Source organism: Ursus arctos, unplaced genomic scaffold (assembly GCF_023065955.2).
Source record: "Ursus arctos isolate Adak ecotype North America unplaced genomic scaffold, UrsArc2.0 scaffold_11, whole genome shotgun sequence".
In the NCBI taxonomy this organism is placed as follows: Eukaryota; Metazoa; Chordata; class Mammalia; order Carnivora; family Ursidae; genus Ursus; species Ursus arctos.
The window spans coordinates 18,900,967-19,045,145 of record NW_026622775.1 but is presented as its reverse complement, the minus strand read 5'-3'; positions in this window follow the sequence as shown (position 1 = coordinate 19,045,145).

Sequence of the window (144,179 nt, the reverse complement as noted above, 5' to 3'; positions counted from 1 at the left end):
ACAGACTCAGATATGGCAGAAAATTTGGAATTATCAGACTGAGTATTTAAAATAACTATGATTGGAGCACCTGGGTGGCTCAGTTGCTTAAGCTTCTGCCTTCAATGCAGAAGCTTAAGACTCCTGAAGCCCCAGGATCAAGCCCCTCATCAGAGTGGGGGGGGGGGTCCCTGAAGAGCGGGAAGTCTGCTTCTCCCTCTCCCTCTGCTCGTTTCCCCATTTGGGCTCTTTCTCTCTCTCTCACACCCATTTTCTCTCTCTCAGATGAATAAATAAAATCTTTTAAAAAATAAAATAAGATAACTGATTAATATGCGTTAAGGCTCTAATGTAAAAAATGGACAACAATTAAGAACAGATGGGTAAACCATGAAGAGAATGAAATTCTGAGAATCAAAACAAAATTCTAGAAGTTAAAGACACTAACAAAAATGGAGAATGCCTGCCTTTGATTGACGTACTAGTTAGTAGACTAGGCAAACTGAGAAAAGAATAAGTGAGCTTGAAGATATGTCCATTGAAACCTCTCAAATCAAAATGTGAAGAGGAAAAAAAAAAATGAAAACAAAGGAAAGAATCCCAAAACTTCAAAACAATTACAAAAGTTGTGTCATACACATAATGGGAATACCAGAAGGAAAAGGAAAAGAAAAAGGAACAGAAGAAATATTTGACATGATAATAACTGAACATTTTCCAGCATTAATAATAGACAAAAATAAAGTATAAGAAGCTCTGAGAACATCAAGTAGAATAAAGTCCATAAATATACCCCTAGACGTATCATATCCTAACTTCAAAAAAAGACAAAATTTTGAAAGAAACTGGGCTGTGGGGTTGGGGAGATGGTGGGGACACCTTATCTAAAGAGGCGGGAGGATAAGAATTACATTAGACTTCTCTTCACAGACTATACAAGCATGGAGAAAATAGAATGAAATATTTAAATGTTAAAAGAAAAAATCAACATAAATTCTATATCCAGGAAAATTATTTTTCAGAATTCAAGAAAAATATATACTCTCTTGGGGGAACAAAAATCTAAAGGACCATGATACAAGTAGACCTGCCTTGTAAGAAATGTTAAAATAAGTTTTTCAGGAAGAATGAATATGATGTAAGTCAGAAACTTGGATCTACGTAAAGAAGAGTGTTTGAGAAAGAACAAATGAAGGTGAAATAAAGCCTTTTATTTTTCTTACTTTTAATTGATTTAATAGATCTTTCCAAAATAATAGCAGCAGTATGTTTGGTAAAATAGATAAGTAAGATGAATGCCAGCACTAATATAAGGCATGGAGGAAGAAAATGGGAATTCTTTGCTATAAGATATTTACACTATCTGTGAAGTTATAATGTTATTTGGAATTAGTAGTAAAGGTATACTGCTAAACTCTAGGGGAATCGCTTAATTTTTTTTAAGTGTAATAGGTATGCAAAGAGAGGGGAGAAATGAAATCTTAATAAAATGTTTAGTTGAAGTAGAGAAGGTAGAAAAATACTGAAAGACTTTTTTTTAAAAAAAGAAGGAAGGCAGGGTGCCTGTGTGGCACGGTCAGTTGAGGATTGGACTCTTGGTTTTAGCTCAGGTCATGATCTCAAAGTCATGGGGTTGAGCCCTCGGCCTCTGCACTCAGCACAGAGTCTCCTTGAGATTCTCTCTCCCTCCCATTCATGCTCTCCCTTTCTGTCTCTAAAATAAATAAATAAATCTTAAAAAAATAAATAAATAAAGACAGGATAGGAAACATGTATGTAATATATATATATATATATATATATATTTATATTAGATATTAATCCAAATATATCAGTAATCCCATTTGAATTTCAAATATATTTAAAGTGATCATTGATAAATACTTATATTTACATATCTAAATATATACAAATAAAATACAGAGACTGACAACATGGATTAAAAAAAAGACACAACTATATCATGTCCACAAAAATCCCACCTTAAAGATAAAGAGACAGAATAATGAAAACTAAAGGGATAGAGAAAGATAGAGCATAGTAATACAAATCAAAAGAAAGCTGAAGTACTTATATTAATTTCAGACAAAGCTGACTTCAGAACGAAGAAATTTATAAGGGAATAAAGAGGGTTATTACATAATGATAAATGGGTTAGTTCTCTAAGAAGTAATGTGTATGTACCTAATAACAGAGCGTTGAAATAAATTATGTGAGGCAAAAGTAATAAAACTGCAGTGAGAAAAAAAGAAATCCGCTATTTCTGAGACTTCAGCAGAGTTCTATCAATAATAGACAGGAATCAGTAAGGACATATTTTAACTGAACAACATCATCAATCAACTTCTCTAACTTACATTTATAGAATATTACACTGCGTAACAGTAAAAGATACATTTTTTTTCATATGGAACATTCACCAAGATACACCACATTCTGGACCAACAATTTTAAAAGAACAGAAGTCATACAAAGTATGTTCACACAGACTATGGTGAAATTAAAGTGGAAATCAATGACAGAAAGATTGCTGGAAAACCCTCAAATATTTGGAGACGAAACACCACACTTCTAAATAATACATAGGTCAAAGAGGAAATCTTAAAAGAAATTAAAAATACTTTGAACTGAATGAAAATAAAATACAACCTATAAAAACGTGGGGGGTGCAATAAATGCAGTGCTTAGAGGAAATTTATATCACTGAATACATGTATTAGTAAAGCAGGAAGATCTAAAATCAATAATCTAAGTTTTCATTTTAGGAAACCTGAGAAAAAGGACCATTATAAACCTAAACCAATCAGAAAGAATGGAATAATTAAAATTTGAGCAGAAATTAATGAAACTGAAAAGAGGAAAACAGAAAGTTAATGAAACCAAGAGCTGGTTTTTGAGAAGATCAATAGAATTGATAAATTGCTAGCCAGGCTAACAAAGAAGAGAGATGAAGGAGTGAGAGGATAGACTTTAAAAAACCAGAACAAAAACCTGATATCGGAAATAAAAGAGAGACCATCACTATTGATGCCATGAATGAACACTAATAAGACAATAATGGAATATTATCAACAACTCTCTGTTCACAAATTTAATAACTTAGATGAAATGGACCAATTCTTTGAAACACAATTGACCAAAACTCAAACAAAGAGAAATAGTAGATAATCTGAAGATGCCAATCTCTATTAAGGAAATTTAATCAATATCATAACCACCCAGAGCAGAAAGCACCAGGGCCTGATAATTTCACTGGTGAATTCTGCTAAATATTTAAGGAAGAAATTATACCAATTCTGTATAATCAGTTCCAGAAAATAGAAACAGAGGGAACACTTCCCAACTCATTCTATGAAGCCAGCATTACTGTAATTACCAAAATAATACAAAGACATGACAAAAAAGAAAAACTCCAGATGAGTGTCTCTCATGGACATAGATACAAAAATATTAGCAAATTGATTCCACCGATGTATACATAGAATTATAATCTCCATCGAGTGAGATTTATCCCAGGTATGCAAGGCTAGTTCAACATTTGGAAATCAATCAGTGTAATCCATGACATCAGTAGGCTAAAAAATACAGCATCTGATCATACCATAGTTTCAGAAAAAGCAATTGACAAAATTCAACATCCACTAACGATAAAACTCAGCAAACTAATAATGGGAAATTCCTCAACCTGATAAATAATATCTCCAAAAAACCTACAGGTAGCCTCATAACCAATAGTGAGAAGACAAATCCTTTTCTTCTAAGATCAGGAAACAAGCAAAGAAAACCTGTCTCACCACACCTATTCAACATCACACTGGTGGTCCTAGCTAATGCAGTAAGACACTGTGAGTGAGTAAAAGGCAAGCATACTGGAAAGGAAAAAATAAAAGTCTCCTTATTCACAAATGATATGTCTGTAATTTTTTTAAATCCCAAATAATTGACCAAAGCACTCTTATAAATTATGCTATTATAGCAAGTTTGCAAAATACAAAGTTAATATACAAAAACCCACTGTTCTCTTAGGTACCAGCAATGAATAATTAAAATTTAAAATAAAAAACACAACCTAATGGACATTAGCACCAAAAAATAATGAAACACTCAGATATAAATCTAACAAAGGTATATTTATATGAGGATAACTATAAAACTATAATGAAGGAAATCAAAGAATCTAAATAGATATTCCATGTTCATACATGAGAAAGCAGTACTTTTTAGATGTCAGTTCTTTCCACTTGATCTATAGATTCAACTGAACCCCAATCAAAGTCCGACCAAGTTAATTAGTGAAAATAGACAAAATTGATTGTCAGGTTTCTGTGGGAAGAAAAGACCCTGGATAACCAATATAATCCTGCAGAAGAAAAATGAAACTTAAGGACTGACCTTAAAGACCTCAAGATAAAGTTACAGCGATCAAGCTGTTATGGAATTGGTGAAAAAAAAAAAAAAAGACAAAGAAACCACAGAACTACAAAATACAGGACAAAATCAAATGTGACTTTGGAATTGGCAAAGAGTTATAGATACAACACCAAAAACACAATCCATGAAGAAAAAACTTTAATTTTAAGAGTTCTTTGTATACTTTGGATAAAAGCCCTTTATCATATGTGTTTTGCAAATATGTATCCCAGGCTTGGGTTTCTTTTTTTGTTCTCTTAATAGAGTCTTTTCACATACCAAAAATTCCAAATTTTAATCATATACAAAATACCAACAAAAAGAAGTAACCCAGTTTAAAAATAGGAGAAAGATCAGAACAGACACCTCATGAAAGAAAATATACAGATATCAAATAATTACATGAAATGTTCAACCTAGTATGTCATTAGAGAATTGCAAATCAAAACAGCAGTGTGATTTTGAAATGATTAAAGTTCTGTCAAACTCTTACTCCTGGTGGAAATGAAAAATGCTTCAGCCACTTTGAGAGACATTTTGGCAGTTCCTTGCAAAACTAAGTGTAGTCTCACCATATGGTACTATCCTACATTCGCGACCTTAGATATTTACCCAAATGAGCTGAAAACACAAATGTTTATAGCAGTTAGAAACAATGAAGATATCCTTCCATAGGTGAATGGATGAACAAACTGCTGCATCCAGTCAATGGAACATTATTCAGTGGTAAAAAGAAATGAGCTATCAAGCCACAACAAGACATGGAGGAAACGTAAATGCATATTTCTTACTGAAAAAAAAAAATCAGTCTTAAGGGGTACTTACCGTCTTATTCCAAGTTTATGACATTTTGAAAAAGGCAAAATTACAGAGACAGTGATTGCCAGGGTATGTTGATGGGGAGGGACGAATAGGCAGAACACAGGGGTTGAAGGGCAGTTAAACTATTCTGTAAGATATTATAGTGGTAGGTATGTGTTCTTACACATTTGTCAAAACCCATAGAATTGCATAACAGGGAGTGAACCCTGATGTGATTTATAAGCTTCAGTTAATAACAGTGTATCAATATTGGTTCATCGGTTGTAACAAATACACAGCACTAATGCAAGATGTTAGTAACAGGGAAGCTGTGAGAGGGAGAGGAAAAGGGAGTATATGTGAACTTTCTGAAGTCTGTTCAATTTTATGTACACCTAAAACTGTCCCAAAAATGTCTATTAAATTAAAAACAGAAACAAAAATTATTCCAGGCAGGAGGGCTGGAAAGACACAAGGCAGCTAAAGTTAGAGTGAAGAATAGATACCTGGCAGAACAGGACCAAAGACAGACTAATGGGAAGTGAGAATTCCAGATTATGAAAGACAAATTTACGCTCTTGCAAGGAAAGAGTGATAGGAGTAATTCACAGCATCTAAATTTCATGCATGTCCTCTCATAGAATTCTCCTAATGGTCCTCTGACATTGTATACTTCTGATTTCTTAGTTGATTAAACAAAAGTTAATACTGGTTAACTAATTTGTCCAGTATCACCTAAATAATAAGCAGTGAAGACAGAATTATTCTACATTCTCCTATGATCTAGTAATCATCATACAAGTGTAGATGATATGCTAAGCTAATGGTAAGGGACTTACTTTCTACTAAGAAACACACACACACACACACACACAGGCCTGTGTGTGCATGTGGAAATGGACGTGGAGGGGGGAGGAAAAGCAACAATCTTGAGTCTTCCTTAAAACAAGCCCCCTGATTTGCTCTAATAATTTATTTATTTTCATGTATTGGAAGAAAGTAAGGCCCCTGGGTTGGCCTAAAGAGGAGAATTTTGGATAAAGTTGAAATATTTTGTATACAAAAGTATTAGAAATTGTGTCTCTTTAGTCAGCGATGCTGTGGGGAGAGGATAAGGATCCGGAACATGGAAGACGTAGAGTGGGCCCATTACACATGAATGAAGGAATCTGGTTGTGATACAGGATAGATCAAATTGATAGTAAGTGGAGATCAGAGGAAAGGTAATCATGTCAGGATCAAGAATTCAGCAGTTTCAGAGATTTGAATTAAGGGTAACCCCTCACGTGAGGACATCAGTGACATTTGCAGAGTGGGTTCGAACACTGAGCACAACGTGGAATGTGGCGTCGAGGCTCCAGCTACTCAATTCTGATAGGAAAGTAATGGTTACCCACAGAACACAGGAGAACTTCGCGTCCTCCTTGTGGCATACTCTTGACTTCAAAATTTACTGAAAGCATATTACTTTTATCTGCTTTAAGACATGGACAGAAGCATTTCCTTCTGCGGTCTTTGAATATACCCCAAGGTTTTCATTCACCTTTCACAAACACACATACATAGGGGTGAATTTAAAGTATTCAGCTAAATTTATATACAACCATAAAAACACATTTTCTGTCTTTTCTGTTACTTTACATAATACATTGGGAGCATAAACAGGTTTCTGTTGTGTTGTTCCCTGCTGTGTTCACAATGCCTAGAAATGGACAGAAGAGTGTTAACGGTAAATATTCGTCAAATGATGCTATGTGTTAGGATGTTTTTCTCTGTAAACTCTATATTCTTGAGCGTCTCTTCCAAAGAAACAGTCTGTTAGCAACGTCAGTTTTTGTTTTTCCTCACTGAAGCTCTGATTTCTTATGCAGGGTCTAAAAATCAAAGCCATTTCTTTCTAGCTCATATCAATTGAAAAGATTCAAATCAAAATGGAGCTGACACATTTGTTAACAAATCACAAGTAGACTGGAATTAACCACAACCCTTCCAAAGCTGTATTGTTTTACACCTTAACACATGTTCAAAACTACTCTTGTTGAAAAGAGTCAAAAGAGAAATTACTTTAAAAATCGGAGATCAGGATTTTACAACTCAACATGCAATGAAACACATGTGTTGGCTAAAAGGTCCCATTTTGTCTCATCATTTTAACTTCTATGATCACATTGAACATGAAATGAATGAACCAGATACTGCAGTATCTTGCTTGATGGTTACCTACTAGTGTCTCTAATTTTGTTAAGATTATTTTGAAAGGATTGCAAACACATATTACCAAGACTAAAAAGGCATTTTCTTTTGCCTTCTTTTGAAATTGGTGTTAAGGCGCAATTCAGTTGAAGATTGGTAGGGTTAATACCAGATGGTGAGAAGCTATAGGAGTTCTATGGTAAGATTCGACTTCACCAACAATTATTTCCTAAGTACTAATAATACTTCACACATGTGCAGTACTTTCCAGTTTTCAGTGTCCTTTGCATTTGATTCAAGCAAGGTGTACTGAGATGATCATGGATATTTGTGTAATTATGGTAATAACAAAAATAATAGTAATAGTGAAGTTACATTTATTGAGACCTGGGACAATACTGAGCACATTAGGTGATTTTACTCTGTAGTTTTCTGAACATCCTCATAAGGTAGGTGCTAGTGTTATCCCAATTTTATAGATAAAGGTACTGGGGCTGAGGCCATAAGTGACTTTGAAAAAGGTCGTAAAGCTTCTTAGGAAGTAGACCTGGGACTTGAATTCAGGCAAGAGGCTGGGCCTTAACGACCAGGTAATTCTGTCTTCTGAATGCAACTTTTAACTACATATCGCCTCTTCGTATCTATCACATGGATGTGATTACAAGTCCTACTTACTAGGAACAGCATTAAGTTCCAAATAAGAAAATGGTTGTCAAAATCATTTGCAAACTGCAAATATGAAACAAATGTCAGTGTTTATGAGTTAAAATTCAACTTTTAGGGTGTTTGTTGGTAATGTTTCTTTCCCCTTCTTTTCTTTTCCATTTTTCTTTTTGGTCTGGTTGATGGCTTTGCTGTGCCAGTGTAGGTGACCGACTTAGGTTTACTGAGTTCCAGTCAGCTTCCCTATGTCCCCTGATACAGTTCCCAGCCGGCAGTTTCCCAGTAAGTATAGTTGTGAATTAATGAACATAAATCCATCATCACTGATTGAAAGAAAGTCAGTGGTGCATGCTGTATTGAAAGTGGGCTGTTAACATTATAGTTGTGTAGGGAGGATAGCATATTCCTTGTTTCATATTTTCATCCAAGTTATTCTTTAATAACTCTGAAACTTTAGAACTCAGATGTTGTTTGTACCATGTGAAAATCTTCATCGGTGTTTTCCCCCCAGAAATTTGTTAAAAAGAACCTACACATTCAAGTTAAATATGGTGAGCTGTCATCAGCTTCTAATTGTAGCATGAGAGTCCTCAGTAAAATTGGACCGTGGGACAAATCACTTACGGCACTTTATTTTTTCCCCCTTTGGCTTTGCATCTATGTTGACAGGGCGACTTAACATGAGTTTTATGCTGGCCTATTTGCATTTGTTGACATTTTTTTTCTTGCCCAAAATGCAGAAGTTTACCTTGCAGTAAGACCACTAAAAATGAAAACTGAGATCATAAAATGCCTCTTTTTATAAAAATGTTGAATAACAGCTCGCATTGAGGACTAAAACAATGACATGCGGCAACACCTGATCAACATGTGACTCAATGTCTTATCTCTTTGTCATCTTCTATTAACCTAGTTCCTTTTCTCCTTTTCTCCCAAGTTTAATATTTGTTACCTTGTGGCTGCACACATGTTGGTGATCAGCTAATTTATGCCTTATGTTGTGTATAGAATTTAACGGCTGCCAATAATTACAGTGGTAGACAAACTAGAGATTTTTCACTTCTCTGCTAAAAACTAACCATGTGTTCTGCTTTAAAGCAATGTGGTTTTATTTTACGAATTTTCTGCAAGAAAAATAAAAAGAAAATCAGAACTGTGAAATTTGCCGTTATTCATGAAAAATTATCTCTTGGAAACTTGAGCCTCAAAGAAAGGGAGTTTGATTTTTTTTCTTCTTTAATTTGGCTTTAGCACTAGATACGTGCACAGAGAAGATGATATTAGAGTCTAAAGATCCCATCTTTATGTCACATTTTAAGGTGATAGTTCAGTGCTGCCTAATGGGAATCCTGTTACTTAAAAGACCTATTACTGGCTTCTCATTTGAACTCCTTACTTACAGATGAAATTGGAAATTTCAAGCTCACTTAAAATTTGACAAGCTACAAAAGATCTCACAGAAGCTTATTCTTTTAGTCAAACGTATCAGTATTCAAACATACAGTCCAGAGAAAGAAAAAGTTATTTTCATATTAAATTGAATTTTAAAATGTTTTCAGAAATAAACGCATACCACTTTATTTTTGAAAGCCAGTTGATTTATGCCTGCTCCCTCATATACACTCAGTATACATATCTTTAATAACTATTAATTTAACTGTCTAATGAAATACAGTCTTTTTTCCCCTGAATTATACGGAGATCATTTTCTGCTTATGTTTTTTTTTGTTTTTTTTTTTAAGGTGGTGGAAGAGTTTAGGAGCACATGAAAAGGTTTCTTTTTAAATTAAAATAATTTTATTTGAATTGTTTCTCTTCACATAACAATATTTTAGGTTGCCCAACCTAATTTACTCAGATTTCAAAATTTTATACAATCCAGCTTTCTTTTCTTTCTAAGTTGTTTCTTGATCCTCTCTGTTATTTCCATCTCTGCTTTGCCTTTCATTCTTGGAAAGCTAAATATATTAAAAGGCAACCGATATTTGCAATGTAGAAAAAGCTTTAGCACTACACAAATACGCATAGAATTCAGTAAATTTCAAGGTATTTGTATTGTATACTAAATATGTATAAAGATTTTTTTTCCATTAGTAATTGCACTTGATTACTCTGTTAGGTTGAGTATAAGTTAAGCTGCTGTTACAAAGAGACTCTAACACTGTGTTCCAGTATGGAGAAAAATACTTCCCTCCTATATAAGTCTAAATTGGCAGGACAGTTCTGCTGTCTTTACTACTAGAATTCCAATGTTGCCTTTCCCCAAGCACCTAGAGAGAAAGTCTTTGTCTTCAAAATGATGGCGTCAAAGTTGCTCACAACAGTATTTCCTGACATATAGTCAGCCTAAATGTTTTACACATGGCCATGCTTGCCTACAAGTCAGTTAAAAAATAGTCACTCATTGGATTAATTAGGGAGTTTTATTACAAAGAGGAAAATTGAGAGAATGGGTACTAACCAACAGTTAACAGTCTACCCGCAAAGAATATTTGTCTTCAGAGTTGGGTAAAATGACTGCTTATTTGCTGATAACACTGCATTACTCAGTGTAACACCATTTACTATGTATGAAGAATATTAATAAATAAAATATATACTTCTCTACAATGTTTTACATGGTGAGAAATAAAATTAAAGCTCATTCTTCTTTCTTATTTTTTCTCTTTCTTTTTTTTTTTCTGTTATGGTTTACATTCTTGGTCTGGTACTCTCAAAATTACAGCGTATGTTTAAGCTATTTCCCAATAAACCAGCATTGATTCACAGGTAGCCTAGAAAGAATTAAGACATTCATTTTGAATTAAGACATTCATTTTGAATTAAGACATTCAATTTTCAAACATAGATCTATTAGAGAAGTGACAAGGCTTTTCATCAAAATTTCATTTAGAGAAATGTAGTATTTAAATATGGTTTTATTAATATCATTAATATTACTAGTAATCATGTTGTATAAAAATCTGTACACAAAGCAAAAATTGTCAAAAATAAACTGTAACTACTGTCAAATTCTTCAACAAAAGACAATAAAATATATACTTAGAAAACCACTAAAACCCTAAGCTAAAAAGCTTAGGGTTAAAGAGTGAAATCACCATTTTAATGTTTATTAATATGTTCCAATTATATGACATACTTTCTCCAAAAGTAATAATACTTCAAATGTGAGTGTTTTGAATATTTTATGATGTAGATTTATTGCTACAATCACTCACTTTCCATTTTTATTCATGTAGATTTTTTAAATCTATAACTAAAACTAGATCCACAAAAGAAAATATATACCTACATAAAATTGTTAATAAAACTTAAACATATTCACTATATGTATTAATAAGTGTTTGACAGTTATAAAATGCTGAATTTTCTTTAATTAGGATGAATAGAGGAGTACAATACTTTATTTAAATTTTTTTCAGTAAAACTATGTTTTTCAAATTTGGATCATCAGATATGTTTTATAATTACATATAATTACAAAGAAAGAATCCTGAGATTCTTTTTAGAACTAGTGTCTTTTAAAATTAAAGTTGTCTTTCATGTGTATATTACCCCAAATCACCAACCCCCTGCCATGACTGTAATTAATAACAAATTGTACCTAAAAGTCATTTTTATGCAGAAAACATTATGAGGAAAATATGTAATGTTGTTATAATTTTTGGTGTGTCTTATTAAATAGAATTAAAGAATAAGGCATTTTTTTAATTATGTTATTCTTAGAAACAGAAAAATAAAAAGTGTAGATGGTCTTCCTATTGCAAGTGTTGAAATATTTTTTTTTTTAATTTCACTTTGTTTTTTGATACATACATGGCATCTCTTATGGACACTGAAACAGAGATGCCCTATAATTTCTCAAAACTGAAAATGGATATTTTCAAATACTCTCAGACATTATTTTATTTGTCGTATTTAAAAAATTGGACAAAGCAAAAGCCTACTAAGTTTAGTAGTGTCATTTACTCAGAGAAACAACAAATTTAATTTATAATCTTGAAACCCTACTGAAAGGAAAATTACAACTCCTAACCTATCAACTATTGTGACAGCTAGCTGATTAATTCAGAAATAATGTAATTTTAGTTTGAAACTAGGGAAAATTATTCATTCACCCTACACTATATTTCATTCATATGCTACTTAAGACGTAGCTACTGATTTTATTTATAGATGACATGAGTTAAAGTTATGTATGGAAATTCAATGATTGTTTCAGAGTATGGAATTTCGATTACTGTGTCTCAGAAATCACACACTTATGAATAAAAAAACCTCAAATTATGCTTGTCATATTTTTCTACTCCCATCGTATGTTTAACAATTCTATTATCTAATTCAGAGGTACACAGTAGTATAAGGGAAGGAAATGATTACTTTTGTAACGTTTACTTTTCAAGTAGCACATATAGTTTCTAATAACAGATGGTATAAACAAGGAGAGAAGGGGAATGCTAAGTGTAAATATTCCTAGAAGAAAAATTTAAAGCAAAAATGTATTATGACACAGTTTAAAATTGTATTTCATCTGTTCATCCTACTATCACATGCTGAGTTGATACTTATACCCCACCAGGTACAAAGCTCAGCCTAGCACCGAGTTATTAGGTCAAGATACATTGTCAAGAAAGCCTCGGTCAGCCATGGTGGGTGCTATGACTATAGCAGGAAGTAGCAGTGCTTTCATGACTAGGTTGAAGGGGGATATCTGTAGTGGCAAAACAGTATTTCCTGAACTTGGGCAGAAGTGGCAGAATGAAGAGAAAGCTAAATAAAAACAGTAAAAACCTGAGTTACACAGTATTCGGTAAGTAATTATGTATAGAATTGGAGAAAGAAAAATGTGAATATGCTTACAAAGTTTCCTTTTGGCAACTGGGGAGATGTTAAATATCATAATTGGATAGTATGCTAATAAAATAATAATCAAAAAATGGGAGAAGAATCATTTTGCCAGTCATACTAATTCTAGTTCTCGTGTCTGTCTTCTTCACGTCCAGTCTTTGATATTGCTGCTGGATTAAGTTTACTTAACTACAATTTTAATCATGCTGTATACTTTAACTAACATGTCCATTTAACTATTCAGAAAGTCTGAACTGTGCGATTTTTCAAGACCCTCAATTATCATGTCTTGAGCTCTTTCTCTTTTTATTTCTAATAGATCTTCAGCTTAATTCCCCTTATTAAATTAAAAACAAAATCCCCCATAGCAAAGTCCCTTGCAAGAGGTGAGCAAGGAAACAAAAAACAGAGCTCTGGTCACTCATTATACATCTAGTTACAAGAGGTGTAGGTCCCAGAGGTAGACAGTGGTTTGAAGTATCAAGTGCCAATTGGAAGAACAGATGCTTATTCACGTAACACAGGCCAGCTGTAGTCGGGGGAGGTAAAGCATAGCTGTCCTTCATAGGTGTGTAAGCCTTCTGTGTGATACGGTCTGCTCACTGCCCAGCCTTATTTGCTCTCATGTCTCCACCGAGTCTGTGCCTCCATCATACCAAACAGTCTGCAGGTACTAGAATATACCGGTCCCTGTGGAAGGTGCAGTAGACATTCCGAATTGAACATGCCAAGAGGAAACTCAGTTTCTCAACACTAATCTTATCATCCCAGTAAATGGAAACACTGTTTCAGTCTCTAAAACTTGGAGTCCGGTTGGGGCACTGCCTTCCTCTCATTTTCCATGTCTGTTAGCCAAGCTTGTTAACGATATCTTCAAAATGTATTCTGAATTGGACTGATTCTCATTACAGAAGTGCTACTCTTCTGGTTTTTGCACTGATATCTGTCATGTGGATTATCAGGAAAACAACGTTTGGTTTCCCTGCTTCCACCCCTGCCTTGTACAATCCGATCACACTTTGGCCAGAGTTCTTTAAAACTTGAATCTGATAAAAGCACAACTTTATTCAAAACCCTCCAGTCAGTATAAAATCCAGAGTTCTTCCCATGCCCTGAATGGCCATTCATGTTCTTTCCACGTCCTTTTCTCCTCCCATCTCTCTTTCAGGTCCTCACTCTCTCCTGCTCACTCACTCCCTATCAGCCACACTAGCCTCCTTGCTGTTTTTTAAGCACGGCAACCAAACTCCTGCCTCACAGTCTGTCCTTACTATTTCTTCTACTCTAAAGCTCTTGTATCCTGTTTGTTCTCTCACTTCCTTCACATATTTACTCAAATATCACCATCTCAATGGACTAGCCTTATAAAACAGTAAGGACCACTTCCCCAACCCCCCTCATTCCTTATACTCTGCTTTTCTTTATATAATTATTCACTACCCAAGATATTTCGTTTTTTAGTCTATTTATTGATTGGTTTGGGTAGGTTTTGTGAAAACAGAGCTGCTCCATGTTTTGTTCAGGACAGCATCTACAGGGTCTGGCTTTCAAAAATCACTTGCCGACTAAATAAAAGAATGCATCATGCCTAGCAGTCTGCCTCAGATCTTTGTGTCTCTTTGCCAGCTTTCCCCACTGCCTGGAAAGTTCATGTTCTTCCAGGTCCTGGCTACCCCGTGAACAAATCCTACTAAATCTTTCCAGAGAGTTAGAATACTATCTTTCTTCTGGGGTGTCTGGGTGGCCAATCAGCTAAGGGTCCCATTCCTGATTTCGGCATACGTCGTGACCTCAGGGTTGTGAGATGGAGCCCCAGGTCAGCTCAGGGCTCCTGACTCTGGACTCCAGGCTCAGTTTGGAGTCTGCTTGTTCTTCTCCCTCCCTCTTTATCCCCTCCCCCTGCTTGCATGCACACACGCTTGTTCTCTCTTTCATTCATAGATAGATAGATAGATAGATAGATAGATAGATAGATGATAGATAGATAGTAGAGGTCAGACTCCTCCACTCTTTCCCCTGGTAATCTGTGGTAACCTCTGTGAACATCTTTCCTATCTCCAGTAATGCTTAGGTGTCGTTAACAATTTAATATGTCTAAAAGTACCTTGTGGATGGATAACACATTTTACTCATATTTGCACACTCAAAGTACAAGGCTTGGCATGTAGTAAGCATTTAATGATTATTTGTTAAATCAATATGTAAATGGAGATGATCTCTATATGTTTAATATTCTTTTGAAATGTTAATGGATGAAAAACTAAGCCTAAAGACCCCTATTGTGTTCGTTTTATGTCCTTGTCTCTAATAACTTATATTTAATAATAATGACTATAGCAATAAAATAATAATGCCAATGATATTGAGCATTTCTTCTTTATGGGCACTGCTCTAAGGGCTTTTATGGTAATGACTCATTTATTCAATCTGTTGAGTTGATGAACTATTATGATCTTAATTTTACACTTGGGTAATTGAGGTACTGGGGTGTTAAGCAGCTTGTCCTCACTCGCAAATAAGAACACTCAGGTAGTATGCCTCCAGAGCCTCTGTCCTTCATCACTAGCTGGCTGTTTTGTCTTTCTCACTGTGCAAGGCCATTTTATTTTATTTTATCCCAAGACGTATAAGGAAAAAAGTTTTTGACAGAGGTAAATTTTTATGGACTACCAAACTAAATCTCAGAGGAACTTTCATAAGTCTTGAGTGGTATAAATCTGTTTCTGTGGTTTAATATTTTTCATAAAAAATTGTACTTTATTGGTTTCTGATGTGTATGTATCTTATGAAGGCACATTCTGTATGGTCGGTTGTCTCATTAATTTTAAAAGCTTTATTTTATATCATTTTAATTTATCGTATAATATATATATAAGATCTTGTAGTTAATTATTTACTTACAGCTCAAACCAGGAATTATACAGATATGACTGACAAGGTCTCTCCCAGGGGCAAATGTAGCTTATTCTTTTTTCCTATAAAATATTTTTAAAGAACAATTATATTAAGAGAAAGGTCCTTAATACATTCATATATAAGCATAACTTATCTTGTTGCATTAAGTTGTTCTGAATAGGACAAATTTGAGTGGTACATACGGTCATTGAAATAATTCCCTAGATTTTAGCAATAGGAGCCCTATTATATTTAACTTTACCTGGTAATTACCATCCTATGGAAGCAATTGACAATCACCTTAATCACTCACATCATCACATTAGAGAACAGTTGAGAAAAGAGAGATGATGACATATTGTATTTAGAAAAAATCCAAAAAGAATGTATATAAAAATTATTAGGTTAAATAGGTGAATTGAGCAAGGTAGCAATACATACGTTTATCTTTATATGCATATATAAATGTATCAGTTTAGAAAAAGATTTATTATACAGTTGACCCTTGTACAATTCAGGGGTTAAGGGCATTGAGCCCCCATGTAGTCAGAAATCCCTGTATAGCTTCCAACTCTCCAAAACTTAACTATAAATAGCCTACTGGGGACTGGAAGTCTTATGATAACATACACGTTAATTAACACTTATTTTATCTTGTATGTATTATTGTATTCTTAAAGTAAGCCAGAGAAAAGAAAATATTAAGAAGATTATAAGGAAGAAAAATACATTTACACTATTGTGCTGTATTATTGATACTGTAAGTTTATGTCATCTGTTTACAAGTTGAATCATCTGTCTATTAGGACTTACGTCAGTATTTTTTTGTTGTTGTTAGAACAACTCAGCAAAAAATGTTTTTTAATTGTTTTCTGGGCTTTCATTTTGCTGTTCTCATGGTCACTCATTTTGGCCTCTACTTTGAGTGTCTTTCCTTTTTAAAGAACCAAGCTGCCTATTTTATTTTTTTAATTTTTCTTTTACCCTTTTTTCAGGAAGCTCTATGCCAAATGTGGGTCTTGAACTCATGACCCCGAAATCAGTAGTCTCATGTCTACCAGCTGAGCCAGCCAGATGCCCCTAACAGTTTCTTATATGATACAAAACACTGTAGATGTCCTACGTATTACTAATGCTATATATAAAAAATGTAAAGGTAATGTGAAAAAGAAATTCACATTTCTTCAAAGGTACAACTATTAATGCACTGATAATGAAAAACCAGCAACATAATTGCTTTATGGTAGCCTAGCCTATACACTAATGAATGAGTCATGATAAAATGTTTAGGGCATACAGTATTATACTCATAATACAATATTGAAAAGAAACATTATTACATTATTTAAAAAAAAAAAAAAAAACACTTACCTGTGAGGATTACCTGCTACGCATTTTCTCCAATAATGAAAGAGAGAGGCATACTGTATAGTAATGTAATTCTTAGAAAGCAAAGTTATAAAAGTCAGAAACCTAACACATTATTAATTTTATATTAAGTATCAATCACCTTATGCCTAAGTAAGGATTAGGCTATCTATCTCCTTCCACACGAGTCTTGCACATGGTCTCCACATGATGAATACTTAGGCAATGATGATGATGACACAGTTCCTGCAGTAGTAGTAGATTTTCACATGAAGACACACACATACACAACAGGTAAGTTTATTAGCTATTTGGCATGGTGATTATTCTCTATTCATTAAGTGATAGTTGTTGTCATAAAGCTCTTGATCCCCAGCATCTTCATGTTGACTAGGCTGAGGACGAGCAGGGGTTGGTCTTGCTGTTCAGGAGTGGCAGAGGCGGAAGATGTGGAGGTGGAAGGGGAAGCAAGAGAGGCAGCCACACTCCATGTAACTTTGGAAATACATCATCATTTCTGAGTTTTCTGGTTTTTCGTTTCTCCAAAACTGCCTCTACAGAACCAATCCTTCCACCATTTGCTTTAATACCAATGCGCACATCATAGAAGGGTCCTTATCATCCAAGAATTTAAAAGAAGTCGTGAAGAATCCAAATCCTCCTACCAGATTGTCTAATGTCAATTTGTTTTCTGACACCGCTGCTTCTCCGTCGTCTTCCTCATGGTCTGGTACTGGTTCAGAAGCACTCATATTCATCAAGTCATCTTCTGTTCAGTCCTCTGCTGTGGTGTCTATTAGCTCTTGATTTTCTCCAAGATCCATATATTGAAACCCTTCACCTCTACCTTTTTTTTTTTTTTTTTGCCATATTCACAATCTTTTTCATGATTTTTTTTTGATCGGCTCTGTCATAAATCCTGTGAAGTCATGGACAACATCTGGACACAGTTTTCTCCAGGAGGAATTTGTTTCAGGCTTGATGGCTTTCACAGCTTTTTCCATAACAACAATGGCATCTTCAGTGGTGTAATCCTTTCAGACTTTCATGGTGTTTGCTCTTATTGGTGTTCTCTTCCATGGTGTTGACAATGCTTTCCAAAGAGTACCATGTGTAATGAGCCTTAGAGGTCCTTATGACCCCCTGATCTAGAGGCTGAATTAGAGACATTGTGCTTAGAGGCAAGGAGACCACTTCAGTGCCTTTGTTTTTGAATTCGTGGGGTTCTCAGTGGCCAGGGGCATTGTCCAATATCAAAAGAACTTTAAAAGGCAGTTTTTCACTGGTCAGGTACGTTCTGATTTCAGGGACAAAGCATCATTGGAACCAAGCCAAGAAAAGGGTTCCTGTTTTCCAGGCCTTCTTGTTGTATTACTAAAAGACTGGCAGTTGTTTATCTTTTGGGGGCTTAGCAGCTTTATAGATAAGGGCAGTCCTGATCGTAAACCCGACTAATTTTGCACGACACAGTAGAGTTAGCCTACCCCTTCCTGCCCTAAATCCTGGTGCTTGCTTCTCTTCCTTACTAATGAATGTTTTTTGTGGCATTTTTTTTCTGGAATAGGGCAATTTTGTCTGCATTAAAAACCTGTTCTGGCAGATATCCTTTCTCCTCAATGATTTTCTTAATACACAATTTACTAGAGAGACAAACTGCTGATGCAGAGAGAATTAGTGTCCCATGGTGTTTTAATTAAAGCAGATTCTCCCAACTCTTGATTTCAGCAATAGCAACAGGAGGTGGCTACAAAATTATCCAGTACTATGGTGTGTACTACAGTTAATTTTATGCTGTTATTATTTAACACTACATCTTTATATTTGTTTAGAACTCTGTCAAGGGCCATATATAGTCTGTAAGTGTTTGTGTACATAAGTTTTTTTTTTTTTTAAGATTTTTATTTTTAAGTAATCTCTACACTCAACATGGGGCTTGAACCCATGACCCTGAAATCAAGAGTTGTGTGCTCTTCTGATGGAGCCAGCCCAGTGCTCTTTTAAGTTTTGATAAATTTTAACTTTTTATAATAGGTTTGGGTATATTTTATGGTACTAAATGATAAAAGAGATTAGTATTTATATAGATTTTATGCATTCATGACATACTTTTTCCTTAATTTTTTGATATTTCTAGGCTATTCAGTTTGTGTGTTTTTTCAAATTATCACAAATCTCTAAAAATATTTCCAATATATTTATTGAAAAAAACTGCAGAAAAGTGGATCCATGCAGTTCCAACTGTGCTGTTAAGGTCAACTTTATCTTTATATTGAGCAATAAATTTTTAGTAAATGTAATATCTGAGACTATTTTTAAAGTTTCTTATGGAAAAATTTAACTATATAAATATGTAGAGACAATAATAATAATAAACATGTACTATTTGTTCTGATCAACTCATGGCAAATCTTGCTTTCTCTATAACTCTTGCCAGTTCCTGCTATTTCTGGTTTATTTTGAAAAAAATGTCAAGAATCATATTGTTTCTTCTTTAATATTTAAGTATGGTCTGTAAATAAGCCCTCATCTTGAAACATAATCATATGTCTATTATCATACACAAATTATTAAGAATACTTCTTAATATTATGAAATATCCAGTAGTGTTCAAATTCTCTGATGGTTTCAAAATTTCTATTACAGAATATTTGTTAGAATCGAGATACAAACAAGATCCATATATTAAAATTGGATTAAATAAGATTTCTCTCATAACTTCAAGCCCCTCTTTTTCTAAACTTCTGTGTGTGTGTATGTTTTCCTAGAAGTTTATTTGCAAAAGAGTTCAGGCGATTTGCCCTGTATAATTTTCTGGAGTATGAAATTTGCTGATTGCATCCCTTTGGCATTGTTTAGCTTGTATTCTGTTTCTTATGTTCCTTATAAATTGGTAGCTCCATGTAGAGGCTTGATCAGATTCTGGTTTAGAATTTGGTTATAATACTTTGCAGGTGACATTGTACGTCCGTCCTAAGATACATAATACAGGAAGTTAAAAAAAGTAGAATGAAACTACTATGTAACTTTGCCTCCTAGATTATTCTGAGATTACACTGAATTCATTTATTGTTGGCCTTATTCAAAGTACAAAGCTTCAGTTAAAATATGTTTTTGTTGAAAAAATAATAACTTAAAAAAAACAAAGTACAAAGCTTCTGTTTTGTTTTATTGAAAACTAAGATGTAGTAAATTACGTTAATTTGCTAGGAAATTATTCAACATAAGTGATCAGGAAGTCTAATGTCTACCTATTTGCTTTTTTTAAGTGACCTTTATTTATTTCGTTAGCTATCAACAAATCTTTATAATATCGTACATATATTTAAAAATTATTTTAATCCTTTATTTAATGCCTGAAAGCTCTGAGAGAGGAATGTTGAAGCATTTGGAATGTCAGGGATAAACTGAGATTGTTGGTCATTGAGTTTTCTTTATAGCTCCTTTTCAAAGCAAGTATAAATCCTGAGATGCCATTGCTTACGTTTTGAAAATGTCCAGGATAATTATATGTCTATCTCTGAGCTTGGATTTCTTCTACTTCCAGATTATTAATCATGAAAAGTTTAATTGTGAAAAAAATAAGTTGGAAAATCATTTAGGTCCCCTTATTAGTAATTGTACTCTGATAGATTCAATGCCATGTGTGTGGTCACCAAACTTTATTAAAGAATTCTATATATAGTCACTTTGGATTTTTTCATAAGTGCTATTTACTGCCAGTTCCAAATGGATCTTGATAATTTGCGTGGTTTATTCTCGGTGTCACTTGGAATTAAAGACTTTTTAACGACTACAAATACAAAACTGTATTCAGAAAACAGTCTGCCTAGTGGTCCAAAGTGCTACATCAGGTACACAGCAAATGCAAAAAGAAATGCAGTTTGAAAGTCTAAAAACTTAAAGATAGAAACAGAGAAACTGACAACATAGAAGGGGGTAGATGAAGAGAGAACTATAGAAGATGCAGAAGTAGGGAAATCAAGACATTTGCTTTACGCTGCAGTGGAGCATAAGAAATTCAACCTGTAGATGAATTAAATTTAGGAGCAGTTTGAAGCACAAGGATATACAGATGTAAAAGAAGAAAGTGGGATGAAATAGGAAGAAAATGCAAATGAAAACGTAAAGACCTGCTGTCCAGACTGGCTGACACAGGTAGGCCTACATTACTGGGGTTTCTGGCTTTCCCCCTCCCCAAATCTAAAACAACTCGTCGTCCTAGTTTTGGGGACCCACCTTGACCTTATGTATTATTAAGTAAATAGAGAAACTCTTTATCAAAATCTCTAGAACAAAACCTGTCTGACTCCCATTCATGTCCCCATTCTGCATTAGGGACTTCTGCCATATTCCTAAAACCTAGTCCCTGTATTTTCCCCAGTAAGTGGCAGGCACTCTCTCTTTCTCTGTCTGATTTCAGTCATTTTTATAGCTCACAGAGCAGAGTTTGTCTGCCCCCGTGGCTGACTCCTGCTACACAGCAGCATCTCATGTGAGATCCCTGCCTGTTTCATGCCTGCCTGTCTGCTTGCCCATGTAGTTATAATATCACCTAGCCCTGGCCTTCCAGTCAGCGCTGTGGAAATCCCTTGTTGGTATTTCTCTGATGCCATGTTCTGTTTTCATTTGTTTTAAATATTGTGTTCTGCCTGCCAGATCCGATTTCCACCTGCACTTGTATCTGTCCCCAAAGACTTGTTTGATTTGAATATTCATCTGGATCCAGTTTGAAAGTGTCATCCCTTCTTAAGATGGCTGTTTTAAGCCACTTAAAGAGTATGCATAACTGTGGTCAATAAAGTGACCATTTCCCCCATTGTCCCAGGAAAGGATCCATGTTTTGGCATCTCAGTGACTGTGAATTGGAAATGCTGCTGCTAGAGGAATAGCCCTCCCACAAACATCCCCAGAGTAAACTCCACACTGGTTGTCACGGTGTACAACCACTGCCCTGTTTCTCTTCCAGTGCTCTACCCAACCTGTTTCTCTCTCCCAAGACCCTGTCAAACAGTTGCATGTGAGTATCTGCAGGTCCATATAGGAACAGAGTATTTAGAAATCCTTATACCTTCCCTTCCCTTGAACTGATGCTTGGAATGGGGTAGAATACTGATCCAGCTGCTGCGATTGGGGCTGGAGAAGAAGGATGTAAGGACACTATTGTCTAGCAGTAGCTAAGACCTGAATCAGAATTTTAAGCATGCGTCCATAGAAGCAGTGTCGTGTGTTTGTGTATTTACTAATACATTTAGACATCCAACATATATTTCTTATATACTAACCATGAACCAAGCACCATAATGAAATAAAAACTAGCTTCTTAAGTATTATTTTTCTACTAAGGATAAATTACAGATTTAGTAGACCTTGGTGATAACAAATCTGGCTGCTATTACAGTACAAATTCTTTTAAGTATTTTTTAGAGATTTTATTTATTTATTTGACATAGCAGAAGCAGGGAGGGCTGCAGAGGCAGAGGGAGAAGCAGGCTCCCCACTGAGCAGGGAGCCCGATGCGGGACTCCATCCCAGGACACTGGGCTCATGACCTGAGCTGAAGGCAGACGCTTAACCAAGTACGGTACAATTTCTAAGGGAAAATTCATTTCAAGTTCAACAATCAGTCTATCATAGACTTGCTAGAAAGCTATTACTACAGCACCCTGACTTATAATTGTGAGTTATGGTGGAATTAGGGTCTGAAGTTACATTCTTGTGCTTATTTATTGACACCATCTAATGTTATAAGTGGTTTTCCATTAGAGAAATCATGTTGAAGGAAATATATAACTCTTCTTAGAAGGGCTACACATACATTCGTGGAGCTTGTGCACTTCATGATTCTGAGGGACACTATTCAGAGAGATTGCAATGCAGTTTTTGCCTCTTAGAGTTATGCAAGGCCTAATCAAGAGAGCAGAAGAGATTCTTGCTGCCTACCTGACCCTTATCCTTACCTTGATCTTGAAAGTAGTGTGTGTAGACTACAGATAGTTACAAAAATCTCAGGGTTTGTTGTTCATTTATTTGCATATTTTACCAAGCATCAGCTGATAATTTCTTCTTTTCTACATTGGTTGCTTTTCTGAATAACCTGATGTTCATGTATGAGACAGAAAAAATGCAGACACCAGATCAGTTAGCTCCAGTACTGCTGTTTTTCTTAATATAGACTCAGCTGTGAACCATCATGAGACAGTATCCCCAGTACATGGGGAATTGAATGCATCAGTCTAAAGGAGGAACTTGAGAGAGGAATCAAAATATCTACTACAGAATAAGAAGTGCTTAGGAGGGAGACAGTATAGTGAGAGCATTTAGACAGAGTAACATCTCAAATACGTGGTCACAGGTTTCCGGTACTTATTCACACTGGTGCTGGAGAGAGTGAGTACTGGGGACTAGCATCAGGCTGAATTCAGGCGTAGCACGAATGCGTCAGTTTCATCGAAGAAAGTGAGCAGCGCAGAGTCAGGATGTTGGATAACAACGGGTGATTATCCAAATATCTGAGCTATAGTTGTCTCTGGGGAGAAAACTGAGCAGCTAAAATTAAGGAGTGAACTAGAATGAGACAATTTTATTTCATAACTTATTTGGGAGAACTCTGGGAACAAGGCATGTTATATCAATAAAGGGGAGAATAAGTGAAGATGGAGGTGAAAAAGAATTTCTCAGGCCTTAGATCTAGTCTAAGATGTGTAAATAAAGGGCAAATTCAACTTGATGATGAAGGTAAACTACCACTGGTCTCAGGGAGGCAGGGTAGGATGAACTGCACTGCCGAATACTTTCCTGCCCTGTTGCACTGGTGGGGTCAGCTGCAGGGCTAGAAGCAGTAGTGGTTTGATCCATCTCCAAAGAGAGGATATGAGTTCCTCATCTTCCCTCCAACCTACTTTCCCCTGAGACCATTCTGCTTAAATGAACCTCAGCAAACAAACATACCATCTGATTTTAGTATGGCCAACAACACCACACAGACCCAACTGAAAGAGCAGTAAGAGAATTTGACAGCTGAAGAAAATACTCCTTTCTTAATTTCCTATAGGTGAAAGTGGGAAAGTTTGAGCCCTTGGGCTCAGTAACTTCCAGAATTCTCAGGAGTTTTCTCAGGAGATAAAATTGCCAGGTAGGAAAGAAAGGCATCCGTAGTATGTGAACAATATGTGAGAAGGCACCTCATTTGGTATTAAAAGGAATATGATTTCATTCTGTACCTCATGTAGTAAAGTGGTTTTATGTGAAGATTTTAGCTCTAACGTCTCTGCTTGGATACAATTTCTTGATTATAGTACAGGGAGGTGAAACAACACAACCGTTCGGATGGGGAGACAGAAGACTGGTTGAGGGTCCAGTGCAAATTCTGGGCTGAGGGCTGAGTTATACAGGTATTAGAACAGACTATGCAAGGCTTACTAGAGAGCTGTTGGTTTAGGAACAAACTCCAGAAACTAAAGGTAGAACCATGTTGGGAATTCTCGGAGTTAAGGCCCAGATACAGAAGAGAAACCACTTAATACCATAAACGTCCAGCTGAGAGTCCAAAAAGGCCATAGCATTGAAGTAAGTACTGTGCCCTAGAATTAAACCCGCTCTAGGTAGACACTTAGAAAACCTCAACAATATGTTTATGAAACTCAGAGTTTGGAGGTTGAGTCCTGCCAAATTAAGGAGGTTTGGAAAACAGGCTTTTCACAGAGGAGCCCTAACAGAGTGTAAACTGAGCCTTTAAATTTTCAGGGTGATTAGTCAGTAATTGCAATACACACTAGAATTCAAAGTGATACTCTTCAGAGGAATATAACAGAATAGGGAACATTTATAACATGACTTATGCAATGTTTAATAATAAATCAAAAATTACTAGGCATTTTTAAAAAGTATAATATGACCCATAGTCAAGGAAAAACAGCAATGAATAGAATCTAATCCCAGGGTGACCCAGATTTTGGATTTAGCAAAGAAAATCAAGAAGTTAGTTCAATAAAAAAGACATTCCAATGATACAGATAGTGGCTAATTTCTCATCAGATAACATGTCGGAACAAGGAAGACTTCTTTAAAGTGCTGAAAAGGCAGTCTATTCAAAATTCTATTTCCAGTTAAAGGATCCTTCAGAAACAAGGATGAAATAAAGACATTTTCAGATAAATAAAAAGCAAGAAAGTTCATTGCAAGCAGATGTGTACAATAAGAAATGTTAAAGAAGGATCTTTGGGTTGATGAGAAATGATACCAGATGAAAACTTGGTTCTAAAATTAAGAAGGAAGATACTAGAAATGGTTTAAAAAAAAAGTGGTAGACGTAAATTTAAAATTAGAAAACTGTTTAAAACAACAAAATAACATTGTTAGATGGAGTTAAAAATTTAATATGACAAAGTAGCACAAAAGATGGGAAGATGATAAGCATGAAAATGAAATTCTACTGTGACAAGATAGTTATAAGTATAACGTGGTGCAATACTGTTAAGTGGTGCAATATTGACTCTAAATAATGGAGAAAGGGAACTTCTTCTGTTTATATTTTGATAACATAAAATATCCAGGGTATCCAATATCAAGGACTATACAAAATCTCTTCATGATAAGGATAATCAAAATATTGTAAACAACCAAAGGATTCATTGTATACCAAAGAATAAATTGAGATCTTAAATCTTTTTCCTTTCTAACGTTGAATTCCTGAATATTATCGTTGTTACTTTAGGTTCTGCAAGATTACTTTTTTATTACATAAATAGACAATTTAAAACTAAAAATAGAATGTTATTTTTTTCTAGCTAACGTCAGTCTCTGATGAAATTTGAACCAGACCAGTAAAGCAGTTTAGTCATTATTTAAATCTGCATGGGCCCACTGTTAGAAAACTTCCACATTAACCCTAAGCATTCTTTAAAAAGCCCATTTGTTGGTAGACAGAAGGAAGGCTAAAACGCACGTATGACAGGGTTGTAAATATTTCTGTTCAGAAAATGAAATCAAGACTCAACTCTAGTTGAGGAGAACACGCCAACTTTAAGAGAAGTTGAAATTTTGCACGGCCTACTTATCACTGGTTTCCTAAATGACCTAGGGTAAATAGAAACGGCCTTTTCATGTGGCTGCTCTGATTAAAGCAAGGTCTGTAAGTTGGCAGTACATCATCTGACATTTCAAAGCTTAAGTGGAAGCTGGGGTTTCTTTTCCTTCCAAAAAATCCCCCTACTCTTTATATGTGGTCTATCTGAGTAGCTGGCATACAGTTATAAAAGTCACTGGGCAGTAATCAGGAGTGCACTGGTCCTTATGGCAGGCATCAACTTGGTTCCTGCCAGGTCTTTGAACTACAAAAATAAATAGAGAATAGAAGTGCATTGTATTGGCCAAGCCTGAGGCCCAGTCATCTGTCTTGGAGCATGCTCTGGTGAGAGTGTTTAACTTGGATCCCTTCCATCACATGTGGTAGCTGCAAGAGTGAAAAAGGAGAGGAAAAGAACAATGTTAGGTGGTATATTTAATAGTGTGTTGGCTTCACAATTCTCAGGAAACTGTTACTTGTATTTTTCTCTTCGCAGCCAGAGTTGGGATTCTGAATGAGTGGATGTGTGCTGTGCACTACCTGATTCTATTCCCTCCACTCTTGTCCATTGTTTTACCAAGAGCTTTAATAGCAGGCATAACTATTCCCCCAAACACGGTCTACTAAAGAAAGGAAGCTTAGCTATAGCAACTCGGAGGACAGTTATTTTTTTGTATTCAATTTCACCAGCAGCCTTGACATCCCTGAATTAATGGGTCTCTTTCACTCTAAACCTGAAAGTTCGAAATTCGTGGTAACTGGATGTTTGTTGTTTTTGGCTAAATGATCCTCTTCTATTTCTTTTCAAGGCCAGTGTAACACAAACTAAAACAATTTAGGCTCTCTCTGCCTTTTCATTCTTCTAAGTTTTCTACAATAAGAAAGGAGAACCTTTACTCAACCGCACTGTGCTCATAATAAACTTGATTAAAAAAAAAAAAATACCTGTGGTTCCAGGAGTGGATTCTTTGTAAAGACAGTGAAGCACTCAGCTGTTCTATATTAGAAGAAATTTTGCTTGTTTTCACAGCTGAATTATCTTGCTTTCCATATTATCAAAAAGAGTACTAAGAAAATCAAATAAGAGATTTTCAAGGGATTTTAAAGGAAAAAAATATATAGCTTTTTACAGTTAAGGTTTTAGTTGCTAGCACGTTTTTTTCCCTAGATCATGCAGCACATATTTTGTAACCCTCATGAAAGAGCATAAAATAAATATGTCAAGGCTTCCTGTAGAAATGCGTTCATTCAGAGTTGCCAAAATAAGAGAAGCTGTCGGATTTGCCCAGACAGATGGTAAGATAAATTTATGAGCAAATTTATGTAAAAATACCAAGTTTAAGGGACTATGTATCAGAAGTGAGCGATTTGTCATGGTACAGTGACTTTTTTTTTTTTAACTATTGATCAAGAATTGTTTGGAAATTGAGATGTATTGTACATAGTAGACATTTTCTTAGGGTGATAGTTGACCTTAATTATATTTGCCACAATTTGTACAAAATATGAAGAACTTCCTAGCCAGCATCATTAGCCAGTTTTTAAAATACCTTTTGAAACAACCCTTATAATATTACAAAAATGCATTCTGTATGTTTTAAAATAATTCTAAAGTGACACAGATTGAATATTGCCAAATTAAAACATTCATTAATTCATTCAGTCAACAAAAAGGCCCTACTATGGACTAGGCTCTCTTTCTATGTCCTGGACAGATAGTGGTGAGCAAAATATAGTCCTGGCATTATTGAACAAATATGCTAGTTTAGACAGGAAGATAAGAATAATTCTGATTGGGGCGCCTGGGTAGCGCAGTCGTTAAGCGTCTGCCTTCAGCTCAGTGCGTGATCCGGCGTTCGGGGATCGAGTCCCACATTGGGCTCCTCCTCTGGGAGCCTGCTTCTTCCTCTCCCACTCCCCTGCTGTGTTCCCTCTCTCACTGGCTGTCTCTATCTCTGTCAAGTAAATAAATAAAATCTTTAAGAAAAAAAAGAACAATCCTGATTATAGTAGGCAGTTTGAAATTATTTTATTCATATACACTATAATTAAATTTTCCAAAAAAATGGATTTATGGTAAAGTTGAAAACTTACTATGTGATGAAATGATAATTTGAGTGAATGAGAAATATGGGCCATAATCTTAAAAAAAATCTGAATTATTTGTGAAAATGCAATTAAAGAAAATCAAAACTCACAATATTTTTGTATCACTTTAGCTTATGTATTTTCATGATTTCATGATTTTTTTTGCTTTTTTAAATTTAAGATTTTGTTCAGAAACTCAATATCTCAACATAATAGCTGTTTAAAAAATTCTTACTGTACATACCATAATATATACTTCATCCAAAACAGCGTTATTCAAAGCCTAATTCCCAGCAGAAACAATGTAACACATGGGGGTTATGTTTCTGGAAAAACAGAAGTGACTTATTCTACTATGAAATAATGAGAAACGTTAAAGTAAAACTTTGAGGTAAATAAATATTATTCATGAAAGTTATTCCATAGCTAATGAGGTTAATATCATCTTTAGCTTAGGCTCAACAACTAGGCATTATTATTCTTTGCTAAAATTCAGCCATATTAGAACTGTAAATTTAGTTAACTTTTAAAAAATATAGGAAGTCAAAGTCTGTGCAAAGGAAATATTGCAATACAATTTCCCTTGAAGAAGTTATCCTCATTGCGGTGTCAGTTATATTTCTCATTAGGACTGCACTTCAACATTGATGTGGATTAAAGAAGAACAATGTAGTCAAGGAGAAACTTGTACATAGATAAGGTTCTTATTGGGTAGCTTGTGATTTTAAGAAATTATATATTCTATGGGGCGCTTGGGTGGCTCAGTCATTAAGCGTGTGCCTTCGGCTCAGGGCATGATCCCAGGGTTCTGGGATCGAGCCCCGCATAGGGCTTCCTGCTCAGCGGGGAGCCGGCTTCTCCCTCTCCCACTCCCCCTGCTTGTGTTCCCTCTCTCACTGCCTTTCTCTCTGTCAAATAAATAAACAAAATCTTAAAAAAAAAAGAAATTGTATATTCTTTCCCAATCACATGATATAAAGCATGCTTTATAGTTTGCTATCATATTGTGTAATTGTAGTAATATCTCAATGATGAGCTTTAATTTCTATGATTCAGCATGAATTCTTTTACCTCACAAATTTAGGGTTTCTTTCTCATCTGTAGTCCAAACTTGGAAGTCATTTTTTTTCCATTTCTCCCAACTGGGTTGGCAAAACTTCTTTTCTCCCTCTTTCTCTCTCTTTTTTATTTAAAAGATTTGTTTATATATTTTTAGAGATAGTGCAGGGTTAGGGTAGCAGAATTAGAGGGAGAGAGAATCTCAAGCAGACTCTGCGTTGAGTGTGCAGAGCCTGACCCAGGGCTTGATCCCATGACCCTGAGATCTTGACCTGAGCTGAAACCAAAAGTTGGTCATTCAATGACTTGGCGTCCCTTAACTTCTTTTCTTTCATTGTCATTTAAGCAGCAATGAATAAGAGAGAATGGAAATTGATGTAAAAACAGCAACTATAATCCTCTGTATTCCTGTCTTACAAAAACAAATAAATTATTAGATCTTCTGAAGCAAAGCCCTAAAGCAAAGAAATTTCCAAAAGTGTTGCTTTTCAGGGGATTAACAGACATATTAAATTTCATCAACTGAAAATGTGTCTTCATCAAGAGATACCATCTACCTTTGTCCTTTCCAGTGTATTTACACTCCAACTGCTACATTTAAAGTTTCCATATATCCATTGAAATATGGAAGTACTGTAGATTTTTCTGGACCTCAGACACCTAAGCAAACCTTAAATTGAACCTATTCTAGAGAGTAGGAAGTTTAGAAAATTTTGTTCTCCAAATAAAGCCACGGCCTCAACTCAGAAATTTTCTGTTTTTAATTTCTCTATTACAGAAGTTGGGCAGCTGGTCAACGGGTTTACTTAAAAACATTCAATAAGACTAACTCAAGTCAAATAGATTCTGCAATTGAGTGATATGTAGGGTAGAAAAGATAAATTATTTGGAATTCTTGAACAGAAGCATAGTGCCTTAACATATAAAGCTTGCTGGTATGAGAAAAGATTTCTGAAGCTTCAAAGAAAGTAAAACAGAATACTGTTCTTTCAGGGCAGTGCTGGGCTTGCATTTTTTTAAATTAATTTTCCATTGGTTAGGCTAACTTACAGCTTTTTAGGGACAGAGGTCAACTTGCATATTCTTTTTCTGATGGGTATGCAAATTGTTTCTGTCCTATGGAAAAGATAACCTGAAAGGTTATGGTTTATTGCCCTGTTGGACATTAACCAGTTTTCTATTTAACTCAGCCCTCTTGCCCTGACAACCCTTTCAGTTGCTTGTATCTGTTTCTCAAATGTTCTTTGTACTGGTGTTAACATATTACCAGTTCACTGGTGAATTAATGAGTTAAAGTAAAAATCTTTTATGTGTGTTCTTTTTTGTAATTGCTTGAGAGTCATGATTTTATCTTTTTTAAAATAATACTTCAACACTGGTAAGAGGATCCAAACTGATTTAGATACTACAACCTTCAAAGAGGTTGGTCGAGACACTAGCACTTTTAATCTGTTGCACTTAGTAATGAACTCACCCAAATTTTATAATAATAAAAGTTAATTTCATTGTACAAAATACACAAAATGCTAAACTGAAGATTCTAATTAGCTAATAAAAGTAAAATAATTATTAAATATTAATTGACCATATTTCTTGGGGGTGTTCATCCTTTAATAATTGAAATATACTACCACAAGAGACTGCACTATTCTCCACACCAGAGCTGTGTCTTTTTCACTTACCAATTCCCAACATTTCCCACACAAGTTGCCTCAGCAAATGTTTGGCAAATGTTGAATTTTAGGTTCTTACTATGTGTGTCACATGTCTTCCAGTCTCGGTTAAATAAAATCAAGTCACTCGAATTGATTTCATTTATGAGACTGCCCTGGGACTCAAATCTGCCAAAAATATTTTCAAAGTTCAGTGAATCGAGAATTCAGAATTTTTATTTCACTTAACCTATATACAGCTTAATTCTCATAATTATTTTCTTCCTTTTGACAAAAGTGAAAAAAAAGCAAGCAAACTGACATTAGCCTGCGTTAGGAACTAGCTTTGCTACTAGCGTGCTAGATGAATATAAATATTTCATTTCCCCTTGCCTCAGTTTATTGAATTCTAAAATGAAACATGGGAGAGGAAGTTTTCTAAAGTCTCATTTCTGCCTAAGAATCTTTTATGGCTTGTTGACATCTGTTGCAACTTGATCCTGTCTTGTGACAGTGGTTCTCTGGTTGTCGATTCTGTAGTGTTATAAAGTCTAAGAATTTATGTTCATCATTAAGCAGGACAAGTTAAGGATTTTCTGTGTTTACGTGTGTGATTAAGAGGATGACTCAGTACAAAACAGCATTTAGGGGCGCCTGGGTGGCACAGTCTGTTGAGCATCTGACTCTTGGTTTCGGCTCAGGTCTGATCTCAGAGTCATGAGATTGAGCCCTGCTTCGGGCTCCATGCTCAGCACAGTCTGCTTGTGTTTCTCTCTCCCTCTCCCTCTAGCCCTCTTCCCACTGTGCACGCGTGGTCGCCTACGCTCACTCTCTCTAAAATAAATGAAACAAATCTTTAAAAAAAGAAAACATTTTACCAATTCTCCTGCAGTGTCCTTCACAAGATTGCCTAAGAAACAAGTATTGTTTCTGGAGCACAGTCTCATACAGTCCTCAGGATGGCAGGTACCAAAGATCACGGTCAATATTTTTGGAGAAAGTACAAGGAAACAGCATCACAGATTCCTAAGTTTTTGTTTGTTTTCTTTTGTTTTATGGGTCTATGTATGTGTGCGTGTGTGTGTATTGTGTGTGTATGTGTGTCAACATTCCCCTTCCCATGATTTTGTAAGGCGATTGTGTTCAAGATGAAAAAATTTTGTGACATGAAGAAAAAGTTGCCAGACCTGCTATGAAACCTGAGTGTAGGCAGAACTAAATCCTCACCAGTCATAAATAGGCCTATCAAAAATATTTCACAGATTGAACTAATACAAATACAGCCTTCAGATCCTGCCATACATAAGCCAAGTAGCTATAAAGTCCTAGAAGCAAATATTCCATAGAGAGTTTAAGATTTAAAATAGTCATATTCTAAGAATATGTGAGCTCTTAGTATGTGAGCTTTGTTGTCAGAATTTTTTTCTAGCTTTGTAATGCTGAAAAAATGAATTATATACTATAAATTATTTTCTCTTTTTTATTTTAAATTTTCTCCTCTCTGGTGAAGCATATTTTACAACTATGGGAGTGCCCTGACATTTTTCTGGATTTAATTTTTAATATTATTTAATGGTTAATCTTATTTTTAAATCTAATTCTATTTATTTAAAAAGGGGGCTTATTTAACTCATTTCTCCATGTTCCTTCCGAATTTAATTCTAGTAGTCCAATAAGAGAAATGCCATACTCGCTCTTCCCTTGCAGAGCTCTATTCCAGGGGTAAAGATTACCTACCTGCCAGTTGTTTTTTCAAACCATTTAATGCAACTGATTTGCTTTAAGGGACCATATGTTTCTGCCTCTTCTGTAGAGTGAATAAGAATTTTATGGAAATGGCGTGTATATGAACCAGTAACACATAGACTCTGTCCCCTCCCCCAAGGTATGTAAATTCAGAAGTTGGATTCAACAAATAATTCAACTGAGGCTAAATAAACCCAACCAACCTCACACCACTAGGCCTCTTCTATATCTGCTTCAAAACATACATGAGGCTTTTTTTCCCCAATACATCTCAGGTTTTCCATGAACTTATTCTACCTATTATAATCTACAGTGAGCCAAAAACAGAGAGTTGTCTGTGCTTTCTAACCTTTGACGTGTAATCCAATTTTCATTTCTAAATCGCTAGGTATGTATTACCTAGAGAATAATAAAAAGATAAGCTTTTTCACATCACTCCCTCCCAATAAATATTTCCTTTAATCATTCTTACACCTATGAACATTTCTCCTGCATTTCTGCACATAATGAGTTTTAATTGATTTTCACAGCACATTCATATTTTGCATCTAAAGAACAATAAAAAATAAATTATGTATGAAATCCACAGAGTCCCATAGACAATGATTTTAAATTTGGGACCACATTGTTCTCATTCTTAATTAGAAACTTAAGAAAAATGCATTTCTACCTAGAATTTTTCTTAATTTAGAATAAGACAAAAGACTACTTTGGACTCTTATTCTAAACCTTGGTGAAAAAGCTGAAACATTAGTATGGAATGCCTTGTTTATTGTGTTGTTTGGTTATTTCTTTAAATATGTCTTGATATATATAACGGTAATACAGTTAATTAGTTATGCATATATGAATGGAATGAGCTTTATCATCAATTGCATTGTCCTGCGTTGCAGAGGCAGTGAAAAGAGAAACAGGATTTATACGTTGTTTCGTTGTTTCGTTGTTAGAGTGATCAGATTCCCTTTTCGGTTTTGCGTTTGTTTTGTTTTCCTTTTTGTGAATTAATCAACTTAAATTTCTTACTGCATTTACTAGATATTTTAGAGTATCATAAAGGCAGTGCTCATGTATTAGTAATAAAGTATCCGAGGAGGAAGAATGACGTCAAGGGGGAAGGAGCATGTCAGGGCCGTCCTTTGTCTTCCCTACTGCATGCCCACTCATCCTGACCACACAGCCCGCAGGATTATGTTTATGTCACTTCATCCCACACACAGTCAGGCTGGACTTTATGACAGCACTAGAGCTCATGCAATAATGTGCCAGTACATAAAAGCCTGGGCCCTTTCTAGTCCCACTACACCGGGCTGCTGTTCCCCTGGGACGCTGGGGCAGTCCTAACTAGAATCCTTCCCCTCCCTCACAACATAAATCTTGGCAATATTGTGTATAGAATTCATGGTTTCCCCATTAAAATCAGATTCAGAATTAGCTCAGTTTGCCAGATCCTTAAATGTTTTGGTTGTTAATGTTAATCTACACACTAATCCCAAAATTCATGACTCTTCAAATTTAGGGAGCTTAAAGTCACCTGGGATGCTGGTTAATAACAGTTCCTGTGTTCACCAGTAGGACTCGAGGCCGCGAGTTTTATCTGTCTCGGATGATTCTGATGCAGATGGGTTTATGGAGGGCAACACTTGGGAAAAACTTCTGTAGGTATTATCAGTCCCATTTCACAGATAAGGGGGCTGCAGAGTCAACGTATTTCCTAAACTGGTAATGAACACAGATCTCTCTGGTTCCGAAGCTTGTACCTTCAAAAATTACATGAAAAACATTGTTAGATTTATGTTTGTTTGGTTTTTTTTTTCCCCTCATGCTTTGCTTTTGCATTTTAAAATATATCTTACTAATCAGGAGCCAGCAGTCTGATTATTCACACAGAAGTACCTACATTAATCAAATAAATCTGCCTAGCTTTTAGATTAATCAACTATTTGAATTGATCGATCTTTGACTCTAAAGGTTTGTTGAAATAGTTGTGAAGCTGACAGTAGGGAAGTGGTGACTGAGTTTTGTGATTGAGCTCAATATAATAATTTTAATTTATCTGAATTAAACAGCATACACACACAGGTATGCAAATGAAAACAGGGCATAAAGTTGTCTCAGGTAAGGAATCTCAAGAACAGTAACAATGCATTAAGTCAGGGGAATTTAACAAGCCACTTGTCTTCCTATTCCCCAGGTTTTATTCAACAGTGGACATAGTTTACTACTCTGACACGGTGAAATTTAGAGCTTATGTTCTTTGAATATCACTTCAGGCACTTCATATCCTTCCAGATCTTCGAGAGGAGAAAATCAGGAGAATTTTAACCACAGACCAAAAAGAGGAATATTTTTGTAAAAGCTTGTATTGGGATATAAAATCACTCATGATCTCATAAATGAGAAATTTGTTTACTCGGGTTCAGGCTTGTCTTTCCGTTCTAGGTTCCTTGGGTAGACATGTTGACTGGAACAGACTTTTATGGCTGATTATGGATTGGAGTGTCTGGACTTCTAGAAGCTTCAAGTATTTGATACTCTCTCCTAAACCAAAATAAATTTGTTTGGTGATAGTTGCATGTAGTATACCATTGTACTTTTTTTATATCTGAACTTAAAATGAACTCCATTTTTAGCAGAATAGTATTTGAATGAGGAAAAATTATGAAAACTTCCAAGAACAAAATGCCACCCCCCACACCTTAAAACATACACACATAGTTTTGTAAGTATAAGCATGAATCATTATTCTACTTTATAAAGTGAGTTGTTTGGAAGATTGGGTTCAGTGATTATTTGTGAATTAATAAACTCAACACCTTTAATTAACTATTCTCATTTTATTAATAAAAATTTTGAAAAACAATTCATAGTTCCTTTTGGAAAATAATTTTCTTTACAATCAGTCATGTTGACTATTAGCACTCATAACGTTTACTTCCACCAATTTAACACAAATTTAGTTTGAGTCCAACTAGATCCTTGTTCCTTTTAACACTGGGCTATACATAATCTGAAGTCATGAGTTTGGGTTTAACAAGAGCATTTTGGAGAAGTTTAAAAAGCATCCTCTTCTCTTACTTGTTTATGCTGCCAAATATGTTATTGTTTGGCCAAGAGTCTGCAACATGGATATACTTGTTTGTGATGTCATTCTCTGGGCCACTGTAATGCAGTTCTTATCTGATCCTTTCTGCAGGAAAGCTTCAAAATGAATTGTGTTGATCATTTAGTACTGGGATTTTAAAATAATTCATTGATACTTGATTTCAAATTACAACTCTCTTAAATTTGTCTTGATGCTTTTTAGGTTTATTCTGTTTATTCTTTGAGCTCAAGCTCTTGGTTTTTTGGTGTTTTTAATTTTTTTTCTGGCACAGTTCCATTTTAATTTAAAACACTGGAGCCATGGCTCTGGATCTTAGAATGCATACATTGCCTTCCAGATGATAATCTGGTTAAAAGTTTAAGTGGTTTTATGTGTGATGTGATTTGTAACAGTGTTTATAATCATGCATTTTATTGTACTGTAAATGTTCTTTTAACATTTTGTGATTTTATAACATTAGACATTTTCTTCATAAAATTGGATTAGATTTAAATGTAAACTGTATCTATCAGATCAAAGAAAAGAATGGAATATATGATACACATTCCATCTGCTGAGCATTGAGAGAGAATTGCAAGTAATTTGCAAAGAAGTCTCAGTGGGATTAAGGAACAAACAAGACTGAAGACATGTACTCGTATAGTTCATATAGAATTAAATACAATTCAGGGCTTCCCAATTACTTTTGTTGTCAGTATGATTTTCCGTATCTCTTACCCATTCGAAAACAGTGTTCCCTTTCTCGGACAGAATTGCATTTTATTCATCTATTTCATATAATATCTTTTATTAATGATTTTTTTAATAAAAATCATGTTTAATTTTCTCAAAAACTTATATGTTGTTTAAAGAGTCAAACCTTTCTTTATGATAAAGGGTAGTCTTCTAACCCGTCCACACACACACACACACACAAATCTCATTCTTCATTGCTTCCCAGAGGCAATTATATTTAATTATGTTAGCAGTTATATTTGTTATTTATCTCTGTGTCTTGGGGATTTAGCTCTCTTTCCCACCACATCCAACAAACACACTTTCCTCTGTCCATTCCTATATGTACTTACAGTTACAGTTAGGTCAGTAGCCTGCATACATTATTAGGACGTTGTAGACATGATTCACATCGAAGTCACGTGGACTATTACTGTTACTTTTTTTCTTGAACAACTTAGCGTTTTCCTTAGAGTTGCAAATTCTCTCTATTTGCTAAATTTTCTATGGATTAATCCCCAATTTTATGTACTAACCATCAATCCCAAGTTTACCTCTAGAAGTAAAGTATTTCTCTACATATATTCAAATACATCAGCTGTCCTACAAAAGTCATCTTTTTGGAAATATAACTCCCAGTGATTTCTGACTTGCTCTGATCTGGATTGTTTGCTCTCAAGACCTTCCTTCTTCATCACCTTTTACATCTCTTTTCCTTTTTTTCTTTTTTTAAATGTATTTAACCCCTGTAGCTTTAAATAGTTGATTATTAAGTAAGTAATTTTCTTAAGCCTATCCACTAGCAGTTTTTTGAGAATGATTGCACGGAGGTAAATACTTTTTTAAAACTTCGCATATCAAAACATCTTCAGTCACATTTAATTGATAGTTTTTTAGGAACAGAATACTAGCTCAGAAATAAAAATAAATTCCCTCAATTTTTTAAGGCATACCTCCATTGTCATGCAGCTTAACAGTGATTTGCAGTTCCTTGTATAAAAACATTTCGTTTTCTCTCTGAAAATCGTGCTTTGCTCATTGATAATGATGTTCAGAAATTGTATGATTATATGCAGAGGCAGATCCATTTTTACCCATTTCTAAGCGTTTGCTGGGTTTATTTACTTAAACAACAAATCCTTTCATTCTGAAAATAATTTCTTGAATTGGTTTATTTTCCCTCTCTCTCTTTTTTTCCTTGTTATCTCTTGCAAGGACTCTTTTTATTGAGATGTTGAGAATCTAGAACTGGCCCTCTGATTTTCTGATCTTATCTTTTTTGTTCTGTTTTGGTCTATTTTATGTAAGTCTTCTTTCATTTAATTTTCCACTCAATATATTTAGTTTCTATTTCTACTATATATTTTATATTTCCAAAAATTCATTTTTGTTCTCTGAATAGCTCTCTCTCTTTATTACATTCTGGTCTTGCATGGACACATTGCTTTCCTTTATCTCTCTAAGAATATCAGTGGTGGTAAGGTTTGCTTACTGTCCAGTGTATTTCCTACAAGTTCCTTTTTTACTTCTTTATTTGTTTTCATCTATTTATTACATGTTGGAGACCTCCCCAGATATTTCTTGGTTATAGTTGTCTGTTTACCTTTAAAAATAGTGCATTTAAATCTGATCTGAAACTTTGTCTATATAAGTGGGTCTTCCGAACTGTGGGTCTCCCTTATCGATGAGTACTTATTAGATTCTCTTAGTGATCTGGCCTGATTGCTTCATTCAGAAGCCACCCTCCATCACCACTACCACTACCATGCCAGCAATCTCCCGATTATGGGATGTGATACTGAACGCCTCCATTTTGGGAACAAGAAAAAGGTTGGGGGCAGGACGGTATCTCAATATTTAAAAGGTAAACTTCTACTGAAACCTACCTTTGTGTGTAGTACTTCAATTTTCCCCTTGCCTATTGTCCTCAAGTCCAGAGACAGTACTGTTCTATTCTCTCTATGAAGTAAACCTTCAGTCTTCTGCTGGGATATGGAAGGGTCTGTCTCTTAACTTTAGGGAGTAGGGGAGGGGACATTAAATATTGTTCTAAAGCAAAATTTCCAATTACCTTCCCCTTTTTAGCCACATATTCACCACAACTTAAGAATGAAAGTAGTTGGTTTGCTATGTGCGTGTTTCTTTTATATTAAATGTGTGCACTGTAGAACAAATATATGCAAATATTTCACATGTTTTAAAAATGTGAACATACAGCATTAACATTATGTTTTTAGGAGTTACTCATATTGAAACTTGCACCTGTGGTTCATTTATTTTTCCTTTTAAAAAATACTTTAATTTTTTCTCTTATGATTTCAAGCTTGCAAAATAGTGGAAAAAAATTAGCACGGCTATCTAGTTTACATTGATATAAATTAAAAGGAATTCTGTGAAAACATGGGTTAATGAATGGTTATACTAGAAAGGGAGTGGTATTCTTTAGCATAAGACTTTGTCCTCAGAAGCAACAATGAACTCTTTTGAAATGGCTGGCATCCTATTAGCTGGTGGTGATATAGTTTCCTTTTTTGTTTTGTTTTGTTTTGTTTTGAGAATTTTCTGGGACTCTTCATGAACATAAACACAAGAAAATGTAATGAAGCTCAGGTAAATGTGTTATGAGTTTAGGGAATGTTTTGCTTCCACAAATCATAATTATAATACTATTTGATCACTGAAGTAACACATAGATTTCCATTTCAACTCCATTCACAAATTGCATAATTTTCTAAATATAACAACTTGACTGTCTAAAGTATTTTATTCGTGGATTGACTCTATAAGAGGGTACATTTTCCAAAAATAATTGTAAAAAAAAAAAAAAAGCTGAGATTTTTGAGTTACAAAGGAATCAAAAAAGGTAAACTTTTTCCCCTTTGGATTACGATCTAATAAATATTTTGAGGTAAAAGGAGAAACCCAAACTCAGGAAGTTAAATAAAATATCTCTAGGACTTAAATGGTAAAAACTACTAATGTAAAGATAAAAGTTAACACAAAAGATGAAGAATTACTAATATGTTATTTATATATAGGATTTTGCTAGCAACTAATACTATGTATTTAGATGCTACAGAGGCTTATGTACTTTGCTATTAAAATTGAAACCTTGCTTTCTCTTATTTTCCTCCCTTCAATATTTTTACTAGAGAGTATTATGAAATATTTCAACAGCAAAGATGTAATCAATATGATTTGTGCCTCCATAAGTATGAACATTATAAAAATGAAATTCCATATATATAGAAATCCACATTTATATAACATAGAAATGTAGCCTTTAAAGATTTAATCTAGTATATTTTATACTGTGTTTGGTCTCCAAGGGTTTACAATATATAAATATTATCCATTGAATCACCAAATTAAGTTTGAATAATATAAATTATAACCTCTAATATATAAATTACTTTATTAAGCTCCTCTACATTACATTTGTGAAAAGATTATGAAACTTTTAGGCAGTTAAACTTTTGAGATTAAGTAATGAAGAATTAGGGTAAAACATTTTTCAGTCTCTATGAAAATGAATGTATTCGATTAACAATTATTCTGATTCAACCAGTATCATAGAACAGTTAATAAATTTTATAAATTTAAAGCACAGGTTAAAAAAAATAAATAAATGAAGCACAGGTTAAAGTAACTCTAAAACTTAGGTTAAACTAGCTATTATTGCTTATCTGTTATCAGCCAGTCATTTATATTAATCTGTAAAATGAATCTTTCACACTTATAGCAGTCTTCTTTTCTAGAAAGACAACTGTCCAGTCTGTATGTGGATTGAGATTCTAAGATTAATATTATTTTGATAATACCCGGCCTCAGAAAAAAATTATCTTTTTTGGTAAGATTGGATGAATGGGGAGGCATACTATTTCGTTTACCCCTGAGAGTTGTAAGTGATTGTTTTGCATAAATATCATTTCTTTACAGGTACTTACCTAAATATGATAGCATGTACTTAATCTGATGGTGTGGATGCCTATGAAACCAACAGAATCTCAGATCTCAGGTTTATGGTTTATGATCATCTCCTACTGATTCAGTGTAATGTGTTATAATTTTGTTTTCTATAAAGCTTTTCTATGAGTATGACGTTATGTAATTTCCCCTGTCAGTTCTTTCCTTGAAGAGCTTATAGTTTAGATAAATGAAGAAAATCTAAACAAAAAAACAGTATTACCAATTTTATAGGGGCTAAAATAAGAAATAATAAGGCACTAAAGAGTGGTAAAGTCTTTACAGAAGGGGATCAAACTTCTTTATACATGAGGAAGTATTTGGGCTGAGTCTTAGGATATGACTATTAGATGGTCAAAAAAGCAGTTTTCCTACAAATACTTTATTGTTAGGCAATATAAAGTATTAGCAGTTTAATGGCCCAACTGAATAAATATCTGTAGAGTTAAACACAAACCGGTAAGGCTTTTAAACAAACAAGAAGTATTACATTTCCATCTACTTATCAAAGCTCTTTTTGGGAAAAATATAAGAAAAAATTGTTTATTTTATCATTGTATTAGGTAAATACAGTTTTTATAATACACATAAAAGTAAAAAAAAAAAAAAATTACTACCTGGGATGATAAAATGGAATGTATATCCAGAATGTTCATTAAACTTCTTACTTCATTTTGATATTTTCACTTGTGGAACTGGTTGCTTTGATCAAAATATGGAATATGCATATATAATACTGCTATAGTCTGAATATTTATCTCCCCAAATTCATTTGTTGAAATCTTAACCCCCAAAGGTGATACTAGTAGGGGAGGGGACTTTGGGAGGTGCTTAGGTCATGAGGGTGGAGCCCTCGTGAATGAGGCTAGTGTTCTTATAGAAGAAACCTCACAGAGATCCCTCACCCCTTCCACCATGTGAGGACACAGTGAGAAAGTGTCATCTATGATCAAGGAAATGGGCCCTCATCAGAACACCGCCATATTGGTACCTTGATCTTGGATGTCCCAGCATCCAGAATGAGAAATATATGTTCCTTGTTTATAAGTCAGCAGTCTTCTCTGATAGGGAGCAGCCAGAAGGCCTAAGCTAAATATATATGTATTTTTAATAACTGATTGAGTTACTTATCTTAACTCTGTTCTGCAGAGAAAAACTCTATTCCCAGCCTCTGCTATATACTCCATAAATATTTGTTATTACTCAAAATGAAACTAGACCAAGGATGTGTGGTATGTTACTGCTATTCTCTCCCATCCTGCATAGCCTATGTTCTTCTTGTTTTAACTATTCTTTGGCAGACCATTTGGATACCTTCCAACTTTACCAAAAATGTTCTTTCGGCTACATTAAAGATCCATTCTATCCAAAAGTCATATTCAGAATATTGAACTAGTCCGACTTGGGAACAGATCACTCAGAGCAAACACCATCCAATCAGGAAAAAGTGTTTCTGGGACCGCTGTGGCCTTTCCATGCAAACCTGCTGAAAGGCAGGCCTGATTCTAACCGCAAGAGTAGTAGAAGCTATAGAGAGACTTAGACAGTGACATCCTGTATGGAAGAACTCCGATAAGATGATACGCACCTATCGTTTCATTTCATTTTTAGATACAAGGTTTTTTGAAATAAAGTGTTAAGAAACAACCAGCTCAGTTTTTGCAGTTAACAGATACCCTATTTTCTGTTGAAATTCTGGTTTTTTGATACAGATTAATTTATTTACATTTTACAAAGTGGATCATTACCATAAAACTATCATCTGTTAGGATGCAATTATAAGTACATTTAAAGCTCAATTAAGAGCTTTCTGATGTTAATGAAGCAGTTAACAATAGGCAACCTTGCAGAAACAGATCTGTTAATACTATCATGAAGACAAACTTCCAACAAACTATGCACTAGAGAGCCTGAGCCGGACCGCAGATTGTTTATTGTCAAAGACTTGACTGGCTAATAAATGCTGGCAATGGCTTGAGTGCACTGGAATGCGGTGCAGCTGCTGCATTAGTCAGACTTTCCCTTTTCTGAATGCTATAATCCCTTCAATATTGCAGTAAATATGTTTTCAATATTTATCTGGATAAAAATGTGCTGAATGTTGCAACAGTTTAATTCTGACGTTTGTCACACAGGAAATCTGGAAAAGGCAGAAGGTAACGGCATCTTTATTGTTAAAATCTAACGCAATTCCTCTCTCTCGTACTATAGTACTATAGGAGAGCACTCGGTTAAGACTTTGTGATCACCCTGAGGCAGGCAAACGCCAGCAGTACCGCAGCCAAACACGAGGACTTAGCGCTTGGCTGATCTGATTTAACTGACCCCTTGCCATCCACGAAGATCTGAGTTCGGGCAGGCCCCTATGACTGGTTGTCACGGAGCAGAATATAATAAATGGTTTTGGGGCTTGCTATATTCAATACAGTCCAAATCCTTGACAAGCCAGAAATAGAAATCATTTATTACCATGTCACATATTTTTATTAGGTTTCTCATATGATTATCCAAACTATTGTTAGCTAATCTACTGGATGGTATATAAGGAAAGTCACTGAACTCGGAATTAAGATGTTTGAATCGCATCCCAGCTTTGGCATTAAATTGCAGTAAGCCCATACATCCCTCACAACCTTTCTTGGACTCAATTTAATCTATAAAATGTCAAGGGTGAGTGTGGTAGATCATATCTTTAAGTAACTTTTAGTTCTTTGGCTATTTTTATTCAAAACACCTACATAACCATACAAATGTTTAAATAAATAATAAAATCATGTAATTATAATAAATAATAACAATGTCACTATTAAAATGTAATGTTTACATTTTAAAGCTAAATATTGAAATTATAAGACTAACATAATGGAGAATGTGTGACACTGAATCAGAGAGATTCGTATTACACATTTTGCTAGGGTTGAATTTTCTTGCTGATATGGCAGGAAAATATTGCGTTAGGGAGACATATCCTCAGTTTTGAAAAAAACAAAAACAAAAACCAAGCTTCTTGATTTAAATGCACAGAATTTTTAGTTTCCCAAAAGCATTTAACTGATATTAAGTGATCAAAGTGTTTGAACTTTCTATAATATCACTTAATTTACTTAATCTAGATAATTAGGATTCCCCAGGAGAGATGGAGACTGCAAATAAGCGTTAGTAGCATATTATTATCTGCCAGTCTTTTTTATCTGTCATTTAGACTCTGTAAAATTTCTTCTCATTGACCATGAAGGATGAACAACTTTGTCATGTCTCAAAGTAGTATTTGTTGAGAATAAACAAATATAAGACTTACAACCAAGTCAACCTTGAGAAAGTATATACCTCTACAGATCAAAGTTCCTGAACAACCATCTTTGAAAACTAAGAAATTTCTATTACCAAGAAACTACAAGGACCTGATATAATCATTTTTAATTACCTTATTCAAACCTTTGAAAAACTTTTCTCAAGTCAGAGTACTGAACAAACCAACATGACTTTTTTTTTTTTTTTTTTTTCCTTCTCTGGTCAGAAGTTGTTTTTCAAAGCCAGTCCTCTGCCATGCATTCTACTCCATTTGGGAAGATCCTGTATCTTTTCCAGTTTTCATTATTTTCTGACTGTGTATTTGATACCCATGGCTGTCACTCTGAAGCCCAACATCCACCGTTAATACTAATTCTAATGGGATTCTCCCAAATGAAATGCCTTCACAACCAAATTAGCAAAATAGTGGTAGTTCACAAGCATTTCATGGCTCTTATCAAATTTGGATTGGTCCTATAGATACATTTTCTTAATAGATGAAAACCTCCTGAGGTCTGTGACTACCCTTGAAAAAATATAATACATTTATTGAGATTATGACTCACATGTTTATATACTACACAATTCACACATTCTAAGTGTGAAATTCAATAGTCTTTAGTATATTCTCAGAGTTGTGCAACTATCACTGCAATGAATTTTTGGATGTTGTCATCACCCTAAAATAAGCCATGTAGCAATTAACAGTTTCTCTTATTCCTTCTCCAGTGCTGTCAGTCCTAGGCAATCACTAATCTACTTTTTTTGTTTCTAGATTTGCTTATTCTGGCCATGTTTTAGTAAACGAAACCGTGGTGGTTCATGATTGGATTCTTTTAGCGAACATCATCTTTTCAAGGTTCATTCATGTCGTAACATATATCAATACCTAATACTTTCTTACTGTGAAAAAGAAAAAGCTTTCTGTTGTATGGATAGACAGCATTTTATTTTTCTATTTATCAGTTGATGCACATTTGGGTCATTTCCACTTTGGGGCTATTATACTTTGGCTATGGTCATCTGTTTACAAGTTTTTGTGTGGATATATGTTTTCAGTTTTCCTAATTATACATATAAGAATGGAATATCTGGGTCATATAATAATTCCTAGTTTAAACTTTCGAGGAACTGCCATGCTATTTCCAGGGTGACCACGTCAATTTACGTTTCCAACAGCAGTGCGTGAGTTTCCAAATTTTCCACATTCTCATCAATACTTACCTTTGTGATTATAACCATCTTAGTGGGTGTGAAGTAGTATTATATTATGGTTTTGATTTGCATTTTCTGACGCTTAATAATGTTGAACATTTTTATGTGCTTAATGACTATTTGTATATCTTCATCAGATATGGCAAGTTTCCAACCTGTATTTCTCCAAATATTTTTTTCTATCCCTTTCTCTTTCTCCTTTTATTCTGCTACCCCTCTTATATGTATGTTGGTGTCTTTTATTACTCTGAAGATTTTTAAAATTTTTTTAATGCTTTTTCTCTTGGCTCTTCAGACTGCATAATTTCTGTGGGTTTTCCTTCAAGTTCACTGGCAATTTCTTTTGCAGTTTGAAATCTACTGTTGTGCCCTTTAGTTATGGTAATTTGCAATTCCAGAATTTTCATATGGTTCTTTTTTTTCATTATTTCTATCTCCTGATTGGTATTCTTTATTTGATGAGATATCATCACCATGCCTTCCTTTATTTACTTAAGTAGGTTTTCCTTTATTTCTTTGAACATATTTGTAGTTTTTTGCATGTTTGTTAAATCTAACATCTGAGTAGTCTCACGGGAACTTTCTGCTGCCTGTTTTTTTCTATGTATGGGCCATGCCTTCCTGTTTCTTTCTAAGTTTTATAAATTTTTGTTGGAAACTGGATTTTTGATAAGATATTTCAGCAACTCTTGATACTGATCTTCCATCTCTAGGGTTTGTTTGCTTGCCTGCTTGCATATTTGTTTAGAGGCTTGGCTGGACTATTTTGAGAAAGTCTATTTCCCCTGTAATGTGAGGCATCTGCTATCACTCCTCAGAGGGTGTAGCCCATCTTGGGCATGTGCACAGACACCCTGATATATCAGTGGTTTTAGCAGGGCTCTTCTTTTCTTTTCTTTCTTTCCTTTCCTTTTTCCTTTCCTTTCCTTTCCTTTCTTTTCTTTTCTTTTCTTTTCTTTTCTTTTCTTTTCTTTTCTTTTCTTTTCTTTCTTTTCTTTCTCATCCTCCTCTCTGTTAGGCTAGCTGCCTCTGTTGGTATCACACCCAGCAGTTAGGATCCACTGATGTCAGCTGATGGCTCTATTGGTTTTAACTGTGCTGTAAAGTATAATTAGTCCTCACTCTAATCCAACTACGTCTGAGGCCCTGCACAAATAGTTTCTGAGGTCAATCTTCAAGATTTGTTCTGCCCCCAATGTGGCTTTCTTATCTGTTCTTTTTCTGCTTCTCTCTGATGGTCTAATTTGTGGTTCTCATGGCATGATCAGTGTCCTCTAAATTGCTTACTTCCAAAATCTCCATTGTTTTCCAGATTACCTTAGGCTTTAGTTTCCCCATACTGTTCTAAATACAGTTATTTCCCTGGAGGAGAACTTTGGAGCTCTGTTCTTAAGTCCTGTCTTTACCCTTTGGACAAAATCCCTGAGCCATTGATCCTGAGTTCGGAGCAGAGAGAGTGGCCCACTTCTTTGAGAGTATACTCCGGTTTAATGAGCAAGGCACCATCCAGACCAGTTGCCTCTGGTCTTCTCAGCTTGCGTTTCCCTGCATTGAATCTCTGTTCTAGAGGATAAATAAGGTCCCAGTATTCTCAGTAGTACCACCACTCTATCAGCAAGAGCTGGGTGGAAGAAGGAAAGCCAGATAGAGGAAGGAAGTTCGGCTCTCTCAGTTGGAATTTAGGCTCTGCAGCATGGATCTTGGGGGGGAATGATAAATGTACCAGTTGGAATGATCTTGGGGGGGAATGATAAATGCTGGTTGCTCACCTCTCCCAGGGAGATACTCTTGCACTTGTGGCTGCTGAAGGCAGAGGGAGCCCCGTTATCTTCGCCATACCCACCAAGAGTAGAGATGCTGGCACTAGTCTGGGGAAAAGGGAGCAGATAATGGCTCAAGTGTCAGTGATTATTCCTGTTCTTAGAAAGAGTAGATTTTCTTGAGTAAACATTTCTTCATTTACCATATGCCTTTAGGGCAATATCCACAGACTTTAAAAATGTTCTTTTTAAAAAATTTTCATCAGTAATTTTTATTTTGCTGAGGAGCTAGTCTGCAGATCTCCTTATGCCTCCATTCTAGAAGTGGGTCTTCATGTTTCTCTTTTAGCTCTAAAGTACTTGCAAATAGTTGGTGCTCAGAAAATTAATATCTCAAAAAAGCAAACATTTCTTTAAAAGAATACTACAGGAAACCAATTTAAGTTCAATGTTAGAAAATGTTGGGTTATGCAGTGCTTAGGGTTAGCATTTTCAGAGCCCACAGTAAGTCTTCCTCCATGGAAATCTGGGTAATCTAACTACCAGACAGTATGGTTCTCTGTTACACTCATTCATGTTGTTCAATTCATTTATTACCCAACAAAATGTGTTTTATTAAATTGGATAGTTAATGCTACCTAAGAAAGTAGAGTAGTGGCAGTATCCTTGCACTCACACATCATCCCAGCACACCATACATTCTAAAATGCTCTCAAATTATTAATCTGTTTAAAGTATTCAGGTTACTGGTAAGGAAGTTGTTATTATACATTGGTCAAGATAAAATTAGCTACTTTAATAGGTAAAATCCAAAAGCTTAGTGACCCAACACGTTTCTCAGTCTCATAAAATTAAAAAATGAATTGACTTAGTGACCCATTTTTTAAATTGTTTGGTTTTTTAATCTTCAAAACATGGTTCCAGAGACTACCTTTGAAAGATGAAAGGTCATAAATGATAATGAGTCAAGGCTTTTATGACCAGACTTCAGACTGTTGTTTTTTATCCTTTATATTTACTTTGGAATACCGGAATTCAGATGCATGTCCCATCCATAATGTAAGGTAGACTGGGAAATACAGTTTAAATGTTATGCTAGAAATCAAAGGGCATATGTTTGGCATTCAATTAACGATCTCGGCTCTTCTGATTTCAGTACATCCATTTCACCCTTTTCCTACATTGATTGGTTTGCTAGAGCTGCTAAAACAAAGTACCACAAACTGTGTGACTTAGCAAAAATTTATCTCATAATCTGGAGGCTAGAAGTTGGAGACCAAGTGTTGTTATGATAGCCTGGTTCGGAGGGATGTGAAGAAAAATCCATCCTATGACTCTTTCCTAGCTTCTGACAATTTGCTGGCACTCTTTGGCATTTCTTGGCTTGCCAAATTGTCATCCCATTACCTGCTGTCATCTTCAATTGCATTCTCCCTGTGTCAGTATCTCTGTGTCTAAATTTCCTCTTTTTATAAAGACACCATCCATTGTAAGATTAGGGTCCACCCTACTGATCTCATGTCAACTTAATTAATTTGAAACAATCCTATTGCCAAATAACATGACATTATGAGATACTGGGGGTTAAGGCCTCAATATATGAATTGAGAGAGGGGGCACATTTCAACCCATAACACTACACAGAGAGAACATGCTCATCTTCTTACCGTGAGTAACAGCTGTAACTGCAAATTCTTATCAGTAACTGCAGTTAGCATAAAGTTAAGGTTCATCACTTGATGTAGGGTTCTTTGTATCGGATCCAATATGGCTTCCAGTGTTCCAGTGACCTAAATATTGAAAACAATAAGTTACTATCAAAAACTCTTAGGGTTTTAGATTCTACCTCGCTTGTAAACTAACAAGGTATTCTGCTATTGTGTCATTGACGGTGAGAAAAATTACAAGACTCCTGGGTCGGGGACAAAGATCCATATCACTCATGCCACATCAGGTAACATGAGTTTCATGTTTACATCAATTTCTATTGACATTCCAAGTCCTATGATTGTGGAGTATCCCAGGCTGATGCTGTTTTTACAGTAAACCTGCATCGTGAATGAGAAATTCTGAGCTTACAAAACTCCCGATCTTACAATGACACTAATACCAATTTTGCTAACCTTTGCCCTAGTGGGAGACATTGTTGTATCCTTATGATGTAATAACATGTTACATGATTATAGTCTATTCTTTGCTGTGGAGGGAGACACTATCTCTATCTTCCAAGCTGAAATTCTGCCTTCTGGAAAGAACTTAACATTTTTAGTGTTTTCCATGACCCTTGTGTCTATACGCTGGGATATTTTTTTCCCTTAACATTACTCTCATGGACACATCTGAAGTGAGTTTTGTGAAGTGTACATTCCTCTGTGACTATATAATTTTCATGACTACTTTTGTTAGTGTATCTTTGGAGACCTGAAGTTTATTTTAAGACTGGAACTGTAAAAAAGACTTTTACATACAGACCTGTGCTTTTTGATATTTGATTCACTTAAAAGTTTGGTAAGCTATATTCCCTTTGCTGTATTTTATTTGGAAAAAATAAACAAGCCAGTCTAGTCTAGAAATTTCTGATAATCAAACAAAGTCATGGAGTAGCTCTACCAGATGTTAAAATACGTGACAAAATGCAAAACTCAAAACAGTTACAATGGTACATACATAGATATATCAGTGTAAATTATCTATAAAGTTCATAAATATATATAAGCATATGTGGTAATTTAAAATATAATAAACATTTAATTTAAATTAGTAGAAGTTCTATATTTTTAAATAAGTGTGGTTTTGATAACTCGGTAGTCCTTTCGGAGATATCTCACCCATGATTCTAAAACATGTGTGAATAAATGAGAAATTGAAATATAAGAATATTAATATTTCTATTTAGAATATTTTTTAAGATTTTATTTATTTATTTGAGAGAGAGAGAGATGTGTGTGAGAGAAAGCACAAGCAGGGGAGTGGCAGAGGGAGAGGGAGAAGCTCCCTGCTCAGGGGCTTGATCCCAGGAGCTCGAGATCATGACGTGAGCCAAAGGTGGACGCTTAACTGACTGAGCCACCCAGGTGCCCTAGAATATTTTTATATCAGAGTTAGAAATGTCTGTGAGAATATGACCAAAAACTCTAGGTTTCATTAAAGGAAATAGTTGGTTTCAGAACCATTAAAGAAAAAAAAATTCAAGACCCAAGTGCCATAAATAAAATCACAATACACACCAAGACTCTGTAAAATAGCTGTATAATTTCCAAGATGTATATTTTAGGAAAAAACAAGTCATAGAATAGTGTATAGTTTACTAAAATTTGTGTAGACAATATAGATAGGGGTAGATGCTTGTGTGTACCTAAGTCACCTCTTGAATACATAAAAAACAAACTGTGGCTCTTCGTAGGTAACTCTGGTCGAGGAACATGAAGTAGAACACTTGAACATATGTGCTCGTATATTTGCATATATTTTGTATTAAAAATTAATAAACCCTAAATCAGTATTTAGATGTGAAAAAAAACAAAAAAGAAGCCCAAAAGTATCAAGTAGAAAATTCATAATTATATCTGCATTAAGTACATATAGTTTCAGTGTCATTGATTATTTACAAAATTGTCTAAACAACTTAACTATTAGTTTATATTGCAGAATTTGACTATCCAAATGAATATCCCAGCACAGTCATAAAATGATCCACATATAAATAATTATATGTGTTAATGGCTCTTCTGATCACTATTGCTGTTTAACAAGTTAACCTCATAACTTAGCAGCATATAACAACCATGATGACTCTAGTTTAGGAATATATTATATTGGTGGCAGAATAACCTGATGAAAGATTTTTTTTTTCTTCTAAGTGTATCTGGGAAGAAGAAGAGGCATTTTTCCCTTGATCCCCTAAAAGAGGACAAGGGAGTCAATGTGCTGATTTGTTTTTGAAGATCTGAAATTCCTTGGTTATGGAGAGTAAAGAGGATTACATTTTTCAAAGAGAAGCTCTGGCTTTTTAAATTCCAGGGCTTTTTAAGGAGTTGGAAGCAGCCACAGCCTAGGAAAGCATAGGACTCCTCTGTATTGAGGAACCCAAGTAGGACAGGTACAGTAACTACAGTAAAGGATCACCCCAGGATGCCAGGTTATCTACACCCTACACAAGCCAAAAAAAAGCTTGGCCCTTTGAAGGGCACCAGTAAGTAATCTCTAAGTTTTTGTACCATTCTCCCTTAGAGTGTTTTGTCTGTTTTTCTTGAAGCCTCAGGCTACGTGGTACCAATTTGTTCTCTGTAGGGGCTGGAGATTGAGTGACTAAGGTCAGCCATGCAGGTGTTCATCCGTAGCTCAGTGACCATCCCCAGTAAAAACCTGGCAACGCCAAAACTCCGGTGAGTTTCTCTGGTTGGCATTACTTCATACATGTTGTCACACGTCATTGCTGAGAAGTTAAGAACTGTCTTTAAGATTCTTCCAGGAAAGGACACAAGGATGATTGTGCCTGTCCCTTTAGGGACCTCCCTGTGTACCTTTACCTTTGCTGATCTCAATCTGCATCCTTTTGCTATATTAAATTCTAAGTATAAGTATAATAGTTTCCTGACTCCTGTGAGTCCATCCAGTGAATCATTTAATTTGAAGGTGGTCTTGTGGATATTGAATACAGTAATGTAACAAAATTCAGCATTGCGGAAGATGGCTGGCCTCAGCAGGGCAAGGTGTACATATATTATAGGGGCATAATCCTATATGTGGTAGCCTCAGAAGCTTAGGTAGAAGTACAAGGGAGCTGAATTTAGCAAATCTGAATGGGTCACATTGGTTTAGATAATAGACATTGCAATGGAGACCATGATGAACTGAAGACCAGCGACATCTGTACCAAATTACTGCACCGTATAAAACTGCAGAGCTAAGAAGGGAGAATATCCTCAAAATAAAACTAAGCCGAATTTTTCATTAGCCAAGTAAAAAGGACCTTAAAGCTGTTATGACAAAAAAGAAAAAAAAATATGCCTTACTTAAAGATATAAATAAATTAAAATCAATTAAGCCTGGTTACTCAGCATTACCATTTGTTTTATTGTTTTTACAAATATTCTAAATTATTCAGGAATTTAATAAGACCTGGTTGATAATATTACTACTATTTTGCTAAATACATAAATGTTAAGCTGAAGGCATTTTAGCCATGCATCTCAAATCATATTGTTCAATATAGTAATTTTATTTTTAGGAATATCTCCAAAAGCAATCAAAAAGCAATAAATTACAATAGGGAATACTCAGATATATAAATATATTCATACACACACAAAAATAAGTAAATAAAAAAATAGATAAATTTATCACAACATCATGGAAAATATCAAAAATTGAAGTATACCAAATGTTGATTTGTGATTAAATGTATAATAGATTTTCTTGGTTCAGTATTATTCATATATATATTAGTATATATATTATTATTCATATATATGATAGTAACATATATATATATATATATATATATAGTAACATAGAAAATGATTAGCATGTTAACTCAAGAAGCAGAATATGGAATTGCATATCTGTTTTATAATTTGTTAATATTTAAATTGGTAATATACTTAGAATGATGAAACCGTACAAGTTATGAAGCTCATAGAATTGTTTGGAACAATAAAATTATTTTAATTACCTTGGGATGGAGCAACGTTAGAAATAGCAAAAAGTATATATTTCTCAGAGACCTATTTAATCCTTTCAGTTTCTTGTGAATTAAAACACACAGGTGTGCACACACACACACACACACACCCATACACAGACACAAATACTTATCAAGCTAAGAAAATATTCAACAGTAGAGTTTAACATATTGTTCTATAAGAGAGAAAGAAATTCATTTGTCAGTGAGAAAGATGCTTCATTAGCACCTTATGCAGTGGGAGATTGGGCAGCAAGGCGAACCCGGGAGCAGATAGCATTGCCTCTTTTTTTTTTGCTTGCTTCCTTCTTCTATCTTAATGTATTCTCTATTTAGTGATTGAATAACAGTAGTAGCTTTTCTCAAACTTCCCTGTCTTAATCATTAGATAGCATTCAGACTTAATGAAAACATTTCCCCAGAAGACAAAAAGTTAACATAAACAATTTATCATCATTCCCACTGGTCAAACATAAATGTTTTCTGAATTGGAGATGGAGTTTTGCCATGGATTAGTGAAATTTACTATATGGCAGAGGCTGTGCAGTTGTAAAGCTGAATAATTTGTTTTGTGGCACTGTAGAAATATTTATTTTGGATGGAATGTAGTTTTCAGGAAAAGAGAAAAATGCTGACCAAGTGGAATACATGCTGGTTTCAGGAGTGAATGTTAATAGAAAAGAGCAGAAAATTCTTTAAACTTAATTTTACTCCTATGTTATATAGTCATAAAAGGCAAGGAGTCCAACCCTCTCCATCCATCCACCTGAGCTTGGTGCTATTCTTCCAGGCATCTTTCTTGCTGATATTCATAAATATATTTACCTATTATTATTTATAGGAAAATAAAAAAAAATCTTCTACATATTATTCATTTCATTTTTCACTTAATGTATTTCATAGCTACATACGAATACGTATGTATTCGCTTTCTTTTTCATGGCTGCTCTGTATTCACTTTTATGGATCTATCATATTTTAACTATTCCCTTATTGATGGAAAAGTAAGTGGTGTCCATTGCTAGCACAGTGCTTCCGTGAACATCTGTACCGTGATGTAATTTCTGTAAAACAGCTTCCTGTGCACAATTAAAATTTAATGTGTACTGGCAAATTATTCCCCAGAAGACTGTTACCAAATTTTATACTCAACTGTGAATATGTGAGTACCTAGTCTCCTTTGTCTCCTCAAAGAATGTTAGAAATCTTTACCAGTCTAGCGGGTGAAAATGGTACCAGTGTGATACAGTAAATGAAATCCTGTATTGCCAGAGCAGAAGCACGTCAAAGATGCAAAAATATCCAGATAATATTTCATTTTATTCACCCAAATACATGAAAGGTAAAGAAAGATAAAATATGATTATGTATACATGCTTATACTTTATCAACAAATGTCTTGTAAAATTAGCTATATTTTCAAATATGATGACACAAAGTGTTGGTTTGTAAATGGTGTGTCTCTGATGATATGAAGTCCTGATGAAATGATGAAAAGTGTTTTTAACATGAATTATTTTATTTACTTTAATTTGAGCTGTTTGACTGATGTATTTAGCTTTACTGATGACCTGTGACTGAAGATTGTTCAAGGGACAGACATACAGCCAAAATAATGCAGTTTAGCTAAGTATCATTACATATGCAAAGCTAGAAGATACACAAATACAGAATGGTGGCAATATGAATTAAGTCTGCAAGTAACTTGTTTTTCAACTAAATTCAGTTTTTTTTTTCCTAAATATCAAATTGTTTGCCTTCAAGTTAGCCAACACCTCATCTCTCAAGCCAATATTATATTCTGGCAAACATCAAAATCTGTGAATGAAATGGTAAACAATGTTTAATTATCTATTCATTTACTAAGTATTTCTCTCCCTCTCTCTCTCCCTCTGGTTTTAATCCATGTTTTATTCCAAACCAGGATAATAAAATGAGCCATATTTCAAAATTCACATCTGGAGAAATTTCTAACAAAAATCAAATCTTTTGTTCAAATTTATTTGTCCTTGGAAAATGGGCCTGCATTTAAGAGAAATGCAGCTAAAATATTATTGAAATTGTTGAAAATGATTTTGCATAACTAATGGAGGCTAAGAAAGCAACATTTTAATGATTTAAGTGCAAAGTAACCAGAAACAGACAATTTCTATTTTCCTTTAAAAGTTTCTTGTTGTTTTGTTTTAAATCAAGAGAGCGTTTTCAGCATTTTAGCCTTTATTGGAATGTGGAAGAATAGAAAAGAATAGAAAAGAATAGAAAATCTTTCTTTTATTTATCTTAAAGCAGTTTTCAAACATAAGTAATCTTCTTGACTTTTACTTTCCTGAAGTAAAAGAAAAGATACATAGATAATCTCTCCCTCTTGCATTGCATCTAATTTGTGAGGCCCTAAATCACAAGTTGTTCTGTGGTCTTGGCAGTATTCTTTATGGAGAATAGGCATACTTGGTTATTTGCAATTTTTTTGCAAGGGTCTATATAGTAACATTAAATACATAGATCTCTCTCTCTCTCTCTCTCTCTCTCTCTATGAATATAACAACACTATCCTTTTATGGATGAAGTTTTCTCCTACAGAAAACAAAACTAAACAAAAAGAAACCAAAAAATCCCCACTGTTAGTGGACACTTTCTTGGAAACTAGCCCCCTAAGCAGTTTCATCTAAGGCAGAGTATCATTAATCATTAGGCTAAAACAGTTTGAATCATCAAAAATAAGTAATATGAAAATATTATATACCCTTATAAAGGTCATAAATCCACAGTTACTGGCTTATATTTTCTGTCTTGCTAAAAATATAATTGGAAGCCATGCTGCTTTTATGCTTTGTGTTTCTCAAGTTTTCTTTATTTCTGAACTCTTTGTTTGTTTTGTTCTTTGGTTTTCATTTTTGCTTTAATTGGCAGGAACTTCATATTAAACCACTTATTCTCAAATAACTTGTTTCATAACATTTACAGTTTACTGAAGCATTAGAGAAAGGATATATTAAGGAACAATACATAAATTGTCTCCATTTGTTCATATTGAGGCAGGGACTCCATTTAAAAGAATACTAAGTCCGGAGTATTTACCTAGTTATAAATATAACAGATTATTGATAGCGAATGGAGCAGCTCAAAAGCTGTTCTTCCTGCAAAGTCTTTATTTTATTGAACATTTCTTTTCAAAGTAATATAAAAATTATACAAGTATGATTAAAATGAACTGGGGACTAGAAATACATGATTGTTCATCTAAATTTAACACAAAGTGATAATGATCTCAGCGTTTAGTATTTTGACTGATATAGCACAGAAACAAATAATTGTTCATTTAATCTCTCCAGATTTGAAAACACGAGCATTACTTTAAAAATCATAATTTTATGAAACCAAATTATTCTTGCTGAGATAAAATAAGTTTTATTTCTATGTCACCCAAAGGTCATTATCTTTTTTCCACTTATTTTCCATTTTGTTTTTCGCAAAAAAATGGGAAAGCTCTTAGGAAAAAAATGAGAAACTTTTTGCCAGCAAATCAGTTGATGAAGATTACAACTAGGACCCACATCCCAGGACAATATAGCTGCTTGTTTAAGCCTAGGTACAGATTTTAGTTTTCACGGACATCCTCTTCAATTATTCCATCTTACAGATGCCCGACTGCTCTTAAGATAGCCAAGTCTGCCCCATCATCCACTGTGCACTTGGAAATCTCAGCCTGGCCTTTTAATCTCAGCACACAATTGACTCTGCACTGTGTGTCCTTTCAAAATAAGCACAGCTGCCGTCTTCATATCTTGAGCAGTCTCCCTCCCGGTACTGCACAGCAGTCAGAGATGTTCAGCTATTCCAAATGTAAAGTCAGGAAGATCGGCTTTCTGAGAAGCCACAGGAATTGCTTCTCCAGCCTGAGTTATAACAAACCATCATTTCCACACGGAGGAGCAGCTTGAGAGCTGAGTAAGTTATCAAAAGCATTGCACGAAAGCGTATACGGCATGCCGGGCTGCTTCCAGCGGTTTCACCTTAGGTTAGTCAACTAAAGGAGATAACATACATCTTCCTCTGAAGTGTTTGGTTCTAATGCTTACAGTCAAGGGACACGGGGCTTCTCTCTGTCAGGATGTAAAATGTGCCATGCTGAATGACCTTATATACAATTGTCAGGGTTGTAAAGTAATCCACGAGTGCTTAGAAATTTGTTGGAACATTATATTCTAACAGAGAACTATATTTTATCAAGATAATTTAAACCATTGATGTAAACCATACATTGTTCTAATAGAAGTTATTTCTGGTCAGTCAGCACCCAGAATAACATAAAATTACATACAAACCTATGCTTCTCTTTCTCTGCCTCTCACATGGTCAGCACACACTTCGATATCGCATAGTCTGTTGTGGAACCTGAGAGAATCATGTTAGATAAATAAGATACTGTTAAAACACCACTATGATCTTTTAGTGCCTATCAAAAGATAGATTTTTTTTAAACAGATGTTTGTTCTATTTCGACCTGCGTTATTTCTCAAATCCTCCTGCCTTTGGCATTCTAAGAACAAACTGTATATACCCATTTAGAAAAAATAGCCTGTATCTATATATTTATAAGGTGTTGATGTGTGTATATATATATATATATATATATGTATGTATATAGATAGATATCAGATATCAGATAATATTTCTCTTTTTCCTCGATCGATCAATCGATCGATCTGCTTTTCAAAGTGTTACAGCTTTATATCCCCAGTGTCTGCACCTCTTGCCTGCAACTGATGTCAGGCAGGTAATTTGAAAATACTGTTCTTTGGAGGGCTGCAATCTCAACAATCGGTGAGTTAATAATTTATTCCAAATCTTCTTCCTTTCTTTATTTTACCAGCTCTCTACCCTTTCATGTACTGTCCCAGGAAGCAGTAGGTGGAAGATAGAGGGAGATTCTCCTTGTTTGCCCCCTGCCCACCAATATCAATTGAATGGCAAAATTGACTCTATAGAAAACATTAATACCTGTTTGGTTAATTGTGATTTTTGTTACATCCCTTAACATTACTGTATGGTGGTAATTGGCTTTTTTTTTTTTTTTCAAATTAATTTTGAGGTTGTAGAAAAATTTTATTTTATTTTATTCTTTCAATGGCAGATGCTCTCTTCCTAAAGCTGGGGGGAGGGGGAAGCCTTGGCTTATAGCTGAAGCATTTGGGCAAAGTTCTTTATGGCATTTAAAAAACTACATTTACTTGAGAAAATAGCATCATGTGACAGAACCATAGCAATCATAACACCTTAGGTGCCAGAAAACACTCACTCTGGGTGGCTTGGATGACTCCAGATTCTTAAGAGCATTTTTTTCCTTGGGGTAGAAAGTCCCTGCAGTGCATTAATTTCTACGGAGAGCTAATAGCAACCCTGTCTCTCAAGCAACTGGCTTGCAGTGTATTAGCCTGCAAGGCAGAAGAATAACAGACACATATCGCTGACATTTAACAAAGCTATCTTTCATCATTTTCTTTTTTTGCCCTTTTATAAGTCTCATTTTGTAGAAAAACACTCTTCAAATGATGACTTAAATTATTTCTGAAGAGGAATTTTCTTCCTCAAATTATCTAAAGTTTTAAAAATGCCACGATATTATGTTTGCAATTCTTTTTTTTTTTAAGATTTTATTTATTTATTTGACAGAGAGACAGCCTGCGAGACTGTCTGTAAGACAGCAAGTAAGGGGAGTGGGAAAGGAAGAAGCAGGCTCCCAGCAAAGCAGGGAGCCTGGTGTGGGGCTCGATCCCAGGACTCTGGGATCACGCCGTGAGCCGAAAGCAGACACTTAATGACTGAGCCACCCAGGCGCCCTTGTTAGCAATTCTTAAGGACTCCCTCTCCCTTTTACATGTATATGACAATACAAAATGATGTCTAAAACATGTTTCTCTTCTTGCATCTGATATGTGAAGCCTTATATCATGAATAATTCTTTAATCTTGGCAGTATTCTTTATGGAGAAGAGACACATTTGATTATTTGCAATCTTTTGCAGGGGTCTATATATTCATATACTGTGAATCTGCCTTTGAAAAATATGATTTTTTTGTTTTTTTAGTTTATCTTCACTCTGAATTGTCACATGTGGGAAGAGCTATATCATAGGGGATCATAATAGATCAGGTTCCAGAGTTCTACCGGAGTGAAATACCACAGCTTTACCAACACCCTTTCCCTCTTGGCAAATGTATTTTATGGCTGGTACCACAATTAGCCTCTCACTGCTCAGATGTCTTGGCTTAATGTGGATAAACATTCCAAAGTAAGTTTATTAAGAAGGAGAAAATGAAGAAAAAGAGAATGACAAAGTATGGGATCTAGACACAGTTAAGTCTACATACAGGTTCTCTTCTCTGAAGGTAACCGGGGTCTTAGCCACAGATTTCCTTGTCTGACCATCCTTGAAGGACTTAAAGGCTTTGGTTCTTTTCCCTTAATCCTGTCTGGTATTGTCTCTGACCAGTAAGGACAACTTCAGGTTGCACCCTGAGTGGGTGGGTAGGAGGGCCCAGGCAATATCGCAGCATTTTCTGTCCTGTCTTCTCTGCTGTGCCATACCTCAGTTGAGACCAAGTCTTGATTTCTGACCCATAAAGGAAAGAACCCCCCTCCCCCGCCAAAATCTGGTACAAAGTGACTCCTCTGTCTTCAGACTGACTGCAATAACTTCCCAGAATTTATTGCCCTTGTTCGCATTCCCTCCTAGAATGACACTCTCAACCCAAGTAATTTTTCTCTATCCTATTTCCTTTACCTAAGTAAGAAGACAATTCAAATGCTATCAGGAACCAAATGGGAACATGACTATGTGAAGTGGTGCTGAGGACAGAGGCGTAGTAATTATTATACCTCAGTGGGTTTCAATATGGATGCCCAGGCCAGCAGTATCATCACGGTAACCTGGAGACTTGTTATGATGAAAATCCTCAGCCCCACCCCAGGACTAATTAGAAACTCAGGGAGCGTTCCTCAACAATCTGTTTTTTAACAAGCCCTCCAGTAATTCTGATACATGCTAAAATTTAAGAAGCTCTATTCTACTTTTAAGTATCTCTTTGTTTTCTTTTTCTTTTATTTTTTTTTACATAGTAGTAGTTTTTTCTTTTTAAAAATCTAAGTCTAAAGCATATTCTCTAACAGAATCTTTAAATTAGCTTTGTTTCAGAATAAAATACAGCTCATGACCTGGTACTAGTCATGGGGCATCAGATGAAGGGTATTGCATTGCTCCCAGCCTCCTAAACTTCACCCACTCCCAAACTGGACAATGGGTTTTCCTGTTTCAAAATTTTTGCCCCCTGGTGGAATTTACAGGAGCCTGATACTTCTTTTTCCTCTCCTCTCCTCACTTCTTTTATTTTCTTTTCTCCTCTTTTCCTTCTTTTTTAAGATTTTATTTATTTGAGAGAGAGAGAGAGAGAAAGAGCACAAGCGGGGAGGAGCAGAGGAGGAAGGAGAGAGAATCTGAAGCAGACTCTGCACTGAGTGCGGGGCCCAAGGTGGGGGGAGAGATCTCAGAACCCTGAAATCAAGATCTGAGCTGAAGCCAAGAGTCTGGTAACCGAGCCACCCATGCAACCCCAGGAGACTGATATTTCAAATGTAAAAGATACTTCAAATTTTCAATTCATTGGCAGAGCCTCGATAATTAATACAACCACCAAAACCATGAAAGTGAAAGTACACTGTATTTCAGATTACCAGTATCTGCCACTTATATGCAGTCTAAGTAAGGAGACAGTACATTTGAACGTCCTGTCTGTGTCCAGCTCAGAAATGATTTATCCTTATGTTTATTTACTGTCTGTAGCTCTAATTGCCTTCCTTACTTGCTTATTTAATAGTAAACACAAATGCTCAAAAAAGGGGGATTTTGTGTGTGTGTGGCCACCATGTTTCTCTGCTTTATTTTCTCAATGTAAAATTTCACATCTAAATACTTTAGTAGAAAAGACTTTTATACATGTAATGAAGTAGTAAGATTTTCAAGAGTCCTAATACTTTTTTCCTAGATAGGATGATGTTTACATAATGTCACAGATACCAGTTCAATTACTTTTCATAATGTCAGTTGATATCCTGGTGAGGTGGATATATAGATTGAATATGTGTTTAGGTTAGAACTCCTTTTTAAATTAATATATTTCCAATGGAAATCCAAACTCTCCACTGACATATGGTTTATTCATGCTTTATAAGGCTACACACAATTTTAGTTCACATGCACTATTTATTTAATCGTTTTATATCATTTAATGTAACTGAAAGATATTTCTTGGACCAATACTGCACACCATTGCTTCTATTTAAGTGAGACAACTTTTAGTTATTCAATTAATAAACTGAGTTGACAGGGTTTGAAACCAGACTAGTGTAGAAATAAGCAAAATCAATCCATGTTTTAACCAAGAAAGCATTTCTCAGATAAAGAAAAAAAAAAAAAGAATAAAATATCAGGGGAAACTGAACCAGAAAAGATACCTGGGAATGTTTACTACACTGTAAAAATTGATGAAAGGAAACAGGAAGATAGGCACCATAGTAACATTATCTATATACCCACTGACTTCCTTCTAAAGTCAAGTTCATAGTCTGGTTGCAGAAATGAGGAACATCTGGAAGGAAGGTGTGTTTAAACAAAGAGTTTGGACTTTTAATCACAGATCTTAGGTGATAGATGGGTGTTTCAGGATTATTCATGTATTAACCAATTCCAACACAAAAATCTTAAATATTTAGTTATTCATTAAGAAATATTTATAAAAGCCCTACAAAGTGCATGCTGCTCTTCTAGATGATACATTGAGAAGAATACAAAATTAAACTAACCTTGGAGGGGTGCCTGGATGGCTCAGTTAAGCATCTGCCTTTGGCTCAGGTCATGATCCCAGGTCCTGGGATCAAGTCCCACATCAGGCTCCCTGTTCAGTGTGGAGTCTGCTTCTCCCTCTCCCTCTTCTGCTCCCCCTGCTTGTGCTCTCTTACCTGCACTCTCTCTCTCTCAAATGAGTAAATAAAGTATTTTTAAAAAGTAATAAAAAAATAAACTAACCTTGGATATTTTCATTAAAAAATGTTGAAGTTTAATTGTGTGTGTGTGTGTGTGTGTGTGTGTGTGCATGTGTGCATCTTTAGTTGTACTTGTATATTTATAAATACATTAGATGAATTCAAATTTAGGCATATAAACAGAATTTAAGTAGCCTGAGGATCTGTAAGAACACTGAGAATTAGGCCTAGAGGCTATAATGCCAATAATAATATCTCAAGGTCGCTGCAGGGGTTATAAGAGCAGAAATACCAATTTTGCTACCACTATGACACAGACAGCACAACACATACCAACATATTAATGTTGTGGGTTGAATTGTGTTCCAAAACTCAATATTTTGAAATCCTAATCCCCAGTATCTCAGAAAGTAATGTGCAGATGTAATTAATTAAAGATGCAGCCATACTGGATTAGGGTCAGCCCTTAATCCAGTATGTCTGGTGTTCTTATAAAAAGGTAAAATTTAGACACAAAAAAGCACATGAAAACAATGTCATGTGACAATGAAGGAAGAGATTGGGATGAGGTATCTATAAGTCTCAAAATGCCAAAGATTGCCAGCAAACCAGAAGCTAGGAGAGGGGTATAGAACAAAGTCTTCATCGTGGCCCTTAGAAGGAACCAACCCTTCCAACACCTTGATCTCAGACTACCAGCTTCTAGAATAGTGATACAATAAATTTCTGTTGTTTAAGCCATTTAGTTAGTTGTACTTTGTTATGAAATTCTTAGCAAACTAATACAGCTGGCATTGAACATAGAATTACAGTATTGCCATTCAAATGCTGCGTGTTTCTGCCTTCACTCTATTAAAAATACCTATTCACATTGCTGCCACTTCCCAATAGTGCCCACTTCTAAATGAAAGCCTTTTGCAGGGGCAAAAGAGAAAAGACAAGTGAATTTTACTTCTTGGAGAGAATTACCCAAATTATCCAAATACGGGAAGAGTGTTCAAAAGATATCAAGCATCCATAAATGTAAAAAGTCAACATAATAAATACACACATAAATGTGAAAATAATTCTGTTTTTCTATGACTCAATCTCTCCCTGCTTTATTTTTGTTTTAAAACAGCCAGAATCATTATCTCAGTTTAGGATTTATTTCCTTCTCTTTGTGATTGCTATAAATTCTAGGGATTTCTGTATTATGTTGGCATCTTTGGGAGGAATGGAAGACTATTGAACCGTAATCTGCAGCCTGATCTGTTCTCCCCACTGTTGGCCGCACTCCGTTTTCCCAAGCAAAAGTTCTGTTGAGTCTCTGTGACTTACCCTTGCAGCTTAAAATAAGTAAATAAGTAAATAAATGAAAAAGCACCATTTCACATCCTATACTAGGCCTATTTCATTGATGTCACATAAAGTGCTTTTACTCGATTTACTACTGGGTCCAGGGATTCACCAAGCCCTCATTCAAGAAGTAAGTTATTGTCTTATCTGTCCTGTTGCATAAACCTATCTTGGGTTTCTTATTCTGCCTCGTCCTTCGCCCTTCCCGGGATCATGCTCTGTAAGGCAGGAAGCGAGAACTTTTCTTAGGCTCACATAACATCTAACCTCCCTGCTTCCACCAATCTTTCTCCTTTCCTCTCCATGGCCAGAGGCTATGAAAACATTCTCTAGCTGGTCTTCGATTTTTTAAAACGTCTTCTTAGAATAAACTTTATATTGTTTCTTTCAAGAGTAGTCTTTGGAAATAAGAGCTAAGAATTTGCTTTTCTGTTAAAATGCACGTTATATGAAGCACTGACTGCCCATATCCCAAATGTAGAAGGACGGGCATGTGGGGGAAGGGAGAGGAACACCTCTGACTCAACTCCTGACTTTTTCTTCCATGTGGAGAGATAGCCACTGGTGTAAAACCCCTCACTTCTTGCTGTCCCTCCCAGAGAGACCCCTCCAAGTTTGCGGGCGTGGCACAGCAAATCTGGGGAGAATAAACTGACAACGTTTGGCTCATCTCTTTCCTTTTCCAGAGAAAATCTGCCTGCTAAGAATATATGCTATTTTCTTCTTTCCAGCATGAAGCAAAAAGGGTTTGCTTCCACAGGAGACGCCTGGGATCATTCAGCACAGTCTGGTAGAAGATGGGTGAATTTGTTGAAGTCTGTGGTTCATTATAAATAGTGTAAACATATGCGCTGGTTTGTCAGGATGGTCTCAATTTATGCTTACTGTAGTTATTAACATTGATTTTTTTTCTTTCAGAGTGTCCTGGTTTGGATACTAAATACTGTAGTTATCCTAATTGTTAGGAAACCTACTTTCCCACAGATAAGACGCATCTAGAGTCAATCCTCAATTGACACACAACTTGGGAAGGCAGTATTGTTGTTGTTGCTATTGTTTTTCTGTTTTTAGCCCCTTTGATCCCAAAGAGAACTAGAAAAGAACAACCAGTATGAGAAAGTTAAAATTATTGCTACTTAGACATTAAGGAGAAAAACCAATTATTTTAGGATCAAAATGTCTTGATTATGTGGATGATAGTAATTCTCTTTACTTAAAGCATAATCACTATTCTAATTTTTTTTTGTGAAACTCATACCTGACTATATTTCTGAAAGAGGAACTCTATTTGTAGAACTTTATTAAGCTTATATTCTTTAGAAAACAAAGGCTGAAAGTCTTATTGTGTAAACATCACAGTAATATTCTTCATAGTAATTCCAATACATCTGGGGGAAAAAAAGGAATCAGTATATTTTAATAGCAGTTTTTCCAGCAGAATTCTGACTTCTCAGAATGATAAACACATTCCACTTTGTCAACATTTATTTTACCTTGGATAGGAATTAATTATAATGGGAAAAAGCAATAACAATTTAACTAATGCTTTAGAAACTCCCAAGTGTGGGTGCTTGTATACTTATATACTTACTATACCCCGTGTACTATTCTGGGTAATTTGGATAGTCAGTTACACAAACAGAGAAAGCCAAACCTCCATGCATCTTGTGTTCAAGTTGGAAGAGATTATAGTGACTGAATTCAAGTAGTCAAACGTTTTTTAAAATTAATTTATTATTGTTATTATTATTAGAGAGAAATCATGAGTGGAGGAGGAAGGACAGAGGGAGAGGGAGAGAGAGAATCTTACAGGCTCCACACCCAGAGTGGAGGCTGATGTGGGGCTTGATCCTCACAACCCTGAGATCATGACCTGAGCCGAAATCAAGAGTCACATGCTTTAACCATCTGAGCCATCCACACACCCCACAAGTAGTCAAATTTTGGCAGTCAGATGTTTTCCATCTTTTCTATGACTTGTCTCAGAAACAGCATATCAGTCATAACTAAAACTATGCATCTTCAAGAGATTGCTTAAAGTGTCATGCCCATTTTGGTTAATGTAGGTAGAGCAAGTCATGAGTTTGGTTTAATTGTATGAACTTGGTATAAGTAGGAATTTTTCAAGTTTTCTTGAAAACATGATGTCTGTGTCAGTGAAGTGAGACTTCTAGACTCCAATTTGTTTTTAAAAATTATCTAACAAATAAATGAGAAAATAATAGATGAAAAGAAAGAGATACTTTTGACATTTATTCTGTGTGCTATATATATAGACTCATAACAAGAGTGGAGTAAAGCCTTCAGAAAACTGCATTGAAATCTGCTTTGCTACTCTCTCATGCAGAAGTGAAATAGAGTTTTATTATACCATTATTGCCTTTTTCTCTAAAAGGAATTTCATTATGTTGCCCAACCTCACGGGGTGGTTGCTAAAACTCAATAACAAGGCAAGAGTGGCAAGACGCTTTTCAATTAGCAATGCGGAATTGCTATATGTGTGAAAATAATTTTCCATGTAACCAACTCCTGGGAGAGAAAAGAAGCCAAAATATAAAATGATTTCTAAACACTTAAATAAAAAGTCAAAGATATTCTCTCCTCATAAAACCCTGTTGGGTAAAACTTTTCCATCAAATGCTTTGTCTGACATTGAATCTCAGAACAGACGATTGTGCAGGACAATTCATTTCCTCTCCCAGGAAGAAACCGGTATTCGTGTCTGTAAAACATTTATTTCCTTATCCATGACTCTATTTACTGATAAAGAAGCTTCCCAAATGTTGAGGGAATGTTTACCTTCCAATCTTAAGAGTGGGGGTGATTTTTTCCATTGGTGCTGTATACGTAGGAAACAATCCAAAAGAACTAACTTTGAAATTCTCATCTGTTTTCTGTGGCAATGAAAACCAGCCCACAGTTGTCATTTGTTCTGGTGGAATGTAATGCATTAGCTCGCATGGCAGTAGATCTAATAAATCTATTTTCTCATGGAAAAAGAAATACAATTTTGGGAAAAACTCTTGCTTATTAACAATAATTTAAATCATAGATTTTTCAAATCCTACCACCCATTCTTGGAATTCAATATTTTGCTTTCACTAATTCACTTATAATATTTCATAGAGACTTCAGTGTTTTTGAAAAATTAATTTCGTGGATAATAAAACTACTAAATTGATAACTCAGGCAAATAAGGAACATACTGAAATGTAAAAAAAAATGCAATAACAAGATGCTACCTATTTGATAATACAAATTTTAATCTACTACTACTTGTTGCTGATATGAATACTGAGTGAGTGAATATTTTTGTTCTTAAGTAATAGTAATCATAAAGAATTAGTATCTACTTATGCAAGAGTTTTACTTGGGGGAATATTTAAGCTAGCACTTCAGTTAGCATTATCTCTACAAAGCAGGTCTTGGAAACTATTCTTCTAAATAATCCAAAGTTCCAACTTTTATGCACACTTAGAATGAAATTTTGTAAATAAATTTTATTAAGTGCAACACTAAGACATGTGCACATTCACATGCATACAGATGCATTTCATAATCCAACTATAATATATGAAAACATTAAATATGCCAAATAGTGGTTTTTAAAATGCTTGCCTATAGGTGTCAAAGGTTGTGAAGGGTCTGAGATTTTACACTACTTTGAAGTGAACAAGTTAGCTGCTGAAGTACCATGGATGCTGGTAGAAGACACAAAAATCCTAGGTCAGAGACAAAAGAAAAACATGGAATTCTTCACACTGTAGCCAGATATAATACTGAATATGTTTCATATCTGCTAAATGATGGGTTCAGGTAGTAATGGTGACAACTTGAGTGATATAGCCTTAAACAGCCGCTTACTTGTGGTTTTACTTACCACAGAATGGGTCCTTGCTCTGAGCATCTGCCTAAGTGACCTAGACGGTTTCATAAGCAGCCCAATTTTTTTCTGGAGTTCATGGTCCCCAAAAGGGGTGTCTTTAATCTGCCAGTCTGCAATTTTCAAAGTGGCAGATGAAACTTCCAGGCCATTGCTGACAACCCAAGAGTCAGTGAAATATTAATAGTGTTCATCAAGGGATTGGCTAGAGCTATGAGAATGGCCTTGAGTTCTGCCCACTAAGCAGAGTAGCCTTGTCTGCTTTTAGCTCTACATAGCTGATTTTAAGGCTGAACAGCCTCACTGTGATCATAGTGCATTTTAGCTTAGCTGAATCATCACTGAAGCTAGCCTAGGGAACCTAGGTGAATTGACAGCCCTAATGAGCTTAAAGCTTTGCTGCAGATGGCTGAATAAAGGATTACTGCCACTTTTGCATGTGATACCAAAATGCCACTGGGACTACAACTGCAGGTTGTGTTTTTTTAATATGCCATTTTCAACGGACAAGTAAGGCTTTTGGGTTCTTTCCACCTTGTTAGTTATTGAGTACAAGTTGATTTACTTTATCATGGCAATATCAGGCAAGAGAGTCACAAAGCATCCTTGGTCAGGCATTCAGCTTTGACAAGATTGTAGTAACAATCTAATAGCTGCTTTTAAAAGGAGTATACTGGACAGCAATGTCAGGAAGGCAATGAATCTAAAACTCTGGGGAGCGCCTTTGGGAGTAGACTTCTTGTTGGAGACTTCAATCGGCAAGACCATCAGTCAGAAACTTGTAATCCAAAATAATCGTTTATGTTGAGGCACCACAAAGATAGAGAGCATGCCGCAACTAGATTGATAGGTTCCAAACAGCATATTAGTTTGGACCCCACTAAAAGGGTGTTTCTTTGTGGATCAGCCAATATAAAAGATCAAGAAGAATGCATTAATGAGACATATGTTATCTCTAATACTCCCAAACTCCAAAAAGATGCTAAGCTTTATTTTTCTTGGTCAGGCACTTTTCCAAAGAAATAACTGATTTTCCTTGACTGGCAGCAGAATTAAGCATTATGAGTCTGTCCGCGTAGTCCCTAGAAACACTACTTGGTGAACAGCCATCTGAATTATGTAAGTGTTTATCTGTCATTCCTGCTGGCAGAGATTTGATAACATTTATGATTAGGATCATTGAGGTTCTGACTTGCCAAGACAATTCAGAAGATGGCTGAGAGAACATCGATTAAATAGTGAAAACTTTAGGTATCAGAGGGTAGAAGCAGTCACATTAAATCTTTATCTACCAACTGGTGGCAAATAACAGAAGAGTATTTCCCATTAGTACTTCTTCATTGCTGGACTTTCTCTGTCAGGAGAATCCTGTCTCATATTTATGTAATGTAGAAGTACAATCATATAGCACATTATTTCCTACAATACATTCAGATGTAGAAGAAATAACAGTACACTGAATTAGCCCAGTAGGGTCTTATCAGTCCCCACGTATATGATCATGTTGACCTCACTTCCCCACTAGTAGTCTTGCCCAAACCCCATCAGCTAAAATCATGCATCTATTCCCCCTTAGGATCATGTTGGACAGAGCCATAACAATGGGAATTATTCATTTCCCCAAAAGTCCTCAGCATACTCCATGGGTGTGCATAGACTTCAGTACACTTTGAAGACAAGGACACCCTGCTGTGACACTTAATCCTTTTTTTTTTTTTTTTTTTTTTTTTTTTTTTTTTTTTTTTTTTTTAAGTAACTGGGTCATGGTGGAGGAGAAGTAGAGATTGGGGATATGGAGGGAGTGAATGACTCTCAGTATAAGTCAAATGAATAATAAACCAGATGAATTATTTCCAAGGTTGCTGCTGACAGCTCAAACTTCAAATGTTTTTGGTCCTCCCAATGCCCTTTACCAGGTAATAAGGTCATTATTACTGACACCATTTAATTTAGGTTTGAGGATTACTTAACATAGTATCTGAAGTCACATTCATTTCTCTCTGGGACCATAGGCTTTGAACCCACTGACTGCCTGACTCAGCTTTCAGTGACCCACATAGCAATGCTTTTTGTCCATCTTCATCCAGGGTATTAACTACCCCATTGTCATGAAAATATCTCTTAAATTTAAGATTTCATCTTAATGGGTAGGACAATTTTTTTATGCTCAGAGAAATTCCCCAGAGAGAGCAAGAGCTCTCTTGTGTGAGTTGAAATTCATGAGATGAGATCTTTTATTGTTACGCTTTAAATCTATCTAAAGTTGGCATAGTAGACACCAGAAGAAGGTAAGATCTAAGACAGTCCAGCTGTTGCCATCTTTCTTAAACATTATAGACTTCACTCCCTTGTCTTCTAAGAGAAAGTACTCAAAATTGGTCTGGCTTCTGGCCACAGCACTCATGAATTTTTCCTCCATTCTCACTTAGCATTGGAACTTAACCTCTTTATTGTCTGAAAGAGAGAGGAAACTTCTGGCTATCTGTAATGAATCTTCGTATTAATTGTTACAGCAGGGTGACCACTGGTTTGGCAAGGAATTCCCCTGCTTGAGGGTAATAAAGGACAAGATACTGTTCAGGAAACTATCACTGAAACTACTTTTCAGTACTCAGCTGATAACAACTGCCCCAATTCTTCCTCATTAATAGGTAATAAAATAGAGGACTGTTTATTGCCCAACTGGCCTTATGGTATGGTGTTGGGGTTAACGTAGAGCATGGAATTTGCCATAATACCTGGCTTGCTAAAATGTAACAAGGAGGCCGCTGAGGGCAGGAAAGGTTTTGGAGAAGGGTGTACGCCTTTGGAATGCCAAGGCCTACGTGACTATTCTCCCGTTGAAACGCAGCAGGGAGTTGCCTTCCTGAAACTTTCCTAGCCCAAACAGCTGCCCCGTGATCTAAGAGGTGTAGGCATGGTCTCTTAGGCGATGTTTAATAGAACACACCCAAATTAACACATGGTAACTCTCCTGTAAACAGATCCTCCCAGTCTCAGTAAGACCCCTTGTCAACCTGTGTTTAAGGAACAGTGGTAAGGATTTGTGATTATCTTGAAGGACCAATAAAAAAGGAGCAAAGAAGAGCAAAGGGTCTTCATCTCTGAGTGTTGACCCCCTTGCCCTTCTCCTCTCTTTCACGGCATAGTTTGGAGTAATCTTTCATCCGTCGGTACAGGGATTGCTGGCCATTCCCGACAGTATGGTCAACATACTTGCTATTTATTCTGATGGTCATCCTTTAAATCTTGTTAGTTGGTTTGTAACAAACTTAGGACTTCTTTTTCCAGAAAGCCGTGCTTCTGTCAGCATCCCATTCTCATTGTCATAACTGTTTTTATGATATGTGTCCCTCCAAAATTTGTAAGTTGAAATCCTAATCCCCAGTGTGATAATATGGGGATGGGGGTTTTGGGAAGTGATCAAGTCATGAGGGTCAAGCTCTAATGACTGGGATTAGTGCCCTTATAAAAGAGACCCCAGGGAGCTCGCTCTCTCCTTTCACTGTGTGAAGACACAGAGTGTGTCTGTCTATGAACGAGGAAGCAGGTCCTCACTAGATAAGGGATCTGTTGGCACTTTGATCTTAGACTTCCCAGGATCCAGACCATAAGAAATATGTTGTTTAAACCACCCAGTTTTACGTTAATTTTGTTATAGCAGTGTAAACTGTCTAAAGCAACTGTCAAGGACTGTGAAAGATCTGAGATGATACCATACTTGCCCACTAACAAGTTTCATGAATGCTATTAGAAGACACAAGATTTCTGGTTCAGAGCACAAGAAGTAACACAATCATCTAACATTTACATCAGTTTCTTTGACCTCATTTCCCATGGGTTAGTGCAGAAGAACCCAGAAGGATGTCTGCATCTGCAGTGGGTTGTATTAAGGGAGAGGAAACTTGACTCCAATTTTTATAATGAGCAGTAAGTATGCCTACTCTTTGATCTGGAAGGAGACATTATTAATGGCTGTTCCTTTTACAAATATCCTTGAAAAGACAATCTAAAAAAAAAAAGTGCTTCTCTCTCATAAGATGTGAAGAAATGATAGGGTTCTGTGAAGAAATGTTTCCCAGTTTTGGTACTTGTTTTTTTTATGGGCCCAGCTTCCATAGTTGTGAGATTCATACTTAGCACTTTAACATGTCAATGCACTCTTAGTGCATCTGTATTTGTGTACTCTGCTGCTTTAATCATATGAATTAAGTCCTTACAAGCAGCACATCCCTATAAACTATATGATAAGATTTGAGAGTGAATTTTTTTCTTAAGAGACTACATTCAAATGAGTTGACCTAGAAAGAATGAGCATTATAATATTAAGAAAAGCATTATAATAACTTCTTAGGCTCTCTTTTGTATTTCATTTTCGTAGTTTTCCCTTAATATCCAAATCTTTCATAAATCTACTTTATTGGTATGTCAATCATGCTCATCTCTATATGTATTATGCTTACTTTACCACTTGGCCATATATACATGTATTTCATTTAGCTATTTATTTATTTATCTTCTGTGGTTTAGAACTAGTTGGGAAAGAGACTTTATTTCCTTCATGCAGTCTTTTCATTCTGCAGTGCTGCTTAGTGCTAGGCCTTTGTAGGTGCTTAATAAATGTCATGTAATTTCAGTTCACTGAAGTTTAGCCTGTGGCCTTCTGCTGAAACTGACAAATGGTTTATTTGGTCTATTTTTTAAATTATTTAATATTTTATTGTTTTCTCTCATATGTCTTGAAAGTGTGTTTGTGTATGTGTATGTGTGTGCTTGTATACTCAATAGATGGTTTCTCCCATGACATAAACATGAACTGAATTTGAGAAAAAAATGAAAAAAAATACATGCTTTTAAAATACTGGTCTCATATTTAATTTTTCAGCATCTCTGATTATAATGAATAAAGCATTTTCTTATTGTTCACAGATGCTACACTTGGATTTCCATATTTACATTTGGTTACACAATATCCTTTTGAGAAAATACTATGAAATGAAAAGTGAAAAAAATTTCCTGTTTTGAGTAGTTTTTTCTTATATAATGAAGTGTTTTGAATAATCTTAGTAATCATAAATCAGTTTGGTTAACATCTTTCATACTGATAAGTCCCAGTTCAGCAATTTTGGATTCTAAAAAAAGGTCATATGCTTTAAACATTTAAATTTTATGATTCTTAGTCCCCACCCTGCTTATTGCAAATACTACTTCTTTACTCCATAGAATCTTCTCTCCAGTGATAAGTTCCAAGATTCCTGGAGATAATTATATGGTCCAAGGGTTTAGGTCTGGATATTAATTTTTATAAAAGGTAAATTCAGAAGTGTTAGGGAATGGGATATTTTGCATTCATCCAAATAGCTGAGTAACTAATATGTGGCTGATGGTGTAATAGATACTGAGGGTCTATGAGGGAGTCAAGCCAAAATGAAACCTACCTCTTAAATCTTAGTCTAGTGGAAGAGTTATCCTTTAATCAAAGAATCAAACAAACAAAATAAAATTGTACCAGTGTTACAAATGAGAAATTCGTGAAACTGTGAAAGCACAAAATAGACTGGTTTAACCAAGTCAGAGGTGTCAGGAAGGACTTCAGTAAGTAATTACTGAGCTATGAAGAAGTCATAGGAGTTTAAGATGTGAAAAGGAGAAAGGAGGAGCAATCTACATAGAAGGAATGCATATGCAAAAACACTACTGAAAGAGGGCCCATGGTACATACAGGAGTCCCTCTGATTATATGCAAGAACTGTGGCCAGAGGAGAAAGAGGAAAACTAGTATAAACTCGAGCTGAAGAATGAGAACTGGGACCTTCCCCCTCCACATAGTTTTAACTATCAAGGACTGAGAACTGAGGCCACCTGAATCAACAAGACTTTTCTATTGCCTCAAAAAAGTCTTGTTCTGGAAAATAGGCTGTAAACCAATAAATACTTCTCTGGTTCCCTTAGTAAATTTCTACAGACCAATCTATCTGAACAAACTAATCTGGGAATAGTTCATTGAACAGAAGAATGCATTGCTGTCCTAGACAACCAACTCATTTATCAAACAACAGTTTACTTAAAACTCATTTCTAAGCTGAGTCACTAAAACTTCAGGTATTATTATGATACAAAATGTGCCCAATCCTAATAAGCTCCCTGCCTTGAAAGATTCTTTTTATACCACTTGAGTCCAGATTTCAGAACTTCATGAATATTCTCCCCTGGCCTCCTTCTGTGATACTATGGTGACTCTATCAAGGTGACATTTCCCCGAATTGTGGTATAAGTAATAAGTTTAATTTTGTTTGACCAATAGGCATATTCTGACTCCTCCTTACGCAGAGACTTGAAGGCCACATGAAGTTTTTCCTCTATTTTCTTGATTCTAACATATACACAATATAAATACCCTTGAAATATTTTAAGTGAGGATAGAATGTGGCACTAGAATGACAGTGTGATTAAAACTGTGTTTTTGAATGACACTCTGTCTTCAGTGTAATAAACTAACTGGAAATAGCCACCATGAATTATGGAAGCTTAGAGGCGATTGGAATACTGATGTTTAGAGATGATGCTAGCTTAGCCTAGGATGATGGCAGTTGATACGGCCAAAAGTGGATGTGTTTAAAGCAGTAAATCATCCATTAAATATTTAAGATATGGTGATAGATCAAATGGGAGGGGTAAGAGACAGTAGGGCACCAAAGATGGATTGCAGATTTCTAATTTACATAATTCTTATATTTTGAATTTTTTTCTATAACTTTCTAAAGAGTATCATTTTTGAAACATTAATGATAAATGTCTCTTAGTGTAATCCTCTTGGCCTATAGTCTGTTTTAAATTGTGAGTGTACCTTTTTAGGAACTTGATGGCCAGACAAATTGACATTAAACTTACTCCTTTTTGTATGAAATTGTTACAAAGGAGGCCCTTTCAACAAAAGAAGAATCAGACAAATGTCATGATCCACATGACCTTGCATTGCAGATTTCTGGACTTCACATAACTGAATGTGTGGCTCAGACTTTTTTTTTTAATTGGAGTGGAATTGACATACAGTGTTACATTAGTCTTAGGTACACGACATATTGATTTGACAATTCAACACACCACTCAGTGCTCACTAAGATAAGTGTAGCTACCATCTCTCACTCTTCAACATTATTAAAATATTATTGACTATATTCCCTATGTTCTACTTTTCATCTCCATGACTTACTTATTCAATAACTGGAAGTTTGTACCCCTTAATCCCCTTTATTTTACCCATCCCCCATCCACTTTGCCCCGACAACTACCATTTTGTTCTCCATATTTAAGAGTCTTTTTTATTTGTCCATTTGTTCTATTTTTCAGATTCTACATGTAAGTGAAATCACATAGTACCTGTCTTTCTATGCCTGACCTATTTCACTTAGCATAATACCCTCTAGGTCCATTCACATTGTACCAAATGGCAAGATCTCATTCTTTTTTTTATGGCTGAGTAATATCACAATGTATATATGTATACCACATCTCCTTTATCCATTCATCTCTCAGTGGGCACCTAAGTGCCCTAAGTTGCTTTTATACCTTGGCCATTGTAAATAATGCTAATTGTAATAAATTGTAAATAAACATAGGGGTGCATATATCTGTTCAAATTATTGTTTTCACTTTCTTTGGGTAAATACCAAGTAGTGGAATTACTGGATTATATGGTATTTCTATTTTTAACTATTTGAGAAACCTCCATACTGTTTTCCACAATGGTCGCACCAATTTACATTCCCACCAACAGTGTACTAGGGTTTCCTTTTCTCCACATCCTCACCAACACAGACATCATATTTTTTTATGCAGCATGTTGTTCAGAAATGCATAGAGTTATTTCTCTAAGCAACCTGGCAGATTCAGACTGAGTGGGCCCAAAGATATCTCTGGTACTGGATTCCATTCTGTCTCTGGAATATAATCCTCAAAGTAAAAGAATATTATAGATTTTATGGTGTAGATATCTCAGCTCTCTCAAGCTCTGTAAGTGACTGGGGATTTTTTTTTTTTTTTAAGATTTTATTTATTTATTTGACAGAGATAGAGACAGCTAGCGAGAGAGGGAACACAAGCAGGGGGAGTGGGAGAGGAAGAAGCAGGCTCACAGCGGAGGAGTCTGATGTGGGGCTCGATCCCATAATGCCGGGATCACACCCTGAGCCGAAGGCAGGCGCTTAACCGCTGTGCCACCCAGGCGCCCCCTGACTGGGGATTTTAATTTTTCACTTGGCTTATGGGGTGGAAATATTTCATCACGTGGGCAAATCAGGAAAGAATTACTGTAGTCTCCCTTTAGTAAAGGACTTCCCCCACCACCCTAGTCATTTTGGATATTGTAGAAGCTGTGAATTGAGGGATAAGTGGTTGCTGTGATCATGCTTGGAGGTAGTCCAGCTGGTTCAGCCATCTCTGAACATGTAATAAGCCCTCTGGGAAGGGCCAGGCCTTGGCTATTGGTAAGTCTCTGTAAAATACCAGGTAATTAAGACCACTTTGCTTTTGATTTTGAACTCTGGTCACCATTTCTAGAACAGAAGTGAAAGACCTACACAGTGATCTACTGAATTATCAATGAAGTATTCAATTTTTCAATAACATCACTTTCATTTATTTTATTATTTATTCCTTTTAACCCCATTCCTACCCCCCCATAAATTGTCAAGCCCTTTAATGTGTTAGATATATATATCATCATAATTGCGTGTGTATTTGTAAATCAGTAGCATGGATTTGTTTGATAGGTGATAATAGATAGATAGATAGATAGATAGATAGATAGACAGACATAGATTCCCAAAATTTTTATTATGTTAGTGGCAATACTGTTTCTATAAGATAAGATTTGTCCACCTTACTCTGTCTATATCTAGATACCTAAATTGTTTTTAACTTCTCTCTACTACACACTACACTGAGATGAACATCTTTGTACATATCCCCTAATGGAATACAGGGGATTATACTGGGTTATGTACAAAGAAGGATTGCTAGGTTGCTAGGTCTTAGATTTTGTGGTGTGTGTGCACGTATGTGATGTATATGTATATGTATACATGTTGAATTTTACTAAGTACTGTAAGATTCTTCTCTAGAAGTCTGTACTAGTATTTCTCACATCAAATGCAAATGCAGCATGAATTACATTTCCCCGCCCCTCTCTAAACACTAGACAGAGTTTTAATTTTTAATTTTTGCAGACCTGGTGAGGGAGTGGTAATACCTTCTTGTATTTGATTCCCAGTGAATTTTTACATCTTTCTATACCCTTATTATCCATTTGAATATTATCTTATATGAATTATGTATTAATAGTTTACCTATATTTTATAAATTGCTCATTTCTATTTATTGCAATAATTTCTTTTGAAGTCTCTATATCAGTGCTTCTCAAATTTAGGGAGTGTAAGCATTTTCTTCCAACCTGTCAACTGAATCGTATCATCTATAATATCCACATTAAAGAAGTATATGTAATTTTAATTTAACTATTTTGAGATAATTACAAATTCACATGTAGTAGTAAGAAATGATACAGGATAATTGGTTTCCCTTAATGATAATATCTTGCAAAACTACACTACAAAATCACAACCAGGTTGTTGATGCTGAAATAGTAAACATACATAATGGTTACAACATCAAAAGGATTTCTTCTGTTGTCCTTTTATAGTTACACCCAACCTCCCATTCTTAACTCCTAGAGCTAGTTAATCTGCTTCCATTTCTATACTTTTGTCATTTCAAGAGGGTTTTATAAATAGAATCCAACAGTATGTAAACTTATAGGGTTCTTTTTGTCACTTGACATAATGGTCAGGAGATTCATCCAAGCTGTTGCATGTGTTGATCGTTGGTTCCTATTTATTGCTGAGTAGTGTTCCATTGTGTGGATATACCACAGTTTGTATAACCATTCACCCATTAAAGGACATCTGGGTTATTTCCAGTTTTAGCTGTTATAGGTAAATCTATGAACATTAGTGCTCAAGTTTTTGTGTGAACATAAATTTTCATTTCTTTACGATAAAAGTCCAGTCCAGGAGTGCAATTGTTGGATTGTATGATAATTGTATGTTTAGTTTTATTAAAAAACAACAATCTGTTATCCAGAGTGGCTATGTCGTTATATATTCCCAGTATTCATCAGTATTGTTAAATCGATATATTTTTTTCCACATCCTTGCCAGCATATGGTGTTGTCACTGTTTTGTTTTGTTTTAATTTTAGCTATTCTGATAGTTGTGTACTGGTATGTTATTGTGGCTTAACATTTGCATTTCCTTAAGGGCTAATGATATTGAACACTTTTTTATGTATTTATTTACCATCTGTATATCCTCTTGGGTGAAATGTCTATTTTTACCTTTTGCACATTTTCTATTTGCATTTTCTAATTGCATTTTGTTGTTGTTGTTGGGGTGTGTGTGTTTTAGCTATTGAGTTTTGAGAGTCATTTTTACATTTTAGATACTATTTTATGTCTGATATGAAGTTTGCAAATATTTTCTTCCAGTTGGAAATTTGTGCTTTCATTTAACAGGGTCCATGACAGAGAAAACAATTTTAATTTATTAATTTTTCTTATTATGAATCATGCTCTTTGCCTAGTCCTAGATCCTAAAGGTTTTTTGTTATTTTTTTTTTCTGGAAAATTTTATATATTTATATTTTCATTTAAATCTGGACTTGGGGCGCCTGGGCAGCTCAGTGGGTTAAGCATCTGACTTCAGCTCAGGTCATGATCTCAGGGTTCTGGAATGAGCCCCACATCCTGTTACCTGCTCAGTGGGGAGTCTGCTTCTCCCTCTCCCTCTGCCCCTCTGCCCTTCCCCTCCACTCATGCCCTCTCTCTCTCTCTCTCTCTAACTAACTAAATAAATAAATCAGTAAGTATGGACTCATTTTTTGTTTTCCCCGTTTTTATTTAAATTTCAGTTAGTTAACATGCAGTGTAATATTAGTTTCAGGTGTAGAATTTAATGATTCAGCACTTTACATACAACACCCGTGTTCACAAGTGCCCTCCTTAATCCCATCACCTGTTTAATCCATCCCTCCACCCCCACCCCTCTGGTAGCCATCAGTTTGTTCTCCATAGTTAAGAGTCTGTTTCTTGGTTTGCCTCTTTTTTCTCCCCACCTGTGTCCATTTGTTTTGTTTCTTATATTCTACATATGAGTGAAATCATATGGTATTTGTCTTTTTGTTTGTTTCAAGGTTTTGTTTAAATTCCCGTTAAGATATAGCATGGTATTAGTTTCAGGAGTAGAATTGAGTGATTCATCACTTACAAATAACAGCCAGTGGTCATCATCACAAGTTCTCTCCTTAATACCCATCATCCATTTAACCTGTTTCCCTCCACCCACCTCCCCTCCAGCAACCTTCAGTTTGTTCTCTACAGTTAAGAGCCTGCTTTATGGTTTGCTTCTCTCTCTTTTTCCCCCCCTGTGTTTATCTGTGTTGATTTTGAAATTCCACATATGAGTGAAATCATATGGTATTTGTCTTCCTCTGACTGATTTATTTTGCTTAGTATAATACACTCCAGCTCCATCCACATTGTTGCAAATGGCAAGATTTCATTCTTTTTTATGGCTGTGTAATATTCCAGTATACATATCACCTCTTATATACACCACCTCTTCTTTATCCGTTCATCAGTCAATGGACATTTGGGCTCTTTCCATAGTTGGCTGTGCAGGGTGCATGTATCCCTTTGAATCAGTATTTTTGTATCCTTTGGGTCAGTACCTAGTAGTGCAGTTGCTGGATCATAGGGTAGTTCTATTTTTAACTTTCTGAGGAAACTCCATACTTTTTTCCAGAGTGGCTGCATCGGTTTGCATTCCCTCCCAAAGAGAGGGTTTCCCTTTCTTCCCATCCTTGCCAACACCTAGTATACTTTGAATTATATTTTATATAAAGGTCATGATCTGAATCAAGATTTTTTTTTTTGCAGGGGGTTGGGGAGAGCTACAGATGTCAGGTTGTTCTAGCACTGTTTGTTGAAAAGGCTGTCCTTTCTCCATTGGATGGCTTTTGCATCTTAATCAAAAATAAATTGAGCATATTTATGTGCCTCTCTTTCAGGATTCACTATTTTGTTGCAATGATCTATGTGTCTATCATTCTACCACAATATCCTTCTACCACACTCACCTTGTTTACAATGCCTATATAGCAGGCCTCATCAAGTAGAGTAGCCCCCCCCCCCCAGTTTATTCTTCAAGATTTTAAATCTATTGTAGAGTCTGTGTCTTTCCACATTAATTTTAGAATAAGTTTGTCTATGTCAACAAAAAAAGCCTTACTAGATTTTTATATGAATTGCATAAGGCTTTAAATCATTTTAGGGAGAAGTGACATCTATACTAGGTTGAATCTTCCAATATTTCTCTCCATTTATTTTGGTCGTCTTTTATTTTTTTCATCACTCTTTAAAAAAAAAACTCATCATACAGATTCTATACATGTTTTGTTAGGTATATAATGAAGTATTTTATGTTCTTTGGTATAATTATAAATAGTATAATGTTTTGAATTTTTGTTTCCACATGGTAATTATTTCTATGCAGGAATTTGATTGATTCATCTGTGTCCTTGCATCCTGCAAAATTGCTGAACTAACTTATTAGTTCCAGGAGGTTTTTTTGGTAGATTTATTGGGATTTTCTATATAGACAATGATCTACAATTATGGACTGTTTCATAATCTTTCTTTCCAATCTGTATTCCTTCATTTTTTTCTTATTGTAGTGGTTAGAACTTCTGATGCTAGTTTGGATAAGAGTGGTGAGAGCAAATATCCTTGACATATTCCAGATCTTAAAAGGAACACATTCAGTCTTTCACCAATATAAAGTAGGTACAAGTTTTCTGTAGATGCTGTTTATCAAGTTGACCTGGTTCCTCTCATTCTTAACTTGGTAGGAGTTTTTAACATTAATGAATATTGGATTATGTCAAGTATTTGTTCTGTATCCATTAATGTGATTATATTATTTTTCTTTATTGGTCTGTTAATTATATTGTTTAATTTTCAAATATTGAACCAGCTTTTTAAACTTGGAATAAATCTCCCTTGGTCATGATCTATAATTATTTATGTAATGCTGAATTTTATTTGCTAATACTTTGTTGAGGACTTTTGTATCTATGTTTGTTAGAGATGTCAGTCTGTTCTTCTCTCTCTCTTTTCTTGAGATGTCAATCTATTCTTGGTTTTTGTACTGTTTATATGGTTTTATATCAAGTACTATTGTCATCAAAAAATCAGGAAGTATTCCTTCTCTTTCTCAGAGATTTTATAAAATTGGTTTTAATCCTTTAAAATGTTTATGTCCAATGCGCCTGGTTGGCTCAGTCAGTTAAGTGTCTGTCTTCGGGTCAGGTCATGATTTCAGGATCCTGGGATCTGGCTGTGTTGGGGTTCCTGCTCAGTGGGAGTCTGCTTCTCCCCCTCTCTCTGCCCCCCTTCTCTCTCAAATAAATACATAAAATCTTTAAAAATATAAAATGTTTGTGTCTATTAGAACAAATTAATCAATTCCATCTTTTCTTTTTTTGCTTAGTGTGTACTTTTAGAGATTTTTTTAAAAAAGAAATATTGTCCAATCTATGATTCAAAAAGATATACTGCAAAACTTTACTTTTCATACTTAAGCTTTTACCCACCATGATTCCTAGTTTGTATGTTGTATTAGGAAATATTTCATTTTTTATAGTGTGAGCTAGTTTACCCAACCCTATTTATATTCTTTTTTTTTTTTTCAACTTTTTTCCTTAAATTCTAGTTAGTTAACACATGGTGTAATACTGGTTTCAGGAGTAGAATTTAGTGATTCATCTCTTACATATAACACCCAGTGCTCATCACAAGTGCCCTCCTTAATACCCATCACCCAATTAGCCCATCCCCCTTTCATTATTAATTTGCCATTCTGTGTTAACACCGTCAAGTTTCCAATAAATCTGGACCTATTCCACTGATATATTTATGCTTCTATTGTAATGGTATTTTATGACTTATTATAATAACATTTACATCTTAATAAATAAATAGATCAATTCCAGCTTCTCTGATATTTATCTAAGTTTTAGATATCTATCTATTGTTAGCCTTTCCTTTAAATTTTAAGATGCAGAGTTTTCAAAATGTCCAAGTTAAAATTTTGTGGCCTTTATATTAATATTGAAATAATTGATAATATTGTCCCATTCCTCAGCATATTATGTATTTCTATTTATTCAAATCTTCTTCTATGTTCTTTAAGAAAGGTTTAAAGTTATCTCTAAAAAAAATTGCCTGTAATGGGGATTTGTCCTTTCCCCCCTATTTATTTATTCAGTAATTAATTTATATACATCTTTTTTCAAAAAATATAAGTGGGCAAATGTTGGTTGTTTTCTTATATAAGTTACACATTCAAGCTTCAAGATATTGCTGATGATTCTTTTACTGAAATTAGGTTGGGTAAAACTTGCTTATTTTATAAAATAAAGAACTTTTCTAAAAGGGAGGGAGGATGGGAAAGGATCAAGAGAAGAAAGTATGGAGGTTAATTTAATGCAAAGATAATTGTTAACTGGTATTTCTATGATTTATTGCTTGCTACAATTGGCTCAACTTACATATGTCACAGGGATTTCCACTCCATTTAACCTAAAAAGCCATTTAACCTGAGCTATTATTCCTCTTCATTTCAGGCTAAACTCAGAAATAGCTTTGGTTTGTCCTCCCTCCCATAATTGCTATATGAAGACCTCAGTGCTTATTTTAAAAATCAATTAAGGGAATTAGTTATGTGGAAGAAATGTGAAATGTGAAGTTTGGCTTTAACCTGATGTTGTATAGCCAGTGTTAATGCTGCTGTTCCTATGACTCATTTGAATAACAGTTGCCAGGCCAGTCTCTATAAGTCTCCGTATCATCTGACTCTCCTTATTTATATGACCTCTTGTTTTGTTTCTCTTAACCCTTACTAACTTGTTATGTCAGTCTTGCATTTACTTGAACACTCCATGCTTGCACCTGTTTTAGGATTTTTGCACTTAACTCTCTCCCATTCCGAAATGGTGTTCTTCGGTAATGTTGCTGTTCACATCTCTTTCTCCCTTCTGTGTATATTCTAAGGTATTTTCTCAGTGAGTCCTTCTTCCTTTATTACCCTAGATTATAATAACTCTCCCCTTTATTAACAGTTTCTAAATTCTTTCCTGCTTTATATCACATCATATAATTTATTACCATGTAACATACTGTATATGTTTGTTGACTATTTCTCCTCACTAGAAGGTAAGCTACATGAGGGCATAAATTAGTATTTGTTTCTTCACCTGTGTATCTATAACACCTGGAGTAGCTCTGCATACTTAGAAGGCACTCAATAAATGTTAGCCATTTTTTAAAGGCTTATAATCAAATAATTATTTATATGGCTTTTCTAGATTTATACTACTTTGCAACAAAATGTATATATGTATCTTTGATAGTATCGTAAATGTACTTATACTTTTGCACACCAATAAGAGATAAATTGAAGTGGATGCATATCCTTTATATTTATATTTCCTAAGTGTGTGTATATACATGTGTATGTGTAGTTAAAATAGATAAAACTAGCAATGGTTACTTATTTTTACACTGGTAACTTCCTATTAGAGATGAATGTAGCATAAGCTATGAACCTTTTGGGGTGCCTGAGTGTCTTAGTCGGTTAAGCATCCAATTCTTGGTTTTGACTCGGGTCATGATCTCAGGGTTATGAGATCGAGCCCCATGTCCAGCCGCACGTCAGGCTCCATGCTGGGCAGGAGCCTGCTTGAGAGTCTCTCTCTCCCACTGCCCCTCCCTCCACTGAGCCTTGCTCTCTCACACTCTGTCTCTCTAAAAAAAGAATATATAAAAATGAACCCTTTCAGCATAAAGATGAGCTCTGAAAAGAAAAAAATCCTCTGCAGAAATTCTCATCTTTTCTCTCTTCCAGTTTGCTTTCACCTGAAACTAAAGACCATAATTTTTGGTCGAAAATTCTGTGATAGTTCAACTCCTAAAAAAATTAAAAAGTGTAGAAGAAATGCTCATAACTTATAAGCAAATATGACTGCCTTTCTAGGTTGTAATTTTAATATGAAAACCAAATATATTTTGGATAAATCTAGATAAGATTTCAAGGAATTGTGGGGCAAATAAATAGTTGGTTTATGTTGTATCTAACAGAAGTTTTCTCTTTATAAACATAAGTAAGCACAGGATACTCTCCCAGGGACCATAAACATACATTGTACATAGCTGTTGAGAAATCTGACTCTTGTGTCTTTCTGATGGTAAGATTGCAAAGTTGTCCTTTTCTTTAACTCATTTAGCCATCTTTTATCGTAGACATGACCTTCACACTTTGTATGTGTGTATTGGAGGATAGACAAGTATGAATATTATTCTTTTTTACAGTTTTGCTAGTATTTTTTATTTTCCTTTGCTGAGGTTCAAATTCGTTGTATCTTTCAAAAGAACTTAGTTATGAATACCACTCAGCAACTTCTTCGGATAGTCTCCAAATCTCAGCCTCTTTAAGATTTAGAGCAGGTCAGCAAAACTTGCTGTCTCAATTTGATTTCACGATTTTAAAATTCACTTCCAAAACATTGCCATCATTAGTGTTCAGTTAGGCAAGTTATTAAGCTAGTTTTCTTCACTTGTAACCCATCCTTCTGTACAGTGATTTGTGATATGGGGGCTAGAACTCTGCAAACTACAGTTCTGCTTTGTCAGCTTGTTTCCCGTTAGGCTCTGCCAACAGAGGGAAGATTGGGAGGCTGGAAGAGAAATTTCTTTCTCTTTGCTTCTTTAGACTTCCCATTCCTGTTAAAGGCAGACAGCCTGGTTCTTCAAATCAGCAACAGCAGGTTCATTGCAGTTGCGACCGTTGGGAATTTTTCCAATACTTGCACTATGACCTTTTAATTACACTGGCATGAAGTGGCCAGTGTCCCTCCTCAGAAGTCTGATTTCCATTCCTTAGAGCCCCTCTTCCAAGCTCTGAAGATACAGTGCCAGACAGATAGCACTACTGGGACATTGGAGTGCAGGTTAGGAGGATCCCTCTTCAAACTTCAAGGGTTTAGTAATCCCAATCTCTTCCCCTCATTGTCCTAGTTCTAGGGGTGATATCTGCTTCCTACAGTTGTTTCCAAATAATACCTTAGTTTCTCTTTTAATATGTCTCAATTTTTCAACAGTCTATTTAACCATTCTTTATATGAAGTTCTTCCTGTTAAAAGAACTGGAATGGTAATAATTTGGTATGGTGACAGATGGCAACCAGTTATTGTGGGGATCACTCTGTAATATATAAACATGTTGACTCACTATGATGTACACCTGAAACTCATAGAATATTATAGATCAATCATACTTCAAAAAAACTGTTGTGATTTATGTCTTTGACTAGACTATCACTAATACAAGTGTCCTTTAGTATCTCCCTCTCCATTTCTTTTTGGATATTACTGAATGTCTCTTTAAGATATTATAGTAAACATCAATGATTTTTTAAAAGAATAGACAAACTAAAGAACCGAAGGGCATCCTTTTCTGGTTTCTTCCTCAATGAGATTCTATGAAACCTTTATTGTATTTTAGTCTATGTAGGTGTATCTATTTTAAGATTATGAGCTATTGTAAACATCTCCTTTTTAACTTATTGCACTTGTTCTAAATTGATAATGATTATAAATAATGAAATAGTATATCTTCTCTCAGTAGATATTGAAATTGAGTGGTATTTATTATTTTAGAGTCATGGTATAAACATATCATATGCCAACCCCATTCTACCACTACATACTGAGATATAACTAATAGCTCATTTGTGAATGTCCACTCTCAAGGAAAAAAGATGTAGGTTAATAGAAGGAAAATGGTGTATTGGTATCTCCAGATGAATTTCCTTTGGAACAAACTAGTTTTCGTAAGGAAATAAACTTTGAAATTAGATTATGCTTTTTCCTAGATCGAACTACACAAGAATAAATTTTCCAGTGTTGACCCAAAGGACTTAATTAAAGTCGGAAGCACACAGTTTTTTAACACATGAATCAGTAATAAGATAATTAACATATTTAAAAGAATCTGAAAATTCATTCTGGGCCAGCCAAAATAATAATAATAATAAAAAAAAACAAAACATGGCACAAAACAATGAAGTTCAAAATGTTCCCAACTTTCTCTACTAGAGAAAGTCTTCAGCTATTTCAAAAGCATTTATGTTTCAATAACATAGCTCTGGGTTAATGCATCAATAATTTTTAGTAAGTAAATATCTATATTCAGAGGCTGTCCTCCACTGAGCAATGATAGTTCTTCTGCTTATAAAGAATACCTTCAATACACTATAAAATCAAATAGTTCTAAAAGTGTTTTAATACATGATTTGTTCTTTACCAGTTATGCTTAAAAGGTACTCATGTTTAGGAAAACTTACATCAACATCAAGTTGTAAATTGAATATTTGAATTAACCTCATTTATCTTTATGATAGTTCATTAAGAATACGTTAGGCAAAATGAAACTACTGTATCATTTTAAAGACTTTCCTTTATAATATAATTGTCTTGGAATAATCATATATAGAGTTTATATCAGTCATATATCTCAAATATACAATAAAGAGCACAATGGAAAAATTATTCTTTAAAGACAATTCTTCAAAGACAAAAATTATTTTGGCAATTCAGTTATTGACAAATGATTAGAAAAAATGAGGTTTGGCTGAGTTCGAATCAAGTGTACACAAAGTACGTTCTCTTTAGAATAAGATCTTTCTCCTTCCATGCTGTACTCTTAATTTTATCTCTTGAGAATATGTTTCAGTTAATAAAAAGTGGAAATAAGACATAAACAAAATAAGTTGTGAATCAAATTGGAAAATGAGAGAAGTCTTTTTCAAACCATGTTATAAGATATAATAATTGAACCTCCAGTTGAGGTATACAGCATTTGAAGATTTTAGGGGAGAAGGCTTAGTTAAGATTATAGATTTGATAGCTTGACGTATTTGAAATAAATTGAAAATATAAGGAGCAGACAAAATGACTCAGGAAGAAAGCATAGAGACAAGTAGAGGGCAAAGCACAAAACTTTGGGGAATGCAAATATTTATAAGGTTAGAAAACGAGGGAAATCAACATACAATGGGAAAGGGCAGTCAAGGAGGAACAAATGTAGATAATCCAGGAGGAACACTGAGTTCAAAATGATTTAAATGGAGTGCATGTTGAATGGTTTTCTCAAGGCTTTTTCCTCAAATAAATACATCCCAAATTTTAACTTTGAGACATGGGGAAATCCTGAATAGAGTGGAATTATCTCTAGTAGCAGTACTTTGGAGACTCTTGTTCACCTCTGTTTGTTGTATTCATGGCTAGAAGCTGGTGGAATTGTTACAACAAAAGATGGAGCCACTTTGAGGGTGATGCTTCCTAGTTTGTACTGTGTAACATCTGAAAGCATTGCAGTGTTGTTTATTGTGAAGTCTCTGGCATTTTCTTCTTGGAATTGGTTATAGAGACAATGGATAAAGACATTAAAAGAACTCTGATAATCCCTATTTTTATCTCCCCAAAAAATGTTAAAAAGGACTTGGTAGAAAAAAACACCAAAGATAATGCTTGCTAATATGGCAATAAAGCCTTACCTGGCATCCAAACCCATGATGAAATTAAATAATTGTATCTACTGGCTAACCTCATTTTAAATAATATTTTTTCTTCCCCATGGGAGGAATATATAAAATGTAATCATTTTTTCATTATGACATTGCAGGTTGTATGTCTTATGAATCCCTAGTGTAAGTATTTTAGAGCCCTATATATCAAAGAAAAGTAATTGAAATATTTTTGCTCCTGATATCTTCCCCTCTCATCCTTAATATAATTTCAGTAAGGGTAGTAAGAATTCTCTTTTACCAGTCTTGGGAAAGGGTGCTGTTCTAGCATGAGAGGTCACTTTAAAAAGAACATCAAATTCTTAAATCCATTTTATTATATCTCAGTATATGTTGAAGAAAAAGTAAATGTAGAAATAAATTGTGGATTGAGATGGAGCTCTAATTTATACATAGATAGATGATACATAGATAGATAGATAGATAGATAGATAGAAACATTTGCTTTTTAACAAAACACAGTTTTAATAAAATGGAGTTTTACAGTTTCTACGAATGATTAAAAAACAAACACACACGTGTTTAGAATTTTCCTTAGAGAAGTACAACTACTCCATGTACATTCTTGTTGGAAAGGCTATTCTTTTGTTGGAAAGACCATTCTCATTAATTAAACAAACACTCTGGAAGGCAATGTGGAAGGGAATAATATAACCAACTAGCCAGTCCAATCAACTACATAAACATTGGCCATAAGCAAGATGGTGAGTGTACCAACAAACAAAGACTATTGAGTAAATGGTTATTTCAAATTACAGTAAAACACCCACAGTATCAAAAAACAGATTATGTGGTATTGGTGAATAAGTCCAACTCTCTGGCCAGCCCAAATTCTGAAAAAGGGGCAGGGTGAGTGCAAGCTGATTTCTTCTTGGTGGTGATGGGGGCAATAGAAGGAAGTGTTAGATGGTTATCTGGTGATCATTTCAGTCTTCCTAGGTTCAGTGTAGGGTGTATACATTGTAACATCAGTCCTTTTCCTACTTGGCCTAGTAAATAAAAACAAATAAATGACAAGATTTTCCCTATGTCTTTTACCACATAGTAACCGGAAGGGCAACTAAAAAAGGATTGTTTTTTGTTAACCTTGCAGTACCATGACCCCACATTTTGTAGAGTCATTTTTTTGGACTTGACTTATTGAGTTATGGCAGGGTTTCGTCGTTTACACAATTTAAAATAAATTCCAATCATGCCTAGATTATTTCATGGGTAAACTGTATTTTAACTTGCAATATGTCTTTGTAAATTACAAAAATGTCATACTATCCTCAATGTCTTAAAAGTAAACAATACTGTGATTGAAACAACCTTTAACAAATTGAAACTTAAACAAGTATTTCCCCCAGAAACAAACGTTAGTCTGATTGAATGTACCCAAATATAATTTTGGTTTACTTAAATAAATATTTTAATTTGAAAATTTTTCCAGGGCACATGTGGTCATATAGTAATTAACATATAACGCTGTTCGTCATAACAAAGACTTCTTTTCAATAAATATCATGTTACTGAAAGAGTAAGAATTAGAAAATTTAATTTTATGTGGGGATTTTAAGAAGTAAATTTTGAGAGTATTAAATCCACATATCAGCACTGAAAGAATAAAAAATTAACTTCAATTATATCCTTGAAGATATTCATTAAAGGAAAACAAACCAATGAACAGTAAGCACTACACAGGTGAGGTTTTTTCCTTAAATGGCGAAAATAATTTTTCATTATTTTTTTTATCACACATCAGTTTCACATTTAAAATTATTGGCCCAAATGTAGCCTACTATTGAATTTTCAATATATCTAAGACAAAACTAATTGACAATACTAATTCTGTAACGTGATAAAACTGCATTACAATGTTTGCCCAAGGGCTGAATGGGCAATTATTTAATATGTTTACTACAAAGCTTAATTTCTTTTAGTGTGTGTCAAATGGGTTTCATGTTAATTTGCACTTTTATGTAAGGAAACTTTAAAATAATTCATTATTTTAAAAATTACATATATCTACAAGTTTTGTTTTGGGATTGACTTTTACATAGACAGTTAACACAACAACAGGAAATCACAAAAGAAAAACCTAGGTTATCATTAGTTTTTTTGTTATGCTAATACAAAACAACTTTCATAAGCAAGACAGCCTGTAAAATTAGCTACTGACCAAGCAGAAACTTACACAGAGAACACAGCTTTTGTGTATTTAGGAGAATACATTTTGACTGGATTTGGAGTGTTTTTCTGGGCAATCATTACAGTTAAGCATATTAAACTCTTTCTCCTTTATGTCAAAGTTAATTTATAGTTCACTTGCAAAAGGATCTTTATAGTTAAATACACCTTTGTGAGAGCTGCTGATGGCTATTGCTTAGTCATTTGTTTTTATAGAGATTTCGTGTTGTATTTCAACAACACTGCGCTATTCAAAAATCAACTGTATTCCTTTTTAATCAAGAGAGAGGGATTTTTTCATCATAACAGGAAAAAATTCAGATTGAATGATTTAGAAACATCTTTGTCTCTATCTTCCAAATCTGAAACATCTTCTTTTGGCTCCCTCTTTTGTTCTCTCTCTTTTCCCTGGAAAGTTTTCTTAGTCTCCTTTCCGGATCCTCCTCATCATTCCAGCATCTAAATGTTGGATTAACTCTAAGTGTTGGCTTCATTCCTGGCTTTCTTGTCTTGCCTTAACCCATCCAATCCTATGAAGTAAATATGTCCAAATTTACATTTCTTCCTCCAATCTCCTCACTAACCTCATAGGTCTAAATCTATACGTGACATCACATGAGGTGTTTAATGCACAGCGCAAACTAAACTCACTCCAAACAAAACTTCCATTTCTCTACCCTCCAAATCAACCCCTCTCTTATTTTGGAAAAATAGTTCATTTTTCATGCATTAACTCTGGTAAAAAAAAAAAAAAAATCTAATCTAGCAGTCTTCCGGACAACTACTTTTCTCATTGCACACATTTAATCCATTAGGAAATTTTCCCAGCCCTACCTTCAGACTGTATCCAAAATCCGAAGCTTGCTACACTCTCTGTTGTTACCTGCCACTCTTGCGGTAGAAGTGTAAATCTGCCTGAATTTCAATCCTGAGGAGGACTCTTTAGGGAATGGCAAAAGGGATAGTCAGCCGACAGCCTCTGCCTGTCAGCAACCTCCGGATGTGTCTCAGCTGCAGTGAGCCAAGCCTTAAGGACACTCCCTTCCCAGGGATGCTCTCTTCTTCCTCAGATGGCTGAGTGAATGGGAGCTATAAAGCCTAATGTTTTGGCCTTGTCGTCTAAATGCAGGATGCTCTGTTACATATATTCCAGAGCATTTTAATGAGAGACTACACTGAATAATGAATAATAAAATGAAAAGTGCTCATTGATATGTTCTTCGAATTATCCAAATTTTAATGATATTTATGACCGTGTGTGTATTATAGACTCCTGAGAGTTTTGTCCCTAAGACTATAGCAAGGTGCTGATATTATTTCAGTGATGTTTTAGCTCCCATTACTTGAAAAATCATGTTAGTCATCACCAGTAATAGAAATATCATTGCCACTACCGTCTCTAGAAGGCTTATTTTGTGGCAATTTTGAAAGATGCATTGGTATAAACTAATAGAAAGATATGGTGTGCTAGTTTTATAACATGATTAGTTTGAAAAATAATTATTCCAAGTAACTTCACTCGCATTACTTCTGTGAGGTTGTTCCTAAAATTATAAAACATTTGGATTGTCTCATTTGTTTTTTAAATCTTATTTCCTTAAAAAATACTGTAACTAGAAGCCCAACAGGGTTAGACTTCCAGGAATAAACTGTCAAATTGGATAGTTAACTATTTTTATCTTACTTGAAAGTCTAAAACTTTTATTCCCTGAAGCCATTTCCTTTAATAGCTGACATGCTTCTGTACCTACCATGTCATGCCAGAGGGAGAAACTACACCTGAAACAGAATATGGAAAAAAAATATATTGTTTGAGGTATAAGAATTTTCTAAATCTGAGTTTATACAGCTAAAATGAAAAGAGAAAAAGAACAGAATTATAATCACTTGTGTGAGGTTTTAAAAAATATGTCTTGGGGCGCCTGGGTGGCACAGCGGTTAAGCATCTGCCTTCGGCTCAGGGCGTGATCCCGGCGTTTTGGGATCGAGCCCCACATCAGGCTCCTCCGCTATGAGCCTGCTTCTTCCTCTCCCACTCCCCCTGCTTGTGTTCCCTCTCTTGCTGGCTGTCTCTATCTCTGTCAAATAAATAAAATCTTTAAAAAAAAATATATGTCTTAAATATCTCATTTAATTAATACTTTTCATTTATAACTGTGGGAAAATATAAACTATTTACAAGAAGCTCATTATCAAGTAAATGAGATGTTTATCATATTGTTTCAGTCAGTTGACCAGATGAGCAATATATAGTTGCAATTATAGGTTTTCAGATAATCAAAATATTTTTATAATCAGTGTTCTTATAATCATATGCTCTGTGATAAATTGCTTTATGAACTATATATTTCAGCTTCATTTTTTTCTGCAGTTAATCCTTAAGTCTATTCAATAACATTTTTACCTCTTGAGTTCTATATGAATTGTTGGGGGCTGGTGGGAAGTAAATGAAGGATGAGATAACTTCCCTTATTTTATAGATGTTTTTTGTACTTCTAAGATTTTTGATGAGCTCATTCACAACTACATAAAAGCATCAATGTGAAACTATCCCATATACTTCAAGGCGAAAACTATCCCATATACTTCCCTGGCAAAAGTATCCTTCAAGTATACCCTGAAAAGAAAACCCTGCTAAAGAAATTTACAAAACATAGATTGCAGAATATCAGAATTTTTATTTAGGGACGACCTCTTTCTGTAATAGCTATGGGATCCACTCCCAACACCCACCCCTAAGTGAGGAAGAACGTTTTTTCTGTCTTCCCTCTTCCCCAGTCTGTGTCCCAGACTGATGGATTCCCTCTTCAAGGAGATTCCCCCTCCCAGGGGAAAGATTAAGTTCAACATGTGTACCTCCAGTGGTGCCCCAGTAACATACTTGTCTTATCATACAATTTTAAATTGCTTATTTCTGTTCAGAGTTTAGCTGTTCAGATGTTTGGGTTTCCAGAGAAGCAGTTTTCCTTATTAATAACTTCAGTTTCTTTTGTTAACTAGATACTTTGTCATTTATAAAATGGTATCTTGGAAACTACTACAGTGAAGGAATAGTTTACTCTTTATCTATACAAGGCATAAATCAGAACTAATGATTGTTTTAAACCACTTAAGGATATGTATCACAAAACGAAGAAAAAATGTCCCGTTCCAAATGTTATACAGTTAAAAAATGTGCTCTTTGCTTCCATTGGGGTAGTAGGAAAGGGGAGGTTTAAAACAATACTATTAAATCCAATCAATTTATGGCATCTTTGATTGAGTCACTTAAATGAAAAACATATACAAAATAGGCAATCTACCTAAGTAATTCTGTGGCTGGTGATATTCGTATGTGGATTCTCTCCTTCACTCCACAGGATTTTATTGACACTGAATTTAGAAATTTAATATGCCGTAGTATTTATCTGTAACATTTCCAGATGATGACACCTCATCCCAGTGATATATAACCATGCCTTGTTTTACTGACCTTTATTGCACTTTTCAGATACTGCGTTTTTATAAATTGAAGGTTTGTGGCAATCCTGCATCGAGCAGGTCTACTGGTGACATTTTTCCAACAACATTTGCTCGCTTTACCACAGCATGGTAATTCTCACAATATTTCTAACTTTTTCATTATTATTACATTTGTTATGATCTGTGATCAGTGATTTTAGTTGTTGTTATTGTACTATTTTGGGGGTGCCACGAATGACACACATATCAGACTGTGAACCTAATGTTTTATGTGTTCTGACTGCTCCACCAACCGGTTGTTCCCCCATTTTTCTCCCTCTATTTGGGCCTCCCTCTTCCCTGAGACACAACAATCGTGAAATTAGGCCAATTAATAATCTTACAGTGGCCTCTAAAGTGTTCAAGCAAAAGGAAGATTTTCACCCCTCTCACTTTAAATCAAAAGCTAGAAATGATTAAGCTTACTGAGGAAAACATGTTGAAAGCCAAGATAGGCTGAAAGCAAGGCCTCTTGCACCAAACAGTCAAGTTGTGAATGCGAAGGAAAAGTTCCTGAAGGAAATTAAAAGTGCTACTCCAGTGAACACAAGAATAATAATAAAGCAAAACAGCCTTATGCTGATATGGAGAAAGTTTTAGTGGTTTGGATAGAAGATCAAACCAGCCACAACATTTCCTTAAGCCAAAGCCTAATCCAGAAAACTCTCTTCATTTCTGTGAAGGCCAAGAGAAGTGAGGAAGCTACAGAAGGAAAGTATGAAGCTAGCAGAGGAAAAAAAAGAAACAAAGAAGCTGTCTCTATAACATAAACATACCCTTCTTATCACCCTATATTGTGTATTATTTTTAAACATTTCAAATCCTGTAAATGTCTAATCTTCATTCCATTGCATATTTAATTGTTAAGGGTTTTTGTTTTTTGTTTTTTGGGGGTTTTTTGCAACAAAAACTTTGGCAGATGATTGTGAGACAGATATAAGAAACAAGGTAGGTTAATGAATATTGTACAGCTGAGCAGTGAGGGTAGGGGCAGAGAAGGTAGTGAAAGTAGGACTTGCTTAGGAAAGATGTGCCAGTTGTTTCCCAAGTCATTTAAAAATGTTTGAGTTATCCACATAGCTGTTTAAAAAAGTACAACCGTTTTGTGATTGCAGAGGGGGAAAAAAGTGTTGATGTAGAAACTGCAGCAAGTTATCTAGGGGATCTAGTGAAGATCATCAGTGAAGGTGACTACAATGAACAATAGATTTTCAATGTAGATGTAACCTTCTATTGGAAGAAGATACCATCTTGGACTGTCTTAGCTCGAGAGGAGAAGCCAATGCCTGGCTTCAAAGCTTCAAAGGAGGGCTGACTCTCTTCGAGGCGAATGAAGCTGGTGAAAGGAGTTGAAGCCAGGACTCATCTACCATGCTGAAAATTCTAGGGCCCTTAAGAATTGTGCTAAATCTACTCTGCCTGTGCTCTATAAAGGGAGTAACAAAACCTGGATGACAGCACATCTCTTCACCACATGGTTTACAGAATGGGTTGATCCCACTGTTGAGACCTACTGCTCAAAACAAAACATATATATATATATATATATATATATATATATATATATATATATATAGACTGCTTATTGACAATGCACCTCGTCACCCTAGAGCTCTAATGAAGATTTACAATGTGATTAATGTTTTCATGCCTGTGAACACAGCGTCCATTCCATAGCCCATGGGTCAAAGGGTAATTTCGACTTCCAGTCTTAATATTGAAGAGACATTTTGTAAGGCTATAGCTGCCCTAGAGTGATTTTCTGATGGATCTGGGAAAAGTAAATTGAAAATCTTCTGAAAGTCTTCAGATACCATTAAGAACATTTGTGAGTTGGGAAGAGGTCAAAATAGCAACATTCACAGGAGTGTGGAAGAAGTTGATTCCAATCCTCATGGATGACTTCGAGAGGTTCAAAACCTCAGTGAAGGAAGTAACTGCAGATGTGGTGGAAACTGCAAGAGAACTAGAATTAGGAATGAAGTATGAAAATGTGACTGCCTTGCTGAAATCTCATGATGAAACTTGAACATATGAGGAGTTCGCTTCTGACAGAGGAGCAAAGAAAGGGGTTTCTTGAGATAGAGTCTACTCCTGGTGCAGATGCAGTGAAGACTGTTGAAATGACAACAAAGGATTTAGTCGCACTGTACAAATACTGGACCTTCCTTCGATGCCTGGTCTTCAGGTTTGCTCTCAGTTGTGTGGGGTTTGCTGCATCCTTGGACTGACCATCAGGACTTTTTCTTCTGTATCAAGTCCACCTTTCATCTCAGCTTGTTGTAGTCTTGCATTTTTCCCTCTTTCATACTTAATCAATTAGTTCAGTTCTTCTGTTTTACTTTTGATTACCTGTCCAAATTGTGTATATTCAAGAATAATCTGTATAAACTCTTTAGGAGCAAACCACAGAATCTCTAGCTCCCTGTGAACCTTTCCTCAGGAAAAATTTCTAGATGCCACCTTCTTGTCTTCTTACTTAGATATCTCATCCACCATTGCTTTTTCACACAGAATGGCCCTTTCAATCTATTCTTCCCTTCCTGAAGTCATGTCCCACAGAATTCCATTTCCCTTCCTCCCTTTTCTCTCCCCTATATAGCCAAAGACAAATTCCAAGGTCGTATGCTAACTGTGGGAATCCAGAATCTAGGACACACTTGGAAGGAAGGTGTGGCATTTTGTGTGGTTAGAAGGGAATTTGATCACCAGAAATCATGTTAACATGCTTATTGTAATCAGAATGCGCTAATGGAAGACAAACCGGCTTCATCGTCTTTTTTTTTTTTTCCTAATCCTGAGAACTTGCATGTTTGCATGGTTATTTTTATTATCTTCAGAAAAATCTAAAATGATTATTTGAAGCCCTGAAGGAAGCAGGGCTAGACTGAAGAAGGATGTAGGAAAAAAAAAAAAAAATCACCATCAAGTGAATCTTTGAAAACTTTTAAATTTCATTGGGCCCTGTGGCTATCTATAAAACCTCAAAGCCAGAGGGATGAAAGAATCAATAATAATTTACTCTTATAGCAGAATCTGGCCCATTTTAAAATAATATTTTCTCTTATTATCTTTTATCTTGGTAATCACATGCATTCAATAGGAATCACAGTTTCTAGCTTATTTCAAAACACTTGCAGATAGTTTACAAAGTAAGCCAACAGAAATATCATGCAGAGATGTGTATGAGATACGCCACAAATGAAAAATAAACAGAGGCTGCTAAAAAAGAATGATAGATTAAATGGAACTTAAAGTTGTAGAGCACCAGAGTTCTTTAGGGAGAAAGACAAACAGTATTTTTTTTTTATTATATCTTACCTGTGAAGTTATCTAGAAACTTGATTCATAACAAATATGTAGCCTATATATGGGAATATTTGACCTATGCCTGGTGTAATCCAAAGCAAGTTTTCTTTCAAGCCACGCTTATTATTTTCATTTAAAAAATCTTTTAAAAATTTAGTTATATTACCATTCAAATAAAGAAATAATTCCTAATGCATCTGCTAATCAATTTAGAAAACATAGTAAAGCTCTTTTGCAACTGGAATTAAGATTTTGTTTTAAACAAGTGAAACTGTCAACAAGAGTGGGGCTAACTGTTTAAATCATTCTAGCTACCCCACTAGCTTACATTTATCAGATTGTCAGATTTTTGTGTGAGATTCTGAAATTGGAGTATGACATAGATGGTCTATGTCAGACCACTTAATATATAGCCTGTTCTACTTCATGGAGTGCTTGCTTTTTAGAATGCCAAGAAAGGTACTGAAAGTATCCTATAGTGTATTACATGTTAATATTATGGCTAAAACGAGTAGTTAAATCTAGTTCTGACCTATAGTTTCTTGGCTGAAACTTGAAAGTAGCAGACTGTATTGTCTCATAGAGCATTTTAAGAGATTATTTTTTCTGCCCCGTTCATTGCATTTGGAAAGGGCTTATTTCTCCAGTAATTTAAGGTTCATGTGCAATTTCTTTCTCTTTTTTTAATTATCAGTTCTTTTATCTAATGAGTTAATTGTTTATAGTTGGTAATTTTATAAAACTACTGTTGTGTTCTTTATTTACTGGTTTAAAACACACTGTGTGGGTGGGCAAAACAATATTGTGGAGCCGCCACCATGCCAGCTGGCCACCTCAGTGTCTCATGGTGGGTGTTCAGCTTTGTTCAATTGCCATATGACATGAAACAGGGCTTTGACCCTTGCAGCACTTCTGCTTGTAAAAGTGAGCTAAGCTATAAAAATCACGATGATTTCATCAACAGTAGGTCCTCCAATGATACATTCCATGCTTTTGGTTATTTACTGTACACGGTCAGCAGAGTAATGCCTTGTCAAATTGAGCAGTTTGAGAAATGTTTAAAAAGCCTGGAAGTCGATGGTGGTTTCTAAAGATTTTCTTCAGACACTACAACCAGAAAGTTATTATTAGTTGTCACATCTTCTAACACATACTACACCAGTTTGATATCAGCCTCATTGTGTGGGATTTCATATCTAAGCTCATTTCAGAGTCTATGGTTACTGGAATATAGAGTGTCGGGATAAAATTTTATAGTCTGGATTTTGGTTTTATTCTTCTTTGACTATCTGAACCATATTTCCATGCAATGCTAATTCCAATTATGCATCTCGAATGTGGAGCTCTTTTAAAGAGAAATGCATCCGTGCATGATAATTGGAGTACTGAAGTACTAGGGATTGATTCTTCTCTTTGGTTTTTATGGATTTATATGTGCAAACGTAAACAGCAGACAAAAAGCAGTGCAAGAATGTGATAATACCAGCTTATTTGACAAAGACTAGAAAACTTCTGGTTTGTCCCACCAGGATGAAGGAGACCCTAATGACCTTCTGATGAACTGAAAATAAATACAAAATGTTCCTTTATATGAGTGCAGAGCAAAATCACTATATCACAAAACCTGTTTAGAAACTTGAAAGCATTATTCTGGTTTAGATGTAGGAAGAATGAGCTAAGGAAAGGGCACAAATGCACTGAGAAAATAGTGCAGATAGTTGTATAGCACTGAACCAGATTCCTGCCAGAAGGGTAGAATAAACTGGCCTTCAAAGTCCCTTTGAGTCCTAAGCACCTGTGATTCTAGGATTTGACCACCATAGATGAAATTTTCTGTGTTTTGATATCAAAGTCAAAAATTTTTTAGTCTTTAAGTATCATCATCATCATTTGATTTTCTAAAAAAGCCAGGGTCTGTTTATTTGCAAGGAAACAGTAAAACCCAAGAAGTAGAAATCCGCTTAGTTTTGTCATGATAAGATAGGTACTGGCATATTTCCATCTTTTTATCCAAGACACATTTTTTTCTCAATATACTCTGAAAGTGTAAGTCAGTGGAATCTCCACGTTTGGTTCACAAGTAGTCAAATTTTGGGATGTTCCTTTACTGGAGTACCTCTGTTACTCATCCTAATCATTTCAGATTTTAATGAATCAGTTTTCAAGAATATATGGAGTACATAAATAAAGGGTAACAAGATGTTGTGCCAAATAAGAACACTAATAAGTCTACCTTCTACTCGATTGATGTATTTTATTTTGTATCAGTTTTCTATGGGCTAATACAAAGAACACCAACAAGCTTCCTTCAGAGCTCCAGCAAGACTGAGAGACCCCTCACCCTTACCCCTGCTACCCTACAACACTAGGCCAATCAGGAATACGCTGACCAGAGCAGGTTACCGAATGTTTTTAGTATCTTGTAGATGACGTTTCTAAACAGGTCCATAGAGATAGGGTAAGTGGATGGGAGAAAAACATAGTATAAAACAGTGCACACCTCCTTAAAATCATCACTTTTATTTTCAGATTAGTCAATATTTTTAAATAAATATTTCCATATGTTGGTTTTAAAAGGTTATTTACATCTATTTTTTTTGCAGATTCTGACATACTATTGATAAAAGAAATATAAAGACTCAAAGACATACTAAGGTTGAGAGGAATTTACTACTACTGAACTAGGGAAAATCTGATTTAATGCAGATGAATTATGCTGTAGAGAATGAGAACTTCAGGTTAATGTCAAAGACTAACTCAAGGAGTTTGTTTAAAGCATTTGCTTATATAAAAATACAGATGAGAGAAAGGAGCCCATGTGAAGGCAATCTTAGACCAAAGGCAAGGATGGGGCTCACAGAGGTAAAAACCACAATGTTTTACAGGGAGAAGTGATTAGACAAATGAAAAAAAAAAAAAACTCTGCTATATTCAGAATTGGTGATTATAGCATTTCGTGGTGTGGCATTGTTGAATAAATGGATGATATCTAACACCTGACTTTCCTCTTGGACAAAGAGAACTGTAGGAGGAAAATAGATGAAGAAAGAAAAAAAAATCCCACTGCTAAACCAAAACCAAAACTAAAAACAATATCATGAAGTTTAAAGAAAATGCAAGTGTGTTAATCTTTCAGATTACTGAATAGACTCGAGAGGGATGCAGAAGCACCACAGATACAAATTTCATCAGCTCTGCTCATTTCAGTCCCTCCCCTGAAAACTTGCTCATAATGACTAGAGCAGTGTATATCCCCGAGAAAGTAGAATGGCAGATTGCTTCGAAACAAAATTCTGAACTGATTAGTTTAAATAGGGAATATTCACTCTGCTTGGTTTTAGGACTAGTTCAGAACATTTAAAGGATGTTCTGGCAGAACTAATAAACTGCTAATTAATAAAATCAGCATCATCACTCTTGGTGACCATCAGAGCAATAACTGATTCACATTAATGGATGCTTGATATTAGGAGATGAAACTCGAGGAGAAAGTGGATATTGTCTCAAAGTATCTGCCCACAATATACTTATTGATTACAAAAAAAAATACAGTAACTTTATAGTGGACACATCTTGCCAGATGTCACCATCACCAACTGATCAATTTCATATCATTACTAATGGGACAAATCACCATCATGTGGTTCCTGATACAATATACTCAGAAGAATACACAATCACTTTTGTGATATTCCATCAAAATACACAATCTGAATAGAATCATGAGGAAATACCAGACAAAGCTAAACTGAGACACATTCTGTAAGCCTTATAAGTGTCAAGGTCATGAAAGAAAGAGGAAAGACCTATTCCAAATTAAAGGAGATTAAAGAGCATCACGGCTAAAGGCAACATGTAATTTAATTGGATCCTTGACCAGGTAAATAACATTAGTGGAGAAATTATCAAAATTTGAATAAGATCTAGGGATCAGGTGATTTTATTATGTCAGTGGCGGCTTCCTGATTTTTATAATCATATTGTGGTTATGTGATGATGTAGAGAGTCCTTGTTTTTAGGAAATTATTTAGGGGCAGAAGGAGTCATGTCTGTCATTTATTTTCAAATGGTTCAGAAAGTTTCATAGACTATATATATTTTATGTGGTAAGCTGTTCACATTTGGGCAATCTGAGTGTGAAGTGTATACAGGAATTCTATTTTGCAATGTTCTGTAAGTCTGTTTTTATTTCTAAATGAAATGATAGGAAAATACAAAGAAAGCCAGTCTCAAAATCCATGATATTCAGAAGTTGCTAGTCATTTCTGAATGATCCGTACTTTTAAATCTACCGTAACCACAGTAGTTTTGCCCAGACTTTGCTGATTTGTTCCCAAGAAATCCTGAATAATGTTTTTGTCAGTCACACCTCACATGGTTTTGTCAGTCATGGTTCACATGTTTTGCTTCTATAAAATTTTATTCTAGCTATTGATTTTATTAGAAATTCCTTAGGTGCAAAATAGTTTGACCTTATCCAGAAGAACACATTTACTAAACGTTTTCTGAACGCCTTCATCTGGAAGTCTTGAAATACTGCTTGTGTCTACTGACGCAAAAGTGAAGAGATGAGATCAAGTAGGTATGTGGATAATGTATCCTCTTAGGGAAAATAAAAATCTAAAGTAAATTTTTCTCAACTCTAGCAAAATTTCACAATCCTTCATATAACTGTCTCTGAGCAAATTCTTTATAGTAAGTATGCTGGGACACCCATATTTGTATTATTGGATTCATCCTTCTGGCCATTATTAGGTTAGACCAGAGTATATATTTGAGTGAAACAGAATCAATAAATTGGCAATGGAACAGACTGATCTTTATTATTATTATTATTATTATTATCATTTTGTTTGTTAATTGAACTCAGAGACACATACCGTAGGCTCTGGAGCTAAAGTTTCATTTAGAGTTGAGGTCTGAAGCAACACCATAATAAACTAAGTTAAGGACAAACACAGACTATGAATCAATAGAAAAATCAAATCCACAAATTGGAGACTCAAGTAGGAAAGAGTGTTTCTTCTGAGGGCAACTGAAAAGGAGCGGACACAGAGTCACCACCTAACAGCCTGATAACACATTAAGTCCTAGGTCTGCATCACCAAAGTCACAGACTTCTTTCCTGTGAACTTCCCTGTGAACTTCCCATTGCCTTTTCAGTAAATTCTTTATTTGGGCTGGTCTTAGTTTCTGTTCTTTGAAACAACAGAAAGCTAGTTGTTTCTACTCCTATTGCTCAAAACTAATTCCTAAAGGACTGAACAGTTAATAGACAGCGGATTTTTTAAAAAAATGAAACAAAAACAAAAACTTCATGAGACTCTTAAATACAAAACATTTGCATGTGTTTAGGTAGAGAGAATAACAGTCAGGATTAGAATATTTGGACTATGGTTCTGGTTCTGTCATTTGCCCGCTAAATTGCCTTGAGTAATCAATTTTTAAACATATGGATACTAATGTCTTTGTTTTCTATAAATTGAAGAAAACTTCTGTCCATATTACCAAGCTAGAGTACCATTACATGATAAAGTTGACAATCCTTTTAATACTTGTCACGTTCCAAAGTTTTGTATAACTGTTAATGCCAATTGCACTTTATACGGGTAGAGAAGTTAACTTTGGGAGCCAATTCCCTGTTACGTTTGCATTAAAATTTAAAAAATAGAAGTCTTATTGGAAGCAGAGGGGAAGAGTCATGCAAAGTACAGTAAGAGTACGATAACAAGTAGAATATAATCCCCATTTCCTTTCTGCCTACAATATTTATAGAATAGCCCAAATGCCAACTTCCCCTTTTTCTAAACTGTTAACAGCATTGTCTTTATTATTACTGTTTCTCTTCTTTGACTTCTACATAAATATTTATAGAATTTTAAAAAATGAATAAACAATAATTATTCTTTCAAATTTTGGCAACCTAAGAATCATTACTATTATAATTTTGATAGTTTAGCTTTGGAGTCTCAGGTCGAATCATGATTCTGCAGCTTAATTGTATGGATTTCGGAAGTCATTGAGTCAAAGTAAGCTACATTCGAGTTTTGCAAGGATTAAATTAGATTGTTTATGTGATAGTGAATGCTCTCTGCTTTAGATCTGTGATTAAATCAGGTCTTCCTGGAATAATTCTGAGACATCTTAACAGTGTTTACTTTATATATCCTACCACAGTGTCTGTTACATAATTGATCGTGTTACTTAAAATTATTTTTTACAAGTTCCATAAATTCACTTTCAACCAGGGCACACCAAAAAAGGACGAGATATAATGTATATACGTATAAACTTGGCTGTAGTTGTTGTGCTCTGCGTATCACCATTGTGCTGACAGAAGGACACTGAGAAACTTTCCTCAGATCTATGGTTAAAATCTCCGAGAAGGCATGTGATTGGCCAGGCTTTGGCTGAAACTTAATCCTGGGTCCATCATTTCTGGACTCAGAAATATGGATTAGAATTCAGAAAGAAAGGTAGCTGGTCTCAGAAGGGGAAAAAATGGTGAGAAATTTGCCAAGAAAACTATAGAAATCTACTTAGGAATGATATACCAAATATTTAACAGCTGTGAATTCATGGCCTTTAATCAATTAGAGCAGAGACATGAAACTGCTGGAACAAATGTTGGAGACTCACTATTGGACAGACACGACAGGCACATTAGATGCAGGCTGACTCAATCCTCTCCTTAAAATTTTGTTAAAATGTCAACTTCCCACTGAGTCTGTCTTTGGTCACTCTTAATTCTGTAGTAGCATACATATAATATATTTAATCTTTTAAAATTTATTATTAGGTATCTATTCCAACTCAAACGTAACCTCCATCTATAAAGATTTGGTTCTATAATGCTAAATTTCTAGAGTCTAGAAGAGTACAATTACACATAATAATTAAATGAATGACCCATGCTCTTTATTTAGAATGTTGTTGACACTGTTTTTGCCTTATGACTGTTGGGGTCCCATAAAGACTGGCATTACAAAGATGGCTACATTCATGAAGCTTATTTATGGAAAGTGCCTAAAATCCATGGAAAACTGAAAATAAAGATATCAAACTGAAAATAAAGATATCATACATTACCATACTTCCATGTGAAGTAACTTGTTACATTTGTAAATTTTAAAAAACCACACATTTTCAAATAGGCTTGTATTTTGGAATTTAAATGCATAGAGATGTTTATTTCTCAAATTGCTCTTTTAGTCTGGATGTCAGAATTCTGACCTATTAAATGGGAGTTTGTCTTTTGGGTCTGTAATGACAGTCATCAGGGTGGAGTCTCCTGGAGCAGAGTTGAATAATTTTTCAAAGCAGGTGTCTGTGGTCCCTAGGAGAGAATGGTCACTGAGGAAGCCCAAGTGAAAAGGCACAGAGACTAAGCTATAGTTCTATGTACATATTTTCTTTACCTCTGCTTTCTCTAGTTCCCCAGCATGTGATTCTGTGATCAATGGGTGCTAGCCTATTCCAGTATCAAGCCAACATAACATATTCCCTAAAAGAATTATAGTAATAATGTTCACTTATTTTTAGCTCTAATTTCTCTCATGGTGGGGCGGTGTTGAGGATAGTATTTGCAGGGTGGGGGGAATTTAAAATAATAATTTTGTTGGTTTGTTTTTAGATCAGTGATTTTTTTGTGTTCTGGGTGGTGGGTGGGTGGATAACAACCACAGCTGTGAAATTTCTCAGGTTTCAGTCCCCTGCTGGACCATCCAACCAGACTCATAGCTAATGTCTAGTATATAGTGATGAACTCGGTTTCTGTGTAATGTCAAGACACTGGACTCCTTATTATAGCTCTTTTCACAGTAATTTATGAAATCAGCCTATCTGTTAAATCTTCTTCTTAATACTACTCCCTTTAACTCATGCCCATTGCTACCTAATGTGCGGAGACTCTAGAACCAAGTTCCTGATCTCAAGCCCACACCTTTTGTCCGAGTCTCTTACATACTGCTAATTCCTTCTTAGACATGGAGTCAGTTGCACTAAAAACAAAACAAAGCAATCTCTGAGAGTGAATCTTTTGTATACCTTGCTATTGATTTTTAGTTCAAACCTACATTTTCTGAGCATTTCCATAGTATAGTGCTTATCACTTTCACTTATAGTTTGAACCTATTTTTTTGTTTCAAGTTTTTATTTAAATCCCAGTTAGTTAACATATAGTGTAATATTAGTTTCAGAGGAGAATTTAGTGTTGAATCTACGTTTTCTTATTCTTAATGTGTCTTGTATGGCTATAGAGGGATTTAGGACTTACCCAAATGCTACACCCAAGGACAGCAGCATAAATTGAAGTTTTAAGAAGATAACCAAGGACAATTGCTAAGACTGCTGCTCATTAATACAGCAGAAAGAAAGGCAAATTGCCCAGGTATAAACTTTATAAGATTATTATAAGATGCAGCTGATGAGTATGAGATATGAATAAATTGAAAGATAAATGTGTTCTTGGAATGGAGGACTTAGAATTTTACAGATGACACTTTTTCCTAAATTACTTTAAGAGTTAATGAAATAGGGGTGCCTGGGTGGCTCAGTTGGTTAAGCATCTGACTCTTGATTTTGGCTCAGGTCTTGATCTTATGGTGTGAGATTGAGCCCCGTGTTGGGCTCTGCCTTGGGCATGGAGGCTGCTTAAAATTTTCTCTCTCCCTCTGCCCCTCCCCCTTCAAAAATTAATGAAATTTTGGATTAACTATACAATTTCTTTTGAAAGACGAGATGCTTCTAACATTACTTTGAAAAATCTATAAGAATAGCCAGAAAAATTCTAAAAAATAAACGAGGAGAATAAATGGTGAAAAGGGGTAATATACTCTATCTGATATAAATATTATAAAGCAAAAGTAATTAAAATTGCTTGTTCCTGGCACAGAAATAGAGTGACAAAGACTGGAAATAGACCCAAATGTATGAGTAAACATAAAATAAAAGAGGTACTTCAAAATAGCACAGAAATAGTATAGGGAACAACTGTATAAGCATAGGAAATAAATATACTTGGTTAGCTGGCTCATTCCTTATACAAAAGAAATTCTAGAAAAAATAAAAATTTTAGTGTAAGTAAAGAAAAAAATAAAAGGAAATACTGAAAACTTACATTTCATGTAATGACAGCAAAGATGACCTTGTTAGTGATGATACCTAAAAATTCATAACAAAAAGATTGATAAGTGTAATTGTATAAGTATTTTAAAATTCTCCATGGAAGATACTATGTATACAATTAAAAACCTAAAGACCAAGTTAAAAATATTTGTGATATGAGATTGAGGAAGAGTAATACCAGTGAATTATACTTAAAATATAAAGAATTCAAAATAAGAAAATATGTATTGACAAAGAATATAAAATGGGCAAAAGGCATGAATAAAGATTCCCCCAAAAGGAAATAGAAATGCTAGTTTTTAAATTCATGGACAGAAATGAATGAATTTTATGAATTTAAAAAGACTAGCAAATTAAAAATATAATGAGGGGTGCCTGGATGGCTCAGTTGGTTGCATGTCTGGCTCTTGATTTTGTCTCAGGTTGTGATCTTGGGGTTGTTAGGTCGAGCCCTGAGTCTGGTTCCACGCTCAACACAGAGTCTGCTTGAGATTCTCTCTCTTGCTCTCCATCTGCCCCTCACCCCACTCACTCTAAATAAATAAATAAATAAAATCTTTAAAAAAAACTACAATGAAAATAGTTTTCCATATCAATTTGTGAAAATAAGCTTGGTAATATTGTGTTTTTATGAGTGGAGAAACAGGCATTCTTAAACATATTTTTTGGACATATTAAATAGTACGTTGCCTTTAGCAGACATTTTGATAATATTAAACTACAAAAGCATATATTTTTGAGCAAGAAATTCTTTTTTTTTTAAGATTTTTTATTTATTTTTTTGACAGAGAGGGACAGCCAGCGAGAGAGGGAACACATGCAGGGGGAGTGGGAGAGGAAGAGGCAGGCTCTCAGCAGAGGAGCCTGATGTGGGGCTCTCAATCCCAGCACTCTGGGATCACGCCCTGAGCCAAAGGCAGACGCTTAACGACTGAGCCACCCAGGCACCCCTGAGCAAGAAATTCTAATTGCAGAATATATTTTATACAAGTACTCATATATGTACACGTATAAAAAATATATATGGGGGCACCTGGGTGGCTCAGTTGGTTAAGCGCCTGCCTTTGGCTCAGGTCATGATCCGAGGGTCCTAGGTTCAAGTTTCACATGGGGCTTCCTGTTCAGCAGGGAGTCTGCTTCTCTCTCCATCCCTCCCCTCTGCTCATGATCTCTTTTTTTCTTTCTCTCGGATAAATAAATAAGATCTTAAAAAAAAAAAAATATATATATATATATATATAGTATGAGGATTCTCACTGTAGTTGTTTGATTCCAAAAGTGTGGGAACAACTGAATGGATATCAACTGGAGGTCTAGTATTTTAAAATATGGAATGTAATATATACTGATTAATAGTTACAGAATATACCACTGAAATATAAATTAAAATATATTGTTAGGTAAGAAAAAATGGGAGATTAAGAACCATGATTTACCTCCTATGTAAATAAGTAAGAGTGATATGTACATATATGTTTGCATATGGCTAGAATATCTCTGGGAATATAAATTAATAAGAAGTATGGACCAGAAAAAAGAAAGAAAGAAATATGGACCAGAGTGTGGATAGATGGTACTCTTCATTTTAGATACTTTAATACTTTTTGACTTATATTTTAAAAAAAAGGATGTGAATTATATATTCAAATAATGTTTGTAAAATATATTAAAATATATACATCTATCAGTTTAAAAATTCCTGTTGAAGTATTCTGGATAAAACATGAATTTTGAAGTCAGAAGCACTTGGATTCACTTGCTCGCTACAAACTAATTTATAATCTGTGGCTTTGGACAATATACTCAATCTTTATGAATTCACTTTTCAATCCAAAATTTGGGTAACAAAATATAATCTAAGGATTTTTATGAGCATTAAATGTAATAATACAGATACTATCCCTAGTCTGCTTGCTTGCTTTCTCTCTCTTTCTTTTTTTCCTTCCTTTCCTTCTTTCTTTCCTTCTTTCTCTCTTTCTCTCTCTCCCTTCCTTCCTCCTCCCTCCCTCCCTCCCTTTCTTTCTTTCTTTCTTTCTTTCTTTCTTTCTTTCTTTCTTTCTTTCTTCTTGTGTTTCCCTTCAAAATGCTTTTTTTCCCTACAGTAATGCTTTCAGAGAAATCTGTTAAATAAGTGGTAAATTTGGGAAATAGATTTATCTTGCTTCTAGAAAAAACTTTAAACTTCTTCATGTATGTAATATACTTTACATTTTCTTCTGCACAGTTAAATTTTACACACCAAAAATTATAGCATATTTTTGGCATTCCCAGGTTTTTGGAAATTTAAAACAACTAAGTAGTGTAATTTTTGTTCATAGATATTAATTTTGCCATATCTTCAAACTTTACAGAAAAATCATAGTAAGAATACAAAGAACTCCTATATACACCTCACCTTGATTCACCAAATGTTTATGCTTTCTCCCATTTATCATTCTTTCTTCCTACCTATGTGTTCACTACTCACAATGCCTGTGTCTGTCCATCTATCATTATTTATTCTTTTCTGAATATTTGAGAGTAAGTTGAAGACATTCTGCCTCTTTACCCCTAAAATCTTCTGTGTGTATTTTCTTAGACCCAAGACTCTCTCTTATACATTTTAACTCCACATTATCAAAATCTGAAAATTTAACATTTCACAATATTATCACAATTCAAATTCAAATTCAATAGCTGTGCAAAAAGTAGCTGTTTTAAAGTAGCTTTTATAGCTTCCTTCCCCCCCAATTTCATGATCCATTTTATATTCACACATTGAATTTAGTTGTCTAGTGGATAGTTCTTCAGCTCTTTTTGACTTTTTGTCATTGAATATCCCTCAGCTTGAGTTGGTCTGAAGCTATCTCATAAATGTATTCAGGTTATACATTTTTGGCAGAAATATTGTGAAATTGATGACATGTTATTCTTGGTCCATCATTATCAGGAAGCATATGATGTCAGTTTATCACAATAAAGCAGATTTTAACTTTTATTATTCTGCTATGATGGTTTCTCACAGTATAAAGTTATTTTTTTATTTTAGTTAATAATTTAACTAAATTTACTATTTAGCCAAATTTAATAATTTAAATCAGAGTGATACCTTAAGATCATGTAAATATCTTGTTCCTAATCAAATTTTCATCAGCCATATTTAAAACCCATTGATGGTTTTATAACTCCATCATATCCTTACTATCTGTTGAGCACACCTGCGGGAAAGAGCCTTCTATTTCCTGGCATTCATTTGTTCATTTATTTCTTCATTTCTATCAGTATAGACTCATAGTTATTTTATTCAGATATAAATATTATAAAGCAAAAGTCATTAAAATTGTTCCATTTTTATGTATTTCACCTTTTTTAACATTTTCAGTGATTCCATTGAGTTTACAGTTTATCTTTATATCGAATTCAAAGAACACCATACCACATCATGTGTAGTATAAGTTCCTTACAGCAGTACTCCCAGTTCCTCCCATTCATCCTTTATGAATTTGCTGTCATTCATTTTACTGATCCATAAGCTATAATCACCAAATACATTGTTGCTATTATCACTTTAAACAGTGTTATCTGTCATATCAATTAAGACTAAGAAAAATAAAAGATTTTATCTTCCTGTTTTTCTCTAAAGTTCTTCCTTTATTTATGTAGATCTGTTTCTGACCCATTATCATTTTTGTTCTTTCAGATGGCTATCTTTTAATATTTCTTGCCCAGGAAATCTGCTGGTGACAAATTTCATCAATTGCTATTTATTTGAGGATGGTTTCATTTCTTCTTCACTCCAAAGCGCTTGTCTCAGGTTACACTCCTGTCAGCAAGTTGCTACATCTTTCTCACCACCATTTAGTCTTGTGAATCATTTTAATTTTTCCATTTTAGTAGACAGGATATGTAGCAGTACATTCTTACAATTAAAAAAATATGCATTTCCACAATGTGTAATGATAGCTATTTTCAGATGCTAATTTGTCATTTATTTTTTTCTTTTCTTTTATTATTATGATATGTTAGTCACCATACAGTACATCATTAGTTTTTTATGTAGTGTTTCATGATTCATTGTTTGCATATAATACCCAGTGCTCCATGAAATACCTGCCCTCCTTAATACCCATCACCGGGCTAATCCATCCCCTTCACCCCCTCCCTTTAAAACCCTCAGGTTGTTTTCCAGAGTCCATAGTCTCTCATGGTTCTTCTCCACCTCTCATCCCCCCCTACACTTTTCCCTTCCTTCTCCTAATGTTCTCCATGCTATTCCTTATGTTCCACAAATAAGTGAAACCATATGATAATTGTCTTTCTCTGCTTAATTTATTCCACTTAGCATAGTCTCCTCCATTTCCATGCATGTTGGTGCAAATGTTGGGTAATCATCCTTTCTGATGGCTGAGTAATATTGCATTGTATATATGGACCACATCTTCTTTATCCATTCGTCTGTTGAAGGGCATCTCAGCTTCTTCCACAGTTTGGCTGTTGTGGGCATTGCTGCTATGAACATTGGGGTACATGTGGCCATTATTTTCACTACATCTGTATCTTTGGTGTAAACACCCAGTAGTACAATTGCTGGATCATAGGGTAGATTTATTTTTAACTTTTTGAGGAACCCCCAGACTGTTTTCCAAAGTAGCTGTACCAACTTGTATTCCCACCAGCAATATATATATATATATATATACTCTACCCCTTTCTCTACAACCTCTCCAACATTTGTTGTTTCTTGCCTTGTCATTTTTTGCCATTCTAAGCCATTCTAACTGGTGTAAGGTGGTATCTCAGTGTGGTTTTGATTTGAATTTCCCTGATGACTAATGATGTTGTACATTTTTTCATGTGTCTGTTAGCCATTTGTATGTCCTCTTTGGAAAAGTGTCTGTTCGTGTCTTTTACCCATTTTTTGACTTGATTATTTGTTTTTTGGGTGTTGAGTTTGAGACGTTCTTTATAAATCTTGGATATCAGCCCTTTATTTGTGGTGTCATTTGAAGATATTTTCTCCCATTCCATGGGTTGCCTCTTAGATTTGTTGACTGTTTCCTTTGCTGTGCAGAAGCTTTTTATCTTGATGAAGTCCCAAAAGTTCATTTTCACTTTTGTTTCCCTTGCCTTTGGAGACGTGTCTTGAAAGAAATTGCTGTGGGCAATGTCGAAGAGGTTACTGCCTATGTTCTCTAGGATTTTGATGGATTCCTGTCTCACATTGAGGTCTTTCTTCCATTTAGAGTTTATCTTTGTGTATGGTGTGAGAGAATGGTTGAGTTTCATTCTTCTGTATATAGCTGTCCAATTTTCCCAGCACCGGTTATTGAAGAGACTGTCTTTTTTCCATTGGCTATGTTTTCCTGCTTTGTCAAAGATTAGTTGACCATAGAGTTGAGGGTCCATATCTGGGCTCTCTGTTCTGTTCCAGAAATACAGTAGAGCAGATCAACAAAACTAGAAGCTTGTTCTTTGAATGAATTAGTAAGATCAATAAACCACTGGCCAGACTTATCCAAAAGAAAAGAGAAAGGACCCAAATTAATAAAAGTATGAATGTAAGGGGAGAGATCGTGACTAACACTGAGGAAATAGAAACAGTTATTAGAAATTATTATCAACAACTATATGCCAATATATTAAGCAACCTGGAAGAAATGGATGCCTTTCTGGAAACCTATAAACTACCGAGACTGAAATAGGAAGAAACTGACAACCTTAAAAGACCAATAACCAGTAATAAGATGAAGCAGTGATCAAAAACCTCCCAAAAAACAAGAGTCCAGGGCCTGGTGGATTCCCTGAGGAATTCTACCAAACATTCAAAAAAGAAATAATACCTATTATCCTTAAGCTGTTTCAAAAAATAGAGAACATAAGGAAAACTTCAAAACCCATTCTGTGAGGCCAGCATTACCTTGATCCCAAAACCAGGCAAAGACCCCATCAAAAAGGAGAATTACAGACCAATATCCCTGATGAATATGGATGCCAAAATTCTCAACCAGATTCTAGCTAATTGGTCATTTAAAAATATTCCTAGTTAAATGACTGTTTCAGTCTTTCTCATGTCTTTATGGGGATGTTCCTCTTTTATTTTTAATCATGCATGTGTGTGTGCATATGTGTGTGTGCATTTAATCAGCATATAAATTTTTTCTCAGTTATTTTCTCCTAGTCTATGGGTTGCTTCTTTTTTTTTAAACTTTGCCTTTAGATTATGTCTAATTATACATCTTTCTTTAATTGTTACTGATTTGTGTGCTTTGTCAAAGATTTTTGTGTATGCATTCATTAGGGCTGTAACTCTGTAATTTCCTTTTTTCTTTAATGTCTTTATCAGATTTTGATGTTAGAATTTTGCTCACCTCATATGACCATGCTAAATATATATATATATATATATAGAGAGAGAGAGAGAGAGAGATAGATATATTTGTAGTTTCTATTTCACCTTGTTTCTAAGTTGGGTTTATGAAAGAATTTCCATATTTTATCTAATATTTCAAATTTATTGGCATAAAATTATTTGTGAAATACCTAATCTTTTAATGTCTGTTATCTGTGGCAGTAACTTTCAGTGTTTCTCTTTTTTATAGAAGTGTAGCTAACATACAATATTATATTAGTTTTAAGTGTACAACATAATGATTCAACATTTATATACATTATGAAGTGATCACCACAATCAATCTAGTTACCCTCTGTCACCATACAATTTTTTTACAGTATTGTAAACTATATTCCCTATGCCATACATTGCATCCCCATGTCTTATTTTTTTTTATAACTCAACATTTGCACCTTTTAATCCTTTTCCCTTATTTTACCAGTACCCCATCCCTTTTGTAACCACCAGATTGTGTTTTTTGTTTGTTCATTGTTTTGTTTTTTAGATTCCACGTACAAGTGAAATCATACAGTATTTGTCTTTGTCTGACTAATTTTACCTACATAATTCCCTCTATGCCCATTCACGCTGTTGCAAAGGGCAAGGATTTATTCTTTTTTATGGCTAAGTAATATTCCATTATTTATATATATTTATCTTCTTTATCCATTCGTCTATCAATGAACATTTAGGTTACTTCCATATTTTGGCTATTGTAAATAATGCTAAAATGAATATAGGCACACATATATCTTTTCAAATTAATATTTTCATTGTCCTTGGATAAATACCCAGAAGTGCAATTCTGGGTTATATGGTAGTTCTGTTTTTAATTTTTTGAGGAACCTCCATATTGCTTTTCATATGGCTGTACCATTTCCACCAACAGTACACAAGGGCTCTCTTCTCTGCATTTTCACCAACACTTGCTATTTTTTGGGTTTTTTTGTGGGTTTTTTTTTTTTTTTTTTTTGATGCTAGCCATTCGGATAAGTGTGAGGTAATATCTCATTTTGTTTTGGTTTGGTTTAGTTTGTTTTTCTTTCTTATAGTGGTCATTTGTGTTTCTCTCTTATTTACTATCATTCCTTTCAGTGATTTCTCATTTTTAAAAATAGTCTTAAATAACCAATGTTTTACTTTAACTTTTTCCTTATTCCACTGGTATATCCTCATATCTTTATTTTGTTTCTTATTATTTGAGTGGTATCTTTTTTCTAGTTTTTTTTTTTAAGATTTTGTTTATTTGTTTGGCAGAGAGAGACAGAGAGAGAGGGAACACAAGCAAGCATAGTGGGAGAGGGAGAAGCAGGCTCCCAGTGGAGGAGCCCGATATGGGGCTCGATCCCAGGACTCTGGGATCACATCCTGAGCCGAAAGCAGATGCTTAACGACTGAGCCACCCAGGTGCCCCACTTTTTTCTATTTTTTTAAATTGAAATGTTAGAAGACTGTTACTAAACATCTTTATTTTTAAATTAACCATTATATTAATTTAGGACTGTCATTACAAATACCACTAATTGGCTTTAAAACAATAGAAATTTATTCTTTCATGGTTCTGGAGGTTAAGGGTCTAAAATTCAGGAGCTGGCAGGGATGTACTGCCTCTGAAGTCTCTTTATCTTGCTTTGCCTATGAAGCTTTTGGTGTTGCCATGCATTCCTTGGCTTGTGGCAGAATAATTGCAGTTTCTGCATCTATCCTCACATGGCCATCTGCTTTGTGTGTCTCTCTCTCTTCCTTTTATAAGGATTCCAGTCATATGGGATTAAAGATCCAGCCTGCACATGGGAGGTTAAGCAGAAATTTATGAAGAGAAAAGTATCATCTTGTTTTTAGAGGAGAAATAAAATTTGATTAAGTAAAGAAGAAAGTTTATGGTGACTTTCATCTTGAGAAGTCAAAGTCATCAATAGTATTAGAGATAAATTACTGATTTTGTTTGTAATTTACTAACAGAATATAGGGCTAAAAATTACTCTGTTAACAATACTATATTACTTTTAAGAATTGGTTTCAGGCATTATGCATCAGGCAACACATACATCATGAATAAGCACTCAACATAGATGTTATCATCACTTAAAAAATGAGGGAATTAAACATCAGTAATACAAACATTTCTGCAAAAGTCTAATCCAGTGTACTTTAATTACAACTAAGGTGTCTTTTGCAGTTAAACTAGTGATAATATCATGCATTAATTACACTAAGTATAAATTTTATAACTAATTTTGACAACTAATAAATTGAAATAAGACCTACATCAATTTTTGCATCAACTTGTTTCTTTTAAAAGGCAAAAATTATGGATACCAACAAAGTGTGGTTATTTGTGAGGGGTGAAATTTTGAATGATTTAAAATCTATAATTTAAGATCTAAATTTTGACATATCTCTCTTTCCCAGTATTTCTTACGGTGAAGATATCTTATCTACTTTTTAAAGGAAATATGAATTAAGGACTAGCACCTCTATTACCAATTACCAATGAATGTATATTTCTTGATATAGTTGACCTTTTCTTGATATTAATTCCATTGGTTGCAATGCACATTGCAGCAGAAATCATATCACAGAATTTGGTTTTTATTTTCTCTATACTCAGGGCCAGGTAATTGAATGACATTAATGAAGTTTAAAATGTGGAAATTAATATCTTAATAATACTAATTTTCTATATTATTAATTTATACTGAAATTGTAGTTTAAACAAAGTCATAAGTTCATTATACACTATTTCCCATCTTTCAGTTATGCTCCTCAGAGACATGAAAATTATTTGTGATGAAACTCAATAGCCAATAGTTACACTACACCAATCGTATTTCACAAAAACAAGCTTTTGTGATATTGTAGCCCCAGAGGTGAAACTGTAAGTCTACTCTGCAAGCTCCTCATAGTATATAAAACAACTTGATACTGATGAAAGCCAAAACACTATTTGTTCATTTCATAACTCTAGACATACATCTTTGTAACTGAAAAATGGTGTTGGATGAAAGATTAAGTAGGTATATATTCCCTTGGGATTCTGTCACAGAGCTGGCATTTCTTTCTAGACCCCCCACACTATGTAAAGATATAGATTTAATAAACAAACCATTTCTGATCTCAGCAAGGAACTTAGCAGGGATTTTGAAAGTCAAACACACAGGAGCCATGCTTGACTGTGGTGGTAAAAGTAACATATGCCTGAGAATTTTAAACAACAGGCTTTTTAAATCACTTTTAAAGCCACAGTAGGAGATGTGACAACCATAAGCAATACCTCAAGCAGACCAGGACTATGAAAGCTGGAAGAAGTCAATTGCACTCAAATACTGAAATAATCCCTATTGGGGGAAACAAATGGAATAACTTAAAGTTCCTGTTTATTTCTGTCTACCCATGCTTTTTTGTACCCTTTCTTAGTCTTCATTAATGAATGTAAACTGACTTGAAAGAAAAAAAAATAATTAACACTGAAAAAAGTTAACTTTATACTAAAGTTAAAATAGTAGATTATTTCAAAGTCAAACTTAATTCCTAAGGCAGCGATTTTGCATAAGATATATAGGATATCAAGTAATATGTACCAATTAGTGCTGGCCTGGATGATAAAGTTGTAAAAAGGAATCTTGCAGTGGAATAACAACAAAATTCTGGAAAACCAGGGTGAAAATATAACACAAAGTACCTTAGTTCTTCGAAACTCATTTAAATGCATTGTGCTTTCTCTATTGTACCTGCAAAATAAGGAAAAACTCGTGAAGATCTCATATGTATTTTTACTTTATCTGCTATGTTGTACTAAATCTGTTACTGAATAATTCAGTTGATTAAATACAGCAATAAAGCTTAGGGCATGGTGTAGACTCCAAAGAATAAAATAATATTCTTTAGTTTCTCTTATCCATGTCAATAAAAAGAAAGAAAATCATTTTTTATGTTGATATAAATAAATTGTATGTTCAGATCTCAAGACACTGTATCACATTTCCATTTATTAAAAATCATAGAGGTGCCTGGATGGGTCAGTTGGTTGAGCATGGACTCTTGATTTCTGCTCAGGTCATGTTCTCAAGATCATGATACGGAGACTGGACCCACTTCAGGCTCTGCCCTCGGTGGGGAGTCCACTTGAGATTCTCTCCCTCTGCCCCTCCCACTGTCTGTCTCTCTCTCTAAAATAAGTAAATAAATCTTTTTTAAAAAATCACAGATCAGTGAATGAAAGCTGAAGAAAATCTGAGGCTGAAGAGAGAGGAATAAACGGGGAGACTGTTCCTAAATAAATAAAAAAAATGTAGTTAATATATGCATTCCCTTTATCCTGTTCTGTTGTAAGATATTTAATAACTCAGACATTCACAATGGTAGCTCATTAAATCTTCCCAAAAATGACCCATGCAATGGCATAAAAATAAGTGTTAAAAATATTTTTATAGGAAAGAAATCACTACCAAGCCAACTATGAGAATATTGTTAAAAGGCAATAGATGTATTATAATACATGATAATTTAATAGATGATAATTTGAAAGCCCTCTCTATGATCATCCACCAATCTGAGGAAAGTAAAACATAGAAACAAAGTTTCATCACAAATGGTCAAGAATTCTTCCAAGAAATATTTTGAAGTGTTTTTCCCTGTTATCTGTACTACTGCCCAGATACATTATTCCCCAGGTATCCAAATGTAACATCTTCAATTCATTTGCATTTTACTGAGAGTTGACTCAATGCAAAGCAGTGTCATGAAGTAGCTTACTAAAAATTATTACTTTAGAATGAAGTATTACCTAAGATCAAGGAACACAATCAGTAAGTGATCATGTGATTAAACTGGAACAAATTTGGGTAGTTATGACACCAAATTCAGTAATATTTCTGCTATATCACAAATGATAATTTGACCACTAAAATTAAATTTCTTAAATTACTTTAATGTACTATGTATCTATGGGAAAATGTCCAAAAGAGTGACCTGAGTACAAAATCAATGGAAATATATTTTATAATTTATTATCTTCTTCTCCATGGTATTTATGGAGATCGATTTATTGATACATTGATAAGTCACTAAAGAATACATGTAATTAATTTATTCCTAGAAAAAAATCAACTGAAATTAAAACTTGAGGAAATATTATGAAATTTCCACTCCTATGAATTTTTAGAAGAATTCTTAAATCTTAAAATTTCCAGCTGTGTATAAAATCAGAATAATTTTGTCTCTATCCAGTAATCAATAGCTATGTATTTCAATTCAACAGACAACTCTTTCTTACTAAATTCTGATAAAATAAAATCCAGATGCAATGAAACAATACACTCATTTATTTTCATGTATCTTGGACTTGTTAGAGATGCCCTTTAGATGAAGTTACTCTTTTCAGAGAAATTAGCTTTGTTGAACATATATTGCAACATTTTATAAAGCATGATTGATTTAAAACTTGTTGATTAAGTAGAAAAAGGTGAGGAAAAACTACAACTTGTGAATCATTTCATGGTTGTTAATAAACCCTGTTGACTTTACAAACTACTAAAAAGTTGTAAAGAATATTTATTTGAAAATATTTTCTTCTCTAATATAAAACATAAACATGAAACAATAGTTGTCCTTGCCTCCCCTAGTCTGAAAATTTCAAAGTTATTTAAAGTATATCTAACTGTCTGAGAATGCAGGAATCATAACATGATTCTGGGTACCTTATAACCACAACTAGTGATGTAAGATTTGGCAACAAATAACACCTGCATTTTTATAGAATACAAATATATTCATACATTTTTCTTGCTCTCTCTCTGTTTCTCTCCCTTTCTTTCTCCCTCTCTCCTCTATATCTGGAGTATATGTACATCTGAAGGGATTGATGATTTCTAATAGAAACAGACATATTCTAATCATCATTTCCATTACATGCTTTTCTTTCAAAAATGAAATACGCTATCAAAGCTCTAAGAACAGCAGCAACGATAATTCACATGAAAATGAAATAATGTAAAATGTGTTGTTGGATAACCTCTCCTAAATAACCATCTGCATAATCACCTATTTAGCAAATATTCATAAAAACCTATGGAGAGAAAACTGTTGGTTACCAATTCAGGTTTATGAATAACCTCCTTTTTTAGACTGGGCATGAAAAATGATGCAACTAACAATTTATTTAATAAAAAAATAATCTTTGTTGTCTCCATCTTTGTGTAAGTTTATTTAATTAAATAAATACTTAACATGTTTTGAAACATTATTTAGGCCCTTACAGAGGTATCTGACTATTTGACAATCAAATACAGTAGTTGGGTCAAAATATTTTTTAAGAAATTGTTACGAGTTTTCTTTTATTCAAAAGAATTTCCACACAAAAGTTGAATATATAAGACAGTAAATGGTTGCTAATTTATCATAGAAAGTGCAATGATACCACTGTATTCCCACTATATATTTAGCATCTTGTCCTGCTCCTTAAATTTAAATTATATTTGAAGTGTTAATTTTGAAGAGACAGAATCACATCCACTATGAAGAAGTGAGAAGAGGTGCAGTACACACCTGGTGGGCCATTTGTTTTAATCTGATGGCTTACAGAAGTTCTAAGAAGGAGTGGAATTACTCTGAAGTTTGAAGTGGACTGAATTTGGCAGTGAAATGTTATGTAGAAGACTTGACACATACCTAATAGCTCATGAATATTTGTTAATGTTTCAAAGTGACATTGAAAGTAATATTAATATCTTATGAATACATTGCCTGTGAGTCAAGACAGTATACTCTTTGTTGTCAAGATCACAATAGTGTTAAAATTATTTTTGGTCTATATTATACTTGTAGACTCTGATATATGATAGAGGGATGTGGGCGAGAGAGATGGCCCTTAGAAAAGATCACTTTTAGTATAACAAAAGGAATTTCAAGGAAAAAGTTGCCAGATAGAAACCCTGCAATAATGGATAAAATTGAATGCCGTAGATCATTTTTATTCAAATCACCATCAAACATAGATTTGTTGAGAATGATGAAAGAAAACACGAGGTTTGGGGTATTAAAAGTTATAAGAACTTTGAGGATGAGCTAGAATTAGTGGTTCAAATAAACCCCAACTTCACATACAGCCCTTTTGGGCTTGATGTGTTTCCATATCAAGAAACACTAGAAACACTGTAGGAAACACTTCAAGTTCATTACATGTAACTTTCTCATATCTTTATTTGAATGTTTAAAAGCATGAAAGTCTAGATATATTTTAATTTGTTACTGGGTTAAGTATTACTTTTTAATTTTGCATCACATTTTGATTTTAATTTCAGACTTTTTTTTTGAAAGCATTATTTTTTATAGCTGCTACTTGGGTGGCGTAGTCTTCATATGATCATTTCCATGTGCAAACATTATATAACATCAAAGGCCATGAATTTATGAGCTTTTACTTTCTGCCAAAGTTTGGTGAAAAATTCCAATTAGAGATTAAGTAGGCAACCCCCAAAATACTTTTGTTATTATTATTATATAAGTTTCAGGTGTACGGCTTTATAATTCGCCATCTGTATACATTACATAAGTGATGATTACCACAGTTCTGGTTACCATCAATCACCATACAATTGACTCCCTTCACGCATTGTGCCCACCCCCAAACTGGTTTCCCTCTGCTGACCACTAGTCTGTTCTCAGTATCCATGAGTTTGCTTTGTTTTATTTTGTTTTAGATTTCCATATATGACTGAAATCAATGGTATTTGTTTTTATCTGCCTGACTTACTGTGCTTAGGATAATACCTTCAAGGTCCATTGATGTTGTTGCAAATAGCAAGATTTTACTTTTTATGACTGGGTAGTATCCCATTGTATAAATATACCACATTTTCTTCAACCATTTATATACTGATGGGCATTTAGGTTGCGTCCATATCTTAGCTATTGTAAATAATGCTGCAATAAACATAAGGATGCATGTCTTTTTGAATACTGTTTTATAGCTTTCGGACAGATGACCCAAAGTGAAACAGCTGGGTTATATGGCAGTTCTAGCCCTAATATTTTGAGGAATCTCCATGCTATTTTCCGTAGAGCTGTAACAATTTACAATTCCACCAATAGTGTATGAAATTTCCCTTTTCTCCATATTGTCCAAAACACTCATTTCTTGTCTTTCTGATGATAACCTTTCTAACATGTGTTAGGTGATATCTCCTTGTGGTTTTGATTTGCATTTTCCTAATAATTAGTGATGTTGAACATTTTTTCATTTGCCTGTTGGTCATCTGTAGGTGTTCTTTGGAGAAATATCTCTTCAGATCCTCTGCCCATTTTTCAATTGAGTTGTTTGTCTTTTTGTTGTGGAGTTGCACGAGTTCTTTATATATTTTGGATATTAAGTCCTTAACAGGTATGCGGTCTGCAAATATCTTCTCCCATTCAGTAGGTTGTCTTTTCACTTTGATGATGGTTTCCTTAGCTGTGCAGAAGCTTTTTAGTTTGATGTAGTTCTGTTTGCTTATTTTTATTTTTGGTCCCCTTGCCTTTGGAGTCAAATCCACACACATATCATTAAGACCAATGTCAAGGAGCCTACTGCTTATGCTTTCTTCCAGGATTTTATGGTTTTAGGTCTTACATTCAAATCTTTATTTTGAATTTATTTTTGTGTATGGTGTAAGATAGTGGTCTACTTTTATTCCTTGGCATGTGGCTATCCAATTTCTCTAACACCATTTTTTTTTAAGATTTTATTTATTTATTTGACAGAGAGAGAGACAGCCAGAGAGAGAGGGAACAAAAGCAGGGGGAGTGGGAGAGGAAGAAGCAGGCTCCCAGCAGAGCAGGGAGTCCAATGCAGGGCTCGATCCCAGGACCCTGGGATCATGCCCTGGGTGGAAGGCAGATGCTTAACAACTGAGCCACCCAGGCGCCCCTAACACCATTTATTGAAAAGACTATGCTTCCGCATTGTATACTTTTGGCTCCTTTGTCATGAATTAATTATCTGTATATGTGTGGGTTTATTTCTGGGCTTTCAGTTCTGTTCTTTGGATCTGTGGGACTTTTTTTTTTTCTTTGGTACCAATATCATTCTGTTTTGATTGCTGTAGTTTGCAGTATAGCTTGAAATCAGGCAGCATGATACCTCCTGCTTTATTATTCTTTCTGAAGATTGCTTTGGCTATTTTGGATCTTTTGTGGTTCCATACAAATATTAGAATTATTTGTTCTAGTTCTGTGAAGTATACCATTGGAATTTTGACAGGTACTGCATTGAATCTGTAGATTGCTTTGGCTGCTATGGTCTTTTCATAATATTAATTCTTCCAATCACAGAGCATAGAATATTTTTCCATTTGTTTGTGTCATCTTCAGTTTCTTTCATCAGTATCTTATAGCGGTCAGTGCACAGGTCTTTCACCTCCTTGGTTAAATTTAAGCCTAGGTATTCTTTTTAGTGCAATATATTGACTATCCTACACCTTAATCTGTTGTATCCTTGTTCACTTATTAACATTTATAATTGTCTGGAGTCTCTATTTGACATTGTCACCATGAGATAAGGATAAGAATGAACCCAGATAGATTTATGGGGAGCCAGTTTTGAAGGAAAGCCAGGAATGTGCCAAAAGGTGAAATTGCTGGCTGGGAATCAAAGGCTTAGTGGGTTTGAAAATCAGTAATGAGGTTTGGGAGCTAGGCTATCAATGTGACCAATTTATTTAAAATATAATTAATGAGACTGTTTTAAAACTTGTGAATACAAAAAGATAAATGTGAGTGACCTTTGCCTTTGTTCTGAATAATTTCCTACCTAATGTGAGCTGAACTTTCAAGGATGACAAAGTGTAGCAGGTGGACACGGGGATGAAAAAAATGCAAACTGCTGCCAAAATCCACTACCTTCCCAATTTACCCCCACTGTATTCTTCAGCATCAGTTGGCTCTGTTAAAATTATTTTAATTTAGAAAAGAGTAGTTACAAAGAAACATAAAATAGTGTTCTTGAAGCATTAAAATGAAGAAAAAGAGAGGATAGGCATAGCAACAACAGCACAAGACAAATGAAGTATTTTAATTAGAAGAATTGCCCTTGGAAAATTTCAGGAAAAAAATACCTCTCCATGATCTCAAAGTAAGAAGTACATGAATTATTTTAAAGAGCTCAAAAAGCGAGACATGATTAATGAAAGAAGAGATAATTACCCTCTCCAAAAGAGATTAAAAAATGAGTGAACAGAACTTGGGGAAAATTTATGGTAAAATCAAATCATTTCAAAAAATAATGCCACTTTAGAGGGAAAAAATATTCTTTTGAAAATGAATTTGGGGCATGGATAAGAAAATTCACATTAAGTGCAGTTGAAAAGAACTTAAGAAATAAAAGCACAATTATGATAGATATCAGAGTTAAAGGAAATCTAATCTATATAATTGGCATTCTAAATAAGAGAACAGAGATTTGAAAAAAATCTAAGCTATAGAAATAATTGCTTTCTTAAATCAAAATGGAATGTTGGAATGTATAAATAAGAATGTATTTGTACTGGGAAACATCACTAACAAATAATCCTCACACATTTGTATCTCGGTAAATATTATGAATTTATGGCAAAGTCAACAAAAAAATCTTCAGTCAAGATGTAAAAACATCTAAGGGAGAGGGAAATAAGGCTAACTTCGGACTTCACAAAGCTTTGTTCACTGATAGAAGAATGTGCAACTATGTGTCTAAGTTTTTGGGGAAAAGAAATATAAGTGTTTTATGTTCTCAAACATGTATGAACTTAAAGATTATAGCTGGACTAGTTAGTTTTCGGAAAAACTATTAAAACAATGAAGAATTATTTAGCCAATGAAAAATGAATAAACATGAAGAACTCAGGAATGGATAAGTAATTTTTTTAAGGTGGTGAGCACAGAATATCACTAATTAAAGATTCAACAATGGAGGTAATCATTAAAATAATTTGAAAAATGTTAAAAATCTTTTCAAAGGTAAATTCAGAATAAAGATGATAAGTAAAGGCAGATTAAAATATAAGTGTTCAAATTTTCTCTTTTCCTAGTGAAGTGTTATGGTTTATTAGCTAAAATGGATAAATTGGGAAACATAAGTTTTAAGTATACAATTGATAGGTGTGAAGGATAGAGACTATAATATGTGTATCTTCTAAAACCAGATATTAACAAAAGAAACAGAGCTTCTAGCAAAATGTAGAAAACAAACAATAATAAAATATCAAGTGTAACTTAAAATAAGTTGACAAAACTAGAAACAATAATATCTAAATTACATTTTTATAAAGTTAAATATATGTATTAAAAACGATGTGTGATAAATGTAAAATAGCGAAAATGCAATTGTGAAGCTTGATGATGGGTATGTGAATGTTCACTGCAAAATTCTTAGAGAATTTCTTCGAGAAAAAAGACTTTTCTGTATGTTTGATAATTTTCATAGTAAAATGTTTAGAAAATCTACTTCATTTATTAAACTGGGAAAACCTAGTTAGATGAAATATGTAAATATTTGGGAAAAAGTAGAAGACTAGAAGAAACCGTGATGAATCACCCAAAAAAAGATAAGATCTTTTCATGCATGGTACAGAACACAAAAGCCATACAAAAGTTTGAAGAATTGCTACTTTAATTGAAACCAAAATATTCATGGAAAAATAAATGATAGATCCAATTTTTGAAAAAAAGTGCAATTGACAAAACATGACAAATCACTAATGTGGTTATGCAATATTATCTTATAAATCAATAAGGAGAAAGACTACAACTCCAGAATCAATCATCAAAAGATAAGAACAGACATTTCACGACAAAGTATATAAAAATGCCGATAAACAAATTCTCAATCTCAGTCAGAAGTGAAGAATTACAAAGAAAAGTCCAGTTAGAGACTTTAACTTCCACATCAGTTTAATAAAATTTAAAAAGTGTGACGATGCCTGTTTTTGGCCAAGGCAAAGAGCACCAGGCAGTGTCATACATTGTTGACAGAGTGTAAAGAGTTGTATCGATTTTGGCAGGAAATTTGGCAGGATCTGCTCAACATAAACTTGGGTAAGCTCTTAGCCCCAGAAATTCCACTTCTAGGAGTTTACACTAGGAAAATATTAACACAATGTGTAACGATAGGCGAAGGTATTTGTTGTAGCAGTGTTTATAATAGCCGATTAGAACAATTTAATTTTCTACCAAAGGAAGATAGGTTAAATATCTTGAAACTAAATAATGTGCAGTTAGAAAAATAATGAATCAGATCTCATGTGGTAATATCCATAGAAAATACTATAACGAGAAAAACAGCACTGAACACAAAAATCCTAATGAACAAAATGTGACCCTGGAAAGAAAGCAAATATATCTTAAACTATTCATAAAATAATCCAGGAAGGATATACAAAAATGACATTAAGAATGGATTTTGGACATATAAAAGAGATAAAATTTTAGTTTTTACTATATGTACTTCAGTTGGGTCCAGACCTGCATTGCTGCTGCTGCTGCTATTGTTGTTGTTGTTGTTGTTGTTGTTTAACGAAGTTTCCCAGATAATTTGGTTATACTACTGATTAAGATCAGTGGCATCTGTCAGTAGCATTGAGTAGTTTACACAGAAGATTTAGAAATCATTCAACATGATAAGTTAGGGTTACAAGAAAGATTGTGTACCACATCATAATAATTGTCTGTAATAAGCAACAATTCTGGGAATGGGAATGTGGTAAACTAATCAGGTTTCAAAGAACAAGAAAGGCAAATGTGAGTATGTCAAGACATCAGGTGGCTGTCCCAGATACAGAGCCAAAAATAGCTGCTCAGAAGTAAATCTAATGAAAGAACATTGTTCCACTTTCTGCTGATTATAAGCAGAGCCAGCTTTCTTTCTGATTAGTACAACAGCTTTGTTAGTGTAGGCAAGAGACAGTTACATCTAAGGGAACTGTGTCAGTGGATATGTTCTCATATCCCCAATTCTAATCATATTTGAGGCAGAAGTAGAAAGATATTGTAGTTATGAGTGTGTGTTTATAGATACCAATAATTTTTAGGCCACAGTCCCTCAGCCTGAGACATTGGTTAATGTAAAATCTTTGATAGCATATATTTCAGCCCAGTCCTCAAATGAATCAGACTTTTACCTAACAATTGCAGTAAGGATCCTGCTGCTCTCTACCAAGTGACTTATTGCCTTACTGGGTAAATGTGCTGGCAAAGCAAGCACGTTGCCTTAGTGTGACTTACCCACGCTCACCCCTAGAGATTTAACCAGCTGGTAAGTTTAATCATTGTTGAGATAGGCATGAAAAGGTATTATCATCTCTTATTTAAGCCAGAATTGGTACTTTTTCACACATAAAATAGCTGACCATTTTAAATCACGATAAAGATATACAGACTTGTTTTGACAAACACGTTACTAAAGTATGTCATCAAAATGGACATTTGTGTCTACATTCTGTTTCCACAAATTTAAGTCATAAAAATGTGTTGGCTGAGGGGCACCTGGGTGGCACAGCGGTTGGGCGTCTGCCTTCGGCTCAGGGCGTGGTCCCGGCGTTGTGGGATCGAGCCCCACATCAGGCTCCTCTGCTGTGGGCCTGCTTCTTCCTCTCCCACTCCCCCTGCTTGTGTTCCCTCTCTCGCTGGCTGTCTCTATCTCTGTCAAATAAATAAGTAAAATCTAAAAAAAAAAAAAAAAATGTGTTGGCTGAGAAAGCTCTCATGCCTTTTTTGAGTAACTCTGTATGGACCCAGAAGGTAAGCATCACATCTAAATCTAGGAGAATATTTAAAAGATGTCCAGCCACACATGAGCCATCATGAGGAAGACTTAGAACCTTGTCCACAATTTGGATTTCATACTGGAGAAAAAAAAGGAATCATATAAAACACTGTAAAGATGTAAAAGAAAGAAAGAAAGAAAAAAGCTTAGCACTGTGAAGTAGACCAGAGGCCAAAGCCCAGAAGTTTAAAAAGAAAATGATTTCAAATTCAGTATAAAATGGAAATGTCTCCTACCTTGTCTCTGGTTCACACCCTACCTGATTCCCTTCAATGAGGGTTCTTATGCAAACCTAGGAAAGACAGGTACATGATAAACTGATGAAACTTTTTCTCTAGCGACTCCAATTCCTTTTATGTGGATTCTCCTTTGGAAAAGCTGGACAGTAGAAAAGGAAGAATTTTGTCTCTTCTTTGGAGAGAGAGCAACAAAAGTGACTGGGGCCGTAGTTCTAGATAGCTACATTTGAGAGTGCACAAATGCCCCTCAGATGTGGGAGATAAATTTTAATTAGTGCCCCCTTCCCCAGCACATGACTTGAGTAAACATTTTGTCACTTTGAAAAGGAAAAGGAAAAAAAGAGAACAAAAGAAAGAGGGGAGACTAAGGAGCACATAACCACCAATCAGATCCTGTAAACAGTATCTCTAATTAAGTGAGAAACATACTGCTGTCCAATCAGAGCTCCTGAAAAGAAAAAAAGAAGGTACAGTCAATAGGTAGAAGCTATTAATCATCAGGCCAAAGATAAAGGACTTGATAGTCAGGTTTTATTCTTATGATAGAGAAAAATCATGTCAGCATGATAGTGTAATATTGTCTACATTTTCATCAAACAAATGATTGAACAACTTCTGGTAAGAGGATGTTATTCCTAATACTTGATTTGATTCAATTTTATTTTGTGTTACATGAATAGGACTACTTTCAGGAACTTTTCTTTCATTGTTAGATAGCATAGATGATATCAAAGTACTTATCCTTGTTTGCATAAATAGCTGAGTTTATTTATTTATTTATTTATTTGGGAGAGAGTAAGAGAGTGAGCATGTGCATGCAGATGGGGGAGGGGCAGAGGGGAGAGAGAGAGAATCTTAACCAATCTCCATGCCTGACACAGGGCTAAATCTCAGGACCCTGAGATCATGACCTGAGCCAATATCAAGAGTCAGATGCTCAGCCGATGGAGCCACCTAGGCGCCCCTGATCACATTTAAATCATGAAGATAAAAAGCTATTCATTTCACATTAGTGAAAAGCAAACAGATAAAAAAAATGGATTTACTCCATATAAATATATCCTTAGAATTTAGTAAATAATCTTGCTTTATATGATCTACTCCTTAGTCTTCATTTTTTTCTGGACTTCCGTGGCTTCTAGAACAATTTAAACTTTTGCATTCAGTTCTTGATATTTGTGTTTATCTCTCCATTAATTTTTACAATTTCAGGTGGTCTGGGTTCATGTTTATAATCATATTATATCACACTGGATTTGGTCTAGATTTTTACATACTTACATATCTGTTGACTTGCATTATCATTAATAATTTACCATGTCCCTGATGTAGGAATGATGTTAGGATTTGAAGTTGATGGCCAAGAAAGAATTCTTGAGATGTCTTTTGTGCAAACAGATGGTTTTATTAAGCATAGGAACAGGGCTCATGGGCAGAAGGAGCTGCACTGGGGTTCTGAGGTGTGGCCTATTATACACTTTCAAGTTGGGAGGGGGTAAGGGATAGCATACTTCTCAGGTATTTTGGAAACAAGGTTTCCAGGATCTGGAGGGAGCTAGCTGCTGTTAGGAAAGGTCATTTATTACTGTTTAGTAAAAGTTCAGTCATGAGACCCTTCAAATGTATACCGGTGGGTCATATGCTTGGAGGATGATTGCCAACATGTATCTTGGGGGGTTTAGAGATAAAGGAAGTTTCCAAAAGAATTTTTATATGTTAAAGTAGACTTACAGGATCCTGGGGGTTGGGCTAACATTGCCTTTTGCCTTTAGCAAAGTATTAACATCCAGGCATCTGAATTCCTAGAGGAATGTCACTTTGCCTGTTTCAAAGACTCGTCAGTGGGTTATAAGTAGTAAGGAAATTTAATTTCTTTTTTGCCTTTGTTTCCCACCATCAGTCCCCAAAGTGGAATCCATGAAACCCTTTGGGCCCCAGATCTGGTGATCCTATTAAGTGGAAGTCCTCTCAATGTAGCAAAAGCATTTTCTAAAAACCTAGTTCCCTCACCCTGGACAACAGGCTGCCTGTCTGAAGAAGGCCTGTGAAAAGTATCCAGAGGTTTCCTTCCAAGATCTCAGCAAGGTTTCTGCCAGTGACTGACCGGGAAATAAATGCAGTTTGCATTATTCTATAATGGCACCTTATTTGGATTGCTTTTCCAAACCATTAGTCTAAATTACTTTTAGTGAACTCCATAGTTTACTGATTGTGGGAAGCAATGGACTGTGAAGCAAGAATTGCTAGGGGGCTCCTTTTCCTAATAGAACTTTTTTTCTTTCCTTTTCTTTCTTTTCTTTTTTTTTTTGTTATTGTTTTTGTTTTAACAGCATCTTGGAAATGAGTTCATTTATACAAGCAGTAAATAAGGCAAGATGAATGACATTTCAGCATGTAAAATGTAGGCTCTTCACCAGAAGAATGTAGATAATGGCATGTGTTTTAATTTAAACAGACTGAATCGTGTTGAGGATCCGTGACATGAAGCAAAGTACTTGGAGACAGGGAGCAGAAGGCTGGTGAAGAGGCACCGTTTTCCCTTTCATGGTAATGTTAACTCAGGAAAGCAGTGAAACAATACCATAGGCAACGCTTTGGACCAGTGGCATGAGAGAGTTAAACATTTGTCTTGAACTTTTAGAACAAACTGTGATGGTCAAAGAGACGGCTGGAACAACTCCATAACCATTTTAAGGATACTTCACGGCAAGGAAGGATTGTTTAAAGAAGATTCCAAAGTATTTTTCATAAGATTTAGAGAAAACAGCAGTTTTTCCATTTGATTAATAATTCAAATAAGCAAAATAATGATCAAATATAATTTCGGAAAATATTTAGAGAATATCTACAGTGATAATCCCTATATTCTAGGTAATAAGATACGGTGATTGATGATGGGAGTGTAGCAGCTTGTCGGGCATCACTGGTAGTGCAGGTGGATCCGTGGAGGGAGTTAGACGGTAAGAAGGTCTGGTTGTTAGCGTTACAGATCAAGAATTTTCGTACTGTCTGTGATCCATGTTACATTAAACTCAAAGAGACTAACAGCAACTAAATGTGAAAGCCTTCGACAGGTACACAGTTTAAAATTTATAATGAGAAACACCAGTTTTAAATAGACGAGCCCTGCCCCATCCAGTATAGAAGCCGCTAGCCACACAGGCCTACTGAACACTTGAAATGTGGCTAGTCCAACCTGAGATGTGCTGTAAATGAAAAATACTCAGTGGATTTCAAGATTTAGTCAGAAACAAACTGCAAATATAATCATTAATTGATTACATGGTAAAATTGTCTTTACATATTAGGATAAAATATATAATTACAATTAATTTTACCTGTTTTCTTTTTTTTCAAAATGGCATGTGGAAAATTTTTAATTACACATTATATTTCTATTGGACAGTGCTAGACCAGACAATTTTATGAATTTGCCTAGTGCAGACCTTCCATTTAGAAACTAAGTTGCTTGGTGATTTCATACAGTGCAAAGCTAGTTATATATTTGAAATATTTACTGGTTTTAGGCTAAGTTTATCTATCTCTCTATTAGGTATATATTTGCCAAGTATGTGAGTTTGCTATGAGGGTGACTCCCTTTTCTAGAACATGCTGAAAAAATGCGGCTGGATTTTGTTCTAATAGCCATTTTTATCTTTACCCTTCTCTGTGGGCCACTCTTCTTTGCTGACTTACTCTTTGCTTTAATATCAGTGTCACAATAATTAGATGTCTGTGGATGCTGATACAGTCACCTATAGGGAAATAATAAATGAGAAGGCCCATGTGGAAACTGGGAAACTGCTATGATCTAGAGAATTTATCCCCCCCCCCCAATGTGGATGCAGTCATATAGATGCTATATTTTTTGAGGGGGCACACGGTGGCTGAATGCAAGAATGCAGTCAAAGTATTGTCACCTTTTTTTTTCAATAGATGTGTGTTGGATAATTCTCCATGATCTCTCCCCCATACTTCCTTCTGATGCCACAATTCATGCTCCACCCTTCTCCAACCATGTTCTGGAGGGCTGATATATACAGACTTCAACACTAGAGTTGAGATGGAAGGCAGTACAAAGAGAAGGAGAACTGAGAGAGAGGCCTGGGTATTAGAGTATTTATTTCCTACATTCATAGTCCTCCTTCCAAGGAAGGAGATATCTAACCATGATCCCAAAGCTTCTTCCATAACTATAGGCCTTCTTCCATAACTACATTTCTTTTTCTAGCTTCAAGCAGAATGTCCATGCATTGCAATTTGCCTAGAAAAATCCTGGTTGTGCTCCTAATAGATCAATCAAGGGCTGTTAATCATTTTTAGTATCACCTTTTACTATCAAATGTGCCCCTATTTGATGACAAATTATATGGCCACCTTACTTATTTCTTTATGGTTGGACTTTCTGCATCTCCTGTTCATCTAATCTTTTCTTTTCCCTCAATTTCAAGGCTGGAGACACACTGGACTATTTTCTTCCTTCCTGAAACAATGAAGGTAGTTCTTCCTAGAATTAAGGAAATTCTTCAAAGTCATGGCAAGGGATGTATCTTTGGAATTCTAGCCCTGCAGAATTCTAGCATTCTTATAAACCTGTGACTCTTTGGTCTTTTTAATTATTTCCATTTCTGAATGGAATATTTTATTGCTGCTGAACTTGCCTTTATTAGGTGTGCATATATGTCTCGGGGGAGGGAAGAATTAGATAACATGGACTTTAGTTTGCAAGTCACTAAGGAACCTCATTTGTAACTGAAGGAGAATATAGTCCTTTACCCCCAAATCCCAAATTTCAGTCAGAGTTAGTATCTGTATGTATTATTGAGTTGTCTCCCGTGTAAAGGGAGTGCCTATGTCTACATATGGAAGGACAGTGAACGTGGAAGCTTAAGTGACTAAAGATGGGGGCCATGGCAGACCAGCAGTTGCACATCCCAAATCATTTTCCCCTTGTTCCAGTGGCAATAGAGTATGACTGGCAGCCATGTACCCTTCCTTGCAGCTAGGTATAGCCATATGGCTAAGTTCTTACCCGCAGAATGTGAGCAGATGTGTTATCTACTGTTTTTTGGATCTAGGTTTAAACATTAGACATATGCTCAGTCATGCTCTTTTCCTTCCCTGCCCTTTGGAATACAGAACCTGGCAGAGACACAGTGATACGAATTTGACAATTTTAAGAAACGATGCCTCTAACATATGTTGGAGCAAAACAGAAGGAGCTGATGTCCCTAAATGATCATTAGGGTAGAGTTACTGCGCCTTTGTATACTGAAAGGACTAAATATGAAAGAGAATCAACTTCTATTCTTCTTTAAATTACTGAATTAAGGAGGAGTCTTGCTATATAACAAATACAAGATTCAAATATCAAGATTTTCTACTATGGTCAGTGTAAACCGTAGGCTAGTGACAGGTCAGACTATGCAGTAAGTGGTAGCTTCATTATGGGCAGACCTTTTAAATTTTGTGGTTGTGAGTCAGAACAATGTTTTCTCAAGTAAATATCAATGTGAATGTTTTTCCTACATACATACAAATGTTAGTGAATATTTTCCATATAGACATTGAATTAGTAACATTATCTTTAATTGCTACTGCAGAAATTTCTTAATATTACTCAGTGTATACACAGAATTAAATTGAGTTACTGCTGTATGAAAAATATGTAAATCAAATATTTGTTTAGACAAAATCATAAAGTTTGATTATTATCTTTATACCTATGGAAATTCTGAAATTTCTTACTAAATTAGATAGACAATTTGATGTTAAGTTATACAAATGTTTTATTCAAAACAGTATTATAATTAAATCTATTATTAATTTTTGTGGGTAAACGTATTTTTTAAATAAAAATGGTGAAAGTAATGTACATGTGAATTTATTTTTGAGCTTTGCACATTATATTGTATCTAGAAAGGTACAACAGGTGAGTCAGCTGTGATGAGAGAGGATGGAATTGAAAGGCTGTTTGCTTCCTACTCCTGCTGTTTGGTCTTTGTGTGCTGTTGGTCAAATTAATTGACCTACCTGGAATAGCTCTAAAATGAGGATAATAATGACCTATTCATGGAGTTGTAATGAGAATTCAATGATAAATGGGACAAGAAGAAAAGATAAATTCTATGTGACATAAAATAATTATTACACAAATATAAGCTAATCAAGTATATACCTACATATGTACAGGTTACAATCACCATAAATCTTTAATCAGTTCATGAATTTCAATCTTGGATTAGTGTATTCCAGTTGTTTCTATGTCATTTCACTTTGTACATACCTATCTGGAAGAAACATTCCGATAGATGTAAAGAGCTATGACTGTTTTGTTTTTAATCACTTTCAAAGGTCATTCTTCAATTAGAAGGTAATAGGTGAATGCTATGAATAAGTTATTTATTATTTATTAGTTATATTCAGTGGAAATTAGTAGTTTCAAGATGTTTTCTGGATTACATTTTAAGAGTTCAGAGCATACAATTGTGAGTTGTTGAAGAGCACAGGATTTAAAGCCAGAGAGATCTGAATTTGTAGCTACTTTTGCCACTTTTTGATTTTGTAAATTAGAATGTTTCTTAACCTCTCTAGGGCTCAGTTTTTCAAAATGTTGATTTAAATATTGAAGTAAGTCAAAGAAATCTATGAACCAAGCTTAGCAAGGACTTAACCAGAATGCATGGATCTTTGCAAATTCTGTTAATAATAGCTGCTTCTACTTTAAGAAGAGTTAGTATGAAAATAAATGTAATCTAAGTTCAATACATGCTAATTACTATTTTTCTTTGTAAAAATTAAAAATATAACTTTTATAAAGATGTAACATTTTTTATTTCATTTCTTTCTAGCATATTTTCCAATGCAGTTCTCTAAGATGTACTCTGGAAATAAATGAGTAACATCTTTGTCATAAACAAAGTTGTTTTATTATTAGAAGGAATATGCCAAATTTTAAAGGTTAAGTTTTCCCATTCTAATTACATTAAATGATTTTAGGTCATGATAATAATTCGAATTATTTTCACAAGTTTTCAATTTAAACCATGTCATATTATTAAATATCTGTACATACAGTGCTTTTACCTTAAAGATGGAAAATACCATTAGAGTTTTGCCCCCCCATAGTTTTTTTTTTTAACTCTTTCTTCATAAGAAATGCACACAATTATTTTTGAGGAAAAAATCAATACAATATTTTTTATTTGTTTAGACTGATTACTCCTTAAGTATCTTTACTAAATTGTCTTGAACATAACAGAATGAATAAATTTGTAAAATGTTAATTTAAAAAAAAGACAGATTTGACATTTTTGCCTTGGGCTTGGAAATTGTAAAATAATTACCAGATTGAAGACTTTGTGTTGAGTATTTTAACCATTTAGTCTGAAGATAAAAATATATGAATAACCAAGTATATTAAATTTTGCAACACACCACCAATTTATTGAAACTCACCACCGTGGAGTTTGCCTGGTATATCTTATAAAGATGATTTTTCTGTTACTTTACAGTCCCTGAGCTGAATCTCTCTCAGTGGTTTTCATTCTCTACTACATCTGTGGTCCTGTTCAACTTCTCAGGAGCTTTCTGAGGGACGTCATGGCCCACACAAGAGAACCTTGCCTCTCCACATGCACTTCAACCACCAGAGCTATGTTTTTGTGTTTTTAAGATTGATTTATTTATTTTAGAGCAAGAGAGAGAGAGAGAGAACACAAGCAGGAGGGGCAGGAAGGGGAAAGAGAATTTCAAGCAGACTAAGTGAGGCTTGATCTCATGACCCTGATTTCATGATCTGAGCAGAAACCAAGAGTTGGTTGCTTAACCAACTGCACCACCCAGTAGCCTCAAGAGCTATGTTTTTTATGTTCGACAAGTTTAGTTTCTAAGAAGAATTTACTTGAAGAAAGAGTTGGGGGCAAAAGATAAATTTTAACCTTCAAGATTATGGTTATCACACAATTGACTTTTTTTGTGTAATAATTATTCAATAGGTTTAGTTTTGGCTCCCAAACAAATTATAAATTCTGCTAATGCAAAGATCCTATTTTCTCCTTTTTCTTCATATTTACCGTGTGTATACAAATGTACACCATATATATGATGTGAGTGTTTGTACATGAATGTGTGTGTGTGTTAAGAAGGGGCTATTTCAAACTTTTTTACCCAGAGATTCTATTTGCCACAGAGTAGAGTTGTAGAAATTTCCATTGAATTGAGTTTTCTAAACCACTTAGGAGGCTAGACATCATTTTGAAATCTGAGAGGTTATTATGTTTTCATGGTTGAGAAAACTATAGCAAAGTCAGGTATTAAAGAATGTATTTGAGTTATCTCAAGCTCAGAAATGTCTTAATTTCCATTTTTAGTAGTGTTATTTGAAGTGATTGTGAAGATCATCTCTCTCCTTTCTGTACTGTATCTCCTATATTGAGATGCTATGATAACACCGGCAGCCATTTTTATTTTCTGCTTCTAGTGTAATCACACTTCGTAATTTCTAAAATAAACCCTAGAGTTATTCACTGCATTGAAGAATTTTATGGTAGCTTATGTCAGAAATTCCCTGGACTTTCTCAGCGTCTCTCTAAAAATAGAATATATTTTAACTTCAGTCTTGGTCAACAACAAATAAAGACCAATAGAACAGCTCTGCAACTTTTTAGCTCACTAAACTGTGTCAAGTTACCTAACTATTCTTACTTCAGTTTCTTCATTATAAAGTAGAAATAATAGTGATTCCTACCTCAGAATTGTTATGAAAACAAGGAAGTTAATATTTTCAAAGCACAGAGAATAGTGCTTGACACATAATAAGTGGTATGTATGTGTCAATTAAATAGCTAATCTTTGGGAATGTCCCTCCAAATACTTTTTTTATTATAACTTCTATTCAATAAACTTGCGTATATAATATCTTACAAGCTGGTTATTCAAAACTACCTCTCCCTACCAGCTTATCCATCCCCACCAAATGCAAAACATCAGATTGAAAATAGACTTTTCCACTCTTTTCAAGCGACACTTTGATATATACTATCCCAATACAGGCAACAGATAGACCTAGTTAAATGCCCCTCCCCCCTGGAAAGAAGTCTTCAATTTTTGTACATTTACCCCAAATAAGTTGATATTTTATATAAGAGAAAAGAAAATATTATCCCATAGCAAAGTAATAAAATGAAATAAACCTCCATAGGTAAGACTCTGTGGGGCCCTCAGATAAAAATCTTAAAAAGTGAAGCAACTTTAAGTAGACTGACTTCGTCTAATATCCATAAAATCAAACTTTAGATTCCATTTTCTCTTTTGGAGGGTGAAAAGCTATGATTGAATTCCATATGCTTTGGGGTAAAATCTTTCCAGTAGTTCTGCATTCTGAAACAATTTGTAAAACCTAGTTTACCTACACACATACACATTCATAACCAAATTTGCATATAATTCCTTATGGTTTATAATCTAGTGTAAAATAATTATAAATTAATTTCACTAATTTTTATATGGCCATTATTATACTATTAATTTTATTTTATATAAATTACTAAGAGGTCGGGAGGTTGAGATCACTGAATTAAGACTTAAGTAAAAATCCTAAGTTCATTAGGGGCAAGGCCAAGTTTAATTTTTCTCTCATGTGGTACTATATTAACAGGCTATTGTTCTGGATACTGATTCTCAATTATTCTGAGCCAGAATAGTTTGAATTGATGCCATTTATTTTAGCCTGTCAAGAATCTTGGATAAAAATCAACTGTGACTTTGATTTCAAATCAGCAAGTCAAACAATTGCTCATCAGACAGTATATAATCCAGGTATTTAAATTAATTCTATGATTCTTTTTTCAAAGAACCTCAACAAATAATGATTCCTATCTTTCTGTAGCCTGATTCATCCATTTTATGCATTCCATTTATTAAAATTAATAAGAAGTGTTTTTTTACATTATCTGCACATCTAGACCCCACCATTCTGGAATGTCCTCTGGACATCATTAAAACCAGATGTTTCTAAATGTCATCATGCGTATACTGAAATGATTATAAAATAAGAGTTTTTTTTCCAGGCTGTTTCTGTTCAGACAAGAATGCCAGTTTCCATTGGTTTGGAGGACACTTTTATTTCTAATAGCATGAAGTTGGTTCATGATTCAAAATATAGATTTTTTTTCATGTCAGGAACCGTACAACATTGCCTTAGAGGACGTGTTTTTTAATAGCACAGATTTTATTAGAATTCATTTGTTTTGTGCGTATATTTTAGTGTTTGATTTTTATTTATAAAATTATAATTTTAACTTGATTTATACATTCAGGGATTTAACTAAGAAAAATCGCAAATCGTAATGTTTGTTATGTTATGGAGAGTTATATAGCTTGACCGTAGCAATATGTCTAAAAGAAACTTGGTGTGATTACTTTCTACTTATGTGATCAATCTTATCATACTCAATGGAATATATTAGTTAAGTGTTTATAAATTCTCACTGTTGGCCAAGCTAGGGAAGTAACCAGTTTGATTTCTTTTCTGTCTGTTACGCAAGTACTGTTAGCTAATGATTGGTTTTCGTTCATCCCACATGTAGCTATGGAACATTAAAATATAATTAGGTACAAAATAGAGAAATACAATCTTATAAAATATTTGAAATGATTAATAGACATACCTGTTAGTCATCCTTTTTATACCAAATTGAAGGTAAGTTAGTCTAAAAGATTATCTTTCTATCCATTTTGGGGAAAACGGAACAAAGATTTTCCTTCTTGGGGAAAAGAAAATAAGATCCAAGTCTAGACTAGCAATATGAAAAATGAAAGTATTATTTTTGAATAATTGCTCTGAATGTATTATTTTAGTGTATTGGATAATCAACATACTAATTATCTTTTTCATTTTATTTTGATCTGTGGGTAAATCCATTGTGAATGAACTGCTAAGTTACCATTAATGTTTTTCCAAAATTTTTCATCCATGACATTAGAGAAGAAAAACAGGACAGCTGGAAATTTTAGATCAAAATTTTTATTTCAGGACACCTGGGTGGCTCAGTTGGTTAAAAGCATCTGCCTCTGGCTCAGGTCAAGATCCCAGGGTCCTGGGATGAAGTCCCTCATCTCAGTGGGGAGCCCGTTTCTCCCTCTGTCTACTTCTCCCTCTTCTTGCTGCTCCCCCTGCTTGTGCTCTCATTCTCTCTCTGACAAATAAATAAATAAAATCTTTTAAAGAATTTTATTTGAAATATTTTGGGAAATAAAGACATTCTTTATAAGCAATCCAATGTCATTGTAGAAAAAAAGAAAAATACGTATGATATAAAGAAAATGAAAAAAATCACTATTTTACTACATAGAAATTATCATTATTGTCATTTTGCAACTGGTTAATTGTACACATATCTACTATTTGTGTAAGGATATTTATATAAAAATCCATATGAAAATATGTTTTTAAGTTTACTTTTAATTCCTTTTTTGGTTGCTATATCTTGAATAGAAATGCAAATAAAAGCCCAATTGCTCATATATTAGATTATGCATAGTTCAGGTAAGATTGGGCAACTTCAGACAAAAATGATTTTTTAAAAGATTCATTCATTTATTTGAGAGAGAGAGAGAGAGCGAGGTGATTGGCAGAGGGAAGGGGAGAGAATCTCAAGCCAACTCCCTGCTGAGGACAGAGCCCAATGCAGAGCTCAATCTCACAACCCTGAGATAACGACCAGAGCCAAAATCAAAAGTCCAATGCTTTACTGACTGAGCCATCTGGACACCCCTAGAAAAAATTATTCTGACCACTACCGACATGATCTTTTTGGGGGAGGGGGCTCTAAGTACTCTTTATTTTAATTTTTTTTTTAAGTTTTTATTTAAGTTCCAGTTATTTAACTTACAGTGTAATATTAGTTTCAGGTGTATAGTAAAGTGATTCAGCAATTCCATGCAATACCCATTGCTATCACAACATGTGCCCTCCTTAACCCATCACCTATTTAACCCATCCCTCCACCTACCTTAACCTCTGGTAACCATCAGTTTGCTCTCTGTAGTTAAGTCTGTTTCTTGGTTTGTCTCTCTCTCTCTTTTTCCCCTTTGCTTGTTTGTTTTGTTTCTTAAATTCCACATATGAGTGAAATCATGGTATTTGTCTTTTCTGACTGACTTGTTTTGCTTAGCATAATACTTTCTAACTCCATCCATATTGTTGCAAATGGCAGGATTTCATTCTTTTCATGGCTAAATAATATTCCGATATATATATATATACATCCGATATATATATATACATACATACATATGTATGTATATATATATATATATCATAAAGAATATGTGAATATATATATTTATATTCATCAGTCGATGGACACTTAAGCTGTGTCCATAGTTTGGCTATTGTAGATAATGTTTTTGTAAACATCTGGGTGCATGTATCTCTTTGAATTAGTATTTTCATAATCTTTAGGTAAATACCTAGTAGTGCAATTGCTTGATTGTAGGGTAGTTGTATTTTTGACTTTTTGAGGAAGTTTGATACTGTTTCCCAGAGTGGCTGCACAAGTTTGCATTCCCACCAACAGGGCAAGAGGGTTCCCCTTTCTCTGCATCCTCACCAACACCTGTTGTTTTTTGTGTCGTTGATTTTAGCTATACTGACAGGTGTGAGGTGATATCTCATGGTAGTTTCGATTTGTATTTCCCTGAAGATGAGTGATGCTGAGCATCTTTTTCATGTCTATTGGCCATCTGTATGTCTCCTTTGGAAAAATGTCTATTATGTCTTCTGCCCAATTTTATCTATTTTTTTATTATGTTCAGTTAGCCATCATATAGTACATCATTAGTTTTTGATGTAGTGTTCAGTGATTCATTAGTTGCATTTAACACCCAGGGCTCATCACAACATGTGCCCTCCTTAATACCCATCACCCAGTTACCTCCTCCTCCACCCCCCTCTGTAACCCTCAGTTTGTTTCCCAGACTCCAGAGTCTCTCATGGTTTGTCTCCGTCTCTAATTTCTTCCCGTTCAGTTTTCTCTCCCTTCCCCTATGGTCCTCCTCACTATTCCTTATGTTCCTCATATGAGTGAAACCGTATGATAATTGTCTTTCTCTACTTGACTTATTTCACTTAGCATAATCCCCTCCAGTTCCAGCCATGTCAGTGTAAATGGTGGGTATTTATCCTTTCCGATGGCTGAATAATATTCCATTGTATATATGGACCACATCTTCTTTATCCATTCATCTGTTGAAGGGCATCTCAGCTCCTTTCACAGTTTGGCTATTGTGGACATTGCTGAACATTGGGGTGCATGTGCCCCTTCTTTTTACGACATCTGTATCTTTGGGTTAAATACCTAGTAGTGCAATTGCTGGGCCGTAGGGTAGTTCTATTTTAGATGTCTTGAGGAAACTCCATACTGTTTTCCAGAGTGGCTGTATTGGATTTTTCATTTTTTAGGTGATTGAATTCTATAAGTTCTTTATATATTTTGGATATTAACCCTTTATCAGAAATGTCATTTGCAAATATCTTCTCTGATTCTGTAGCCAACATGATCCTTTTTTTAATCAAACTTCCCAGATTACTTATTTAGATTTCCTTCTGTAATTATTTTTTTATTTTAGTGAAAAAAAGATCTCATGCAAGTGGTTAGTATGTATTTTAAAAATGGCATGGGTAAAACTGTCCTTGTTTTACTTGTATTAAATATTTAATAAATTTTATACACTTTTACTAAAGTATTTCATAGATTTTATTCACTTAGTATTGATCTCATTTCTTCCTACTAACTCTTTGTTTATATGACCTTCCATGAAAATAGTCAACATGTGGAAATGCTACAAACGGCTATTGTTCAGGAAAGCCTACATTCAAAAATAATAATTCGTCTATGCTCTTCAACAACTGGAATGTAGACAAAAAAATCATACTTACTATGCATGGGGTCATAAAAAAGGTGAACTCATCAATAATTACTACTACTACAGATTCACATTAAAAAATTACAAGGCATACTGCAAATCCAGAGATATTATTTAATAGGAATATTATTTTTATCCTTAGGTTCAAATAGAGTGCAACAGAACTAGAATAATTTAAATCCATTTTTAAAAGAGAGTTTTTCACTTGACTTCCTGGTAAAAGAAAAACACCAATAGTATAATGCCCCTTCAAGAAAATAAGTTATTGTCATACTTTATGGGGGCTTCCCAAAGACAGGGTTTTTTTTTTTTTTTGTATCGCTTTCCAATAAATCTTTTTTTTTTACACAAATAGAAATATCGATATACTTCAAACTGTCCCCTTCTCAGACTCTGCCAATAGAAAATATTTAATAATGTTTAATTTTCACACTAATAAAAGAGTAATTTTTGACCATCACACTAACAAACTGGATTAGTATGAGAAAGTATACAAATTTACAAAGGAGCTGCAAAACTTTACGCATGAAAAACAGCAGGAGACAACACTTAAAATCCAACAATAAGAAAACAAGTAGGTTTTTAAAAAGACGAAACAGACACCTCACCAAAAGAGATATACAGATAGAAAATAAGCATGTGAAAAGATGCTCCACAGGATATGTCATTAGAGAAATACAAGAATGAGGTATCGCTATACATCTAGTAGAATTGCCAAACTCAAGAACACTGAGGACAAATCCTGATGAGGATGTGGAGCAGTAAGCACTCTCATTCATTGGTGGTGGGAATGTAAAACGGAATAGTCACTTCGGAAGATGGTTTGACAATTTCTTACAAAAGTAAACATCCCCTTCTCCTACAATTCAGCAATTGTACTTTTGGTATTTACCCAAAGGCATTGAAAACTTATGTCCATGCAAAAATCTGCACGTGGATGTTAATAGCAGCTTTGTACATAATGGCCCAAACTGGAAAGCAACCAAGATGCCTTTCAATTAGTGAGTGGATAACTAAATGGCAGTACATCCAGGCAACGAAATATTACTCAACACTGAAAGGAAATGAGCTAGCAGAGTCATGAAAAGACTCGGAGGAAACAAATGCATATTACTAAGTGAAAGAAAGCAATCTGAAAAGGCTACATACATACAAAAATATGGAGACAATAGATCAGTGGTCAGCAGGAGTGGAGGAGCAGGGAGACATGAATAGGTGGAGCACAGAAAATTTGGGGAGCAGTGACATTGATCTGTATAATTCTGTAATGGTGGATACATGTCATTATAAAATTGTCCCAACCCATGGAATGAACAACACCAAAGTAGACCCTCTTGTAGGGCACCTGGGTGGTTCAGGTGGTTAAGCATCTGCCTTCAGCTCAGGTCATGATCTCCAGGTCCTGGGATCGAGACCTTCATCAGGCTCCCAGGTCAGTGGGGAGTCTGCTTCTCCCTCTCCCTCTGCCTTTCCCCTGCTTGTGCTCTCTCCGTCTCTGTCTCTGTCTCTGTCTCTCTCTCTCTCTTAAATGAATAAATAAAAAATCGTAAAAAAAAAAAAATGTAAACCCTCATGTAAACTATGGACTTCAGATGATAATGATGTGTCAGCATAGGCTCAACAGTTGCAACAAATGTGCCACTCTAGTGGGTTGCATTGATAATAGGCGAGACTGTGGGGGATTAGGTAGAGAGTATATGAGAAATCTCTGTATATTCTATCCATTATTGCTTTGAACCTAAAATTGTTTTAAAAAATAAAGTGTATTTTTAAAAATATGCTGAATAAACTGGCTAATTTTCACTTGCAATGGGCATAGCTAGGGGAGAATGTTGACAGTTTTCAAATACTTTTTATTTATTTTTTATTTTATTATTTTTTAAAGATTTTATTTGTTTGTTTGACAGAGACAGAGAGAGCCACCCAGGTGCCCCTCAGATACTATTTAAAGACTGTCACATTGGAGATCACTGATTAGCCTTTCTGATGTTCATTTGGTTATGTTAGAACAAAAGGTGGGATATTTCAGAAAAACAGATTTCCTCACCATGATAATTGTTTAAAAATAGAATGAATGGCTTTGAGAAAATTGAAGGACACCCTTAAAGAATGGAAATGCTTACACTGTACATGATTTAGACGCATGAAATACTCTATGGCCCATTCTCAGTCATGTTTGAGAAGGTGTTACTGATTTATGTAAGAGCAAGGAATCAAAAAAATACTGTCCCTCTTAACTAACATTTTAGGGCATATCTCTAATTCATAAATTACTTAAGGAAAAAACACATATTGTTTTTCATACCATTTCCTCTACTTTCAACAGTTCAGTGTGAAATCACTAAATTTATTAATGACATCTGTAATGCTGGCCAAGAGGAAAAATAGAATGCATTTGGAGAAGAAAATTCGCACAAAAAGTTGAACAGACTCTTTACGATGAAGTCAAATATTTCCTCAAGAGGAAATTACTTGCTTTTTCCTTCCTATTTCCTGGCAGTGCCTGATTGCTTACAGTGGAAACCTGTATTTGCTTATAGCAAATTGTTCTTTTTGGGGGAGTTTTGAATGGACTTATTTTGATACTTGCTACAGGATTGCTTCATTTTACATGTTTAAATTATATAATTCCTGGCAGTCAACGTAGTGCTTTGGACTTTCTCATTCATTTTACTTAAGACCCAATATCAGAGATGGGTTAGTATCTCCTGGATAACTGAAGACGAAATGTTTTGTATCCTCTGGTAAAATGTGTCAAACAAATGTTAAACATGTAATTTTCTATGGGTCTGGAAACATTGGTTTATCCTTTAAAATCTAGAGATTGTATTATTTGTTAAGTTTTTTATATGTATGCAGATATTTCTCTTTAAAGATATATGTGAAATTTTAAAAGAAATAATTTGTTAAATTTTTGCTGAAATATGTTGGAATAGTCACGTTATACAATGCACTAGACTCAATGCCTCCTTTTATTTTTACCTATTTTTTTTTTTATTTTTTGCTAATGGTTTTCATTAAACACATAGCGTTTCTCATTTCATGTCATTATGTATTTTTTGGTAGGCTGCATAATATAAAAAGTACATTTCAGTTCTTTGTTTGCATTATGTTTTGCAAGAACGCTTCACATACTAGAGGGTATTTTAGTAGTACATTTAAAGAAAAAGGTCTAATTTTTTTCCAAGTATTTCAAATACGAAATGTCTACATTTGGGGCACCTGGGTGGCTCAGTCTGTTAAGCGTCTGCCTTCAGCTCCGGTCATGATCCTCAGATGGAGCTTCCCCATAGGGCTCCTTGCTCAGCGGGGAGCCTGCTTCTCCCTCTCCCTCTCCACCTGCTTGTGCGTGCTCTCCCTCTCTCTCTCTGTGTCAAATAAACAAAATCTTTTTTTAAAAAGTCTACATTTTATGATAAGTTAAAAACAAAGACAACGGTAGTGGATTTTGAGTAAATTACTAAGAAGCAGCTAGTAATAAATGATGGACCCCCAGTAGCTATTAAATTATTTTTATTCAAAATTTTCAAATTATATATTATAAAATATTTTATTTGGACAGAACTTAAGATTTAAACCCACTTCAGTGGATATTTTATTTGAACTTTAATGCATCAGGTTGAATGAAGATATTTCAATAAATATATTTTTGAGTGGTTATGATAAAAGCTGTAGTAGCCTTCCTCAAGTAAATATTGACGTTTACTTATCTTAAGGATTTTTTGGCATTGTGTAGCAGTGAATATGCCACTCATTATAGTGACTTATGCTACCTTTTGTGGATACAAAATTCTGAATGGTTCCCATTTTTTTGGATTCTTCGTGCCTCCTTTTCAGTGATGCTTACAAGTTAATAGAGGTGACATATAGTTTTTGTAACTGTATAGAACATATTTTTATAACTATGTAGAATATATTTGTAACTCCAGATCTTTACAGACTATTGTTTCTCATCCCATGTTTTACTTACCAAATGCATGATGCCAAAGGCTGTACTTAATCCAGTGCCTGGAGGCAATTTCTAAACATACAGAATTCTTTGGTGGTCATCCGAATTTATGTTAGAATATTTTGAATTAATCTGTAGAAGAAAAAAGCTAGCAATACTCAATAGAAGTGAAATAGTTCAAATTCTTTAGGGACACTCTGGTGAGTTAAAAACATACTAGATGTTAAAGTCTTTGATACAATGGTATTTATTCTGGCTATCATAGCCAATATGGAAATAACTCATCAAATAGATAATATGCATTTTTGTTTAATAAATGGAGTTTGAAAGAGGTGTCAAAATGATTTGAAATTGATATAGTAATTACTATGACCTTAAGGTTAAAAAAGAAATTGAATATAGACAAATACTGAGACTTCACCACCCAGGAGTACCAATAAGTTAATTTCCATAGCGTTGTTAAGTTTTATTTTAGCAAACTATCCTACATACTCCTCAGGTTGAAATGTGGTTTGTCTCCAGTCTAAAAAGGAGACATGTTTTATCTATCCATTCAAGATGTATTAGAAAACAAAGAGATTGTGATTGCAATTTTTACATTAAAATAATAGAGCCAATCTTAGGCAGAATTTTGAATCAGGCAAGATTTTCTCTTGATGGCTTTTCTACCTTCCATCCCAGCTCATGTATTACACTGGTTTGTATAGAAACCCAAGACCTTGAAATTCTTTCCATAAACAAAAGGTAAAGTCTCTGTTTCCAGTTATGTGTTCAGGGGAAGTAAATGGACAACTAGATGAATTAACTATTCAAACTGATAGGAAGAAAGAGCTTACTATCCTAGATAAAGCAATATTTACACATCAGGAACATGTGAAGCTTTTATTAACATTTTTGCACAGTGAGACAATAAAAGAGAGAGTACTGATGATGTGAGTGTGAGCAATGGCACAAGGAAGACCATTTTCTATTCTGACTGTACTCATGACCAATTCTGACCACATGAGCTAAATTTTTATATATTAATAAATTACATTTTTAACAAGTGCTTAAAAAACGAGTAAATCTGATCTTTATAAATGACTGTCTTAAGACTCACATTAAAATTAACCCCATTCATTGATAATATTGTTCAACATGTCAAAGCCATTTCTTTTGGCAGATTGAACAATAATATATGTTAGATCAAGTTCTGATCAGTTGATTTTATACATCTGCATTTGAGTTCAACAAGGTAGCTTGTAAACAGACGTTGGTTATGATTCATCTGATCCTCTGGGAACCGTTTCACTTCATGA